The sequence below is a fragment of the Melozone crissalis genome, unplaced genomic scaffold, assembly GCF_028551555.1.
Source record: "Melozone crissalis strain CALT ecotype California unplaced genomic scaffold, PUWL_Pcris_2 ptg000074l_1, whole genome shotgun sequence".
In the NCBI taxonomy this organism is placed as follows: Eukaryota; Metazoa; Chordata; class Aves; order Passeriformes; family Passerellidae; genus Melozone; species Melozone crissalis.
The window spans coordinates 232,387-376,565 of NW_026535851.1; the positions used below are offsets into that span (position 1 = coordinate 232,387).

Consider the following 144,179-nt stretch of genomic DNA (forward strand, 5'->3'; position numbering starts at 1 on the left):
CACTACGACAGCCATCCGAGCTACCCTGGCCTAGCGATTGGCTAAGCACCCGAGGAAAGGGAAACGTGTGGGAAGGATTGCAGCCAAGCAGTAGGGGCGAGAGGCGAGTGCCCTTTGCGTGCCCGGGCTCACCTGACTGGACCGCGGGCCTAGGTTCGGGTAGTGAGGCAGGTTTGGACCCATGGAAGGTGATCTCTTTGCGGCCACGGCGAGGCTTTGCGGGGAACATATCCCAGAGGCTTGATTTTCCCCCGAGTGAAAAGGTGTGTGTAGGGACCCAGCCCTTCCTCTCCACCCAAAGGTACCTGTAGGACTCCTTTCCTCTTCTTTTTTTTTTTTTTTGGCAGGTTTTTCTTTTCCCTGATTGATTTTTTTAGGCAGGACCGGACTGCCCCACCAGGCCCCACTGCAGAACTCGTTCCTAGCTGCTTGTCCCAGCACAGACCCTGTTCGACCAGGGGTTTGAAGCTCTAGTTCCCCTTGAACCACCTGAAACAGCCATCCCACAGCTCTTCCATCACCAGCCACCCCTCCACATCCACTTCTAGGTCTGTTTGGGCACTCACATCCTCACCTGGGTGGCATTTCCTTCGGACTAGAAACATTGCTACAGCCAAGTGGCATTGCATCTACAGCCCCAGCCCTGCTCATATCAGGAGGAATTAGACATGTACGATGCTTGTTCTCAAGCATCCAGTGCTGGCAGGCACTGCCTTGTTTTCTCCTAGATGCTTATGAATAATTTAATTATCTGGTGGTCTCTTCCAAAGAGCCGACTAGTACTTAATCCCTGCCTCCTCTCTTCTGCCCTCCTTTTTTTAAAGCCCAAGCAGTAAGGTGGGACTGAAGAAGAGCAGTCGTGGGGCTCTTCCAGCCCAGAGGAGTCTCTCTGCTGAATTAAACCTCTCCCAGCAAGGTGTTTGTCGTGGTTTAGGAATGGTACTCCCCAATTTGGTGCCCCCACCTAGACTCTCCCAAACCACAGGCTGTTCTCTCTCCCTCCCTCTTCTGCTTCCCACTGGGTCTGAGTCATTGGGATCGAGTTGAGACTTTGAGGCACAGAAGGTGAAGATCATGGGTTGAGATAAGAACAATTTACTGGAAACAGCAATGAAATCAGAAAACTGAACAGTAGCAGCAACAATATTAATAACAAAAGGTTGTTACATTAAAACTATACTAAAAGGAATAGATAGAAAAGTTCAGAAGCTGCTATGCTAAGAATAGAATAGGAATGAATCAACAAAGGAGCTCTTCCTGATTCTGTCCCAGAGAGAGCTTGTCTTTGATTGGCCCTTAATTGTAAACATGCAACATGGGCCAATCACAGGTGCACCTGTTGCATTCCACAGCAGCAGATAACTATTGTTTACATTCTCTTTCTGGGGCCTCAGCTTCCCAGAAGAGGGAAAAATCCTAAAGAAAGGATTTTTCACAAAAGATGTCTGTGACAAAAGGTATAAGAAAAAAACTACTTTACATGGAAAGCTCCCAACAATAAACAAATGCCAGACTAGTCTGCCATGTTTTCTCAGCCCAGAGGAATCCCTTCTCCTTGGAAGCAAGATTCCCTTTCCCCCACCCCTGGCAATGATGTGAGGTGGTATAGAATAACCTCCCTCCCGACTACTGCAAAAAAGTGAACCCTGTTCTGGCCAGAACCAGGACAGCGTTTTCCCCCAGCATCTGGGTTTTCAATCTCCTTTATGTTAATCCCTCACTGTCCGAGTTACGTTTTCTGAAGGAATTGCAGGGCAAAGTCCTCTTAGGGCCCCTTCAGCATTCAGAAGAGGCCACAGCAGCTCCTACCTCACACTTCTTTGTCATGTCCTGTTTCCTCTCCCTCAATTCACCCTTTGCCTTGCAGTTCCAAACTATTTCTTCCCTCTTGTGGGAGAGAAGGCTTGCCAAAAGCTTGGCTAACGTGGTTGTGGGACCTTCCTCATACAAAATTAGCTGGACCAAATGCCAGGTGGGAGCAGGTGCCCCTTCACCCTTGCTCACTGTCACACAAAGGAGCCCAGAGCCATGCAGTGGGGTTAGGACAGACCCCTCCCCCCGGGGATAGAGGGGACACACAGGCGCAGGTCTCAACACTGCCACCTTCCCTGGCTAGTGCAAGGTGATTGAAGTCAGACCTAGAGCTGCGTGCTTCAGGCAAAACTACTTCTCTGGGCTCCAAACTACAGTGATCGAGTAAAGCACCAGTATACAAAGTACAGGTAGGACAGATGATTTGACAAACCCTTTGCATTATGAGATGGTCTGGCTCTGACACCAGCTCCCTGGAGCAGGGAGCACAGAGCTGGCCCCACTGTATACAGGAGCACAATCGATGCCCATTTCAAAGGAATGAGGATATCTCTGCCCTTGATCTCCCACAAACCCAGGGCATAACCCACAGGCTCACAGCAGCTCTAGGCAGCATCAAGGCCATGACTGCAAATGTTCACTCTGGAAAAAGGACACAGTAAGACTTAAAAAAAGCCTCAGCTCTATCAGAAAAGGAGATCTAGTCTGTTTCACTCCTTTGGGAATCCAGCTTTATCCAACAGTAATTCTGAGTCTTAGAGGCATTAAAGGCCTCATGCCAACCTGGTGCAGGGAGACTTCAGCAGCTGGGGATGGGGAGACTGACTGGGTTAGTTCGAAGGGTCCTGTCTTGTAGTCCCAAAGTAAACCTGTATGCTTCTGGCAAGAGACTCACTGTGTGGAAAGTGTGAAAAATGCCAATCACTTATTTTTAAAATGTTACAAGTTTAATAGTAATAAAATTATTATAAAATAGCAATATAATTAGAGTAATAAAAATTTGGACAATTTGGATTAGGACAACATGAGACAATAAAAACAGAGAGTTTTGGACAGTCCAGGTACCTTTTTCTGGGAAAAATAAGCCTGAAAAAGGACATCTGTTAACAGAGGATTAACCCTTAAAACCAGCAGCCTGTTGCATAATTATATACCTCATACATGATGCATAACTCCCATTCACACAAAGGATTCTGTCTGGTCAGTGTCGGCTTCTTTCTCTTAATCCTAACGGCATCTTCAGGACTGAGCGAGGTGGGAAGAAGTTAGTTTCTTCTGATAAGAGAGCAATAAAATCTTTTTCTCTGAAAGATTTAGGTGTCCTGTGGCTGCTATCTCGCTGCAAATCCTTTCTTTAAAAAAAGTATCTCACATAGCATCGTTTCTATTTTAACATTATGTTATAATCTAAAACTATATTTAACACTACTTAAGAAAATTAATACAGCATAACTTTCTAACATAACACATATAATATTCATTTTAATATTTGCGAAAAGCCAATCATAAAACAGGTATTTTTCACAGAAAGGCTGTCTGCTTCAGATACTGTTGGGAGGAAAGGTTTAAAAGTAGAAGAATGGTGAGGAGGATGGTAGATTTGCTCAAGGGACCTTGTAGCTGGGAATGCCAAGGCCTGGAGAACAACAGTGTGGGAAACTCCATGTATTATGCCTACTGCTGTTTATCCTCTGTCTGCTATGAGAAGTAGAATCTCTGTGTAGAGATAACGTAGATCTTTGAAGAGACTTGGAGGCCCTCTCAGGGACATGCTTGAGCTCCCTGTTTTGGGAGAAAGAAGATCAAAGCTCAGAGATCATAAAAAAGCACAGAAGTCACAGCATGGTGGTAAAATACACGTGTGCGGGCCCTTGATAAATGGGTGCAAACAGCATGCCTACTAGCATGGACTGAGCCTGAAGGTGCTGTGTTCCTGCTTGAGTGTCTCCATCCAGGTGTTGCTTCGGGATCCTCCGGATAGCAAGGTAATGAGATAAATTTACTCTTTGCATTTCAGCCATGTTTTTGTGGTTATTCTGGCCGCCTGCCTGTGTCAACTCACACAGACACAAAACCATGTACTAAGGGAAATGCCTGAAAGAAAGGGAGTATCGAAGCATTAAGAAGTTTACCCCGCCCCCAGGTTCTGCCCTCCCATTTGGCATCACAGAACGGGGCTTTGGCTTGCTGCTAGCCCTTTTGTGCCCTGGGGAGTCCTGCAAAGCTACAGCCCATGGTTTCTCAGAGCAGACGTGGGTAAGCTCTTCATACACACTGGAGCTGTGGGTGCAGGCTAGCAATTGATGAGCTAAACTGTCCACAGTTTGAAACACAGGTGACCTGGTTTTGTCTGGGATAAGAGTTCATTTTCTTCTCAGTAGCTGGTACAGTGCTATGTTTTGGATTCAACATGAGAATAATGCTGATAACACACAGATAGTTTTGGTTGTTGCCAAGCAATGCTTACCCTGAGACAAAGGCTTTTCAGTGTCTCATGCTCTGCCAGTGAGGAGCTGCACAAGAAGCTGTGAGGGAGCGCAGCCAGGAGAGCTGACCTGAACTGACCAAAGGGATATTCCACACCGTAGAAATCATGCCAAATATATATACTGGGAGAGGTACTAAGAAGGGAGGCCAATCATGTTTTGGGGACAGCTTTTGGCATCAGTCAGCAAGTGGTGAGCAACTGTACTGTGCATCACTTGTTTTTCCTGGGTTTTATCTCTCTTTTAAAAATAATTTTTGATTATAATATTGTATTCTGTTTCAATTATTAAACTGTTCTTATCTCAGCCTACAAGTTTCACTTTTAGTTCTCCTCCCCCTTCTGCCAGGGTGGGGAGGAGGTGGGGGAGAATGATCAAGCAGCTGTGTGGTGCTTAGTTGCTGACAGTCCTTTCTGGTGCCCAGTGTGGAGCTTGAAGGGTTGAGATAACAACAGATCTGACCAAAGCATGTTAAAACAAGATTTTTATAAACGTTAATTGTATCGGTTTAATAGTTGCAGGTTACAATGTGGATTTATTCGCTCTCACAGTTGTTGCATTTTGTCTCGGGGTTTTGTTCTGTAATACCAGTAATACCTTACTTGCAGCACATGTTCCCTGATGTAATGTTTATTGTCCTTGGGGCCTGGGCTAAGACTATCATTGTGGGGTACCGTTTAGTATTGGTTTGTGATAGGACAACGTCACTGGTCAGGACACCAATCTGGTGTATTTATTCAGTATTGCAGGCACCTCTGTACTTTGGGAAGCACCTATAGGGAACGATTAATAATCACAACTTCAGCCTTTTTTCCTCAAAAGAACAACATATGGGGGAGACACCTTCCTACATCTTTCTTCCCTCCTTCTTTTCTTTCCTTCCTTCTCTTCCAGGCTGATTACAGTAACATTTGAGAACTTTGAAGATTTTGAAAACCTTTGAAACTAATCTAGTCTTTTTGCTAGGAGCCAGCATGTTGCTGCATATGGTTCAGGTCTTTAAGGGATGTCCAGTACACCTTGAATCGACTACCCCAGGGGTGGAAACACAGCCTTACTATCTGACGTGGACTGATCCAGACTGTACTGGAACAGGGTGAAGCTCTAGAACACCTGCAATACATTGATAATATCATTGTGTGGGTGTCACAGAGATAAGAGTTTAACATGAAAGGTGACCCAAAATCATATATTCCATATCTTCTCTAAGTCAATCCACCCAAATTCGTTTACTGCCTTTAAGACCCACACTCAGGAAGCAAAACTTCTGTGCTTTTCCGAAGTTCACAGAAGAGGGAGGGGGGGTAGTGGGGGTGCAGGTGTAGGGTCCCTTTAAAACAGGCAACAGACATACAGAGGGCTCTCTATTGTTCTTTCTAGGCTCCCGAGGGGGTTGTCTCGGGCATGTCTCCCAGTCACAACCCAGGAAACCTCATTTGGCAATCCGAATCTACTTTGAAGTGTATTTCGCGATGAGAAAAACACGTTCACTCTCCTGTGAAAATTTAAAAAGTTTAATAAAGGACAATATGAGACAAGGACCATAGAGCACATGTTATTACAGCCAGGTGCATCTTGGCATTCAGCCAAGACCACCCTATTATTTTCGGAGATACCTCTTAAATACCTTTTCCTTTACATCAGCCTGTTGCATATTCATAGACCCGTATGCATAGTAAACTTTTTCCCCAAACTAGTTTACATATTCCAAGAATTGTTTAGCATACCTCCTCCTTGGATCCGCCTTTTTAGAGCATGCATATTCCTTGGTTGTGGTTTTACTCCTTTTTGATCATCATCTTCAGTTTTGGCCCCGGCCCACATTGTCTTCAGACAGCGAATGATGATAGTTAGCATATCTGTAGCAGGTGTCCTCATCCTATGTTCACTGGATGTTATCCCATGCAAGCAGGCATTTTAACACAAGCATAGTTATAGCACCTATTTCACTAAGTTTAATCAACAACAGGAAAAAACCCCTATATCTTTATAACAGTTATTTTAACACTGCACGTACAGAATCCATTTTAATATTTGCAAAAAGCCAATATTATACTATGTAGCCAATATTATAATATGTATAACAGTGACAACTTCGCTGTGGCTGCCTGCTCTTTTGCAGAGGAGGGGTCAGACCCGCTCTCCACGAAAGTTCCAGCTGCCTGCCGTTTGCCAAGGAAGGGGGGGCAAAGCTTGCCCGAAGCTGCCAGAGACACTTCTTCGGACTTTCTCGCCACAAGCCCATAGCTGTTACTGCCGACGGGACCTTCACAGACTCGGGAAATGGTATTTCGCAACCCCCAACTGCCAACCGGATCGCTGCCCCTGTCGTAAGGCATGGAGCAGGCAGCTCGGCAGCAGTGACTCTTTTTTTTTGGAAAAATGATTCTTCCGGGTTTTGGCTTTGTCTCTGTCCCTCGCAGGTTGTTCTTTGGGGAAGGAGGGAGTTCTGGAATCGCGGAGGCTCAGATTCTGTGTTGTTTTTCCTTTGTTCTTTCATTCAGTCACGTGGTCTGGAGAAAGGGACTTCTCCGCCATATTGTTTTCTTTGTTCCGGGGAGAGGCATGTGAGAAAAGACTGTTCACCTTAAAAATGCTAAAGGTTTATTAAACCTTAACAAAAATACAGCAAAATGACAAAATAAGGAAAAGCAGACCTGAAACCTGCCCTCGTGGCTACCTACCACATGGCTAGCTCATCTTCAAGATGGATGTTTAGTCTTTTATACTCCTGAGGGGGGTTACATCAGTCAACCCTGGCCCCCCTCAGAGTCTGTCAGTCAACTATTCTTTGCCGTTTGTTGGTGGAGACTGCTTTCTTGCAACTTGATTGGAGGGTCAGGTGTTGTCATGCTGCACCCCCCCCAGCAACAAGCTTTTCCATTCCCAGCTGCCCCATGTAAGGGGCACATGTGCACGCCTTCTTTCTACCTGTCCTAGACAACCCAGGCTGTCTGATGGCAACAATACGGGGGGGGGGGGGGGAAACCATGGGGAGAACAGAGGACATCTAAACTAGAATAACATAACTATACATCAATAAAGCTTCTCTTAATATTCACACTATTCATCCCTTAATTGGGAGAGCCAGTCATCTCATTATCCATCTATAACAGGCAAGACTCGGCACTTTTGAATCTATTGCTGTTTTCTTGGTTGTTTCTATTTTTTCTTTTAGTAAACTGTTATTTTTTCACTTATATCTCTTCACATTCATCTCCTCTTATTCGTGAAAGGGGAGTGGTTAAAACTAAGGGGCAGTAACTCATTGTGGACTCTGCCCTGTATAATTGTCTTAAAGTATACAGTGGGGAAACACAACAGAAGTTTTTGAGAAAGAGAAGAAAATACTTCAAATAATTCTGAAAGCTGATTTAGCCATAAAACAATGTAAGATAAAGGGACCTGCCCAGGAGATCCAGCTTTTAGGAATAAAATGGCAAGTTGGATGTTGTCAGATCCCAATGGACATTATTAACAAGACAACAGCAATGTTTCCACCAACTAACAAGAAAGAAACAGAAGCTTTTTTAAGGTGTTTTGGGATTGTAGAGAATGCACATTCCAAATTACAGCCCGATTGTCAACCCTCTCTATCAAGTAACCCGGAAGATGAATGATTTCTGTGAAAAAAGTGTATTTTATGATTGGCTTTTTGCAAATATTAAAATGAACATTATATGTGTTATGTTAGAAAGTTATGCTGTATTAATTTTCTTAAGTAGTGTGTTAAATACAGTTTTAGATTATAACATAATGTTAAAATAGAAACTATGCTACGTAAGATACTTTTTTTAAAGAAAAGATTCGCAGTGAGATAGCAGCCACAGGACACCTAAATCTTCCAGAGAAAAAGAATTTATTGCCCTCTTATCAGAAGAAACGAACTTCCTGCCACCTCGAAGGCGCTGTTAGGATTGAGAGGAAGTTGACACTTGTTATGAACAAAAATTGTGCTATTTTTTTTGTGAGAAAAAGGTTACCACTGTTGCTGCTGGGGTGCTGCTTGTGTTATGGTAATTACGGGTCATTGTCGTTAATAGTTGTTTTTGTATCAGTAAAAGCCCTAGCTGAGGCGAGTTAATGGCCCTTCTCTGAGACAGTGAAGGGTGGAGACCTCCCGAACTGTGAGAAGGGAGGAATATGCAAAATAACTCCAAGGACCAGCATGCTGTGGAGGACTACTGCCCCAAACATACTGAGAAAACCCCCAAAACAACGAGCCACCTAAGAGTTGAGAGATTGGAGTGATGCCTGGACGTGAGGAGCGGAGTGCTGGGCCTGCAGAGACGCTGAAAACCTTCGTTGTTCCTCACCCTGTGTTCGAGAGCCCCGGGGCCGGGTCTCGGAGGGGGCGAGACTGGGACCAATTCAACATCGGAAGGGGTCACCACGCCCTAAAGGCTCCCACGAGGACCAGACCCCCGGCTCTGCCCCTAGAGGACAAAGCTGCGCATATCCTCCACCTCCTCGCCTTGGGAGAAAGGACGGAAAGCTGCAGACCCGTCCGAGCTGCCCAATCCTGAGCTGATCACTTTTAATAAAGACATTAAAAGGAGAAAAAGTCTCCTGCCCAGGTTATTTCAACACTGACCGGACAGAATCCTGTATTTGAATGGAATTTATGCATCATGTATGAGGTGTATAAATATGCAACAGGCTTATGTTTTTAAGGGTTAATCCTTTGTTAACGGGTGTCCTTTTTCGGACTTGTGCTGCCCATAAAAAAGGTACCTGGACTGTCTGTAACTCTTTGTTTCTATTGTCTCATATTGTCCTAAATCAAAATGTCCAAATTATTATTACTCTAATGGTATTACTGGTTTTATAACCATTTTATTACTATTAAACTTTTAAAAATTTAAAAACAAGTGATTGGCGTTTTCCACAATTATGGTAGCAGAGGATGGTTAACACCTTGCTGCCAGTGCTTTAGGAGAGTCAGAGTGGGGAAGGCGCGCCCTGCCCTATTTGGCAGCCTCGCTCTGTTTCCCCTGGGGTGACCGACAGACGCAGGTTACGATCGGTGGACAAAAGGAGACAATAAAACAAAGAGAAGGGAAAAAGGCTCCCTACAACCGTGGTAATTGGCCCCCTAAGACTAGTAGTGCGCACAAAGAACCCGGGAAGGAAAAGGGATTGGTAAGTACTTCTGGGAGGGCAGTGAGGGAGATGAATGTGTGTGAATGAGAGGCAGGCTGGTTGTCCCAGACCTGCCAAGTGAGTGCTGGAATCTCCCATGCTGCGTTTCCGATTTTCCGCGAGGAAAGCGGCCAGTAAAGAGACAAAGCGAGTGATTAGAGGAGTGAAAGAATCCCCCGGGGTAACTGGGACTGGGTCTCAGGGAGGGGTTGGACCCCTCAGAGGTAGGGAGCAATGTTTCTTAGCCCAATCCACTAGGGAACAGGACAGGAGGGGCCCCTAAAAACCTGCTGGGTTGAGGAATTTACATTCCAATGGCATCCAAGAGCAGGGTTGAGCAGAATTCTGCCGGAGTGAAGATATACCCAAGATCATCCGGGGTCGGACAACACAGCCAAAAAAAACTTAAGTGCCCAAGAGCATCTGTAGTTGTACCACACCGCTGGGTTGAGGGACAGAAAAATGCCCAAGAGCATCTGGGGTTGAACAATACGGCAGGATTGAGGGAAAAATTGCCCAAGAGCATCTGGGGTTGGATAACACAGCTGGGTTGAGGGATATCCAATAGCACCGGGACTGGCTGGTAACACCTAAACTTGTAATAGGTGATGTGAAAGTAAAAGGTACCTTATTGTTGTTTTGTGGTGTATGAGAGTGAGACACACACAAAGTCAGCCTATACTTCCTGGGCGGGTAGGAAGGGGAGGCAGTGGAAAGAGGAGTGAGTGACCTGCACCACAGGCTGTAGTTCCCAGGTAGGTGTTATGAACAAAAATTCGGTTAATATTTTTTTTTTGTGAGAAAAAGCTACAAAAAGGCAGCCAGATCACTGTAGCTGCCCGAAGTTCTGCGTGTTTTGTTATTGTAATCACGGGTCCTTGTGGCTAATCGCTCCTTTTGAATTAGCAGAGCCTTGCCCGAGGCTAAGTTGTACTTTTCCCAGAATAGTGAAGACACCTGAGAGGGTGGGGGGGGTTATGCAAAGTGACTCCAAGACCAGCATCCTGTGTGGGTCCCCCGCTCCGAATGTACTGAGAAAACCCCAAAAACAACGAGCCAAATAACAGTTGAGAGACTAGAGTGATGTCTGGATGTGAGGAGTGGAGTGCTGGGCCTGCAGAGATGCTGGAAACCTTCATTGTTTCTCACCCTGTCTTCGAGAGCCCTCGGGCCAGGTCTGGGAGGAAGCGAGACTCAGACCGAACCAACATCTGACGGAACACCACGCCCTAAAGGCTCCCACGAGGACGTGATTCCCCAGCCCTGCCCCTAGTGGACAGAGCTGCGCATATCCTCCTCCTCTGAGTCACCCTGGGAGAGACGACGGGAGACTGCAGCCCCGCCGAGCTGCCCAATCCTGAGCTGATCACTTTTAATAAAGGCATTAAAAAGGAGAAGTCGTCTCCTGGCCCTGTTTATTTCAGTAGGTGGGGACTTTTGGGCCAAAGAGGAGTGAGTAACCTGCATCCCAAGCTAGTGCTCCCCCGGCGCGTGAGGGGGCCGTAGCTGAAGAGTGTAAAAGACACGCAGACAGCCTCACAGGCAAGCGGGCAACGGAGGCAACCAGAGTCAGGGCCCTTCTAGGGGGCCTGGTGACACTGAGACCTGGAAGTCAACCCCAAGGTGAGGGGGGCCACAGAGGCCTGTGATTTTCTAGCAATAGAGATCCACTTTGTGTCTTGAGGGTGTGAAGGAATGGGTGAAAGGAAATGAGGAATAAAAGTGAGTGAATGTAGACGAATGAAAGTATAGGTAATGTGGATTGTGCATTTTAAGCCTTACCATATCTCCTTGGAGGGAGGTGGATTGTATTGAAAAGCAGCGTGAGAAAAAGGGTGTTTTTGGGTGTAAGTAGTTGAAAGAAAAGTGGTATTTAAGTTGTTAGCAAAAAGTGAAAACAAAAGCAGGGGACGAATAGATAAATATTGAAAACTGAGACAGAAATTCAGTAAGGTAGATACAGGAAATAAAAGCAGGGAAAATTACCAACAGAAACACTCCCAAAACAGCCCTTTGGGAGTTATGTTGACAAACAGAAATACAACTCCTTGCAAAATACAGGATATGAAGACGTTGATGTTATGAACAAAAATTCAGTTGATTTTTTTCTGTGAGAAAAAAGTTACCACTACTGCTGGGCTGCTGCCTGTGTTATGGTAATTACAGGTCGTTGTCGTTAATGGTTACTTTTGTATTAGTAAAAGCCCTGGCTAGGGCGAGGTAATGGCCCTTCTCTGACACAGTGAAGGGTGGGAACCTTCCGGAACAGTGAGGAGAAGAGACCTGGAGGGGGGGGGGGTTATGCAAAGTGACTCCAAGGACCAGAATGCTTTGTGGGACCCCCGACTCCAAACCCACGGAGAAACCCCTAAAACAACGAGCCAAATAAGAGTTGAGAGACTGGAGTGATGTCTGGACGTGAGGAGCCGAGTGCTGAGCCTGCAGAGATGCAGAACACCTTCGGAGCCTCTCGCCCTGACCATGGGAGTCGACCCCGGCGGTGAGACCAGGCCGACTGGGTGAGACGGGCAACAACTGGAAGGGATGAGAAGGCCCTAAAAGCTCCCACGAGGATCTGATCCCCAGCTCTTCCCCTGGTGGACAAAGCTGTGCTTATCCTCCTCCTCTGAGTCGCCCTGGGAGACTGCAGCCCTGTCGAGCCGCCCAATCCTGAGCTGATCACTTTTAATAAAGGCATTAAAAAGGAGAAGAAGTCTCCTGGCCCTGTTTATTTCAGTTGATTAGAAAAAACATACCAACTTGTGAATTACATACTTTAAAAAGAGCATTAGAATATTTAACACAAAAGAAAGGAGTTATATATTGATTCAAGGTATGCCTTTAGAGTAGCACATACCTTAAGAAAAATTTAAAAGGGGAGATTACTTAATCCAAGAGGAAAAGGATTAGTACATGCGAAACTTATTTTAGAGGTTTTAGAGGCATTAAAACTACCTAAGAGAGGTAGCTACAGTTATGAACAAAATTCGGGTAATATTTTTTTTGTGAGAAATGTGGGATCTCAGTCTCTCAGAACTGGGGTGCAGGGTGAACGAGACCACCCCTGGAGGGCTCGGGAGTCCTGGAATGTTGCCAGAAATGTCTGGTGGCTGGTCTTTGATCCCACAGGGGAGATGACATCAGTATGAGGATAGGAGGATTTCACTGGGGTGAATGGTGAAGGGATAAGTTAATTGGAGTGTGAGATAAAGAGTTTAAGATTTCTGTACAGGGGGGTCTAGAGAAGTAAGATGGAGGAATTGGGGCGTGCCCTTCTCCTTCTTCTTCTTCCTCTAGGCCTCCATCTTCTGTGGTGATGTTGGCACTCCGGGATTGGACCTTACTAGGGGAGCACTGGTTAATAAGGGTAGAGGGTATTGGAGAAAAATGATAAATATTGTATACGTAACTCCGGGTATAAAGATAGGTGGCCGCCCCAGGGGCTCTCAGTGTGTGCCCATGGCTGACTGCTGAGCAGAACTCTGTCAGGCCAAGAGAAAATCTTTTAGATAAGCAATTAATAAACACCGAGACCGAGAAAAAATCTGAAGTTTCTTCTCGTCCTTTGGAACGCGGGCGACCCAAGGCCATCTTGGGCTTTTCCCAGACCATCTAAACAGCCCCAAATCCGACAACTGGCGTCCGCTGTGCGGGCTATCTCCCACCAAACCTTTCGGGGGGGGAAAAGCCCTGAAGAGCTGAAGAGCCAAGAGGACAGCACTGATAACTCCTGAGGAGAGAAGCCTGAAGAAAGAAAGAAGAAAAAGAAAAAACCGGCCAGGAGGAACTGCAAAAATCAGCAGTCACTGAGAACTCCATCTCTCAGCTTCTGCCGAAGACAGTTCGTAGCAGAGCGGCCTGGACTGGGACCAGAAAGGCGCCTCTGGACCCATCTCTTGTAATCTGCTGGACGGAGAACAGGAGCCTTCAGACCACTCTGACGACAGATTCGGTAAGAAGGCCAAAATAAGATCATGGGGGCCACACTCTCCCAAGAACAACGGGAAATCTTATCCACCTTACAAAGTGTAGCAGAATTATATACAGAAGGGATCCCAAAGAAAGAATTAAAACAGCTGTTACTATGGGCAAGGCTTAATTATCCACTTGCAGAGACATGTTTGTTGTTCGAAGTGGGGTTTTGGCAAGAAATTAATAGGCATTTATATATTTTAGCAACAAAAAAAGATGAGACAGCGTTAAAGCTACTCTCGCCGGCAAGAATCATGTTACAAGGTATCTCAGTGCAGTCTAAAAGACTGGAAAAGCAGCGAGAAGCTGCGGCACCCTCAGAGGTGGGGACAGGGCTGAGCTCCGGGAAAAAATTAGCTCTGGCTTTAAAAAGCCAGGGGGAAAGGGCTCTCGAAAAAAGAGAGCAGGAAAAAATATTAAACCCCCCGATCAAAAAACGCAACAAACCCCAAGGGCGTCCTGAAACTCCAGAGAGTGTAGAGGAGTCAGGAGCAGAAGGGGGGGAGCAGGAAGATAAGGGATCGGGGGGGGCGCTTCGTCGCGGCGGGCAAAGCGGCGAAGCGGCGGCGGCGGCAAACGCGGGCAGCGTGGGTGAAGATGAGGAGACGCGCGCGGAGGGCGAAATTCGCAAAAACCGGGGTGTAGACTCACATACGGGCGCGGGGGCGGCGAACGCGGGAGGCGGACTGAGGGAAAATGTGCAGCCTCAGAGGGCCGCCGTGGTGAGGCGCAGGAGGCGCGCGGTTGTGACGTCAAACCCGGTGCGGAGATCGGCTCGGATAGCGACGCGAGCTGGGGAGCCGGAGGGAGAAGTGAACACAACGTCAGAGGAGGAGGAGGTGGACTCAGGGACAGACCGAGGGCGGAATACCTCGGAGGTGGGACAGGGGGGAGACGATGACGTCAGCTTGGGGGACACAGGGAGCGGCTCGGAGAGCACGCATGCGCAGAAAGTAGGGCGCGGGCGGCACCGAGCCCGGTCCCCTGTGACGTCGCGGGTGAGGAGGGGCCGTGTTAGGGATTCTACGTCCCGGGGCTCCACACCGTCTCCAGACCTGGTGCCTTTGGTTCAAACCCTCGGAGTCCCAGTCCCTTCCCTTCACGGGAGACGCCAAGCCGGAAGAGGAAGTGGGGCAGTCGAGCTTGCTCCGTCATCCGAGCCAGGGAGGCCGGTGACAGCGCCACCTAGTGGCAGGAGGGCAGAAGTGCACGACATGCCGGGTCGGCTCGGCGGAGCCACAGCGCCATCTTGTGGCGAGACTGCAACAATGCAGCAATTTTTTCCAACAATATATAAAGAGAAAAGCACCTCGAAGAAGACAATGTTAACACAACAAAGGGATTATCCATCCTCGGAACCTGATCCACCGATCGTGAGACATTTTCTAAACAACACACAGGCAAAGCTAAAGGGAGATCCTTTGGTTTTGATCAGAAACCCAGAAACAGGTCAAATAGAGGGTCCTTTCAAACTAATCTCTTGGGGAAAGGGTTTCGCTTGTATTTCCACAGATCGAGGTCTGAAGTGGGTGTCGGTGCGGCATGTGAAGCCATTCCGAACGCGAGAACACGAGAACGCTGATCCAAGAAACAAAGAGACGAGTACTCAGACAGAAGTCGAGACTCAGACTGCGAAAAACGACCCGGAAGAGAAGTAAAAAGAAACTAAGGACTTTGGGGGGTTTTCACATAAAAGCGAAGTAATGGGTTTCATGATGCTTATGTGCATCGTTCTTTCATTCATTGCAGTAAGCAGTGGGGGAGATTTACCTGTTAGTCAACCAAGGCAAAATGTATGGGAGGCTTTAGCTCGGGCAGCGAATTTAGATAGTATCTGCCTGACACATTCAAGGCCAGGTAAACCGTTTTCAGCATGCATGGTTGGATTGCCAGTGGACGAATGGCCAGTTCCAGGGCACTCTGCAATTAACATTTCGCAGGTCATTAAAAATCCTATAAAAGAGTGGTGTGCTTGGACACACCTGCTTCCTGTGGCTTCTACAGAACCTCAGGAATTGGAGATTTTTGGGTCCATGACAATGAGACTCTGCATGCAGTTTGAAGCTCCAAAAGTCACAAAGGCGAAAACTATTGATTTAACTCCCACTCATGAATTTTATAAGAATGCCTCAGCTTGGTGTAAATATACAAAGAGAACTACCAAAGGATCGATCCAAGTTCCGGTGCAACTGCCGCGGGGTCTGTTCTTAATTTGCGGGGACAGAATTTGGCACGGCATTCCTGCTAATGCCACGGGAGGTCCATGCAGCATTGGGGAAATTTCAATGCTATCGCCTGATTTGAACATGTTAAGAGAGGAAAGGCACAGAGAAAAAAGATCAATACAGCAATATGCGGCAGATTGCAATGATGAAATGTTTTCTTGGGACAAGAAAACGAGTATTGCTACAGCAATCTTCTCACCTCAGACAGCATCAGGGGTGGCCTTGACTCAGATCGACCGCATGGGTTGTTGGTTGAGCAAACATGCGCGGTCTGTGTCTGTCATATTGGATGACATGTTAAAAGACATCAGTAGTGTGAGACAGGCGACTCTTCAAAACAGAGCGGCAATCGATTATCTATTGCTCGCTCATGGACATGGGTGTGAAGAGTTCGAAGGGATGTGCTGCATGAATCTCTCAGATCATTCAAAGTCAATTCATGAAAATATCAAAAATATAAAGGACAGCATAAATAAGCTTGGCGAGATCACAGGATCATGGATCGATCAACTGGCAGAATTCTTTGACATCTCTCCCATTTGGAGAGGAATCTTAAAGATAGGGTTTTATGTTTTAATAGTTCTCCCAGTCCTCATACTTGATGTCCCATGCATATTTGCATGTTTAAAACGTGCAATGAATCGGATGGCGAAAAAGATCTTTTTGGTGCAAACAGAAGGGGGAGATGTGGGATCTCAGTCTCTCAGAACTGGGGTGCAGGGTGAACGAGACCACCCCTGGAGGGCTCGGGAGTCCTGGAATGTTGCCAGAAATGTCTGGTGGCTGGTCTTTGATCCCACAGGGGAGATGACATCAGTATGAGGATAGGAGGATTTCACTGGGGTGAATGGTGAAGGGATAAGTTAATTGGAGTGTGAGATAAAGAGTTTAAGATTTCTGTACAGGGGGGTCTAGAGAAGTAAGATGGAGGAATTGGGGCGTGCCCTTCTCCTTCTTCTTCTTCCTCTAGGCCTCCATCTTCTGTGGTGATGTTGGCACTCCGGGATTGGACCTTACTAGGGGAGCACTGGTTAATAAGGGTAGAGGGTATTGGAGAAAAATGATAAATATTGTATACGTAACTCCGGGTATAAAGATAGGTGGCCGCCCCAGGGGCTCTCAGTGTGTGCCCATGGCTGACTGCTGAGCAGAACTCTGTCAGGCCAAGAGAAAATCTTTTAGATAAGCAATTAATAAACACCGAGACCGAGAAAAAATCTGAAGTTTCTTCTCGTCCTTTGGAACGCGGGCGACCCAAGGCCATCTTGGGCTTTTCCCAGACCATCTAAACAGCCCCAAATCCGACAAGAAAAACTTACAAAAAGGCAGCCAGAGCACGGTAGCTGCCCAAGTTCTTTGTGTTTTGTTATTGTAATCACGGGTCGTTGTCGTTAATGGTTGTTTTTGTATTAGTAAAAGCCCTGGCTGGGGCGAGTTAATGGCCCTTCTCCTGGGTGGGGACCTTCCCGAGGCTAAATTGTACCTTTCCCAGAATAGTGAAGACACCTGAGAGGGTGGGGAGGGGCTATGCAAAGTGACTCCAAGACCACAATGCAGCATGGGTCCCCCGGTGTACAGAGAAGACCCCAAAACAACAAGCCACCTAAGAGTTGAGAGACTGGAGTGATGTCTAGACGTGAGGAGCCGAGTGCTGAGCCTGCAGAGATGCGGAACACCTTCGGACCCTCTCGCCCTGACCAAGAGAGACGACCCCGGCGGTGAGACCAGGCCGACTGAGTGGGAGGGGCACCACCTGGCGGGGAATACCACGCCCAAAAGGCTCCCACGAGGACTGGATTCCCCCAGTTCTGCCCCTTGTGGACAGAGCTGCGCATATCCTCCTCCTCTGAGTCGCCCTGGGAGACGACGGGACGCTGCAGACCCGCCAAGCCGCCCAATCCTGAGCTGATCACTTTTAATAAAGCCATTAAAAAGGAGAAGTCTCCTGGCCCTTGTTTATTTCAGCTATAGTACATATTAAGGGATACCAAAAGGTAAAGAGCCCAGAAATAAGGGGAAATAATTTGGCAGATAAGGAAGCTAAAGATGCAGCAAAAAATGGAGCTGAAAGAGTTAATATTAACTCCAAATGAAGAAAAATTGGAAATTCCAAAATTTAGGGAAGCAAAAAAAGAGTAATTAAAACAAGATAGGTAGTGAACAAGATAAATCAGGGGAAATAGAAACATCTTGATGGAAGACAATTAGATAATAAAATACTTACTAGGGAATAGCAGAGGACATGTATCAAAAAGCCCAGTGAGATACTCAGGCTTTGTGTGATCATTGTTTTACAGAACTATGGGTGCATTAGGATTTTTGGAGTAGAAAAACAAGTAACTGAAAGATGTATAATTTGCCAAAAGATAAATAAAAGGGTAACGAGGAAAACAACATGAGAAGGTCGTGAGTTAGCTCGTCGACCATTTCAAAGTATCCAAGCAGAAGTTTAGATTTGTTAAGCTCTAGATTTATTTGTAAAAACTGTTTAATCCAGAAGAAAAAGAGTATATCACATGCTGGGGAGAGGGGAGGTTGTAAGAAAATAACATTTTTGAAAGGCAATAAAAGAAAAACAGTGAAAGTATGTTGCTATCTTATTGTATTTCATGCTTTTAGAGTCCCATACTGTTGTTATTATATTCTTAAAGTCCACACCTTCTAGCTGGTTTTCTACCATGTAGCTCTTCTCTGCAATACAGTTCCTCATGGTTTCACAGGGGCTCCTGCAGGCCTCTCGACCCACCCCTTTTATCCCAGTTATCTTTACGAGCCACAGCTGATGCCCAACTAAGTACTTCGCAGCTGTGGCTCATTTAGAATAGCTAGGACCCACTTATCCAATACATAGAATTTATAGGGACTCTCTACAAAAGTATAAGGCTGGGAAGAAATTATTACCTCATCTATTCTCGTTTGTTTCCCCACTCGTTCGCAGCTGCACCACCCCACCCCCCCAGCCCCCGTGCCGGCTCCGGCACAGTCCGTCTGCCTCAGTCCCAGCCGCCTGGCCCACGGCCGCTACGCTGGCTGCGCCGGGGGAGTAGGGGTCTGTCCTGCCGTGTGGACCGTGGTTACCGCGCTGACCGCACGGAAGGGAGGGTCCTGTCTGTCCCGTCTGTCCCATCCCCGGCTGCCCTGACTCTGGTCGGCTACCGCCGCTGCAGCCGGGGTCAGTCCCGGCTTTGTCTCTGCCGGATCAGCCACCGTGAGCCGTGTGGGGGCAATCCCCGCTTCAGCTCGGTGCGCACCAGAACAGCCCCTCGGGCGATCCCGGCTGCAGACCCCACCTTTGGAGGACCGAGACTCGGCACTATGCCGAGTCCCCCCGTCCTGCTCCGAGCCCCGTTCCCTTGGTAACCACAGCTCCGGCTATTCTGGGAAACTCTCTCTAAAGGAAGCACTTTATCGAAACACTAAAAGTTCAGTTAAAAGAAAGCCCTCTCCTGATTATTCCTAAAAATACAGGAGAAAGGCTATAGAAGATAAAAATCCAAAAAGAATGGGATAAAGGGATTGGTCTTATTTCCATTAAGAGACGTTCCCATAGGAGGGAGTGGACCGGGGTTTGTAAATGCTCCTTTGACTTCGTCTGAGGTCTGAAATTTTAAGAAATAAATAAAAGGGATATTTGGAGGATTCCATAGGCATAGCTGAACAATTAGACCAATTTTTAGGTCCAAACATGTATACTTGAGAAGAGATGCGGTCTGTAAAGAAAATAATCTTTTTCTCAGGAAGAAAGGCAATTAATCAGAGCAACTGAAATAAAATCTTAGGAAAAAGATAATCCGTGGGGACCCCCAGAGAAGACAAAATGCCAACTGTACCTCCTGAGTGGGGTTAAAATAATGAGGAGGGGAGTAGACACATGAATAATTATTGTAATTACATAACCAAGGGAATAAATGAGACAGCATATCAAAGGCAAAATGCAAAAATGAAAGGTTTTTGAGGGACAGCTTTTAGAAGGGAAAGAAGAAACTACAAGTAAATAGATAACCAAGCTTAAGAGAAATAGGAAAATGGTCCTAAGTAAGCGGAAGATCTGAAAATCTTTAAAGAGATGGGCGCATAGGTGGAATAGGGAGATCATAGGCTCTAATTTTTTTGGGGAGGACAAATACCATCTGGAGCCTGTGATAACTTTAAAAGTGAGTCCCCAAGGAGAAGAATTGGAATTTGTAATACACACAGGGGCAGATAGAACCTGCCTGTTAAATGTTCCAAAAGGTTATAGTGTGAGCAAACATATAGTGAAAGTAACAGGGGCAAAAAGAGAAAGTTTTACATTTCTGGTCATTAAAGATGTGGTAATTGAGGGAAGAAACTAAAATTTAGATGGGAGATGTGTTATTGGTCCCAGGGGCAGGTAGCAATTTATTGGGAAGAGTCTTACAAGTGCAATTAAAATAGGAGTTATATTAGAAAATGGGAAAATGACAGCTAGAGTTTTAAAATTAGGCCAAGAGGATGAAGAAAAAAAAAAAACAACAAAGAAGTTTGGCCTGGAGAAGGAAATAGGGGAGGATTAAACATCGACCCCATAAGGGTTACAATTGAGAGAGAAGATTGTCCCATACGTGTACATCAGTATCCTGTATCTTTAGAAAGATGAGAAGGTTTGAAACCAGTAACAGAAGGACTAATAAAGGATGGGGCATTAGAACCTTGTATGTCTCCTCATAATACCCCTATTCCCTCAGTAAAGTCTGATGAGAGTTATAGACTAGTACAAGATTTAAGAGAGCTTAATAAAAAAACTCAGACTCACTACCCAGTGGTAAAATATCTTAGACACTTAATAAATAAAAGTAGCTAGAAACCCAACCATGAGAAAATTGTAAGAATTTTATTCCTTCTCCCTCCCTCTTCAAAGAGGGAGATCGGAAAATTACCTAAATTATTGAAATTATAGATTGAGGGGTACACACAGGTAGCAAAATTTGTGTAGGAAAAGAATTGACAGAAGGAGATTATATAAAACAGACCAAGGAAGATATTGTTAAATTAAAAAAGAATTAAGTTCAAACTAGCCTAAGTAACAGCTTTAAGCTTACCCTTTTTTTGAAAAATCCTTTATCATTTATACATAAATACAGAAAATGGAGTAGCTCATAAAATTTTAATTCAGGAATGAGGAAGAGTAAAAAATATCTAGTAGCTTATATATCAAAGATGTTAGACCCAATAAGCCACAGCTAGCCAGTATGTATTTAAGTTATAACAGCTACTGCAATCCTAGTAAAAGAAAGTTGTAAGCTTACTTTTAGAAGTAAATTAGTTAGGTTCACCTCATACCGTCTGAAGTGTGTTGAATCAGAGAAAAAAAAAAGTAACAAGAAAAAAAAGAGAGAAGTTGAAGTAGGGAGGAGGTTAAGAAACTCTGAGATGTTGGAATGTGGAGTGATGACATCTTGGTGCTAGAAGAGAGCAGAAGTGTGAATGCAGGTGTTTTGCATGAAAGGCAGGGAAGTGTCTTAACACATGGTTGTTAGGAGGTTATTCAATGCCGAACTGAGGTCCAGAAAGGGTTTAGCAGAACGGGCCCTCCTTGAAGAGAAAAGAGGATAAGTTGCCTAGAGAAAGAAAAAGAATGTGAGGAGCACCTGGGGACGCCATGTTTGGGGTTGTCAAGGCTGGGAGGTGTCTTACCGCTCCCTACGAGCGGCGGGGTCTCGGAGGCTGCGGCAGGGACCGATCCATGGAGGTGACCCGCGGCGGTGCTGGGAGCAGATGACACAGGTTTGCCGGGCAGGAGCAGGCTGGCTCCGTGGCAGGACTGCCGGGGTGGCTCCCAGACTGTCGGGGTCCCGAGTCCAGGATGGCAGCGTCGGCCCGGTAAGTGGGCCGAGAGAGAGAAGGAAAGAGAAAGAGAGAGAAGAGAGAGAGGGGGCAATAGAGATCCAGGGCAGGCCCCCAGGGTCCCCGTGCCAGTGGCTGTTCTCCCCTGCTCTGGCCCTGCAGCGAAGTGGCCCGGGGGTAGGGCGAAGAACGGTTGACAGCAAAGCTGTGAAAAGAGGGGGAGGGGGCTAGCACTAAAAGATAAAATCAAAGCAGAGATTGCTGACTCTCCAAACCTCACAAAGTGGTTTGTTTTTCTTAAGTAAGAAGTTTTTTGGGTTTTTTTCTTTTGTATGTTTTGTTTGCTGCTGAAAAAGTAAAAAGCAATAGAAGTGATACATCTCGTGTTAAAATTGGTCTAGCTTTTCTTATTTAACTAACAGTAACTCACAGAAAGAAGAATTTGCCTCTGCAGCTATTAGCACAGCTGGATAGAAGAAGAAGCTGCTGTGGAGAAAGCTTATAGCTAAACCCAGAAAGTTTAGAAGAAAAGCGAATAGTAAAAGTTAATGCAGTGTTATCTTTCTTTTATTACTATGCTATTAAGAAGTCCTTTCCAGGTACTACTGAAGCAACAATCAGAATCATGGAAAAAGGGTGAATTCATGCCAGCAGAATCAAAGGACTTGTGAAGAAACCTGGAAAATGGACTATCACATTTAAACTGGGTGATACTGAACTGACTTTCCAATGGGGACTGAGTGGTAATAGTTTGGGAAAGCCCAAATGATCCAAGAAATGTATAAAGGATAACACTGAATTAAGAAATAAGATAACGCTTATATCCCTGGTTTCAAGCACTGCCTGAATAAAACATCTCCTTGGGGGAGGAATACTTCAGATCAGAGGATCAAGACTTGGCTTTTTTGTATTCTGACCTTAGCCTGAGAATTTTACAGGGGAGAAGGGGAATTACCATTTCCGTTAGTAAACTTGATTTGATAAATTCCAATACTGGACATGCTAGCTGGGTTATAAGTAAATGCTTAAATTGTGAGAGTAATTAGTATTGTGGTTCACAAAATTTATGCTCTTATTGCAAAAAGAGTTAAAGTAATAACTTTGTTTTGTGGATAGGAATTATTAGTGCCTGTTAAATGAGAGATACCTGAAGAATGGTAAGAGACCACAGTTAAAGGGTGTCAGAAACAATTTGCCTGGAAATTAGTTAAGAGAAAGTGACAAGGAAATAGAGGGCAAGACCAGATTGGCCTCTCTATTTGCCACCAAGAAGATAAAATACACCTGCTATGGGTTGCAACCTCACAGGCATGGGAGGTGGGAGTATAAGCCATACTGGACCTCTGTTATTCCTGTTTCTAGCACTCATTTGTTGTCTTTTCCCTTTCGGGATACCAGCAAGATCATGTCACAAATGCTACAGAAAGCATCACATAGAAAGAAACCAAAGTTCCTCTTTTATTACACACACCCATGTCAACAGCTACTGTTATAACCCATCCAAATTAAGAACCTGTAGGCAAAACAGAGTAAAATTATTGGATTACAAGAAACTTAGGAAAAAGTGGTAATAGATTTGGAATTGAATGTCCAAAAGGAGAGAGATGGATTTGTTTTAAATTTAATCTTGAAAATATGGTTCAAGATTTGGTAAAAAAAAACAAATAATAAACGAAAAGGTAAAACCAGCACAGCAATCTAACTCTGTATTGACTCCAAATTTTCTGTTGAGTCATATTACAAGACTCCAAGCAGTTATAGAAATGATAGCAAATAAGGCTGCCCAGGCATTAGAGTTAATATCAAGTCAGCTAAGCCAAACAAAAACTGTAGGGTATCCAAATAGGCTGGCTTTAGACTATTTATTGGCCAAAGAAGGAGGTGTTTGTGGAAAGTTTAATATATCAGATTGTTGAAAATTGATCACCACAGAAAAGTCATTCTAAAAAAAAAAAAGCAAAAGAAATCAAAGAAGAAATATATATATATATATATATATATATATATATATATATATATGCATATAATAACCCAGGTACCAGTCCAAAAATTAGAAAACAATGTTAAAACCTTGACTGGTGGGGTAATGTATTAGAAGAAATGAAGATCTTTCATTTTATGTGTTACAACTGTTTATATATTTCTTCCTTGCATGATCCCCTGTTTTATTTTGACAGCATAGTCCAGAAGATGCAAATAGATAAGAAATACTGCTCAAGCCAAATGATTTACAAAGAATAAGAGTGGGGATTGTGAAAAATGCATGTATTATATGATTGGCTTTTCGCAAATATTAAAATGATTGTTATATGTGTTGTGTTAGAAAGAAATGCTGTATTAATTCTCTCAAGTTCTGTGTTAAATATAGTTTTAGATTATAAAAATTGTTAAAATAAGAACGATGTTACTGGGGTTTTTTTAAAGAAAGGAATGAGGCACTCGCACCAGATAGCAGCCACAGGACACCTAAATCTTTCAGGGAAAAGAATTTATTGCCTTCTTATCAGAAGGAACTAACTTCTTCCCGCCTTGAAGGTGCTGTTAGGATTAGAAGGAAGAAGTTGACAATGACCAGACAAAACCCTGTGTTTGAATGGAATTTATGCATAATGTATGAAGTGTATGAATATGCAACGGGCTATTGTTCCTAAGGGTTACTCCTTTGTTAGCAGGGGTCCTTTTTTGGGCTCGTGATGCCCAGAGAGAGGTACCCGGACGTCCGTAACTCTTTGCTTTTATTGTCTCATATTGACCTAATTAAATTTGTCCAAATTGTTCTTACTCTAATTGTGTTACCATTCTTTTTAACAATTTTATTACTATTAAACTTTTAAAAATTTTAAAAACAAGTGATTGGCGTTTTTCACAACATCACCACAGGTTCCCACTCAGGGTCTGCTTGAGCCGCAGTCTCCCATTCGTCCTCCTCCCCCTCCACCTCCCTCTCCTCCCCGGGAAAATTCCCTTGCTCCTCAAAGGGAGTGGCTTCCTCCGGGACTTGGGGGGAGGAGGGGGGGGGGGCGGGCGTGCAGGGGGGCACGAGATTCAGGGGAGGTTTCTGGGGATCCGGGTGGGGGGAGCAGTGGGCTCCTGCCCTTCTGCCCATGGGGAAAAGCCCTCAGTTGCTTGAGGGGGTCTGTAAGGGTGGGTGTTCACCAGATTCAGGGTGTGCAGCAGATTCTAGGTATTTCACATCGTATGTTGCTTTGCAGAGATCTCTACAAGCGGACAATAGCGCCCCTGCCTTTGGGTCCTGCAAGGTGGCGCAATCATATAATTTCATGCTAGCATCTGTCCATAAACAGGGTTCAAATAGATCTTTTTCTGTAAGAGCTGGGTAGGTTTTCTTTGGCCACAGCAGCAGGGATTCAAATTCCCTTCTGGGGACTTTACCTGTGTGCTGCTGATCCACTTGGGATTTGCATTTTGCCTGCCATATTTCCTTGACACAGTCATTAATTGTGTTGATGCCATGTTGAAATCTTCTTTTAATGCTTTTCAGTATCTGCCCAATCAGTAGAATTGGATGTGTCTCTTGAAAAATCTTTTGTGTTATTATTTGAGATGGCTTCTGGAATATGAGGAAAGGAGACTCTGTTTGTATTTTGTGGGTTTGAGTCCTTAAAAGATGCTCCTCCTTCAGGCTTCGAGGCTGATATAATTCCTTTTCCTTCTGTATAAGGAATTGGTGGTTGCATTTGTTGTCGCATATTATTAGAATTGGAGGGTGCAATATAGGAAGTGGCCAGGGGTGGCGCTGCAGCAGGTTGACCATCTTGTTGGTCGCAAAATGGCGTCGGCAGAAATACATAGGCATTGTTCACGGAAGCGCCAAGAATGCCGCCATTTTTCCGTACAAAAGACGTGTGCAAGGCGCCACCATTTTAGTGTATGGAAGATGGGTAGAGGACGATGCCATTGTTGAAAGGGAAAGATCCTGCACACAATATCTGAGCTGAAAGAAAAGGTCTGTGAGGAATTTCTGCCGGACCGCACCATGGTATGTAACAGACTGTGCGAAGGGAGAGGCCATCGGTGCTGCCGAGATGCCTGAGGGCATCCAAGTGTTAAAAAGAGAGCAGGCTCCTGGTACTAAAGTGATTTCAGCATTTATTGTAAGAAAAAGAAAGGCCTAAAGCATGGGGGCCCACGGGCCGAGCAGGAGCGTCCCCGTCGAGGATGCTGCAGCGCCAGAGCTGGGTCTTCTTTTCAGCAGCGATGTAGCGATGTCTCAGATGGAGCTGCAGACTGTTATGAACAAAAATTCGGTTAATTTTTTTTGTGAGAAAAAGTTACAAAAAGGCAGCCAGATCACTGTCGCTGCCAAAGTTCTGCGTGTTTTGTTATTGTAATCACAGGCCTTTTTTGCTAATTGCTCCTTTTGTATTAGCAGAGCCTTGCCCGAGGCTAAGTTGTACTTTTCCCAGAATAGTGAAGAGACCTGAGAGGGTGGGGGGGGGCTATGCAAAGTGACTCCAAGACCAGCATGCTGTGTGGGACCCCTACTCCAAACGTGCAGGAAGAACCCCAAAAACAACTAGCCACCTAAGAGTTGAGAGACTGGAGTGATGTCTAGACGTGAGGAGCCGAGTGCTGAGCCTGCAGAGATGCGGAACACCTTCGGAGTCCCTCTCGCCCTGAGCATGGGAGTCGTCCCGAAACCGGGAGCGGGAGCGGGCAGGAGGGAACAGAGCAAACTAACATCTGACGGGATCAGCAGGCCCTAAAGGCTCCCACGAGGACGTGATTCCCCAGCCCTGCCCCTAGTGGACAGAGCTGTGCTTATCCTCCTCCTCTGAGTCGCCCTGGGAGAGAGGACGGGAGACTGCAGCCCCGCCGAGCTGCCCAATCCTGAGCTGATCACTTTTAATAAAGGCATTAAAAAGGAGAAGTCTCCTGGCCCTGTTTATTTCACAGACCTTTAGTGGGTCAGAAGCCCCTTTTTATCCTGTTTTTTGTCTTGTTGGATTGGTTTCTTTTTGGATCCTTCATTTGCATTAAGGTTTAAGGCGCTTGATTGGCCGATTACAGTTCTGTCCAGGCTGGCTTGTTTTGCTTGGGGGGTGGTGCAATTTACTTAGGTGTGTTATGGTACTTTGAGTACCATATTTCTAATAAATACCCTTGTAATATTTTTACAATATAACAACCAAACTAACAGTACATGCTTTACAATTATCAACTATTTTACAACAGTTTCTAACCTATTTTTAACAATTCCCCCCTCTAAGTATTTGATCAGGCTTCCAGTCTGCATCAACCTTTTAAAATTCAACTTCTACTATTCTCAGTTTCTCGCACTGTTCAAGCATATCTCTGGCATTCTGATTATTCTGTTCTTTTATTAACATTACCTTTTCGCCATTTTTCCCTTCTACATTACCTTGCAGCATGATGCTGCTTTGGACAATGCTGGTTACTATCCGGACTAGACATGGAATTGCACATGGTAGTAATATTACACTTGTTAGTGCACACACCACAAAGAAGACCAATTTCTCCCACCATTTACTGTTCCAGGTGAACAAGTTGTCCCACCAATCGGATTCTCCAAACAAGGGGGTCCATTTTTGTGTTCCAACACGGGTTAGTTTTCTAATATTTAGAGTAATGTTTGTAATTGCATAACTATGGTCATCGATCTCTAGGCAGCATTCTGAAGTATTAAATTTCCCACAGATCCCTCCTTCCCCTGTGAGGAGATAGTCCACTGCCAATTGAATCTGGTAAATTACTGATCATGTTTGTTGTTGCTGCTGGTTTAAGAGTGGTCAGAGTTGTTTGATTGGACATTATTTCAAGTATTGCTTGTAAATGGATGATTTGATTGAGCATATACACTGGGGTTCTGTGCCCCCAGGATCCATCTTGAGCCCAGGTAGCCGGCCCATAAGTATCAATAATCCCTTCTGGGGTCCAAATTTCATTGTTCCAATTTTGGTTTCCACCAAATAAACTCCTTTTCTTTCTGGACAGATCATCATATACTGGGACTCCCAGGTTTGATTTCGCATTCTTAGGCAGTAAGAAAAAGAATGATTTTATTGCTCCAATTGTGCAACTCCTGGTCCACCCTCTCGGTAATTTCACATATGCCGTGTTACTACAGATCCAAAATAAATTTTTAGGTGCATCCCAGAAATTAGAATCTTGATTTGTTATATGTTTCCAGTATTTGGATAGGGTTTCTATGGCCCAGAATGGGTTAATATAATCTCCTAAGCATTCAAGCATTTTTTCTTTTTCACTGTATACACATCTACTTTCAGTTTTTTCTATTGACCAATATGAATGGGGAGTTTTTGGGATCCACCTGGTGTGTGTGTCATTTGCTGTCAGATATCTTTTACATGGAGTTTCTCTTACTTCAATAGTATACATTTTCCTTTTTCTTGATAGACACTCTTCCCCTATTATTGTTGATTTAAGCTTCCACTCTCTTTCCCTTCTTTTGGGTACTACCATGTTTTTTCTTGATGTAATCCATTTAAAAATGTCTAGGGGACTTAAACTGATACCATCCCATGGCCTAATATCACTTAAGTGTGTCCCCCTGCACACCCAACAATCAGATTAAATTCTTTTGTAATTGTTTCCACTATAACAATAAAAAGATTCTTACCATATATTTGTCCCTCTCTATCCCTTTGTCTTTTCAATTGCACTTCTTTCTCTTTGAATGTATTCTCTAAGTTGGTTTCACATTCTTGTTCAAAACATACCCATCTTTCTTTCATAGGGCACTCTCCTGACATCCTCTGGCTTGGGTCTGCAATATTTTTAGCTGGCCAATATATTTTATCCTCTTTACAGGTTGTTAACTGGGAGTGATCGATACATTTGGGATTCGTGTTTGTGTGTACTCTGATTAATACACTTACTGTATCTCCTCTATATAAGGGCTAGTAAAACTTCTCACAAGTGTTTCCTCCACTTCCACCAAAGTGGATGAGTCGTAGTGTTAGCGTTCAGAAACACATAATCACGAAAATGATTATGTCAGTGCTTTTATTTAGAGCTCTGGGAATCGGGGTATTTCAACCCAAATCTGATTCCGACTATACATTTGAGATGGACATGTTTTTATATTCTATCATTATATAACTTTCATTTTAATTATTAAACTTATATTGTTCTATTGTATACATAGACTTCAGCCAAGCATAGCCCCCCTTAAATTTCCAACATAGTTTCTCATGGTTCTTCTTATTATACAATAATTATATTTAATTACTAAACAGTCATCACATCTAACAATTATATAATTTATCATACTGCTTACGCAGGTGCAACACAAAGCCTAACATTTCAGAGTCTATTTTAACATTTTCCAAGGGCCCCACTATCAGTAGCATTGCTACCAGTGGGAGTCTGGTATGGGCTGGCCTCCTCACCTCTCACTCCACAGGGGTTTTCTCGGTGCCCAGAGAGTATTTCCCGGAGGTAGTTCCTGATCCAGTCTTGCCTCCCACCTCTGGTTTCCCCTTCTTCTGCAGACATTCTGCCATGACCCTTATCGCCCCGACTCTTCCCTCAATTTGCTCCCAATTAGGGTTGCATGGAGAGTGCTCTATGGAACAGAAGCTGAGATATTATTTTGACTGCAAATTCTTAGCTAAACAAAACTTAAACTTATACTATAACTATAAAAAACATTAACAAACTTTAAGGATATACAGATAACAATGTAGATTTTTCCCGTGGGGGGTTGTGTTCAGGGTTGCGCTTCTTTCGGTGTCTTCTTCAGGACCAATTTCAAGTCTTTATCGTCTCTGTTGGCTATAGTCCATTCGCTTGTCTCAGCTGGGGGTTGTACTGGACCCTTCACTCGACTTGCATGAGTTCACCCCTGTAGCAGGCACAGGGCCTGCAAGGGCCCCATGGCGAGCAGAAGTCTATGTATAGGAAATGCCAAATCATGGTGAATAAGCTAGAAGCCCCTCTTCTGCCTTTGGACCCCTGCTTATCTCTCTGTAAGCCTATAGGTAACTTTCCTTTAACCCTTGCTATTGGACAATTTCTGGTCCCTCTGTATCCTATATAATGGGCTCTTTTAGCCTATTTCGGACAGAAGAGCTGTCACTGGAACCCTTCTCAGACGACCCAATAACGACATCGCTGTGGAACTTTAAACAGCCTTATCCTCTCTCACCTTGTGTCTGCCTGCCTGCAGCACCTAGCAAGCTAAGAGCTGAAATCACAATGAGCTGATAATCACTAAAGAGCTGATATCACTTAAGCTTGCTAAAGTTGCCAGCGGCCAAGAACTGCTTGGCTATTCCGGCAGTCTGTCCCGTAGAGGACTGAGCTATCCGGACCCGTGCAGCCTGCTTGGGGACAAACCTGAACCCAGCAGGAGGCTGCATTACACACCTGCTCCTTTGTTCTTACTGTGGTGTTTGTTGTAAGCAGCACCTGGAAGGGGCCTTCAAAGCGAGCAGTTAGTGGAGGGTTTTTTCATTATTTAATCAATATCCAGTCTCCCAGGTTAATACCATGTCCAGTGGGGAAGTTTGGGGAAGGTAGCCCCTGTTCCCTAGTTCTTCTATGGTTGTTGTTACTGTTTCTATATATTTTTGCATTGTCGTCCCCCGCTCTAGATGTTCCCTAACACTGTACGGGGTAAGCAAGAAAGGCAGCCCAACCAACCATTTCATAAGGCAAGACCCCCTAGATCTGTTCTGGGTATGGTTCTTATTCGTAATAGGACTAGTGGTAAATATTTGACCCAATTCCATTGGGTTTCTAAGACCAATTTTGTTCAGATATTCTTTAAGGTTTGATTCACCCTCTCGACTCTCCCAGAACTCTGAGGGTGCCAAGGGGTGTGTAACTACCACTTTATTCCCAAGGCCCTGGTGATTTGTTGCAGAACACTGGATGTAAAGTGGGGGCCACAGTCCGAATCAATAGTATTTACTAGCTTGTATTTTGGAATAATTTCTTCCAAGAGAGCTTTTGTCACAGTTTGGGCTGTCTCCCTTCTCATGGGGAAGGCTTCAACCCAGTGGATTAGATGGTCAACTATGACCAATAGGTGTTTATATCTTTGGGCTGGAATTAATCTTCCTACCCCCTGTCAGGGTCTGTCCTAGTGAACAGATGACCTGATGGTTCGTAGGAATGATCTCAAGAGTGCAAAAAACAACACGGTACAAGGGGGTTTGCAGTGATAATCAAAAAAAATGCAGTTTTATTGAAATAACCACAGCAAAAATGCAATAGAAGGATTAGGGGAGAGAAAAAGATAGAGAAAGAGAGAGAAGAGAGAGAGAGAGAGAGAGAGGGAGAGGGTGAAATAAACAAAGGGCTAGGAGACTTCTTCTCCTTTTTCAATGCCTTTATTAAAAGTGATCAGCTCAGGATTGGGTGGCTCGACGGGTCTGCAGTTTCCGTCGGGTCTGCAGTTTCCGTCGTCTCTCCCAAAGCGACTCAGAGGAGGAGGATATGCGCAGCTCTGTCCACAAGGGGCAGAGCTGGGGATCACGTCCTCGTGGGAGCCTTTAGGGCCTGCTGATCCCGTCAGATGGTACTTTTGCCGGCTCAGTCGGCCTAGTCTCACCGCCGGGGTCGTCTCTCATGGTCAGGGCGAGAGGGTCCGAAGGTGTTCTGCATCTCTGCAGGCTCAGCACTCGGCTCTTCACGTCCAGACATCACTCTAGTCTCTCAACTCTTAGGTGGCTCGTCGTTTTGGGGTCTTCTCTGTACACTGGGGGACCCATGCTGCATTGTGGTCTTGGAGTCACTTTGCATAGCCCCCCCCACCTTCTCAGGTCTCTTCTACTATTCAGGAAGGTTCTCACTCTTCTGGGAAAGGTACAACTTAGCTTCGGGCGAGGCTCTGCTGATACAAAAGGAGCGATTAGCCACAACGACTCGTGATTACAATAACAAAACACGAAGAACTTGGGCAGCTAGTGCTCTGGCTGCCTTTTTTGCAACTTTTTCTCACAAAAAAAATATTACCCGAATTTTGTTCATAACAGAGGGGATATAGCTACCAACGCAGAGATGAAGTCCTTTGGTCCAGTCCAGTCGAGGGTCCGCCTGCTATGCTGGGGAGATCTCAAAGGCTCTAGCTAACTCAGAGGTTTTTATTATTGAAAATTGTGAGGGGGGGAAAACAGATACAATAGGGAACAGATGTAACAGGTAGTCTATGTTCTCAGCAGTAAATGACAGCCATTGTGTTCTCGGTCCAGTGGTCACAACCTGCAAGCAAACATCTCGCTTTGGTCAACTTGCCTCCCCCACACACCTCCCCTGGGCTGGGGGTGTCAGTCCCAGTCCTTGGAAGGAGCAGAGGGGCCTTTTCATGTCTCAGTCCTCGATGGTGAGGCTTCTTACATCTCAGTCTGTCTGTCACGGTGGTTGTAAAACAGATGAGGATCTTCTGTGGGAGACCACCTGAAACTCAGGAGAAGTCCAGCCAGGCTGAGAGGTGGGAAAGCTTCCAAAGCTGCTATTGTTGCAAACGGGGCACGGTGCCTCCTTCTTAGCATACAGCGAAAACAATAGCTTAACACTTAGCTTTCAGGTCTCAGGGCCCGTGGCATGTGACTTTTCTCCTTCAGAGACAGATATTCTAGACGGGGGAGGGGGGGGGGGGTCTTCTCTTCAGTAGTCTCCCAAGGACGATCAATTGTGAGGCAGATGAGGGAAAATTTGGACAGACTCTCACACCCCCCTACTTAATGGTGCTTCCCTCAGGGGATTCAGCCTCTCATGATTTACCTCTGCCCTTACACTACTTTTTGATCTGGTATTACAGTAATTGCCAGCATCTGAATGGTTACTCGACTGGCTCACTTATTCTTTGTTATCACTTTGGGAGGGTTCAGTTGTTAGGTTGGAGGATATATCCAGGGTTTTTTTTCTCGGGGAGATATGTTGTATTCTGACTTACAGGTGAAGCAAGCTGCAAGTTAGTGGGGGTACAAAGCAGCAGGGAAAAAGCATCAAGGGGTGGATATATATGGGGGAGTGGGGTTGTTGGAGGAGGTAAAAATTACATGGATATTCCCTGGGGAGATAGAGGAGAGGCAGGGATCACTGGAGGGGATAAAGATAGGTTTTGAGAAGCAGGAGGCTGGGAGTTAAGTGGAGGGTAGCTTGATAGTTAGGAGGGAGAACTGGTGGGGTTGCATAGTCCAAGGGATCCCACCTTTTTTGAATAACTCCTTCGTTTTCTTAATCTTTTTCCTCTGATTTCTGCTCTTTATCCTTTTTCAGTTTGTATACCTTAGAATCTCCTTTTAAGAATTTCACCCAGCAAGTAACATACTCTACTTCTTCTGAATTAGGGTTTTCTTGGTTACATACTTGCTGATATAAGAAATTACATAAACACATATCTCAACTTCTATACCAGGGCCACTGTCACAGACATCTTTTCATTAAAATCCTTTCGTTAGGATTTTTCCTGCTGAAGCTGAGAAGTTTCAGCAACTAAGTGTAAACAATGGTTATCTGCTGCTGTGGAATGCAACAGGTGGATCCATGATTGGTCTCCTGTGGATGTTTGGATTTACTGACCACTCACGGCAGAGCTGGGTCTCGCTCTCTGCTGAGACACAGACCTTTGTTATTCATTCTTTTCTATTCTTAGCTTAGCTAGCCTTCAGAGAACTTTTCCTTCTATTTCTTTTAGTATAGTTATAATGTAATATATATCATAAAATAATAAATGAAGCCTTCTGAACATGAGGTCAACATTCTCGCTTCTCTCTTCACCCTGAAAACCCTTGTGACCACTGTCACAGGCCACTTTAAGGATTTTTGCTGTAATTTCCTCTTTGGCCAATGTTTCACACAATAATAAATCATCCTTACTTGATCTAACTTTCTAGTTGTTTCCCACTTATTCCAGTCATCCAGTAAATCACCTAGGGGGCTTCCAGGAGGAATCTTCTTATTTTTTCTCTTTGATCGCCCTCCCCGTGTACTGGGGGTCTGACCCATAGTGATTTTTAGTTACTATAAGCTTTCGGACTGGTAAATAAAACTACTTACTGTTACTGGTCCTTTAAAAGTTCTGTTTTACTCTTGTTTTACTTAGGAGAGAATATCTTTCCAATCTCTTTCTGTTTATGCTGAAAGGTCTCCTTGTAGCAATTGACTTGGGTGCCCCTGGGCACTCTTATCTGGCTCCTTATCTAAGGAGTACTTACTCTTTTTCACTCACACACACACTGCAGGAGAGACACTCTATCTCACATTCAATTACATGTCCATTCACATCAGACCTGTTCATTCATACTTCTCTGGTTCTTGGTGCTTTGCCTTCTCGGACTACATAAGGTACTTTTTTCTGACACCTCAGAACCGTCTGTACTGACACACTAAGTTTCCCCACTGACCTAGGTTCAGCACTCTGGAGTTTCCCTTTTCCTTTTATTGAACAGGGGAAGGAAACATTAGCAAACCTCTAAGGCTCACACAAAGCAGATCCCTGTTGTCAGAGAATCATTGGTTCGTGTAGGGCCCCACCCTGACTCCTTCCACCTCCCCCAAGGCTTGGGTATCCCTCTTCCCTAGAGATAGTTTTGGAGTCAGGAGTTCGGACGTCCGCACCTTGCCCAGGCTGGACTTCCCACCTTCGTACCCTGAAGGATGTGCCACACAACTACTCCTCTCAGCCATGCTGCTAAAAAGTCCTATGATACCGCAGCCCCCCTCGCCTGTGGTCGGCCTCTGGGCTTCAGTATTGCTGAGTCTCCGGGAAGGACTCAAACTGATCGCCTCTGGTGTCAGTTCACTAAAGAGGCTGATCTTGCAGATCACTCACACCTTTAAGCCACAGCCCCCCACCGGCCTGGAGAATGGCTTGTTTGCATGTGACTCACTCTCTCACCAAGGCCCTCTACATGCCAAGAGGGACAGTGGCTTGTCAGGCTTTAACGGGGCCTGCCCCTGGATGCCAGAAAAAGGAGGATTGGGGGCGAGTCATTTAGTCTTCCGTTTTTCGCTTCCCTCCATTCCCAGAGGGTCTCCTCGAGGAGATCTGAAACCTTGGTATAAGAGGTCCACACTCCGGGGCTCCGTGCCGCTTAGGCTTCTGGCTCCGTCTTGTAGTATATGGTAGAGATAATTCATGCTATATATGTATAAAATATTGTAAAAGTCTAAAGTTATGTCTTTGACCACTCTGGCTGGGAGCATAGTCTTATTTTTATTCAACTAGTTCCTGGACAGCGTTAATATCAGGTCTGTTAATGTATGAACGGGACTGCCCCCTGGCATCTGCACCTGGGCAGATAGCATCTAAACTAGCCTGGACCATGATTAATGGAATGTCTCAGCTACTCACAAGACCTGCACCTGAAGTGATTTCATCTGCCCTGCTCAGGAACTGGCCGTCACTCTACTACATGTGAATACACACTCTGCCTAGATACTCAGACATTTTGTCTGGACCCATGGACTTACCTTTGTCTGATCCTGCACATGTATAGATGCAGTTCTACATGTAAAGAGAGACAAAGAAACATTCGGTTATCCCTGTCTCAGGCAGAATAAACTGTATATAAGCGAGCTGCTCGAAACACTTGGGGTGAACCTCTGGGTGAGTTGCTGTCACTTTGTCAGTCGAACCTTGGTTCACCCAGCGCCCGCACCCAGGGCTGACGCTGTCTTGGCTGTGGTGGTTTTTCGAAATTCTATTTTTTTTGTTATTGATCTAATAAATCTTTGTTAAATTCTTTATAAATTTGGCTACCAATTTGATAATTTATACCAGTCTCAAACACACACACACCCCCCCCCCACCTGTGGATGGGTGATACTTACCAGCTCCACTGTGCCTCATGCGTGCCTCAGGCCTCTCCCCCTGGATACCTAGGCAAGGTCCCTCCGTGGAGGAGATAGGCAGGCATCCTGTCCTTCAGGTGGGTGAGGCCATATCCCAGCGAAGCCCCCAAGCTGTTAAAAATGAGATCAGGCTCTTGGTACTAAAGTGATTTCAGCATTTATTATAAGAAAAAGAAAGTCCTAAAGCATGGGGGCCTGAGGGCCAAGCAGCGATGTAGGGATGTCCCTGATGTCCCAGATGGAGCAGCACACCTTCAGTGGGTCAGAAGCCCCTTTTTATCCTGGTTTTTGTCCCTCTGGATTGGTTCCTTTTTGGATCCTTCATTTGCATGACGGTTTAAGGCACTTGATTGGCCCATTACAGTTCTGTCCAGGCTGGCTCGTTTCGCTTGGGGAGTGGTGCACTTTACTTAGGTGTATTATGGTACGTTGAGTACCGTATTTCTTACAACTACCTTGTGAAAAACATCAGTCGCTTGTTTTTAAAATTTTAAAAGTTTAATAGTAATGAAATGGTTATAAAAATAGTAATATAATTAGAGTAATAAAAATTTGAACAATTGCGATTAGGACAATATGAGACAATAGAAACAAAGACTTACAAACAGTCCGGCTACCTCTTTCTGGGAAAAATAAGCCCGAAAAAGGACACCCGCTAACAGAGGATTAACCCTTAAAAACAATAACCTGTTGCATATTCATACACCTCATCCATGATGCATAAATTCCATTCAAACACAGGATTCTGTCTGGTGAGTGTCAACTTCTTCCTCCTAATCCTAATGGTGTCTTCAGGGCTGAGCAAGGCAGGAAGAAGTTAGTTTCTTCTGATAGGAGAGCAATAAATTCTTTTTCTCTGAAAGATTTCGGTGTCCTATGGCTGCTATCTTGCTGCGAGTCCTCTCTTTAAAAACACGTATCTGACATAGCATAGTTTCTATTTTACATTATGTTATAACCTAAAGCAAAATTTACACACTACTTAAGAAAATTAATACAGCATAACTTTCTAGCATAACACATATAATATTAATTTTAATATTTGCGAAAAGCCAATCATAAAATATGGATTTTTCACAACCCTTTTAATCCCTTTTACAATATAATAACCAAACTAACAGTACATGCTTAACGATCAACTATTTTACAACTGTTTCTAACCTATTTTTAACACAAGGACCCGGGAAGACCGCATCTATTGCCATGTGGTCTGTTGGCATTTGAAAGAAAGCAGGCAGGGAAGGAAGAATCCCCGCCGCAGCGATGGGCATTAGTGAACCACCGATTGTGATTTCTGGGTCTGTTTGTAACCCTCGGTCTGGAATACGAACTGTCTTCCTGTTCACTTGTTCCAAATGGTTCCTGTTCTCCCGCAACCTCTGTTTGCCCCCAGCTTGTCCCCATCAGGCTCTGCGAACTTGCTGAAGGCAAAGCCATGCTTGTTACATTTAAAAATTGCCACGGAGTTGCTGGGGCCACCCCGCTGGACGCCATCCTACCTGCACCGGGCTGCGCTAATTCCTTATTTTTCGCTGTTCACGGTGGCTGTGCACTTTGCGTAGCCTGATCTGTCTGTGCAGTTCCTGGCTGCGCAGATTGCGTATCTTGCGAGCATTTCAGGGTTTTAAACTGTTGTGCACGGGTGAGCGATCCACCCGCTCTCGGGCTGGTCCCCAGTAAGTCAGGGAGTCCCCTATCTGTGGGGAGCGCTTCCGCATGGTTAAAATGTCCCCGTCCCCTGGGGGAGCTATGGTTAGCGACTTCTCAGGCTCTGCTGACGCTGCTGGAGCGGGATCAGGGGGAGCTAAAATAGAGATTTTTGGAGTTCATTTGAGTTAGTAATATGAATTAAGCATTTAAAATTTAGCCTGTAGAACTATGTGTTGAAATTTAACCTTTTTACTTAAGAAACCTCTGCCATGGTACAAAGGGCATAGGAAAACGCAAATTTCAGAAGCTTCTTGCATAAAGAACAATACCAGAGGAGACCAAGGGATGCAAAGAACCCAGATAAAGGGACTCCTCCATCTCCAAGCTGATCAAGGCCGACAGACGTACTCAGATAAGCACCAAGGGACCAAAAGTGCACACGCAAAGGAGAAAAGTTCAAAAGTTGTCGTGATGAAGACCACAGTCTTCAGCCTCAGAGACTACCGAGAGACCCCCGTGCGACCACCACAGCAAACAACGCATGCCCAGAAGGGCGTGGATCTAATTACCATGCGAGGCGAGGACAGGCAGGGCCAGGGCTTGAATATGCATGGAAAGTAGTGCAATGTATTGCATATGGAAAACCTTTGTGAATAAACATGTGGGTCAGACTAAGGCTCGGGGCACAAGTTTTCATGAGAAGCTATCTCGCCTGCGCCGGGTGCTGACATAGATACCCACTTCATAACTATATCTGGTTGTGGAGTCTATTTATTCCACGTATCACTTCAGGCTACCCCTCCCACCGCTTTTGGCTGCGCGGGCTGGAGGGGAGAGGCTGCTCCAGGCCGTGGAATGACGTCCGACCCACTCGATCTGGGTTCCGCCCTTTGTGCCGTAGCCTGGGGCTCGAAGGCGGGAGGGGGTGGGACAAATCAGACGTCTACTGGGTTCGGGGCCGCCCCTGCTGACCGAGGGGGCTGGAGAGACCCTTCTGACGTCGGTTTTGGGGCTTGGGCGGGGGCAGGAGCTATGGGTGGACCATCAGGTAACAGGGGGGTTGCCACCCCAGCTCCGGAGGCTGGCTCAGCTATTTGGAACTGCTCCCAAGGTGTCGAGAGGGGTGGAGAAAGCGGTGACTTCCCGAGCCCCTCCCGCTTCTATCTCCGAGATACGCGTACATGTAAAGAATTCAAAAAATGCCATGTCTGCTTCGTCCACCTCCCCCACCAACAGTTTCATCTTGGGAAATCCCCCTGGTTCCCTTTCGGGCTTTGCCTGGGCTGCATCACCCCCACTGCGCACCTCTCCCGGACCAGGGGATGACTCCAAGACAGCGTTTATAGGGATAAGACCTCCCTCTTGTAATTCAGGGGGAAAAGGGGGGGGACGGGACAGTCTTTCCTCCTGTGGGGGCCGCAGGTCCCTGGTTTCCAGCCTGCGAGGAAATGCCCTGCAGCCACAGAGATGTTTGCAAAGCAGCCTCTGCAAAGGGTTTCTTGCATTTTGCCGCATGTAAAACATCATGCACAACTCTACCAACAAAAAGCAGTCTCGCAGCATTTTTGCCTTTATGCATAGCCACGTGGTAAAGCTTAGTATTTACATCTTCCCACAGATTTGGGTCAAATAAGACATTAAAAGGTATTTGGGCACACCTCCCTCACCCAGGATGACAAAAGTTCCGGTTCCTGTCTTGAGACTCGAGTGAGATGCTATTTCATCAATATTTCTAGATTATTTAGGACATCCGATTCAGTTTTTGAGGGGTTACTCCCCATCCCGACTCCTTGACAGCTTACCGGACCCTAATGGGTCTGCTGTTCATGGGCCTGGTCTGTTCTGCGACCTGAATGTTACGGGAATTGGCTCCTTCCACCGGGTTTTCCGAATGTCCAAACACCAAGATGTTCATCTGCGGAGAAATTTTCCTGTGTCCTGGTTTTCATCAAGGGTTCCTGGCACAGTTTCTTCTTACTGAGCTGCCACTTTTACACGGAGGCACCAGTTATCGGTTTCTCTGGACTGGATTGAAGGCACTTGAGACCGTAGTTCATGTTTGGACTCAGGAGTTTATTATTTCTTATCAGTGAAGCAGTCTCACAACCATGAGTTCTGCAGCCTTTCATTGGCAAGGAACAAAATGGCTATCTCCTGTTACAAGGTCTTTTAAGACTAAATTATCCAAATAAGAAATGACATCTAGATTATTTTCCCTTTTAACCTAATAACTGATCCCTCTAAGCCTGCAATGCAGATTTTTCTGTCCAATTAAAAAACATCACCCAAACCCATGAAGAAGGAAGAAGGTAAAGAAGAACAACCTGCCTCCACCTTAAAACCTCAATTTTTCTTCATATATATTTCCATATTCTAAAATCCCAAACTTTAAGTTTTCCACCCTGTGATATTACACACTTGTAACCAACTACACACCCGTAATCCCAGTGCAATCAATCAATTTTGGAAGTCTTCTCCACAGCCTCAGGTCAAATGCAGTGCACTCTTGTGGGTCTGTGCCTTTAAGCACAGAAAGTTGAAAATTCTCAGCATCCAGGGTCCCAACATAGAATATAGGCTTTTCACAAATATTAAAACGGATTTTATATGTGTGATGTTAAAGTAACTTTCTTATAAAGATATCGTTTTTATTTCTGTTGTTAATTAAGTTTAGACATAGTAGTGAAATAGCAATGCTTGTGTAAAAATGCCTGCTATGATGGGATAAAATCCAATGAACACAGGATGAGGACACCTGCTACAGATATGCCAGCTATCAGCACTCACCGTTTGAAGGCAGTGAGGACCAAGGCCCAAACTGGAAGTGATAAAGAGGAGACAAAACCATAGCCAAGAAACACGCATGCTCTAAAAAGACAGACCCAAGGAGGGGCCCTGTACAATAGTTCCTGGAAAATGTAAACTAGTTTAGAGATATGCATAGGATCTATGAATATGCAACAGGCTGATGTAATGGAAAAGGTATATAAGGGGTATCCCTAGATGTAAGAGTGTGGTCTTGGCTAAGTGCCAAGATACACCTGGCTGTAATTACCTTTGCTCTATGATCCTTTTCTCCTATTGTCCTTTATTAAACTTTTTAAATTTTCACAGGAGTGTGAATGTGTTTTTCACAACAACGTAACTATGCAAACAATAGATTAGCAAATTTAAGACCCACAGTCCCACTCACAATGTAATACCCCATTTCCATACCCCAAAATAAGGGAATTTGCAGGGCACTTTCCATTTCTATAGGAGCTTAGCAGACCAGGTTTTCATTGAATGCAGGTTCCAGAACTCCTCAACTCAGAAGCGATGCTCCATTCATACAACCATGACCTCTTATTTGGCCTTTCAGACAGATTTTTACATCTGGGTCCCCCATAGAGGAGTTGAATAAAAGAAATTAATTTACAAGTATACTAGTTTAGAACAAAGGAAGAAATGGAAAATTGCGGGTGCAGTAGTGATAGCATATCAAAGTAATCCACAGGAAATCTTTTATCTGCCAACAATGAATCAACCTCAAAAATAATTCTGCAAGTCAGACCTGTATCTGTTATGTGTCAAAACGTCTAATGGTACATCTTAATTACACTTATGATTCGATAGGATGCTACCAAGAAAATTATTTACTACATATCTGGTTTTGACTCAACAGCTATTTTCCCCATAGAGAAACAAATCACACTAATATTGCTAAAAAAAAAAAAAAAAGGAATTTTATATTACAAAGAAAGCACATATTAAAAAACAATGCAAATCCTTATGAAAAGACTGTTAAAAGGCAGGTATTTTTTAAAAGTCCTGTCTTCAGGTACTTTGAAAATGCACCTCAACATGCTTTTAAGTAAACGTTTAAATAGTCAAAAATGCAACCTAAGAATGTAACCAGCATTTCCTCATCTTTAGAAATAGTGAACACTCTGAGACTGCGTATTAAGGAGGGATAAACCAAGCAAAGATACATCTTTTTCTGGAAATATGTCTGCATGTAATGAATGAATAAGCGAAAAGCTTACCTCTTGCATGCCCGACTAGAACGTCCTTATAGTTAAAATACTCGACTTCTTCAGTGTAATTTTGTGTATAGGCAGTGTTGGATCCAGCATTTCTAGATTCGCTCCAACGTACTTTTGCATGTCCTCTTGCATGAATTTTAAGAGCTTTCACTCTAATTTCCCCAGTAACTTCTAAACTGATCCTTCCTGAGACTGTGTCCCCGCTAGAATACACGGGGATATTGCTGTTACTGAGACAGTCAAAGCTTATTGTCAAACTCTTCACCTTCCCCAGCACCATGATTTTTAACGAAGTGTATAAAAATATACTGCAAGGAAAACAAAAAAAAAGTCAAGGTCTCATACAAAACGCGACCTTCACGTTACACTGAACAACGCCTCTGCTGCGTAGAGCCTGCCCACCAGATCAGCGTGTCCCCTACGAACGCTTCATCGGAATTGCTGAGAAGACAACGACAGCCGCCCAACACTACGATATCCGTACAAAGGCAGCTGGCCCGCACGCTGCCAGGTCACTTTAAGAACAGCTTTGTGAAAAACAACCACCCCCGCGCATGCGCGAAGCGAGTCGTAGCGGCGGTTTCCTCCACCGCTTGCCTGTCTTTCCTGCCGCGTTCGGGTTTTTTTTGTGTTATCACTTCCATCTCATGCAGAGAGTCAGAGCACTCCCTGGTGGAGTCAGAGCTCTGCTACGAGTTCGCAGTATGGTATTGAAATACGTACTGAAGAACTGAGAGAAAAACGTCGGGGGGAGGGGGCGCTAGCGCTCCTTGTCCACAGGGTCATCTCAATCTCATCTCATCTCATCTGTCACGGCCTGGGGATCCTGGCTTGCTGATTGGGAGGTGTCTCGGAAGAAGCTGGCAGCTGAAATCGGGCAGCAGTCGGTGGGCACCAGGCCCTGGATTCTGGCAGTAGACGGCACGGGTTCTCCCCCTCAGCCGGGGGTTGCCTGGCTAACAGTAAAGAACAGAACCATTGTGTCAGGGAATTGCTCGGCACGTTGCTCAGTTACAGACCTTGCCCAAAGCTTTTGTTCGTGAAGGGACCAATCCTGGCAAAATTATAGGCAGGCCTCGGCATAATTTGCATATGGCTCTATAGTGTTTTCTCATTTATTATTTTGATACAGATGATGTATTTTTAAGGTCGTTGCGTTCTTTACTGTTAGCCAGGCAACCCCCGGCTGAGGGGGAGAACCCGTGCCGTCTACTGCCAGAATCCAGGGCCTGGTGCCCACCGACTGCTGCCCGATTTCAGCTGCCAGCTTCTTCCGAGACACCTCCCAATCAGCAAGCCAGGATCCCCAGGCCGTGACAGATGAGATGAGATGAGATTGAGATGACCCTGTGGACAAGGAGCGCTAGCGCCCCCTCCCCCCGACGTTTTTCTCTCAGTTCTTCAGTACGTATTTCAATACCATACTGCGAACTCGTAGCAGAGCTCTGACTCCACCAGGGAGTGCTCTGACTCTCTGCATGAGATGGAAGTGATAACACAAAAAAAACCCGAACGCGGCAGGAAAGACAGGCAAGCGGTGGAGGAAACCGCCGCTACGACTCGCTTCGCGCATGCGCGGGGGTGGTTGTTTTTCACAAAGCTGTTCTTAAAGTGACCTGGCAGCGTGCGGGCCAGCTGCCTTTGTACGGATATCGTAGTGTTGGGCGGCTGTCGTTGTCTTCTCAGCAATTCCGATGAAGCGTTCGTAGGGGACACGCTGATCTGGTGGGCAGGCTCTACGCAGCAGAGGCGTTGTTCAGTGTAACGTGAAGGTCGCGTTTTGTATGAGACCTTGACTTTTTTTTTGTTTTCCTTGCAGTATATTTTTATACACTTCGTTAAAAATCATGGTGCTGGGGAAGGTGAAGAGTTTGACAATAAGCTTTGACTGTCTCAGTAACAGCAATATCCCCGTGTATTCTAGCGGGGACACAGTCTCAGGAAGGATCAGTTTAGAAGTTACTGGGGAAATTAGAGTGAAAGCTCTTAAAATTCATGCAAGAGGACATGCAAAAGTACGTTGGAGCGAATCTAGAAATGCTGGATCCAACACTGCCTATACACAAAATTACACTGAAGAAGTCGAGTATTTTAACTATAAGGACGTTCTAGTCGGGCATGCAAGAGGTAAGCTTTTCGCTTATTCATTCATTACATGCAGACATATTTCCAGAAAAAGATGTATCTTTGCTTGGTTTATCCCTCCTTAATACGCAGTCTCAGAGTGTTCACTATTTCTAAAGATGAGGAAATGCTGGTTACATTCTTAGGTTGCATTTTTGACTATTTAAACGTTTACTTAAAAGCATGTTGAGGTGCATTTTCAAAGTACCTGAAGACAGGACTTTTAAAAAATACCTGCCTTTTAACAGTCTTTTCATAAGGATTTGCATTGTTTTTTAATATGTGCTTTCTTTGTAATATAAAATTCCTTTTTTTTTTTTTTTTAGCAATATTAGTGTGATTTGTTTCTCTATGGGGAAAATAGCTGTTGAGTCAAAACCAGATATGTAGTAAATAATTTTCTTGGTAGCATCCTATCGAATCATAAGTGTAATTAAGATGTACCATTAGACGTTTTGACACATAACAGATACAGGTCTGACTTGCAGAATTATTTTTGAGGTTGATTCATTGTTGGCAGATAAAAGATTTCCTGTGGATTACTTTGATATGCTATCACTACTGCACCCGCAATTTTCCATTTCTTCCTTTGTTCTAAACTAGTATACTTGTAAATTACTTTAATTTCTTTTATTCAACTCCTCTATGGGGGACCCAGATGTAAAAATCTGTCTGAAAGGCCAAATAAGAGGTCATGGTTGTATGAATGGAGCATCGCTTCTGAGTTGAGGAGTTCTGGAACCTGCATTCAATGAAAACCTGGTCTGCTAAGCTCCTATAGAAATGGAAAGTGCCCTGCAAATTCCCTTATTTTGGGGTATGGAAATGGGGTATTACATTGTGAGTGGGACTGTGGGTCTTAAATTTGCTAATCTATTGTTTGCATAGTTACGTTGTTGTGAAAGTACAAGGGACTCTAAGCTTGTTATTTCTGAAGTTTTCACCCTTTGTTAGAAGCGGTTCAATCCTGTTTGGGGCCTGTCCCGGGAAGAAGGGAGGGAGTATTCCTTCTCTCCGCATATTGGTTGCACAGTCAGGTGGTGGTGATGACTCAGTTCCTAGAACGAGAAAATGTTAAAACTGAGTACATAATTTGGTTGGGTGTTTTGGTGTGTTGTTTTGACTTTGTTGGGGGCGGCCGGAGGGGTGTTGTTTTTTGTGTGTGTGTATGTCTTTGTTTTGTTTTTTTATTTTTTAAGATATTTACTGCAGAAATCTTCTACAAAGCAGTTGCTATCGATTTTAATTATGTTACCATGATGCAAGCAAGCTCGGGTCGCTCATGAGATGTCTTTCTAGTTCACATGTTCTTTATACTGCTGCCTTAGAAATAATTCTCTCATGCGAAAAATTCATTCACCTCTGGCTTGCAGATGACAGAAACAGGCAAGCATGCAGGAGTCACTCATAGCAGGATGTATCCTTGCAAGTAAGAAGGAGATCCTATGCTTCTGTCAACTTAAGCAGACGCAATGACTTTCTATGTGGCCTGTAGATCCAAATGCTGACCTCGATAATAGGTGCTTGGTTTTGTCTGGAAAGGGAACAAATGGTGGCAGGGAAGGGACAGATCTGACACATTCCAACACCAGAAGCAAGACTGGTGCTGCACGTGCAGCACGTACAATCTTAAGCAGTTGTCCCGAGACACCACTGTCCTTCCCTTGGCTGCAGGCAGGACTGTGAACACTCGCTGCACAGAGTGGAGTTTAACTCTATGCCTTGTACCCTACCATAGTCTGGAACACCACTCCCTGTCCCTGCCTTGTCATTGGCCTGCTGGGGTTTGTTAGCCTGTTGCCAAGGTGATGCCAGCCGCTGATTGTAGGGGCCTGGGACGTGGGGGAAGTTCCTTTGCCCGCTCTCTAGTGTGTGCTGGGAGGCGGAGCGAAGTGGCTGCAGAGGACACATTGCCTTTCTTGAGAATGCCCACCTCTGGGGACAGACAGAAGTATTCAAGCTCCTGCCGTGCACATCCACTGGGCCAGCAAGGAGTTGTGAGCAGGGGCGGCCGTTGGGACACACGGTCCCACGGCCTCTTGCATCGCTCACTCCGTTATCTCTCCTGGCCCATGCCCCTGGCCAGCACGATCTGTAATCGCATTTCAGTAATGGTCAGCACACGCTCCTGAGAGAAGTGCAGGACAGGGGTGTCTACATGGGGCAAGCCAGCAGCATGGCCCTGTGGTATGAGGAGAGCGGATGGTGAGGCGTGGGTGATGGCCCTCCCCCTTTCTCCTTACCTCTGTGGTAGTCAGGCCAGACTGTGAGCAGAGTTGCTGAGCAAATGTAGTGGGGTGTAATGTAGATTGTATGTATATGAGTGGTTGGCAGGGGATGTGCTCGTGCCTGTTTAGGCCAGTCCTGCTTCAGCCTAGTCTGTGATTGACAGCTCAGTACTTGCTTACCATAATTCCGCTGCTGCTGTTCAGGCTCAGTGGGACTGCTGATCTGACAGGAAGGGAAGAAGGGATGAAAAAATGTATGTGCAAGGAAAACGCTATTATTTTTAATTAAAACCAAGCAAAGCCCTCCAAGCGTTTTTTTAACAACAACAGCAACAAAAAGCATTATACACATTGCTTTACTCTTTCAGTGTATTGAAGATTGTTATTTTGTGACATTACATGCTGCAGGTGCATTTACATAAATAGTGTTCTAGGGGTTTTATATTTTTGCATAGGTTTGTTTCAGCATTTCTGGTGCACTAAAGAAATTGGAGCATCAGCACTTTTATAGAACAGTGGGAACTAAAAAATCTTAAAATGTAGCAGCGTTCCTTCATGATGCTTCAGACTATTAACAACAGGAAGGGTCTTTTGTGTAATCCCACTATATGTGCCTTTATTATGCCAACCCTTTTGTATATGAGATGCTCAATTGTTTTATCTAAATAACTGTCTGTACTGTTGGAATCAGCAGGATTTTTTTTCTGGGTTCATGGTAATTATATCGGAATAAACCACAAATTTATTGGAGCATTTCAAGCAATACAAGAAATCATGACTCCAAAACAAGGTCAGCTTTCTCATTGAAATTAGGAAATGTTTGGGTCTTTGCTATCCAAGCAAAATCGAGCTAAACTTTGAATTTTTGATACATTAACTCTTAACAACATTAATTGGACAGCTTGCCACTTCTTGTGCCCCTGAATTTTTTTGGTACTTTCTAGGTGGTGCTTGTGCACTTTTTAAAAAAAATCAGTTTTTGGACACTTGCTATTTAGGCGGTAGGAGGAAGCTAAATTACTAAACGTAATCAATTAATGTAGCAGAAAATACTAAGATCACTTAATACTATTAGAGAGCTCTATTTAATTTTAACTAGAAGTCATATTGGAAAACAGTTTCCATTACAGATCTTTAAGGCAGACCTTGAAATGGCAGCAGTTACAGCTATGTTAATACTTGGATTTAAGATTGTTAAAAATGACCAGATAATACTGGCTTTCACATTTATGTATTAGCTTTTGCATGTTGTTATTGATTATAAGTATTTAGTATAGTAAAAATCATAATTCTTTCTAGCTGCTTGTTAATATATCATAATCAGCTTAAGTATGCCCTGTATTGCTCATAGAAATAGTAGTGTAATGAATATAATATCTATGTATCTCTTATAGAAACAGTATGGTGATGAATGTATTGTACTATAGACCTTAGTAAAACATAAGATGTGAAAAGGGCTTTTTGTAACTTAGACGAACAGTGTAAGGCCATGCACCGACTGACCTGTCCAAGTGATAAGATAACCATGACACAAACCAGAGCACTGGAGGACAATTAGAGAATACCATGTTAAATTTAAAGAGGACATAGTTATTCGAATTAGATCCCAATATTACCGGATGGAACGTGCCTGGGCTCGTCTGGCCCCTGCTGCTTGGACAGAGGTGGCAGCTGTGGTATTTCACCACAGAGATGCCTCTGGCTGGCTGGATGTTGCAGCTAGGCACTTGGAACAAGTCCAGGCTAATAAGAACTCAGTTTTACCTCTGGTGAAAGTCCTTAGGCTAGGTGAAGAGGAAAAGGAGATGGATTCTGCGGAGGGTTTAATCCAGAGTTTTATTCCAGGGTCACAGATCTCTGAATCTTGTAACAGCTCCACAGAATAACCGACCGCATGGCCTCAATGTCCTTTTAAGCCCACAGGGAGGGGGGAGGGAAAGGATAGGTGAGCCACCAACCAGGTGGGAGGGGGAGGGTCTCAGGGGACAATGACACATAGACAGGCCAATGACCCCAGGACTGAGAAGCATCTTTTGAACTTCTGCCAATCACATGATGCCCTTGCTGGAATGTAGAGCTTGACGGACAGCACCTAGCAAGGGAGCAAGGGGGAGGGGAAAGGAGAGGTTGGCACACCTGGGGGACTGGGAAGTCTAAAACAGGAAATTGCAACACACTGCAACATCTCCCCCTAGTTTTGTTTAAAAAGAAGAGGACTGGGTTTGTGATGCAGAGTGCTTGCCAAACTGTGGTTGGTGAATTGGTTCCTCCTCTACAGGACGGTCAGTGTTTTCCGCTGAGGCTTCCATGTCATCCATTGGAGCACTAAGGGCTTCCAAATGGTAAACTTCAGGAGGGGAAGATGAGCTTAAAATTAACTTGAGAAGCATGTGTTTGATTAGTCCAAAAATAATGCTAACAACTACAACAAGAACTAATATAAACAGTACTAAAAACACAGTTTTCAGAATAGATCCTAACCAGCCCGAGAGTCCCCAGCCCTTGAACAGTCCACTCAGCCAGTCGTCAGTTTCTCTCTTGATGTCGCTCACCATGGTTTTCATCTTGTCGATTGTGGCATGGACGTTCTCTGCTTTTGATGACAGGTTGAGGCAGCAGAGATCTTCAAATTCTTCACAGCAATGGTTGTGCAGAAGGCGCAGATAGTCTGTGGCTGCCCTATTCGGAATGGTGGCTTGCCTGGTAATTTCCTCATCCAATAAGAGGTCACTCAGGGCAGTAGAAGTGAGATTTGCCTGTTTTGCAACCCAACATTCCAATCGGCCTAATTCTCCCATGCTTTTTGCTGCTGAGATCCACGGCAGAAGGACTGTAATTGCGGTGGCCTTATGTCTGGACCAGTGAACAATTTCCGAATTACAGTCAGGGTCTAATTGCCTTAGGTCTCTTTTTTGGATAGCCAATGTATTAAGTTTGTTCGATTTGGGGTTAACAGGCTCAGCTTGCCAAAGGTACGTGGACCTCCGAGCAAACGAGGAGGGAGACCTGCCCATGCTCTGTCTCCACATATTAAAAACACACGTCTTGGGAGTTCACGAGGCTTATAATCACCACCTGATGAGTGCATGACTAGGACTGAATTTTCACACCAGTTTTTATCTGTGTAGTGTGAGTTGCTAGGGTCAGGATAAGTGTTTTGCTTAGCTTCATTATATGCTAACTGGGAATTGAATTTAAAGTGGACGCAAAAGGTTGCATTCATGGAGCCTAAGAGATGGAACTCTTGTGGCTCCCTTTTTAGCACTGGTAACTTTCTCGCCCACTCCTGCCAAAACAGTAAAGGATTGTCAGCAGGATAGTGGCCAGGAGAAGGTGCGAGTAGGTTCACTTCATTTAAAGCACTCCACATTTCATTTGGGAACTCTGAGGATTTAAAAGGAACTCCCACCAGGCAAGTTGACAGGGGGTCAGAGGCTGTCACTGTGGAGAGACAAATGTGATCTTGTCCAAGGGCTGAGGGACTATCCAGGAGATTGCTGGAGAAATGATCGCAAGTAGGACGAGGAGCAGCCTTGGTCTCATGGTGTCTCGAGACTGCACACGAACAGAGGGATCTAAACCGATAAAAGGAAACTTAAGACAAACATATATTACGAACTATTCCAGATAGGAGGCTTAAATGGAATTTCCTCCAGAGAACGCGTGCGGCATTTCCTTCTCCAGGCAGCATTAGCAACCTGGGGTGCTTCTGTAGATTTCTCTGAGACCTTGGGAACATAAGGCTTTACCCATTTGGAAGGAACCCACTTTAAACCAGAGGGGGTGAACACACAGGCATATCCACGTCCTCAAGTAACCAATTTGTAAGGTCCCACCGTTTTCCAAGTCTCAGGGTCCTTTACTAAAACCGGAGACTTTTCTTTCATCAGCATATGACTGCGCCCCCCAAAGTGGCGTAGAATGGGCGGATTCAGGCTGTCAAAAGAACAGTTCAGAAAATTGATTGTGAACAGCGCCCTGGACAACCGGATGTGGGGAGGTTCCACCTTCAGAACCTGATGTTGCTGGTCCAGGACTCTTTTGATATCACGGTGAGCCCTTTCTACTATGGCTTGACCTGTAGGAGAGTAGGGGATGCCAGTTTTGTGCTCTACTCCCCATTGCTGCAGGAAGCTCCCGAATTCCTTGGATTTGTAAACAGGCCCATTATCAGTTTTTAACTCCTTGGGGATGCCCATGAAAGAAAAAGCCTGTAAGAGGTGCTTAATGGCATCGATAGATGATTCTCCTGTGTGGGCAAAGGCATAGACCGCTCCAGAAAAGGTATCTACACTAACGTGAATGTATTTCTGCCGTCCAAATGACTGTATGTGTGTAACATCTGTTTGCCACAGTTCACAACTGTTCAGTCCCCTTGGGTTTGCTCCCGTACTCACTGTAGGGAGTGCATGTTGTTGGCAATTTGGGCATGTGCCCACAATCGCTTTGGCCTGTTCTCGAGTGATGTTAAACTGACGAACCAGGCCAGGTGCATTTTGGTGGAAAAGCTGGTGGCTGATTTTTGCCTGTTCAAAAACATTTGGGAGAGTGGCCATCACTGCAGGTGCAGCAAGAGCATCTGCTCTTCTGTTGCCTTCAGCGATAAACCCTGGCAAGTCAGTGTGTGACCTGACGTGCATCACATAAAATGGTTGCTCTCGGTGGGTGACTAACTACAAGTTTTGAGAGCAATTTGAAAAGTGTGATGTTAGACACTTCTTGCAGTATTGCTTGATCTGCCCTGGATACTACTCCTGCCACATATGCAGAATCCATAATCAGATTGAATGGTTCTGAGAACTTTTCAAAAGCCCTAACAACCGCAGCCAATTCAGCAACTTGAGGTTAACCTTCCACCTCAGCAATGTCCGTCTCCCACTGCTGGGTTTGAGGATCATTCCAAGTCATAACGGACTTGTGGGAATTCCCAGACCCATCTGTAAAAACAGTCAGAGCCTTTTTTAAAGGTCTCCTACTTAGAGCACTTCTCAATTTCAGAGTGAATTGAACATCTTGTTCGAACATTTTGTGGGCAGGCCTCTGGACAGAAATTTGTCCTGAGCAGGAATCTAGAGCAAACTGCAACACTTCATTTTCTCGGAACAATTGTTCCAACATTTGCATAGTATTTTGGCCCGATTTTAACTCAACTGGAATGTGAATGCACTCAGAGTCACATCCTGCTAACTCCCTGATCCGGGTCCTTGCTTTCCGGATCAGTTCTGCTACCAGCTCTTGAGGCTTTGTCATTCTCTTGGACCTTTTGTGACTGAGGAAAACCCATTCTATGATCAAAAGAGGGTCCCCCTGGTCCTGGCCCTTTTGTGGTGTATCCTTTGCCTTAGGTGTTTGTTTTTCCTCCCACTGGAAAATAATTCCATGGAGGTGTGGCAACTTACCTAGAATGATAAATTTGAATGGCAGGTCAGGCCGGCATCGGTTGGCCTGTCTTGTGGACATTGCAATCTGAGCCTTTTCTAGAGCTTTCCGTGCCTCTGGGGTAATGGACCTAGGAGCACCCGGGTCCTCTCCCCCTTTCGGTCAATTGAAAAGAGGGGCAAGGTCTTCGTTAGTCAGACCTAGCCATGGCCATATCCAATTTAAAGACCCACACAACTTGTGGACATCCGCAAGGGTCTTGATCTTTGGATTGATTTCTAGTTTTTGGGGAACAATGGTCCTGTTTCCAATTTCTAAGCCCAAATATTTCCAAGGTGGCATCTTTTGAATTTTCTTTTCCTGGAGCTCGAGCTCTACGACAATCTATGCATTGATCATTAGGTCAAGCACATGTGTAAGTAAATCGTCTTTGGGGGCACACACAAGGATATCATCCATATAATGATAGATGATGGCCTTTTCTGTGGCTGCATGCACTGGGGAAAGCAGGGAAGAGACATACCACTGGCAGATCGCTGGCAGGACCTTCAGTCTCTGAGGAAGAACTGTCCAATGGTACCGTTTCATAGGGGCTTCCATGTTGATGGTAGGGACCGAGAATGTGAAACGCGGTGCATCGTCAGGGTGTGGGAGAGTTTGGAAAAAACAATCTTTTATATCAATAACAGCCAATTTCCAATCCTGAGGAAGCATAGTTGGGAATGGCATACCAGGTTGGGGAGAGCCCATATCTTCAATGACATTATTAATTTGTCGGAGGTCGTGGAGGAGCTGTCATCTCTTTTTGTCAGCCTTTTGGATGACAAACACTGGAGAGTTCCACGGGGATGTGGTCTCCACAATGTGACCCTGTCCTGGTTTAGGGCAAATTTGTTAGAGAATCTGCAAAGGAGGGCCCCTCCAGAAAGCAAAACCCACACGGCCCCTCCCCCCAACCGGTTCGGGAAAAAATTCCTCGGAGAGAGGTGGAAAGAACCTGTTTATTTGACTGGCACAGCACCCCCCGCACACAAAATGAACAATACCAGCTGACACCGCTCTGAGAAAGATGACAAAATCAGAAAGTCTCTTTCGGGGGTGGTTGCTCTGTTCTCAGTCCCTCCAGCGCTGGGCCAGCTGCTGCAGCCAAACCTTCGGTGTTCCCGGGTCCCAGTCCGGAGCAGGTTCGAGATGGTCACAGGAACGGGAGAGGAGAAACAGTCCGGGAAGGAATTTGGACTGTTTAGCTAAACTAGCTAATAAGCAGAAGCAAAAGCGAGAGCAGAAGCAAGAGCAGAAAAGCAAGCAAGCAAAAGCAGCGAGCTGCGAGCTAGAAGTGAAAACAGCCCTAAGTACTGCCTTGTCTCTGTGTCCTGATAAGGGAAACCCAAACAAAACTTCCACTTTTCAGAGCCAGTCTTAAAGGCACAGAACAGATGAATGGGGATACAAGCATCATAACGTCACCCCAGGACATTCCACCCCTTATCCCCATATCATCAACATATTACAACACATCATGCATTATTCACACAAAGTTTCGATCTGTTTCCCCAAAATTACAAGCAATACCCATCATGCCTTCATCACATCCCCACACTGGACCACTGAATCCAGGCCCTATATTACAGAGCTGCAGGATCCCCCCTTTTCACTTTAGTAACTTAAAGCTCCATCTATCACTTGCTCAGACCTTCGACACTTTCACATTTCCTTCTCCATCTTCCACTTGCCCAGACCTTCAACTCTTACACATTTCCTTCTATCTCATGTCTGTATGGTTTAATGTACAGACAATGGCAGTAACATCCAATGAACAGTGATATTGCATATCATTCTATCCCACAATCAGATCTCCCTGAGGTACACATCGTGTTGTTCCATCTCTTTGCATTATCCACCACGTGCAACCTGGTCCCTGAGCAAAGACAACCCCACGAATGGGTTTGTCTCTACTCGAGGCAGAGTTGATCCATACAGTCTTCCCTAACAAACCTCTGATATGTACCACTGGGACTTTGTCTCCTTCTATTACATTCAGGGACTCAGACTGGGCAGGACCTGCTCGGTTGGTGGAACCTCGGGTGTTGACTAACCAGGTGGCCTTTGCTAAATGCTGCTCCCAATTCTTGAAAGATCCCCCACCCAAAGCTTTCAACTGGGTTTTTAGTAGTCCATTGTACCTCTCCACTTTCCCTGCAGCTGGTGCATGGTAGGGGATATGATACACCCACTCAATGCCATGTTCCCTAGCCCAGGTGTTGATAAGGCTGTTCTTGAAATGAGTCCCGTTGTCTGACTCGATCCTCTCAGGGGTGCCATGTCTCCACAGGACTTGCTTTTCAAGGCCCAGGATGGTGTTCCGGGCTGTGGCATGAGACACAGGGTAGGTTTCCAACCATCCAGTGGTGGCTTCCACCATGGTCAGCACGTAGCGCTTGCCCTGGCGTGTCTGGGGCAGTGTGATGTAGTCAATCTGCCAGGCCTCCCCATACTTGTACTTGGACCACCGCCCACCGTACCAGAGGGGCTTCACTCGCTTGGCCTGCTTGATGGCAGCACACGTCTCACAGTCATGGATAACCTGAGAAATACTGTCCATGGTTAGATCCACCCCTCGGTCTCGTGCCCATTTATAGGTGGCATCTCTGCCCTGGTGGCCTGAGGCATCATGGGCCCATCTAGCTAGGAATAACTCTCCCTTATGTTCCCAGTCTAGGTCTATTTTGGACACCCCTATCTTTGCAGCTTGGTCTACCTGCTCATTGTTCTGGTGCTCCTCATTGGCCCTACTCTTGGGTACATGGGCATCTACATGGCGGACTTTCACAGGTAGCCTCCCTACCCTGGTAGCAATGTCTTTCCACTCATCAGCAGCCCAAATTGGTTTCCCTCTACGTTGCCAGTTAGCCTTTTTCCACCTCTCCAGCCATCCCCACAGAGCATTGGCTACCATCCATGAATCAGTGTAGAGGTAGAGCTTTGGCCACTTCTCTCTCTCAGCAATGTCCAGGGCCAGTTGAACAGCTTTGAGTTCTGCAAGTTGGCTTGATCCACCTTCTCCTTCGGTAGCTTGTGCAACCTGTCGTGTGGGGCTCCATACGGCTGCTTTCCACTTCCGGTTCATCCCTACAATGCGACAGGAACCGTCAGTGAAAAGAGCGTAGCGTGTTTCCTCTGGTGGCAGTTGGTTATAGGGAGGGGCCTCTTCAGCACGTGTCACTGGTTCTTGTTCCTCTTCATCTGTGACAGCAAAATTCTCACCTTCGGGCCAATTTGTAATGACCTCCAAAATCCCAGGGCGATTCAGTTTACCTATACGGGCGCGCTGAGTGATGAGAGCAATCCACTTGCTCCATGTAGCACTGGTGGCATGGTGAGTGGAAGGAACCTTGCCTTTGAACATCCACCCCAGCACCGGTAGTCGGGGTGCCAGGAGGAGTTGTGCTTCAGTGCCTATTACCTCCGAGGCAGCCTGGACTCCTTCATAGGCAGCCAGGATTTCTTTCTCTGTTGGAGTATAGTTGGCTTCAGACCCTCTGTAGCTTCGACTCCAAAATCCCAGTGGTCGACCCCGAGTCTCCTCAGGCACCTTCTGCCAAAGGCTCCAGGACAAGCCATGGTTCCCGGCTGCAGAGTAGAGCATGTTCTTTACCTCTGGTCCTGTCTTGACCGGGCCAAGGGCTACTGCATGGGCAATCTCCTGCTTGATCTGGACAAAGGCCTGTTGCTGCTCAGGGCCCCACTGGAACTTGTTCTTCTTGCGGGTGACCAGGTAAAGAGGGCTCACGATCTGACTGTACTCAGGAATATGCATCCTCCAAAAACCTATTGCACCCAAGAAAGCTTGTGTCTCTTTCTTATTGGTGGGTGGAGACATTGCTGTGATCTTGTTGATGACATCTGTAGGAATCTGACGCCGTCCATCTTGCCACTTCACTCCCAGGAATTGAATCTCACGAGCTGGTCCCTTTACTTTACTCTTTTTAATGGCGAAACCAGCTCCCAGGAGGATCTGGATGATTTCCTTCCCTTTCTCGAACACTTCCGCAGCTGTGTTCCCCCACACAATGATGTCATCAATATACTGCAGATGTTCCGGAGCCTCTCCCCTTTCTAGTGCAGTCTGGATCAGTCCATGGCAGATGGTGGGGCTGTGCTTCCACCCCTGGGGCAGTCGGTTCCAGGTGTACTGCACTCCCCTCCATGTGAAGGCAAACTGAGGCCTGCATTCTGCTGCCAGAGGAATGGAGAAAAATGCATTGGCAATGTCTATAGTGGCATACCACTTTGCTGCCTTGGACTCTAGCTCATACTGGAGCTCTAATATGTCTGGCACGGCAGCACTCAGTGGTGGAGTCACTTCATTCAATGCACGGTAGTCCACAGTCAATCTCCATTCTCCTTCAGATTTTCGCACAGGCCGAATGGGGCTGTTGAAGGGTGAGTGGGTCTTGCTGACCACCCCTTGGCTCTCCAGCTCTCGGATCATCTTATGGATGGGGATCACGGCATCTCGAGTGGTCCTATACTGCCGTCGATGCACTATGGAAGTAGCAATTGGCACTTGTTGCTCTTCTCCCATCAGGCATCCTACTGCAGATGGATTCTCAGACAACCCAGGCAAGGTGTTCAATTGCTGGATGCCCTCTGTCTCTACAGCAGCTATTCCAAATGCCCATCTGAGTCCTTTTGGGTCTTTGAAGTACCCACTCCGAAGGTAGTCTATGCCCAAAATACATGGGGCCTCTGGGCCAGTCACAATAGGATGCTTCTTCCACTCATTTCCCGTTAGACTCACATCAGCTTCCACCAAAGTGAAATCCTGGGATCCTCCTGTCACACCAGCAATAGAAACAGACTCTGTCCCCACATGTCTTGATGGGATTAATGTGCACTGCGCACCAGTATCGACCAAAGCTTTGTACTCTTGTGGCTCCGAAGTGCCAGGCCAACGAATCCACACAGACCAGAAAACACGATTTTCCCTGGCCTCTACCTGGCTAGAGGCAGGGCCCCTCTAAGCCTGGTTATCCTTCTTTCCCTGGGCGTATGTTTTGGATGTTCCTTCGAGAGGATCAGACATGTCATCATCATCATACCTGGTCGGTCGGCTACGGGCTACTGGAGCTGCTTTCCTCCTGGTGGCTTCCTTCAGTTCACGCACCCGTCGTGCCAGAACAGCAGTAGGTTTCCTATGCCACCTTCTCATGTCCTCCCCACAATCACACAGGTAGAACCACAGCTCAGCTCGTGGGGTGTACCTTCTCTCGCCATCTGGGAAACGTCTGCCTTGGAGACCAGAACCTCGGATCTGTACTGCTGAAATTTGGAGAAGGTCTTCTTTAATCTCCTCTCTAAGCTTCTTATGGTTCTCCTCTATCTTATCCTCTAAGTTCTGCAGACGTGTTTCTACCGCTGCGATTCTGGCATGTGTCGGGCCATGTACAGCATCTGCATATGCTCGGAGCTTCCTTGCCATGTCAAGCACAGTCTCATCCCTCTCATCCCTCTTCATGATGGCTAAGGCAGAAGCATATTCGTGTGGCCCAAGTCGTACGAGTTTTCGCCACATCACAGACGTGCATGGTACTAAGTCTGGGTTCCTGGTTGTTACATCATCTGAGAAGATAATTTCTGCCACAGCCATTTCTCTCAAGCGTTGGATCCCTTGCTCTATTGTCTTCCACTGAGTTTGCTGCATATAGAGATCTTCTGCACACAGGTATCTTTCTGCTACGCTTCTTAGGACCCGTTCCCAGAGGCTGTGAGGGTTAGCCCCCCTCATCATTCCTTGGTCTATGACAGTATCCTGTGACAGGGATCCCAAATGCCTGGCTTCAGTGCCATCCAGAATTGTAGCCTCGCCTGCAGCATCCCAGAGACGGACAAGCCAACTAATTATGGATTCATCAGACCTTCGAGTGTAATCCTTCCGTAGGCCACGAAGGTCCTTCAGGGAAAAGGACTCATCTGATCTTGCACCTGCTGCTTTGACTCCTGATTTTATGTCAGGAGGCATTGAGGTTCCTTCTCCTTCATCATCATCATCATCATCATCCCCTGGTCGATTGGTCTTGTCCGTGCATTTCCCACTTCTAGTGCTGGTAGCAACAGCCATGGGTTTAGCTGCTGGTTTCGAGCCTGGAGTGTTAGCTGCAGCCTGAGTCACCGGGACAGTTGCTGATTTATCTCCCTGCCCCCCTGCCTCTCTCTGCTGTCCGACAGTATCTAGCAGCGTGCGATAAGCATATGCCAGGGCCCAGCTCACTGCAATGACCTTCCTCTCCTTAGGCTCATCCTGGTACTTCTCTTTCAGATATTTCCCCACCTCAGCTGGATTCTGAATTTGTTCATGGGGAAAATCCCAGACTATAGGGTCAGAGAATTCCTTCAGGATTTGGCCCATATCCTCCCATTTCCCACACCACTTAGGATTTTCCACACCGGGGTCTACTCCTGAGTCAGGGGTCTCATCAGTCCGTCTAGAAATCTCAGCCCTCATTCTAGAGAAGCAGCAGGCTGTATAGAGGAAGGTTACCAGATTGAATACCAGGAAGATGGTCTCTTTAACATTGAGGGGAAACTGAACATCCTTCACTAGTGATGCAACTGCTTCATAGGAGAAGGAGGAAAGCAGAGGCTGAAAAACTTCATTCCCTCCTGCTCCTCCTGCAACAAACTGGATGCATAACCATAGCCATGAACCATTCATACCTGGAGCAGACACTAGCATGTTTATAAACTTCTTGCACATTATTGCCACCAAGCCCAGCAGGATAGCTACTCTGGTCACTGCCCCTCTGATGTAAAAACTACGTATTAGGGGCAATACTAAAGCTATTTCTGGATAAGAAAATAAACCTAGGGACCAGAGAGGTATTAAAATCTCAAAAAACCCTAGGGACCAGAAATGCATGCAAAACTTCACCCCAATAGACATTATCAATTCAAAAACCATGGCTATTAGCTGATTTAAACAAACACAGAGTAATAGCAACCAAAATGCAGTCAAAACAGGGTTTTTCCACTCTCTCTCGAGCCCCACGTTTGGGCACCAATATTTTGTCCTGGTTTAGGGCAAATTTGTTAGAGAATCTGCAAAGGAGGGCCCCTCCAGAAAGCAAAACCCACACGGCCCCTCCCCCCAACCGGTTCGGGAAAAAATTCCTCGGAGAGAGGTGGAAAGAACCTTTTTATTTGACTGGCACAGCACCCCCCGCACACAAAATGAACAATACCAGCTGACACCGCTCTGAGAAAGATGACAAAATCAGAAAGTCTCTTTCGGGGGTGGTTGCTCTGTTCTCAGTCCCTCCAGCGCTGGGCCAGCTGCTGCAGCCAAACCTTCGGTGTTCCCGGGTCCCAGTCCGGAGCAGGTTCGAGATGGTCACAGGAACGGGAGAGGAGAAACAGTCCGGGAAGGAATTTGGACTGTTTAGCTAAACTAGCTAATAAGCAGAAGCAAAAGCGAGAGCAGAAGCAAGAGCAGAAAAGCAAGCAAGCAAAAGCAGCGAGCTGCGAGCTAGAAGTGAAAACAGCCCTAAGTACTGCCTTGTCTCTGTGTCCTGATAAGGGAAACCCAAACAAAACTTCCACTTTTCAGAGCCAGTCTTAAAGGCACAGAACAGATGAATGGGGATACAAGCATCATAACGTCACCCCAGGACAGACCCTTTTTTAGTTGCTCTTCTACTAGCTCCTCGAGCACCTTTATTTTTTGTTTACTGAGTGGCCATTGTTTCACCTCAACTGGTTTGTCTGTTTTCCACTTCAGTTTTTGGGTGGGGCGCTGTTCAATGACTGCTGTGCAAAAATGCTGTGGAGAGTCTGGAATATCAATTGTGACACCCCACTGGGCCATTAGATCTCTCCCTAACAATGGTTCCGAATAATCTAATACAAATGGACAGATATTTGCCAATTGTCCGTTTGGTCCCTCAATTTGGATGATGCTCTTGGATTGTCTCGCCAATTGCTGACCTTCTACACCTCGAACGTCACCAGCAACGTTTTGCAAAGGCCAATGTGCTGACCAGTCTTGTACTGGGATCACTGTGCAGTCTGCACCTGTGTCTACAAGCATCTCAATGCGTTTAGACTCCTCACCCTCACTGACATTACACCAGATTTTGGGTTTGTCCTTCCCAATAACTTGGACCCGGGCGACTGTGGACCCTTGTTTTTTGGTGCCTTCAGGTAAACACGGCACAGGGATAGCTTGGGCAACAATTTGTCCCTTGGGAAGAAACAGGGGTGGGTGGAAACAGTGCAGCCCGAGAACGAATTGCTCAGGATCTGATGTTGTCATTCCTGGAGCAATTTCGATCTCTTGTAGTGTGTGTTTGGTGTCCCCAATGACGATGTACTTAGAATGAATTCGGTGCCAAGTACCCTTCTGTTCTGGATTGACGGAGCCAAAATGCCAGTCAGTGTCTTTCAGGTGGAGTGACTCTGTCAGCTGCAACCCATAAGGCTCATTGACAGAATATGTGGTTAACACGGGTTCACCTAAATCATAACAAAGGTTATTTTGTTTCACTTGCAACAAAGGACCAGCAGACATGGTCTTTGAAGCATCTGCTTCACTTACAGAAATATTAACATTACTGCATGCTTGGTTTATTTTGCTTCCCTTATTCCCTTGGCCTGCTCCTTTTGTGTCTGCATGCCTGGCAGGCCAGCGCTCCCCTTTCAGTTTTTTTTGTTGTTGTTGACCCCGTGGGAGTGCTTGCAGTTCTCCTCCCCTGCTATTTCTAAATTCATCAAATTGTTTTTTCAGGGGGTACTGGCTACTCCAGTGCCCAAGGTTATTGCAAAGCAGGCATGGCTTTGTGGGGTCAACCATTGCTGGTCTTCGCTGCTGCTTAGGGTACTGCTGTGCTGAGGGAAAAGGCGCAGGGCTGGCAACGGCGACACGCTGAGGTGGTCTTGGCAGCAGCCTTGGTCTGGTGTCTTCAGCAACACTAATCAGAGGCACTTTCCTGTTACAGACTAGAAGCATATTTTTTAGTGGGGGGGAGGTTCTAGGGGAAGACTCAAAATTGCCACTCGACACTGCTCATTTGCATTTGTAAATGCCATTTCCTCTAAAACCTCTTCCCTTGCATTCTCTTTTTAAACTTGTATTTCAATAGCTCTAGTTAAACCTTTGTACAAATTTCAAAAAAGCCTCTGATGGTAGCTGCTTGATCTTACTATAAGGCTCAAAAGGCCCCTCGGGTTGGAGGGAAAAGAATGCTTTTTCAGCTGCCTCTTTGACTTTCTCGAGTGTTTCTACAGGAATTACTGTTTTGCGGAGATATAGCCAAAAACTCCACAACTTTGTGAAAGTTGTAAAGCCGGTATGTTTATTACAGCGCTGGACGCATGTGGGAATCGTTCCCCTAAAATGACATGCGTACTTCTGGGAATTTCAGGTCCCTTTTTATCCTCCTCTCAAATACATATGCATATAATTTCACAATAGGTTTATACATATTCTTTTTTACAAATTTCGTGTGACATTTGCCGCTAGTTCTTTATCAGAAAGAATTCCTGGGTCAGGTTGACTTGCTCTCACAGCAGTCTCTCTGTTTCTCTTTATCACTTTCTGTCTCTCCCCCCCAACCCCCCCCCCCCCTTATCTTTGTCCTTCACTGAATCCCTGAGCCTAGGCAGCCTAGGCCTTGCAGTCAGGCTACATAGCTATGTTTCAAACTACAGACTTAACTCAAAGATGTACATTAAACCTAAATCAAAATGGATTTTTACTCTGAAAAATTTTCCACTTTGCCTCATCCCCCCCTTTCCTAAAAAGGAGGAAGTAAATTCTTTTACTTCATGCAAATTCTTATGACAATAAGTATACTTTAGTGCTTTGCCATTTACGTTTGATAAGGAAGTTAACACTGTTAGGCGCTGTAGTATTCTCCAATTCCAAATTAGCAATATAATGGATAATCCTAAACTTATTCTAACTAATATTAACAAAACTACAATGGGATGACACAACTTAATAAAGATTCCATTTGCAGTTGGTGACCACCTAAAGATCACATCCCACCAGTGGTGATCTGCATTTTGTTTTATTCTCTGTAGAATTCTGGTTATTTCTTTTGTATCATGTTGGACAGTAATTAAGGTTTTCTTTCCACTTTCTTGGATTTCCTTCCAGATCCCCAGTAGGTCTTGGTGCTTAATTAATTGTTTTACTAATGCAAGGTCCATTCTAATAGGAGTAGGCGATAGTCTGTGGTACATTGTGTAATTGGTTTTAATCGACTGGTGGGATGTCACTCGGGCTAAGTACGAAAACCCACACCTGATAATCTTAACAAATTACAAATACAAAAATTAAAATTATTTCTGCTTGACAAAATAACATCATTGTTATCAATCTTTATAGCAGCACAAGCAGATCTCAGGCACACACAACTTTTACCAGTATATACGAGCACAGTTCTCTGGTCAGTGGCTAGATGAATTTTGAAGTGGCAAATACTCTGTTCAGTGTCTAGACACACATCCTGGGCATTAACAGTATTGCTTTCACAAATGAATTCTACCTGTTCTCTGGTAATGCAGGACTCTAAGTTTACTGTTTGCTACTTTTCATTCCCTTTTTGTGCCCACATTCTATGTTCTGAAGGGTAGAGCACTGTTTTTTCATTATTTAATCCTAGTGCAATGATGGGATGGATAACATAAACAGTGGCATTACATATGGTAAGCACAAAGGCAGTGGTCACATTAGAAGCAGGATCATAGGTGAAATTTACCATAGTCTACCAGGATTGAAACTTCCTTTCAAAATCAATCACATTATCCCAGACAATTTTCTGAATTTCAGCTGGAAAATTACCTTCACCCCTTTCTCGTAGATCAGAGCTGCTGTTGCCTGCATCCATAACTGTGCTTGTATAAAACTGAAAACTAAAGACACATTATCTTGAACTGTACTAAATGCTTCTACCATTAACTTGTGGTCTTGGTCCCCGGTCTTTCTCACTTTGGCAGTACTTTTGAAATCTGCCACTGGCTAGTTCCTAATGCCAATAGAGATGACTGTAAAGGCTGCTTCAATTTTGTTAGGCCACTTGCTGCAGTGGCCAGTTTATTCATCAGTATTTCTGAATCAATTCCATTTAAAACTCCTAATCCTGTCCCTAATATCCCAGTTAGATCCTTTCTTATTCTGCTCCTGAGGTATACCTGTCTTTGTAACTATGTTGTCCAGCCCTCAAAGGATGTTCTTAAGAAAGAGGAGCAGGCTGGTTGGATTTTGGAGATGTTAATTTGCGTTAGCAACTCTACATGTTTGAGAGACCATTCTGGATTGAAAAATAGTTGTTGTTTACTCACATTCTTTACTACTTAGGGACCTATTTCGTGCTCTTCAGGTTCAAGTTTGGGTTGAGTCTGAACTATTTGAGTCTCAGTGTGGGTTGTATAAGGTCCTGCTGTTGCAAAAAGTGCAGTGTCTACTTTGAATTTAAATGAGAGTCTGATAGCATCTTGAGTCCAAAGGCAAGTCACTTCTACGGGCTCTATCAAGGTGAAATTACACCAACAGTCTGATTCACTTAGGCTATCACAAACTTCCTGGTGTTTGTATACACCAGGAGAGGTGGAGACACTAATTACATCTGGTCTCTCATAAGCCGTCCTATTGGCCACTCGGTACTCTTCTTTGATTTCTTCTCCTCTGATCCCTTGAAGTGTCCACAGTTCCTGTTCGTGCCATTCTTGTTCCTCATATACCTGATTCCCGTGGATTACTACAGTGGATAGGTTTAAATCTTCTATCTCAGAAAGCTCTCCCATAGATCCAGTATACTGATTAAAAGACTGGGACCAAGGCCATTCAACATTGCTTTGGATAGAGGTACTCTCTAGTTCTAAAACTTCACTTATAATTACATACAAAACAATTCTGTAAATCAAAGTATGAACTGACTCTGCAGGGTTTCACCCTGCATTCCCTTTTTTTGTTTTTGAAGAACTCGCTTCAGAGTACCGTGAGCGCATTCTACAATAGCTTGACCAGTCGGAGAATGAGGGATACCAAACTTGGGTGACACACCCCACAACTGCAGGAACTGCTGCACCTTTTGCAATGCGTAAGCAGGACCACTGTCGGTTTTCACAGCAGAAGGTATGCCCAGAATGGCAAAGGCCTGCCTCCAGTGGGCGAGGACATCACGGGCCTTCTCCCCAGTGTGAGCCAAAGCCCACATCGCAAAGGAGAACGTGTCCACAGTGACATGCACATACTTGAGCCAGCCAAACTCGGCAATCTAGGTGACATCGGTCTGCCAAAGCTCCAAGGCCCTAAGGCCTCTGGGGTTTACCCCTGCCGGCAAAGGCGAAGCAAGTGCATGGCAGTCATCACATGACTCAACAATGTCACGAGCCTCAGTTGGTGTCAGCTGAAACTGCTTCTGCAGGGTTTGTGCGTTTTGGTGGAAAAACCCATGCGATTCCTTGGCCTGCGCAAGTGTATCAGGCTGAGATGCTACCCACGCTAGGTTAGCCAACTTGTCAGCCCTCGTGTTACCTTCCACTATAAAGCCTGGCAAATTGGTGTGACTCCTCACATGCAGAACATAGAATGGATGAACCCGGGCCTGAATGGCACAACATAAGGTCTTCAGCAAATGAAACAAGGCAGGATTACTGTCCTCCTTCAAAACCGAATGACCCAACTGCTGTGCGATATCAGCCACATAGGTGGAATCCGTGACCAAGTTGAAAGGTTCCTGGGAAAATTTCTCAAATGCTATGACAGCAGCCCTCAGTTCAACCAATTGGGCTGACCCATCCTCATGGCCTTCCAGAATCTGCCACACAGTTCCGTCCCTCCAGGTAACAATGGCCTTTCCTGTTTTCCCTGAACGGTCAGTGAAGACGGTGGGTCCTTGCACGGGTTTCTGGCCATTCTTGGGCTGCAAAGAGATTTCTGTGAATTTTGCCATATGCAGTAGCCTATGGCTGGGCAGATGATAAGTAATCTGCCCTGAAAAATTTTCCAGAGCACTCTGCAGGGACACACTGTTTGCAAAGCTCCAGTCAAAATCCTCCCGTTGCACCAGGAGTATGATCTTTGCAGGATCCGCACCCATCAATTGCAAACGCCGTTGCCGGCATTTGATTATCAAGCAAGCAATCAGCTCAAACAATGCAGTTGCCATCTTCTGCGGCTGATGGGGCAGGAAAACCCATTCCAGAACGTGCAAGGAATCAGACCATTTGTCACTCCATTGGCCAATGATGCCCGTGGGATGCGAATCTGGAGTGGTGATGAACACAGTGATATCAACGGAGGGATCAATGCGATAAACTTGGCAAGCCGAAACAGCTCGCTGAACCACCTCCAATGCCTTATGCGCCTCAGGGGTGAGTGTGCAAGGTGACTTTAGATCAGAGTCTCATTTCAACAAACCATACAGAGGAGACAGCTGTGCGTCGGTTAGTCCCAAGTACGGACGTAACCAAGTGATGACACCTACCAATTTCTGAGCATCATTCAGTGTCTTCACAGAATGCACAAATTGCACCTCCTGGTGACGGATCGTGCGTTCCAGAATTTTGACCCCCAAGTACTTCCAAGGTGGTTGTTGTTGAACCTTTTCTGGAGCCACCTGCAGTCCATGAGCATGCAAAGCATCGAGCAACCGAGGCTGAATCCTCAGCAGCTCATCCCGGGTGGACGTGGCCACCAAAATGTCGTCCATATAATGATACAGACAGGCATCAGGAAACTGCTTGCGAACTCCAGACAAGGCACGGGCCACATACCACTGGCATACGGCAGGGGAATTGCGCATGCCCTGAGGCAATGTCCTCCATTGATATCTCTGTGCGGGCTCAGCCTCGTTAATCACTGGCACCGAGAAGGCAAACTTCGGTCTGTCATCGGGATGCAAAGGAATTGTAAAGAAACACTCCTTCAGATCCACAATGAGGACTGGCCAGTCTGCAGGAAGCATGGTAGGCGATGGCATGCCCGCCTGCAACGTTCCCATGCTTTCCATCATGGCATTGACCTTTCAGAGGTCTTGCAACAACCTCCATTTCCCAGATTTCTTTTTGATACAGAAGACAGGAGTGTTCCGGGGACTGGTAGAAGGCTCCAGATGACCCTGGTCCAACTGCTCCTGCACCAGATTCCGAAGGGCGTCCAATTTATCTTGAGGGAGGGGCCACTGCTTCTCCCAGACAGGTTTGTCCACCAGCCACCATACAGGAGGCATAGGACACTCTGCGCCCTTAACTGCAGTGGCCCCCATCAAAAATCCCTCCTGATGCGCACCCCCCAGACAGACAGAACATCCCTCCCCCAGAGGTTGGCAGGAGTAGAAGTAACATGAGGCCTGTCCCTCTGGGTTTGTGACCAGCACAGGCCGCTGGCTCACGTAGCATTGCACCGTCCCTCCCAGGCCTGCGACAGACATCCCCACCGGATCCAAGGGCCACTCTGGGGGCCAGGTGGCAAGGGAGAGAACTGTGACATCAGCACCGCTGTCGAGAAGCCCGCGGAGGTGGATTTCCGACGGCATTGCTCCAGGAACAGACAGGGTACACAGCATCTCGGGACAGTCCTTGGTCAGGACAGCAGTCCAGTGAACTTGAGGTGGCCCAGTGGATCCAAAGCCACCAGCTCCACACGACTGGTCAGTTGTCCTGTGAACAGAGGACTTAAAAGGCACAAGTTGAGCAAGTCGCGTTCCTTTCAGGATTGTGACAGGGGGAGTGGGTGTGGAGGTCATGGCACAAATCTGCCCTGTAAAATCTGCATCAATGAGCCCCAGGTGCACAATGATGCCCTGAAGGGTGGTACTAGACCTCCCCATAAGGAGAGCACTCATGCCCTCACCCAAGGGACCAAAGGCATGCAGGGGAACCTTGCGTATCTCAGAAGATACTAAGACAACTGTTGCTGCGGTGCAGACATCCACATCTGCTGCTCCGCGGGTGCTGGCTGCAAGCCGGCAAAGGAGACCTCCATCGGCTCTGGGGTCTGGAGAGAAGCTTGTGTCTGGGCACGCCCCTCCTGCGTGCTCCGCTTGTTGTTTCCCGAGCCCGGTAAAGCCTGGCCATTAACATGAACAGTCACCTTGCAAACATTGGACATGTGATTCGGCCTACCACACTGACCGCACAAGAACATGGGGAATTTGACCTTCTGCGCTTTCTTTCCCCGCTTCTTGCCAGCCTGCGCAGTCCCCTGCTGTGGCCGCTTGCCCTGCAGTGCCGCCCAAACTGGCTGCACAGCGGCAGCCACAGCAGCCAACTTCCGACCCGGGGAGATGATGTCCGCACAGGCCTCTGCCATCTCGGAGATAGTAGGAACACCAGGCAGAGCCACTATGACCTTCCTACAAGCAGCATTGCAATTACAGCTGACAAGGTTTGCAATCGTAACACTCCTTGCCAGAGGATCAGGCACCTGCCTCTCCACGGACGCAATCAGCCTTGCTGCAAATGCCATGGAAGGCTCATCATCCCCCTGGACAATGGTCGAAAACGGCTGCTTCGGAGCAGCTGTTTCCAGGGTCTGAACAAACGCTGCCATGCCCGCCATGTGGCACTGGTCAAGCACAAGGGGATCGAATCCAATCTGCCCCTGAACATTGTCATAAAGCCCTGTTCCCATCAGCATGTCAGCGACAACCCCACACCTGGGGTCCTGCGGCCCCAGTGCAGCATTCTGCACCACCGCTTGGGCTGCCAAACGAGCCCACTTGATCTCAAAAACACCAAATTGCACAGGGTCAAAAAGAGAATGTGCCACACAATCGAGATGGTGAGGTGTCAGCATGTCCTTAGCAATCCTCCAGAGTCTGCATAACCTCAGCAGACCCCAAACCATGCTGAGCAATTGCTTCATGGAGTTCTTTCTCCAGCTTATATGAAAGGGGTTCATGGGTGTTATGAGCAACGCCCCTGAGCACAGGGCAAGCCTGGGGACCCCCGGCAAAGCCACCACACCTGCTGTGTCCCGATCCTTGGGACCCACGGGGGCAAGAGAGGACGAGTGACTGGGAGCCAGGTCAACACCACTCGTCGTTGCACCCCCTGCAGCACCGGCAGAGCCAAAGGAATTGGCTCCGCGACCCTGCAGATGCCGCGAGGAGACAGGCTCATTCATCTCGTCGGCCTTGGTTTTGGTCTCTTGCCAGAAACGCTCGGGGTGCCTCGGACGCACGGTCACCCGGCACGCAGGAAGCGTCCAATGATTTGACGAGAAAGCGCCATGGCCCCAGGCACCCACCGGCCTCCCACCGGCCGTGTCAGCAGTTGCGCTAAAGGTAAACACCTCAGCACCCTGCCGCGCTGCAGCTCCGGAAGGGGGCGCCTCAGTGGACGCAGGTGCTGGCACGGCCTGCAAATCTGGCGCGGGCCGGAACGAGACCGGCGTGGGGCCCCCGACACAGGGGAGGAGCAGGATGCCGAGAGAGACGCAGCCCACGGAGCCACATCACTGCAGGGCGGCACAAGGGAGCCCGGCAAGCCCCCTATGAGAGCCCGCCCCAAGCCGCAAGATTCCACAGCGGGCACCGCCCCCACCGAGCAGAGAGGGGCGGGCTGCCCGCCCACTGGAGCGGGCCGGATGGAACACCGACTGACGCCCCGCCCCCGGCTGCTTTCACCGACTGCGCATGCCTAACAGGCTGCGCAGGCCCAGAGACGGGCAGAGTCGCCCCCCCCCGCTGAGGAGCCCGACTTGGGGGCAGGCGAGCCCGCCCCCGCTGCACTCAGGGGGAACGTGACGGACACACCGCAGTTCGGACACAGAGTCGTCACTGGATCACACTCAAGCCGAGGCAGAGGCTGACCCTCAAAGGCCGGGAAGGCACAAAGAGAGGGCAACCCGTCCCCTGCCCCGCCATCCGGGCGGGGCGAGGACGGCCTGCCGAATCCACAGAGCCCCCAGAAACCCATGGGGCTCCGCTCCCTGGACACGGGACCCGCTGGCTGCAAGCCCAATCCACCCTGGGGGAACAATCACCACCCCCCAGCACACCGTCCTGGGGCGGGGAGGGGGACACCACATCGGACAGAAACTCAAACTCCCCCTCATCCACATCTGAGACAGAAGGGCTTCCCTGGGAACTCCGAGGGCTACAAGAACCAGACCCCTGCCAAACCTCCTCACATCTTTTCCACTGCACCAGCAGCGATGCCACATCTACCGTGCAGTCATCAAACAGGGCCTCCATGAGGCGGACCCCCATGAGAGACCACTCCTCCCTGGAGAATGCCTTCGTAGGGACCGAAAAGAACCCTCGCTCTTGGGCCCACAGAAACAATCTCTCAAAATCACTCCAGGAAACAGGAATCTGTTTCCACTCCAGGACCCCCCTCCAGAGATCCAAAACAAGGGACTCGTCCTTGAAAGCCACAGAGGTTGCCATCACCCCAAGAACAGCAGGCAAAGCACCAAAGAGGGGGACAGAGACCTCACCAAAATCCGCAGTCCGTGTCTCAGCCTAGGCTGTAATACACTCGGCGGTCACCAGATGTCACTATAGGACACGAAAGAACACAAGCACACACCGCTGTTCTCAAGGTGAAGGAAAAAAGGAAAGTTTATTTTCTGACTCCAATATTTATAGTTTTACAAAAGTGACAGCGGATTGGAGGGTGACAGTGACACCTCTCCAATGACACTGGTCAAACCAACAGTCCATCAACTCTCTCCTCCTCCATAAAGGAATGCAAAGCAATGAGTTATTTACAGAAAGTGTGTGAGAAAGTTCACTACAAGAATGTCAGCATCAGAAGGCTTAGAAAATCTTAAAAAACCAGGGTGACACTAGGGTAAACTTGCGTGCCTCTTGAATATTCAGCATGACTGCTGCTACAGCTCTGAGGCAACCTGGCCATCCCTTTGCTGTTGCATCTAGTTGCTTAGAGAAGTAAGCAACTGCTCTCCGGTATAGACCCAAGTCCTGAGCCAGTAGTCCCAGGGCAATTCCTTGTCTTCCATGGGAAAATGGAAAGAATGGTTTACTTACATCTGGAAGTCTCAAAGCTGGAGCTGACATGAGGGCACTCTTTAGCTGGTGAAAGGCCCGTGTGGCTTCTTTGTCCACTGGAGATCTCTGTTTCCATTAGCAATAAGAGCATAGAGGGGTCGGACGAGCAGTCTATAATTATAAAGTCACAGCTGGCGCTATATTGCCATGCCTAAGAAAGTTTGGAGTTCCTTTATTGTCTGGGGTTTTGGGGTATGGCATATGCCTTCCCTGCCCTAAAGTCCATTGGCCAGCACTCACTTCGTACCCCAGGTAGATTACTTTCTGTTTCACTGCCTGTGCCTTTTTCTTTGATACTCTGCATCCTTGGAGTCCTAGGAAATTCAAAAGGCTTACCGTCTAGGTCACACATGCTTCTTTTGTCTGAGTGACTACTAGAAGATCATCCATGTGCTGCAACAGCTTCTCTTCTTGTGGAGCTTCTCGGGACTCTGGGTCTTTGCAAGTTGTTCTCTAATCAGAGTGGGGGAATTTTTTAAGTCTTTATGCACATGGACCATGTGAGCTGTGTTTTGCACTGCTTCTAGGGCTTTCTCATTTGAATGCAAAAATTTTCTGGCTGGCTTCATGGATAGGGAGGCAAAAGAAGGCATCTCTCAGGTCCAAAAAAGTAAACCAGGTTAATTCAGGTGTTAAACAAGTTAGTAAAGTATATGGATTTGCTAACACAGGATATAAATTCTTTTTTATCTTATTGACAGCCCTCAATCCAGGACTATCAGTTATTGGACTGATTTCTTCCCTATCTTCTTTTGAGGGGGTACTGCTCAATTCTCACTGGTTGTGTTCCTTAAGCTTGATTACTATGGGGGGGCATTTTTCACCCTCTGTGGTACAGCAGAGGCTCATACCCCCCGAAAATACTTATTTACTTACTCTAATATCTCTTTACTGATGTCTTTCCTAATGTCAATGGCTGTTAGTGTTAAGCCTAACATCTTTATATCATTCGCCTCCAGAGTAACCTTTCTCATTTGAGAATGTTTAGCGAATTGAGAGAATTGTACAAAAGCTTCTAAGTACACATAGTACACGTTACTTTAAAGGTTTGCAAAAGTATGGCTTCTCAGACTGGCTAGTTGTTCCCCACACTACAACATAAACATTCTCCACAGGTACTAAAGCTTTATTTAAAACTGAATATATGGCCCCTGTATCAACTAAAATTCCACCCCTTTCTTTCTTTTGATCTCACTGCCTCTCGCAGAGGGGTTTCTTACCCCCTAGTTCTGGATGAAATTGGACTGCCAGGAGGGGGATGGGTGCGAATGGGTATGCCTTTGGAGCCTGAGTCCTCTTCCCTTTTGGGGAGGTCATCCTTATCCTTCCTCCCTTACCTTAGGAGGAGCCTTTAACAAATCATATGTACTCATTTTGTGAACTGTAATCGCTTTGTGTTTCAGCAAGATAATCTTTGTCTGACTTCATGCATTGCTATCTTATGCTGCATGCTGAACAACATGTTTGATTTGCCTTCTCTTTGCCTTGTTTACCTTTTCAAGGGTCAAGACCAGTGGATCTGAGGGCAATCTGATCCCACAGTCCCTTTGCCATTCTTGGTGATTTTTTAAAACAAAAAACATATCAGCATGCAAAACCTCATCCCATTTACCTTCCCGTCTTAAAAACAGCATTAACTGCAATGAGGTGTTATACATCTTTTTATTTTCTGAGCCGCCCCTACTGGCAGCCTTCTCCCAGGGAGTCCCTCCCAAAAGGGGCTCGTTCAGGAACCTCTTTGCTCTGGTCAGTTCTCATTATCTCCTTCTCCTTATGCTATCTTGTTTCTCCCCAAGCCTCACAGTGTCTTTTCTCAGTTTTTCCTCACACACAGATCTCCAGGTGGCAGATATCAGATGTGATTCTCCCCACACAAGCTTTAAGATCTCAGGTTCTGAATCAGCTTGATCAGGAACCTTTAATTTACACTTAAGACACAGAACAGCAATACCAGCTCCTCTCACAAACTCTGCATTGCACATAAGGTGCCAGCCTCTCAATGCACCAAAAACTCCCAGGAATTGCCTGCAGGCTATCCCATTTATCACTTCAGCGTTTATCACTTAACCTCTATGGCAGGTTGTTCTCAGTCCAAACTTACCATATTACCCACTGAAGTCCCATAAACTCATTCATCTCTTCTATCTAAACTCTGTTTTACAAAATGTCAGTCTTTTCTAGTTTTCTTCTTGCACAATCTAATTAAAGCATTGTTTCCACTGACACTCACTTTACTACCTTGCAAAAGGCTGTGCTTGTTATGGCAAAAACTCTGATATGCTACCAAACACAGACCCCCCCCCCCCATCTCAAATTCACTAGAGCCAGGGCTTGAATTGCTGTGTGGGGGAAATTCTTGGAATTCCTTTAATTCGCTTTTACCACAGTTAAACACAAATCACCATACCATAGTTCTTCTGTGTAAAATGCTACACTTGTTGCAAACAAAATCTTAAAGTCTCCACAAACACCATTATAAAATCTGAGAATCAAATTACCACAATGCGGTGGAAGAAAATCACCACACACACTCACTGGGAAAGGGCATATCTTTTAAAGTGCCCACTTTTCTCAACACAACATAGCATACAATAATTCAGCATTTACCCACATCAGCTTTCTCCTGACACAATCAAAATAACAGCACACAGTAAAATTCCAGAGAGCCTGCCTCAGCTGGCGCCTCAAGCCTCACCCGGCTGCTTCAAACACAGAGAGAACTCACCCCCCCCCCGTGCCATTGGTGAACTCACTTGTTCGCTCTCTCCTTCATACGCCACACACTTGCACGATTACAGACACATTAACATTAACTACACAATGCAATATCCATACAATAATATAGTGTCCAGACACCACACACACACACAGGTTCACTTGACCCACTCCCAGGGGCGCTAGCGGTCCACCCTATCAAACAGTGAACTCCCGTCTCTAGTTCTCGGCGCAGGCCGAGCACTCAGACATCTCTGAGTGACTTACTCAGCTGTCCTATCTTTACTCAGTTGTCCTATCTCTCTTTTCCTCTGGGAGCCTCTAAATACATACCATATCCTCCGCATGCCAGCAGGTCCTTGTCTCTCCATGCAGGAGGCAAGCCGAGATGAGCAGAGCCCCTCCAGGAAAATCCTGGGGCATGCCTTGGAGGTCCGTCTATCCCCTCTGCCTCTGCGGGGGCAGAGAACTCCCATCTGGGGTGCCAAAATGTTTTGCGGAGATATAGCCAAAAACTCCACAACTTTGTGAAAGTTGTAAAGCCAGTATGTTTATTACAGCGCTGGACGCATGTGGGAATCGTTCCCCTAAAATGACATGCGTACTTCTGGGAACTTCAGGCCCCTTTTTCTCCTCCTCTCAAATACATATGCATACAATTTCACAATAGGTTTATACATATTCATTTTTACAAATTTCGTGTGACATTTGCTGCTAGTTCTTCTTTATCAGAAAGAATTCCTGGGTCAGGTTGACTTGCTCTCACAGCAGTCTCTGTCTCTCTTTATCACCTTCTGTCTTCCTGCCCCCCCCCCCCCTTATCTTTGTCCTTCACTGAATCCCTGAGCCTAGGCAGCCTAGGCCTTGCAGTCAGGCTACATAGCTATGTTTCAAACTACAGACTCAACTCAAAGATGTACATTTAACCTAAATCAAAATGGATTTCTACTCTGGAAAATTTTCCACTTTGCCTCATTACGGTAGCTTAGACTGAGGGTAAAGACCATTGGCCCTCACCGGAGAGATGCTCAATGGTAATTGGCAAGCCATTGGTATCTTTCGCTGTGTTTGGTTCAGCATGCAAGCCTGGGAGAGCTTCTTTTAGCAGTTGTTTCCATGCTAATTTCCATAATCTGAATTCTGTAGAGGTCATGAGGCATGAGAAAAGCTGTTTTAAATCATGCGAGACTACTACAGTCCTACTCAGTTCAGAATTTAAAAGGCCACAGAAATATGGACTGTGTGGGCAATACTCCTTGTGTGATTTTCACACCTCTTTAATAAATTGTCATCCAAAAGAGCTCCAATTAGCAGTTGGTGCTGCTTCCCCTTGTGCTGCAGGCTGATACGTAACAGGAGCGAATGACAAATTTGGACCCTGTATTGGTTCTGCAGTTTCCTGCCCTGTATCACTTGAATCGGAAGCATTTGGAACACCAATACAGTTGTGGGGAGAAGCAGTGGGCGTGCCCCCACCGTGGGGGCTCGGGGAAGGGGCAGGGACGCCTGGTGACGTCACATCGGCAGACGCCCCCTGGGAGGAGTAGAGGGGCGGAGCTGAGGGTACAGCAGGTAAGGGGGGGAGGGGAGGTGTCACAAGGAGCAGGAGGGGAGGGGGATGGGGAAGGAATTTTGGGATACTTAGGGGGATCTTGGGAAGAAGACGACCAGGTATGGGAAGGCGCCATGTGGCATCCTCCATCTTGTGGAGCCCCTAGGGACTGGGTGCCATTTTGGGGATCATTGCTCTCCGAAAAGCTAACACGTGCTCTGGGTGTCAGAGCAGGGGACACAGGGGTTTTGGGAAAGGTTCCACGCAGTCTGGCCAGGACCTTGTGGACAAAGGAACTCAGGCATTTTAAAGTGCTCTGGGAGTCGACTTCCCAGGGCATTAGCAGAGTATGCTCTCTTTAAAACACCAAGTTTTGGGGTAAGAGGTTTAGAGCTGCGAGGGGGAGAGCAGGGGTACATTGATTAATATTTGGCTTTTTCTCAAGTTCCCTTTGAGCAAGGCTGTTCGAACCTGTAAACTCCAGAAAAGGAATTTAACTGAAGATATATCCCCAGACTGTCCCAAGGTTATCAATTCATTTCCTACTTTATCCCAAAATTTAATATTGTGGACTTCTTCAGGGGAAATTTATGGGAAGTGTAGAAAAAGCCACCGGATAAACTGTTTCAATTTTCCTTTAGAGAACTTTACATTTCCACTGACTAAAATCGCAACAATATGATAATACACTCCTTTTTGTGCTGTGCTTAACTTTGAGCCCATTTTAGATGTAAAAGGCACAATACAAAGTTCCGCGGACCGAAAACAAAGCCAAATCAACTACCGATTTCTAAAAAAAAACACAGATAAGAAGCGATAGCTGTTATAGGTTAGTTGCGGTGGGGAATTAATCACCGACTAATAAGTCCAAATAAAATGAAATTTATTAATTGATAGAGCAAGCAATAATAGGCAAAGTCAGCGCCCCGGGTGCGCTGGGCGACAGGAGAGTCCCCGCTCTACCACTGCCGCGCATTTCGTGGAGTTCTTATACAGTCCTGCTTCCGGGTTGATGTGTAGTACTCTGTGTATTCTTCTTTTGTGTCTAGGTGGTCATAGTCCACCTCCCGGGGTCTGAAGATGAAGGTTGGTAATTTTCCTTTGTCTGATTCCTGGAATTTTAGGCTCAATCTGCTGAGTTCCTGGAATCCTAGGTTTACTGAGCGGATAAGCTAATACTGTGTTATCAATCATAGCAAGCCCATCACCCATATTAAGAGTTTACTAAGCAGATAAACAAGTGTTTGTGAAACCCATTGTTTTTGGTTTAATCTTCCTTATCCTTTTAAGTCTGGAAATTTACTTAAACAAACAAATTGAGGTGGTGCAACAGTCTTACTGGAATAACTTTGTCGGCTTTGATGAACAAACCTAAAGTTTTAACCCATTACAATAACGAGCAGACGTTAGCCTTTCACAGTGCAAGAGCTTACACTACTTTTAAAATTGCCACGGCAGCAGCATGGAATCGGAACCCGCCCTGCCGCTGCGAGGGAGAGACTAAGCCTCCCCTGCCGGCTCCATGTGGTGAAGCCGAAACTGAGGCCGCCCCGCACCGCGTCTAGAAAGCCGAGAAAGCACCTCCCGTGCACCGCGCTGCAAAAGCCACCCCCCCTCACCGAGAGAAAGCAGCCCTCCCCCTCTCGCACCGAGAGAGAGCAGCCCACCCCCCTCCCCCCCCCGCGCCACGTGTAGAGAGGCCCCCGCACCGAGAGAGCTTCCCCCGGCCGAGAGAGCTAAGCACGCTGCGCTGCCGAGCCGGGGGGAGGGGCAGGGAGAGCTCCCCCGCTCCTCCACCGGCGCCGCGAATTTAGAAAGACAGCAAAGCCACGCCGCAGTGAGTTATGTCTAACAGGGTATCACTCCCGCTCCGCAGGGCTGCGCAGCCTATACTGCAAGAGCAAAAAGGAACAGAACTCACAGCAGAGACTGTTTTTCAAGCTTCTACCCCCTCTAAGGAGCAGAAATACTCACCGAAATCGAAGCTGTTGCTGGCAAGGTCAGGCAGGGTGTCTCTTCACCAGAACAGGACCCCACGGGCAGGAGGGGCTCCCCTATTCTCCCCTGGAAAATTTGCTCGCCAGAAAGGAGCTGCACTTTCCAGAGGTGCTGAGCAGTCCGCAAAACTTCTTGTGGATTCAGTCCCAAAGTCTCTCTGGAGAGCTATGCAGCCATAGCTCTTCCAATGGGTGCTTAGCTGCCTAAAGTCTTTCCGAGGTTCTGAGATGACTTCTTGGGGCTGCAGATTCGATCAGCCGCACGGTTGGGCGCCAAATATTGGAATAAGATTCCAATATTACCGGATGGAACGTGCCTGGGCTCGTCTGGCCCCTGCTGCTTGGACAGAGGTGGCAGCTGTGGTATTTCACCACAGAGATGCCTCTGGCTGGCTGGATGTTGCAGCTAGGCACTTGGAACAAGTCCAGGCTAATAAGAACTCAGTTTTACTTCTGGTGAAAGTCCTTAGGCTAGGTGAAGAGGAAAAGGAGACGGATTCTGCGGAGGGTTTAATCCAGTTTTATTCCAGGGTCACAGATCTCTGAATCTTGGTAACAGCTCCACAGAATAACCGACCGCATGGCCTCAATGTCCTTTTAAGCCCACAGGGAGGGGGGAGGGAAAGGACAGGTGAGCCACCAACCAGGTGGGAGGGGGAGGGTCTCAGGGGACAATGACACATAGACAGGCCAATGACCCCAGGACTGAGAAGCATCTTTTGAACTTCTGCCAATCACATGATGCCCTTGCTGGAATGTAGAGCTTGACGGACAGCACCTAGCAAGGGAGCAAGGGGGAGGGGAAAGGAGAGGTTGGCACACCTGGGGGACTGGGAAGTCTAAAACAGGAAATTGCAACACAATGCAACAATAGTAAATCCTTATCAGAGGATGTGAAACAGCAGAATGGAGACACAAGAAGAAATAAAATATATTGACCTGACACCCAGGATGTCATGCAGATAAGCTGGGGTGAGAAGAAGCCAAACAAAGAATTTCCTAAAACATCAGAAAGGTCAAAAGAAAGTTTGAATAATGTATGAAAAACACATGAATATGCATGTACCCCAGTCAGATGTAAAGGTATAAAGATAACACTATATACTGGTGTGTTCTTTGGCTGTTGGCAGGGAGCACCCCAGCGCTGGAAATATTGTCCTTCTTTATCCTATAATTATTAAACTTTTAAAAGTTCCAAGGAGTGAACTCTGTTTTTCACAAGATCATAAATTAAAACAAGTTAACTTCTGCTTTTATGTCAGACAAGTCTTGGAATCTCACCTAAGGTTAAAAATTCTGCAGCTATACATCTAGCAGTTAATACAAATGGACTGGAGAGACTTGTTTCTGAGACACTGTATTCTTAGTATTGTAAAGAATGTATAAATCCCTCTTATGCTGGAAAAGAAACCTATATAATATTTTGTGCTGTGTAAAATGCTCACAGGTGGAATAGCATATTGGGTTTTTCCCTCCTAGATGATGACAATACAGAAGAAGGCCTTCACATCATTCATTCAGGAAGGCATGAATATGCATTCAGCTTTGAGCTTCCACAGATGTAAGTACTTACATGCAGTACACAGCTTGTGTGAGAGAAGGCTAAGATACATACCTGCTTAAGAAAATTTCTTGTGGGGGGAGGGAAACCTTTTCAGTGGTAGTAGGAGTTGTGCTCAGACATGCAGTAGAGGACAAAATCTCATTAAACTGAAGAGGTTGCTTTTAAACTGGTTAAGAGTTGTTCACAAAACAGAAGCTCATTTTTGCCCACTTGGTACTCTTTCTTTTGACTGAGGTATGTTGGCTCCTTATGGAGGATTGGACCCCTTCACAGAAGGGAGGGGAACTGGTGTCATTTGAGTCCTGCAGAGGGGCTGAGGTATCTTCTAAATTAAACAAGATTTTACTGGAGCCATGCAGGCCATCAGAACCTAGTGATAACAGTTTAACTGTTCAAGCTCAGTCTGAAAGAGATGTGGCAGGCTTAACTGCATTTAACTGTTCAAGCTCAGTCTGAAAGAGATGTGGCAGGCTTAACTGCATTTGAACTAAATAAGAGTTTGCTTGGCTTTTTTTTTCTATTTCAAATAGGATGTATGTACTCAGGCTGACCTCTAGACAAAACAGCCAGGATGGAAAAAAAACCAAATGGATGGGTGGATGAAGCAAGAAACATTCCCATACCTAATCCTGCTTTACTCAGAAAGCAAAGGTGAAGCAAGAGTGATAGCAGAAGTCTTAAGATAAATTGCCACACACACACACACACATTTGAGGATTCTAATGTATGCATTGTGAAGGGAAGATTTATACATAGAGGAGTTACCAACATGGAAATTAGCTCAAGCACAAGTTGCAGGAAAATTAAATATGAAGGAACAGAGAGAGTCTGGAAATAGATGAAAGAAAGGAGGTAGGAGGAGCCTTCTACTGTAAAAGCCAGGTACCAAAGTCATTAAGGTTAAAAAAATTAGGCAGAATATTAGACTGATACCGAATTTTAAAGCTAATAAAACATCTGCTTGTTAGAGGGACTGGCTTTAACAGAACTTGCAGATGATAAATGCTTTTACAGATCAGTTTCCGCAAAGAGCGCAGGGCTTTACAGTCGATATTATTAGAATGCTGAAGAGGATGCATATGTATGGAAACTTAGAAATCAATTTAAGGTTCAAATGAAAAACTCTTCTATAAGAAGTGATAAGGATGATACTGATATTCCCTTGAGTTGGAAGAAATGTTCAAATATGACCACTAAAATAGCACAAGAATTGATTAAAACACTAAAGGTCTTGTCAAGTGACTTGAAAGAATAACTATGAAGCCATCTTTGATAATACAGGAAAAAATGAAGGCTGGTAGGAAAAGGCCTGAAGAACACTAGATTGACACTGCCTCCTTACCATTTCTTACTATTTTGTATCCATGGAATATTTCTAAAATTTATTTTAAACAAGACCAATGTGGTGATTTGACCTCGCTTGCCTGCCAGCCCTCCATGCAGTTGCTCTCTCATTCTTCTGCATTAACAGGCCAGGGAGAGAAAATAAGATGGACAAGCTTGTGGGTCAAGATAAAGGCAGTTTTAATAAAAAACCACAAAAGCTGTATGAAATAAACAGGGCCAGGAGACTTCTTCTCCTTTTTAATGCCTTTATTAAAAGTGATCAGCTCAGGATTGGGTAGCTCGGCAGGTCTGCAGCGTCCCGTCGTCTCCGAGGGCGACTCAGAGGAGGAGGATATGCACAGCTTTGTCCACAAGGGGCAGAGCTGGGGATCAGATCCTCGTGGGAGCCTTCAGGGCCTGCTGATCCCCGTCAGATGGTGCCCCTCCCACTCAGTCGGCCTGGTCTCACCGCCGGGGTCGTCTCTCTTGGTCAGGGCGAGAGGCTCCGAAGGTGTTCCGCATCTCTGCCGGCTCAGCACTCGGCTCCTCACGTCCAGACATCACTCCAGTCTCTCAACTCTTATTTGGCTCGTTGGTTTTGGGGTCTTTCCGTGGGTTTGGAGTTGGGGGTCTCACAAAGCATTCTGGTCCTTGGAGTCACTTTGCATAACCCCCACCCTCCAGGTCCCTTCTCGTCACAGTTTGGGAAGGTCCTCACCCTTCACTGTGTCTGAGGAGGGCCATTAACTCGCCCCAGCCAGGGCTTTTACTAACACAAAAACAACCATTAACGACAACGACCCGTGATTACAATAACAAAACACGAAGAGCTTTGGCAGCTACAGTGATCTGGCTGCCTTTTTTTTGTAACTTTTTTTCTCAAAAAAAATATTAACCGAATTTTGTTCATAACACTGTATGTGGAAGCAAAGCAAAAATAAGAATTAATTCACTAGTTCCCATCAGCAGGCAAATGTCCAGCCACTTCCTGAAAAGCAGGGCCTCAGTATGTGTAGTGAATGCTCCATGATATGGGCTATTATGAGGCAAGATTTCTCCATCCCAGCCAGACCCAGTGCAACCAAATACAAAGCAATTGTGAAAAGAACAAATATGCTGACTGGCCTTACTGTTTTTTGTTTCTTGTTTTTCTTAAGGATACTGCAGCAGGATGAAACACTGAAAGTTGATTAGAAAATCCTTTCATTTGCGTTATTAAGAAAAAAAGTAAACATTTCAGATGTGCAAATAGAGATGTCAAACTTGTAGCAGAATGATTCTTTCTAGTAAAGTAATAGCACAGCTAATATTATTTGATATAGAAATTAGGGAGGGAAGCTTTGCCCATAACTTATATTTTATTATGATGCATTTCAAACATAGTGCAATATAAAAATTCTTCCTGGAGACTAAAGGATGAAAGTGTTAGGAAAAGACAAGTTACAGTTAATGGGACATGAAGGGAATATAAAAATCTTATGTCCTCCATCTTATGATGGGGGGGTGGGAGGGGGAAGGAGGAGGAAGAGGATAAAAGGGTAATGCTGAAAGGTTTGACATCCCTATCTGCATTTTTTTTTTCCCTCTCCAACTCCCTAAAAGGATTTTGTCGTTCAGTGTTCAGAGCAGAAGAATAGTCTTTATCTTCTATGTGTGCGTGTATATATATTAAGATGATCTCATGAGGGTAAAGGAAAATTAGACGATGCTCAAAAACTCTTCAGAACTTTACATAGAAATTTTTAACTACTGTACTTAAAGCAAAACAAACTACAAAAGCATTTATAGTTAAACCACTGAGATACCAGCCAAGTAAATAATACACAGTTATTTACAGAATACAATGTCCAAAATAATAATGGGATGGTAGTAATGCTAATTTTTCTTGGTGGCCTTAATTTGACCTTAAAAGGGCATGCTTTATTCTACACTTGAAAATGGCCTCTAAAGGAGATGTATATTCTTCTGGCACTTTTCTTGCACAATTCCTTAATTGCTTCTTAGAACTTCTACAAAACTACTGTTGAATGAATCGGGGATGATATATTTCCCCAACTTTAACATTACGTTTTTCTGAGATATGGGAATGTTGCAAATAAGTTATGCATATTATGATACATTAAAAATACAGTTCTTCATATGTCTTGGTTTGAAAGGCAAGTGTCTGCCAAGGAAGGCAGGATCCTCCCTTGGAATGGAGAATATGACCCCCTTCCCTCCGAATAGCTTTGAAATTAAGGGGCTTTCAGGCAAACGTATGGGAAAAGGAATAACAGTTCTTTACTAGTATGTATAACAAGGCAAACGAACAACAACGACAGCAACAACAAACAAAACCAGAAACCCAGGAACAGCCTTCTCTCGGCTGTCAGGCACCTTCCCCTTTGGTGTAGTTATGGTCACAGCCGCCAGGGGCACTGATGGCTCCTCAGCTGGGAAGGGCAGGTGAGATGATTTCGCCACGGCTGCAGGGGGCGCTGTGGCGTGACACCAGTCGTCTCTCTGCACGTGGACAATGGCGGGCACAGCCGGCAGAAGGGATGGGAAAGGGGCTTCCTTTACAAACCCCCAAGGGCAGCTGATCCTGATGCCCCTCTGCATAGCAAAAGGAGCTGTAGCAAGCAGGGACCTCGGAAGCAGCAAGCTGGAACAACAGGGACGAACAAAATCCCGGAGTGGTAGACGAGATGTATCAGAAACGCTGTAGCTGGAGCCGCCGAGCATCCTGGCAGGCAGGAGGTGTGGGCTACAGTGTAGCAAAAAATCCGGAGCAGAGGCAAAGAAACGGTGGGGGCCAGGCAGTGGCAGCCCAGCTCCCAAATCTGGCAGGGAGAGGCTCCCTGGGAGGGGGAAAGGGCTCGGGATCCCGGGGTTTCCCCTGAGGTACCCAAGCAGATGGTGAGAGCCCTTTTTTTTAGTGAGGTAGGGTGTTAATAATGTGAGAAATTATACTCACTTTTAAAAAAAATTAAAAGGTTTATTAAAACCTTATTAAAACTACAACAGAAGACTGAATAGAGAAAATATTACGGCGCCGAGAGCAAAGGATTTTTCCCGCCATGTGTTCACCCAGACAATGGAGGTTTTGCCTTTTAACCCTTTAGCCCCACCCAAAGTTCTGTCCATCGATTCCTTCTTCGCTGTCCAGTGGTGGAGTTTGCTTCCTTAAATCTTGATTGGAGGTCAGATGTTGCCATAGTAACAAGCCGACCCTCCCAAATATCCCGAACCCAGGCCACTTCCTGATAACAATGCAAGGGAGGGGGGTAAAACATAAGTCTTTAAAACTTCTCTTCACATATATATACATATTTGCCTTTTAATTGTGAGAGTCAACCATCGCATTACCCATCTATGACAATAACGTCCCAGTTCAGTGGCTACTTTCACGAGCAAAGGCTCACCCACGGCAGAAGAAGCAGAGCAGGGCTGGGTTGCGGCGCGGTGGCAGCAGTGAATTCTCCTCCCTCCTCCTCCTCCCCGCCCCCCCCCCCCCCAGGGAGCAACAAGAGCAACAATCAATCACCCGACTCCGTGAGAGCTAGAAGCTGCACCCAATCCCTTCCCTCAGCCCAAATATCACTATATCTCTGCCCTTTCTAGGACAATGCCCCCTTAGCTACGATAGTAAAGCCAGCTGCACTCCTCCCCCTTCTCTGTGGTTACTTCTTTTGTTTCTCTTAAGTACCGGCCGTTATTGTTTCTTAGCAATAAAAATGGGAGAATATTCCCTAAGAGAAAGAAACACAAGGAAAAATCCTAAACCTCAACAACATACTAATTCCAAATCTGATCAATTGTACTGGAATGAGAGAAAAACTTTACTCGATTTTGACCTTTGTCCTGCACAGACCACTTGCTACCTCATTCGAAGGCAGACACGGCAGTGTGCGGTATTGGGTGAAAGCTGAATTGCATAGGCCTTGGCTTCTACCAGTAAAATTAAAGAAGGAATTTACAGTCTTTGAACATATAGACATCAACACTCCTTCGTTACTGGTAAGAACTGACAGAACTACTCATTCCTTTTCTGGCATAAAAATAATGAAGTATAATAAGTGAAAGAACGTCAGCATGTAACTATACCTAATATTTATTTGCTAGTTTAAGTACAGCTCTTCTTTTAAGTATTATATCAGTTTAACAACTCTTTAACTGCTGGTATTTTGAAGGCTAAGTTATGCTGTACTTGGAGTTGCTTGATCTTTACAAGATGTAAAATGCATTTTTCAGTCTAAACTGATGCTACCAACTTGTAGACTCTCATTAAGGAAGAAATTTGGTGAACTGGTCCTCTTAAATTATAAATAATGAATAATCTATGATGGAACAATGCAATGCTTAATATTTTAGTGAGAGACTGCAAACTTAAAAATGCAAACGAAAAAAGTTACTGCAGTGCATAATTGGTAATTTCCATATGGATCGTTTTCCACTAATGGGGAGGAAACGATTGCAATTCTGTATAATCCTTTTCTGAAATATCATTTCATTAAAATGACTTTAATATCACAACTGCTCTCAGTGAGGATTTGATTTCAGTCTGGCCTAAAAATCCTTTTTTTTTATTCCCTTCTCAAATTTTAATCTAGAGGGGAAAGAAAATCAAAAGACCATTGAAACAGATTTCTTGTGTGTATGGGTGAAAAATCAGCTTGCAAAGGGACGTTGTAAAAACTCCATGAAAACTGAAGGTCTCTCATTTGACTTTAGTGGGCTTTGGTTCAAGCCCTAAATCCTGGTGTTGTGTAAAATAAGTCGTTTTAACATAGATGAAACAGGATTATTCAGAAACTGAGGAAATAGCAGGAGTAAAGATTACAGTAGTTTAGCTTAGTTATTTTGTTTTGGAAATGCAGCATAATGGAAAGTGTGAAGATGTTCTAATCTGCTGTTAGTTAAATTAAAAGCTCTGCAGCATTATGTTGGGATGTGTAGGCTATGAAGCCTTTTGTTTTAACCTATACAGTATTTTCTTTTAATATTGATGTAATTGTAGCTGTAGTATGGAGGATCACAGAAAAAGCAATACAAATACACCAGTGGAATTAGGACAAACACTGTATCTGTATAATGTTGTTTAAACTGCTTGAGACTTTTCCTATGAAAGCAGCTTTGTTTATCAAAATATGTAATAATAAGCACATAATGAAAATTATTATTTTCCTGTGTTGGTTTAAATACCCGATGAGATTCATGGAGCTCGTAATTTGATGGACAGTACTTTTCTTCTTCTTGCAGTCACCCCAAGCAGGCACAAAAGAAAAGACTCTATGTTGTTGGCTTTGTACCTCAGGCCCAATATCTTTAAGTGCGAAAATTGAAAGAAAGGGCTACACCCCAGGTATGTGATCCTATAATCAATTCTGTGTGATTTTCCTTCCTTTTTAAAGCTGGAGTCTGTACTACTGTTTTAACATAAATGAAACATTAAGGATATTTGTACCACATCAGTCTGCATTTAGCAATCTTTGCATACCCTGTTAACGAAGAGAGAGCAACTTGTATCTCTAGATGGTTCAATGACCTCATCTGTTAGACTGGCATGTTTTGGGTGTTAGACTGGCTTTTTTTTTTTTTTTTAATGTGTTGTTTTCGTTTTCCTTTTAAAACAGCTCATGAGGATCTTGTTTCTATTAGCATCAGTGGATGTGGTTTTTGTAAGGTAGAGCAGTGATAGCAGCATTGTTATAACAGTATAAAGAATGTGAAAGTTTGCTTAAACTGCCTTGTAAATGTAAAGAGAAATTGAAATTCTGGTGTGTTTTGTTGAGTTTTTGTTTTGGTTTTTTTTTCCTTTTTGTTTCAGGTGAATCAATTCAGATCTTTGCAGAGATTGAGAATTGCTCTTCCCGTATGGTAGTGCCAAAGGCAACCATTTACCAAACGCAGGCATTCTATGCCAAAGGGAAAATGAAGGAAGTCAGACAGCTTGTTGCCAACCTCCGTGGGGAATCCTTGTCATCTGGCAAAACAGAAACCTGGAATGGCAAACAGTTGAAAATTCCGCCTGTTTCCCCTTCAATCCTTGACTGTAGTATAATCCGTGTGGAGTATTCACTGATGGTATGTTGGGCAGTCTGTTTCACTCGCGAGAATGAGTAGCTTCCAACATGCCATACAAATTTCTAGCACAGCATTTTGTGATGATTAGTGTTATAAATGATCAAATCGTGAGCCAAAATTATCAAAGATTTATTAATTTGTCTGTGAGACCGAAATTCGGTCTTTGAAACCACCACAGCCAAAGAGACAGCGTCGAGCCCGGGATCGGCGCCAGGTGAACAGGGATCTGACCTCCCGAGTGTCAGAGTTCCCCCGGTTCACACTCGCAGCTTCACGCAGCGAGGTTTCATACAGTTTATTCTGCCCGATGCAAAGATGACCAAATTTCCTTTGTGTCTCTTCACATGAATCACTGTTGCTTTCCATGTACAGAGGTGGACAAAAGCCTCATCCAGGTGTGCCGTTGGTGTCAATCGGCTTCGGAGGAGCCGTGTATTCAGATGTATCAGGGTGGCACAACTGACTATCTTGATAGATGCAATCGGCAAGGCGATAATCGCTTTCTAATCGCTTTCGAGTGGCTCCGGAAACCAACGATCATCGCCCTGGAAGCTTCTGTTCTTACGTTAAGGCGTCGATTGTTATGATTGTTATCTTAACGTGCGTCAGGGAACTAGTTGAATCTGAATAAGACAGCTGCTCCCGGGCCGGAGTAGTCAAAAGACAGGGTTTGGGTTTCACAATATTTTTATACTATACATTAATAGCATGAATTATCCCTACCATATATTACAATTAGTTATGAAAGAAATACATGTTCTGGTATTAGTGTCATGACAGGAGGTCTGGTAAGTAAATTTAGTTTAAATCATGCAAGTTCTCAAAGCAGTTGTCTGTCAACTAAGCGAGCATTTAATGAGTACACTGCATTTCCATGTGAGGGCTCATGTTAAGACTCTTCTCAACTTGAAGAGCTCATGTCTTCATAGGGGCATGGACCCTAAAAGGGGCTGTGAAAAATGTGTATTTTATGACTGGCTTTTTGCAAATATTTAAATGACTATTACATGTGTTATTTTAGAAAGTTATGCTGTATTAATTTTCTTAAGTAGTGTGTTAAATATAGTTTTAGGTTATAACATAATGTTATAATAGAAACTATGCTATGTCAGATACTTTTTTTAAAGAGAGGACTCGCAGCAAGACAGCAGCTACAGGACACCTAAATCTTTCAGAGAAAAAGAATTTATTGCTCCCTTATCAGAAGAAACTAACTTCTTCCTGCCTTGCTCAGCGCTGAAGACTCCATTAGGATTAAGAGGAAGAAATTGACACTGACCAGACAGAATTCTTTGTTTGAATGGAATTTATGCATTATGTGTGAGGTGTATTATTGATATATTTACCAATATAGCTGGACGGGATGTGCCTTAGCTTGTCTGACCCTTGCTGCTGAACCAAATAGTGGCAACTGTGGTGTTTCATCCCAGAGACACTTTTGGCTAGCTTTGTGTTGTGGCTGGGCATGTGGAGACAAGTCCAGGCATGCTGGAGCTCTGGTGGTGGTGGGATGGAGCTTCCTCATGAAGAGGGTTAGCTCCTCAGGTTTTCCTCTGACGGACAATCTTTAAGGCAATGGTGAAGGAAAGGAGTCGGTTCTGATGGAGGGTTTTAATCCAGAGCTTTATTCTGGCCCGCAGGCCTCTGAATCCAGCAATAGCTCCAACAGAACTCCCCGAGCCATGTGGTTGCCTGCCCTTTTAACCCCGGGGAGAGGGGGAGAGAAGGGGTAGGAAGCCCACCAACCAGGTACAGGGGAGGAGGTCTTAGGGGACAAAGGACACCTGGATGGCCCAATGCCCCCCCCCCCCCTCCCCCTGGGGTAGAAGGCATCCTTTGAATCTGCCAATCACTCAAGGCCCTTCTGGAATTCCAGGATTGACAGACAGTTCTCGGCAGGGGTCAGGGTGAGGAAAGGAATGATGATTGACAAACCTGAGAGGGAATCTTCAGGGGAGGTACTCGGGTTTCTGAGATAAACCCTGAAATCATAACGCAACAGTGTATGAATATGCAGCAGGCTTTTGTTTTTAAGGGTTAATCCTCTGTTAATCTTTGTCCTTTTTTGGGCTTATTTTGCCCAGAAAAAGGTACCCAGACGTCTGTAACTCTTTGTTTTTATTGTCTTATATTGTCCTAATCCTAATTGTCCAAATTTTTATTATTCTAATTATATTACTATTTTTATAACCATTTTATTACCAATAAACTTTTAAAACTTTGAAAACAAGTGATTGGAGTTTTTCACAGGGGCTATTAGAAACAAGCTCCTCATAAAAAATTTCATAGAAAGATAACTTAGACTAATACTTATGAAATGCTGATAAAACCCATTTTAATCATATACTTGTTTCATTTTTCTTCAGGTATATGTTGATATTCCAGGAGCTGTGGATTTGTTCCTTAACTTACCACTGGTCATTGGTACCATTCCTCTACATCCATTTGGTAGCAGAACATCAAGCGTAAGCAGCCAGGGTAGCATGAGCATGAACTGGCTTGGTCTGACTCTGCCTGAAAGACTAGAAGGTAGCATGATAATACAAATCCCAATCAATTTGCTGCTCTCTTGATTTTTGTCTGCTTTATTCATTGTAGTCTTGTTAACAGAGTCAAATTACATGCTTTTATAATAAAGCCCACAGGAGATCTATTGTGGATGTTTTCTTGCCACCTGCTTGTTCTGTGTAGAGCAAGAGATTTTTTTTTCCCCTCCCTGCCTTTGTGTCTCAAGGACAGGCAGTGAAATCTAGCTTCTTTGGAAAGCGGCAGAAAAAAAAGCACAGGATGCCATTGTATCTGTGCATAACTTCATTGCTTCCACTTCCAGTATCCCAATTGCATCCTTGGTTATAAGGCATTGCAACCCATAATAGCAGTTTCTGGGCTTTCTCATCAGCCTTAGTAGCCAAGGCTTTGTGAAAAGATAATATTCTTTTCTATGGGAGATTTCTCATGGTCAAAGAAAGAATTATGTATTTCCTTCCTTCTCTTTTTGCACATCTAATATCTTGCTTTTTTTAAGTGCAAATCCCAGACCTGGAGACTTCTGGAGTACAGAGGACTGCAGTGTTCTGTCATTTCTACTTGTACAGAGAATAAATTTTCTTTGGTCTGATTTAAATTTTAAGGGGATAATTCAGCCACAATAAACAGTGGTCAGTCTGTCTTTGAACATAAACTTAATATCAGAATAGAACAAAATAGTCTCTCTTTTTTGTTTAACAATTTTAAAGTCGTTTATCTGCTGGTGAATCTTTTAGTGGTTGAAGTTTAATATTTATCATGTTGTATATTTTGTCGTGCATAAGAACTTGTTGTTTGAACTGTATGTACCTTCTCCCTCCAGCACCTCCTAACTATGCAGAAGTGGTCACAGAGGAAAACAGACAGTCTGGCCTTGCTCCTGTAGCTGCTTTTGATGATTTTCAGAGAGCACTGCAAGGACCATTATTTGCATACATCCAGGAGTTTCGTTTTCTGCCTCCTCCCCTATATTCAGAAGTAGGTATATCTGTCAGACTATGATGATTTATATATTGTTTGTGGCTGATTTTTTTTGTCTGATGGAATAAGTTTACAAACATGTTTCTCCTTCCTAAAATTGGAAGAAACCATTAAAATTATGAACATGGAATAAGCTGGTTTTGAGGAGGATTTTTGTTTGTTTGCAAGATGCAGATGAATTGCATCATGAGTTTTCCATGCCTGTTTTACATCATGGGTTACCCTTTTTATAATTTTTTTCCTTTTTTTTTTTTTTTTTTTTATGTGAACTCTGCAACCTTAAATGTAAAATGTGCTCCATGAGGTGCCTTGGCTTCTCCATCATGCTATGTCCTGGAGCTGCCAACAGGGGGAGGTAATTCTTCTTGGCAGCACTCTTCCCTAGTCTAATACTTTCTGGAAATTTTCAAAGTGGTGTTTGCCATTTTAGAAACATAATTTTTAAAAATTTGTGTATTAAAAATAAGGTTTCAACTCTTTCACCTCTGCCGCTTCCTAACATTTTATAGCAACCACTAATCTGTTTTGCCTGTATGTGTGTTTAAATTCTCTGAACGTAGGCCTTTCAGAAGTTTCACGTAGAAAAGTGATGTATTGGTATTAATTTATGACTTAAGTTTTCTGAAGTACACAGTTCTTCGACACTTTTGTCCTTCACAGAATTAAAAATGCAGCCACCGAATAACCATGAATGAGATGCAAATTTCAAAGCTTTTCATGTTGTTTTTTTTTTTTTTTCTTTTTCAAGAAAAATAAGTGATGTAGGACAAATGAAAAAAAAAGTGTCCTCTGGCCGTATTTGGTCTGAATTGATCCACTTTAGGAAAATAGCATTATGTAACATGACATCTCCCCCCCCCCCCCGGCTTGAAATGCAAAACCAAAGGGCTACATGATGTTAACTGATTCAATGTCTAGAAGATGCAATGTACGTGTAAACTATTCTTTCATCTTTTTTTTGAGACCTAAGTTAGCAGGCTTGTACCCTTTAATTCTCCTGTTGAGAGGAAGAAGAGGTAAAGTTTAGAGCACATGAACTTTTTGAAACATCCCATAGGATATTTGAGTATTAACTACTTTAATTTAAAAGTAGAATGATTTTTTTATTGATACATTTCTACCATTTCAAGAAAAACTTCTTTGCTTCTCTCAAGTAAATATTTCTTAAATTATGTTTCCAGTGGTATGTGTCAAGTAATCTTTTTTGTATATATCAGATAATTCAAAAGACTTCTGTGTGAGTAAAGGAGAAAAAAATTTTTATAGCAGTTATTCATGCTTAAATTGACATCAACCTGTAGTTTAAAGTCTTCCACTGGATCTAATATTTCTATTACTGTTTATCCAAAGTTTTGTGTAACTAGAAGTTTTTCAGTTATTTCAATAACACCTGGACTGGAAATGCCACATATTATAATTGTCTTAAACTTGTGAATTTTGATTTTTATTCCTAACAATTGATGCTGAAATGCACTGAGTTGTCATGGCTTTTATTTTTGGGTTTTTTTGGGTTTTTTTTTGTTCTGGGTTTATTTGGTCAATTGTTTGGCTGGGTTTTTTTGTTGTTTATTTTTTCTTGCTGTTGTTGTTTTGGGGTTTTTTCTTTTTCTTTTGGTTAGATTGATCCAAACCCAGATCAGCCCACAGATGAGATACCGTCTTGCCCCTCTCGTTGAAGGTATCCATAAAAACTGACTTCACTTGGGTTTTGAATCCCACCTTCTGTGTTGAAGATCAAGGTATCATAGTGGAGACTTGCTTTTAAAGGAAATGATATTGCTCTTGCAATGAATTGCTCTTGAATGAAATGAAAAGAACCTGTGATCATGCTTTTGACACCTACAGCACATCATAGGACTGCTCCACATGCTTGAAAACTTGCGTCCCCTTCCATTAAATAGTAGCACATAATAGGAGAAGCCTTATTAGCATGCAGTCAGGTGTTTCAAAACACTCAAACCATGTTGTAATGTTGTAAGAGAGGAATGGCTGCTTTCTATGATTCTATGAAAATTTGCACATGCTTATTACTTATGTTATACAGTTAAGTGTCACTACAACTTATTCTCATTTGTGATGGACTGTTGTTACCAATCCCTCCCCAGTTGTTTGTAATCTGTACAACAAGGAACAAATGACAGCTTTACCAAAAAAAAAAAAAAAGAGATGAAGGCTGACAAATTGACAAAATTGACAAATGCCCTGACTTTTAATTTGATGTAGCCTGCACTTTGCCTGCATATGCACATGCTCAGAATTGTCCTTGTAGGCTGATCATGTATCACCTCTTCAGCTTGGATCCTATTGTGGATTTATTTACAAGCATTACATGCCTTCAAAGTCAATCCTTGATGTATGTTTTGCAGCCAAATGTAGTAGACAAGCAACAGATAGGTGGGAGAAGAGAGAACAGAAGGAAACTAATGAGACGTAATCAAGATTGTATACCTTCTTGATTTCTTAAAATAATTTGTTGCCTTTGTGCTTTTATTGCAAAGCAATGTTTTGTTACAGACTGCCTAAAGATCACTAAATCTCAGGTGAATTAATCACTTGCCAAACTGTTAGAATACTATTTGTTTCATGTTGCACTGTTATTTATATTTGTGTTTTGGTTTTGTTCTTTGAGGGTGATTTTGAACAGGGACATGCGCAAAACTTACAAAGTGAAAGCAGCATCAGCAGACACTAGCAAAGTGTGAAAAGAAAGTGTGAAAAGGGGATAATCAAATGCTGTCCAGGGTTCACGGGCAGCAATAATGTTAACGATTAGGGATGGGAAGGAGAAGGTTTGTTGGTTGGTTTGTGTTTGGTTTCATTTAAATAATATGTAGTTCCCTAATAATCAAAAATTATATCTAAAATGAGTCTCCAGTAGAAAGCGTATTTCAGACTGCAAGAAAAAATTGAACTGTGGCAACTAAGCAGCAGCTCAGTTTGCCCATTTGGTATTATCTTCAGGGTTTATGATACTCTGTCACAGAATCATAGAACACCAGATTGGAAGGGAGCTCAAGGATTATCTGGTCCAACCTTGCTTGGCAGAAGCATGGTCTAGACAAGATGCCCTAGTACACCTAAAAAGTGTCCAGTGTTGGGGAATCTGCCACTTCCCTGGGGAGATTATTCCAATGGCTAATTGTTCTCATTGGGAAAAATTGTTCTCTCGTGTCCAATTGGAATCTCCTGAGGAGTAACTTGTACCTATTACCCCTTGTCTTTTCCATGTGACTCCTTGTAAAAAGGAAGTCTCCATCTTCTTTGTAGCCACCTTTTAAATACTGGAACATGGTGATAACGTCTCCCCTTAGCCCTCTTTTCTCAAGGCTGAATGAACTCAGTTCTCTCAGCCTTTCTTCACATGGCACCTTCCCAGTCCTTGAATCATCTTTGTGGCCCTCCTCTGGACCCTCTCCAGCCTGCCCACATCTTCTTTTGTATATCAGGGACCAAAAGTGAACACAGTATTCCAAATGTGGCCTGACAAGGCACTGAGTAGAGTGAGAGAATGACTTCTTTATCTCTGCTGGTGGCACCCTTGTTGATGCAACCCAGCATCTTGTTGGCTCTCTGCCACAGCAGCTCACGTTCACTCGTATTCAGCTTATTGTCCACCAGGATCCCTAGGGCCCTTTCCACAGAATACCTTCCCATTGGGATAGATCCTAGCCTATGCTGCATTCCTGGATGATGTTTTCCAGGTGCAAAATGTTTGTCTTTGTTGAACTTCATAAGGTTCTTGTTAGCCCACTCTTCCAGCCTATCCAGGTCTTCCTGCAGGGAGGATCTTTCTTCCAAAGTGTCCACTTCCCCATTCGGTTTGGTATCATCAGCACACTTCATCGGGGTACACTTAATTCCATCATCCAGATTACTTAGGAAGATATTAAACAGCATTGGGTGTCATAGACATCTTTTGTGAAAAATCCTTTCTTTAGGATTTTTCCCCCTTCTGGGAAGCTGTGGCCCCAGAAGGGGAATGTAAACAATGGTTATCTGCTGCTGTGGAATGCAACAGGTGCACCCGTGATTGGCCCATGTTGGGTGTTTACAATTAAGGGCCAATCAAAGGCCAAGCTCTCTCTGGGACAGAATCAGAGAGAGCTCCTTTGTTTATTCATTGCTTTTTTATTCTTAGCATAGCAACCTTCTGAACTTTTCTCTCTATTTCTTTTAGTATAGTCATAATGTAACATATATATCATAAAATAATAAATCCAGCCTTCTGATCATGGAGTCAAGATTCTCGCCTCTCTCTTCACCCTGCAACCCTTGCAAGCCCGGCAACAATTGGGGCCCAATATTGATCCCTGGGGGACCCCACTTGTGACAGATTTCCAGTTTGAAAAGGAGCTATTTACCACCACCTTCTAGGTGTGGCCTGTCAGCCAGTTCCCCACGCACTGCACAGACCGCTTGTCTAGACCATAACACATTAGTCTCTGTAGGAGGAGGCTGTGGGAAACAGCATCGAAAGCCTTGGAGAAATCCATGCAGACAGTGTCCACTGCTTGCCCCACATAACCAAGCCAGTTACTTAGTCATAGAAGGTGATCAGGTTTGTTAAGCATAATTTGCACTTGGTGAGTCTGTGCTGGCTTTTCCCAATCCCATGTTTCATTTGACTTCTGATAGCCCCAAGGAAGATTTGTTTAATAACTCTCCCAGAGACTGAATAAGACTGATGGACATATAATCTCTGTGATCCTCTTTTAATCCTTTCTTGTAGATGGGGGTGATATTAGCCTTCCAATCTCCTGGGCAGTCCCCCAATCTCTGTGAGTTCTCAAAGGTTATGGAGACCAAGCAGCCTTGCAATGATGTCAGCCAACTCTCTTAACACTCTTGGGTGGACAGTGTTAGGGTCCATCGATTTGTTGGGGTCAAGCTCCTGTAACAGTCCACATGCCAACTCTTTCTTCATTGACAGTAGGTCTGCATTTGCATTAACCTGGATTTTTGTTCCCAAGGCCTGGGGCCCAACAGTGCTGGGTGAAGAAGACAGAGGAGAAGAAAGTGTTGAGAACCTCTAGCCTCTTCAGCATTGCTGGTGACTAATTCATCTCTCCTGTTTAACATCAGGTCCATATTTTCCTTCTGTTTCTTACTGTTTCCATACACAAAGAACCCTTTCTTCAGATTTTTGACATCTCTGGACAATTTCAATTTGTTCTGAACTTCTGCTTTTCTAACTGCTTCTCTGCATGCCCTGGCAGTGCCTTTGTAGTATTCAATAGCTATTTGTCTGCTTTTCCGTCTCTGGTATGCGTCTCTTGGTTTTGAGCAGACTCGGAGGCTTGCAGTTTAGCCAGGGGGTCTCTTGCTCTGCCTATTTGGCGATGAATTACTTTTGTGCTTCCAAAAAAGCATTCTTGGAAAAACTCCCAACCCTCACTAGTACCTTTATCCTCTGTGGAAGCTTCCCATAGAATCCCTCCCAACTGAGCTCTGAGCAAGCTGAAGTTTGCTCTTCTAAAATCTAAAACCTTTGTCTTAATACTAACCTTTAGCATGCTCAGCTGGCTCTCCAATTCCACAATATTGTGATCACTGCAGCCAAGGTTATCACTAACAGATATTACAAAGCAGATTTTCTTGATTTGTGAGAAGCAAGTCCAGCAGTGCCTCATTTCTGTTTAGCACATCCAACGTTTGTATGAGGAAGCAGTCCTCTCTCTACGTATTCCAGGAACTTGATGGCTGATATATGAGCTGCTGTATTGTTCCTCCAACAAATGTCTGGGCAGCTGAAGTCATCCTTGAGAACCAGGTTCTGTTGACCTGAAGCTTGTTTAAGTGACTGAAATATTGATCCATTTGCCTTATCATCTTGGTTTGGAGATTGATAGACTAAAATTATTATAAAACTGAGCCAGAGTATCAATGTTACCAACCATACTCAAATTAGTTTGCTGAGAATTGCTCTGATTGCTCCTGGGCTAGTCCTGAGAGCTTTAAAACAAACAATTTATAACAAAAAATTTCCATTTTAGGGCCAGTTCTCTTCAACATCTTCATAAATGACTTGGATGCAGGACTCGATGGTAAACTAAGTTTGCTGACGATAATAAAATGGGAAGAGCTGTTGACTTCCTCAAAGGCAGAGAGGCCCTGCAGAGAGACCTTGACAAATGAGAGGGCTGGGCAATCACCAACCGTATGAAGTTCAACAAAGGCAAGTGCCAGATTCTGCACCTGGGATGGGGCAATCCTGGATGTATGGACAGACTGGGGAACAAGAGGCTGGAGAGCAGCTCTGCAGAAAGGGAACTGGGGGTCCTGGTCAATGCCAAGTTAAATATGAGTCAGCAGTGCCCTGGCAGCCAGGAGGGCCAACCATGCCCTGGGATGCATCAGGCACAGCATCGCCAACCAGTTAGGGGAGGTGCTTGTCCCGCTCTGCTCTGCACTGGTGTGATCTTGCCTTGAGTCCTGGGGGCAGTTTTGGGTGCCACAATATGAGAAGGATATAGATCTATTAGAGAGCATCCAAAGGAGGGCTACAAAGATAGTGAAAGGTCTAGAGGGGAAGCTGTATGAAGAGTGGCTGAGGTCACTTGGTTTGTTCAGCCTGGAGAAGAGGAGACTGAAGGGAGACCTCATTGCAGTCTACAGCTTCCTCATGAGGGCAGGCACTGATACTGACCTCTTCTCTCTGGTGACCAGTAACAGGACCCGAGGGAATGGCCTGAAGTTGTATCAGGGGAGGTTTAGGTTGGATATTAGGAAAAGGTTCTTCACCCAGAGGGTGGTTGGGCACTGGAATGGGCTTCCCAGAGAAGTGGTCACAGCACCAAGCCTGACAGATCTCAAGAAGTGTTTGGATGATGCTCTCAGGCACAGGGTGGGATTCTTGGGACTGTCCTGTGCAGGGCCAGGAGTTGGACTTCGATGATCCTTGTGGGTCCCTTCCAACTCAAGATATTCTGATTCTATGAAGCAAACAAAAAATCCAACGGCTTTAATCATACATTCATCTAGAATGCGAAAACATATAGAAAAAGCACTGACTCCTTGAACGTATTCTGAAGAAGAAATGAATGATGGAACTATTAGATTTGATCAGTGTTTTTATGCTAGAGATTTGTAAATGTAAGTTTTCTTTTCAGAAATCATGTAAAAAAAATAAAACCAACCAACCACAAAAAACCCCACCCAAAACCAAAAACCACCAACAAATACTATTGTCTGACACATGTCTGATGTTGACTATTTAAAAACTAATTCATCACGTGAATCCTTGTGCAATGAAACAGCTCAGAAGGGAGGAGAGGGGAGGGAAAGCTGATGTTTCTGTATTGTGCTCATTCTTACAAAGTTATGCCTTATTTTTAAGGCTTCATAAATATAATAAAATAGGCTTTTCCATAAGTGGCCTTTAAAAGAACATGAAAGATATTTTATGTTCCAAAAATGATGACAGGGTGATTAAATGAGAGTCATGTCTTAAGTGATTCAGTTCAAATGTTTGGACTTTGATAAGCAACAATTGGAAACTGGGTGATGTCTTATGCTGCCATTTTTGTGACTGTCCTTTCCTTCAATCCTTTACAACCAGACAAAATTGTACAAGTTAAAATTGTTGACATAAAAGGGCGTTTAATGATTTAACTTTTTTTTCTTTTTTGTTAACAGACTAGGGAACAATTGTTGATATACGTAGCATTGAAGCACTTATCCCAGTATATTGGAAAAACTATATATGAAGCAAAATTGACCAATGTTGTCATAATTTATGTTGCATCACAGGCTGTGATCAGAGTGAAAATTCTTAAACCTTATCAAATAAAGATTTCCCACTTAAACTTTTTATTAGTTGTTCAGAGGCATTATAGGTTCATAGTTGTAGCCCAATATATGATATAGAATCTTTATCTGAATTAGGAAAAAGTAAAATCCAAGCATTAGAGAAACAAAGTGCAATATTAAATGTTTGCTTTACAGATTCTATTCTATGGCTAGGTTTTGGCTGGGGTTTTCTGTTTGGTTTTTTTGGTTGTGTTTCTTTTTTAAATTAACTTTTGGTGCTGAATATGTCCTTATGGACTTTGTTTTAAGAGAACTATGTGGAAAGCAATTAAATTTTTTCTATTGTTCTTCCTTGTGAAAAAGAAACTCTAAAATTTTGTTTAAATGCTTTAATATGCTTTAATTGTAATCTGTAAGATTGTTTGTGACTTCACCATTGAATATGTGTCTTTGTGTAAGACAACAGCCATAGGGATCAAATTGCTATCGGAAATGCATATGCTATGTATCAACTACATAGGGATAAACTATTACAAGCGACCTGATGAAGGTCTTCATGGGTGAGAGAAGTGGAGGAGAATCTTGTTTGATGATCAGAAGGCTGGATTTATTGATATATGATGTATAATACATTATAACTATACTAAAAGGAATACGGAGAGAAGTTGCAGAGGCTGCTAACCTAAGAATAGCATAGAAAAGAATGAATAACAAAGTTCTGTGTCCAGGGAATCTTTCCCCGAGCTTGCTCCTGTGATTGGCCCTTAATTGTACACATGGAACATGAACCAATCACAGGTGCATCCTATTGCATTCCACAGCAGCTGATAATCATTGTTTACATTCTCTTTCTGGGGCCTCAGATTCCCAGAAGATGAACAAATCCCAAAGAAAGGATTTCTATGAAAAAATGTCTGCGACAATAAACTATTTCTGGAGCTACACCACTGATTAGTACAAGAGCTGAGTTTCAGCACCTTCAGTTCCTTTGCCTTGTTTATATCAATGGTTTCTTAGGGCTAGGTTTCAGTTGGGAAGCTATAATACAATCTCCTAAACTTAGAAAATACCAATAACTTACAGGATATTAATGGTTTTTTCAGGACACTGCTTAAAAATTACTGTAACTCGTGACCTCTGATCAAGTTATTTAGTGTTTTCCAGTACAAATGGTGGGGGCGGGGACTGCACATTTTTGTAGGGGTGGGAGGAAACTGGGGAAGGGGAATTACTTTAAAAGCCAGATAACTCAGTGATTTGCAGTTGGGATCTGAAGGTTGGTTTATTGAACTGGGGTCAATAAGGTGTGTCTTGCTGTTTACTTAGAAGTCTAATGTTACCAGATGTTGAAAACCACTATCTGTGATTTGTGTTTTGGTCAGTAGAGCTTTGTAAGATATTAATACAGCTCCTCAACATTCCAGAAATGAAGCACTGCCATAGCATCTTGTTTCTGTATACTGCACACAGCTGAACCTCTGAAAGAATGGACTATCATCATTGCTTAGTATCAAAGTGTCTTTTGACCTAAGGCAAGGTACACTAGGCTAGCAGCCGGGACTCGGGAGTCCAGTAAATGCTGTTCCTGACTGTTGGTGTTGAAGGTACCGAAGACCGCTAAATTATCATGGTATTGTTACAGGAGGTTTTATGGTATATGCTACTAACATAGACAACACAAACATTGGATCTAACTCCTTGTAGAATGCAAACAGTAGACTTCCTAAATGCGTGAATTATTGTATCAAATATAGCATTTTTATTTAATTTTGAATTTGCAACTGCCAAGTAGGGAGAATCCAGAAAGATCTTTTAGGGGTTTTTTTCCCATTAATACCACTGTGAATCATGTGTGCTTGAGTTTTGATTGAAACCAATAGGAAATGTAAAAAATAAAGTTGTCTCATTATGATTATAGACTCAGAACTCCTTTATAGCTGAGTGACAATGATTAGAATATTTTTTCTAAGAAGAGCATGACCCTTTTTAATAACTGAAGTTTGTAATGCTATGTGGCAATGTCAGATTTTAAATTATCATCAGTGTCATTGAAGGGACAGACACTTTGAGCATTTTTGTGCAACATTTTCTTGAAATTACATTTTTAGACTACAATCACTGCTCATTATTATTTTCTACCTTTAGGTTTATTGCTAGTGATGCCTTAAAGACCTAGAAATAAAACAACACACTTTCCAGACAGTATTAGTATAGAAGGTAATATAAAGGGTGGTCTTTATTGGAGGGCTTCAGGGGCAGATATGGAAAAATGCAAAACCCACATGGGGTGAATATAGTTTTATAAGCTTGGCAGATTAGCATAATTGGCAAGAATTCCCAATTAGAAGCACAAGTGATTAAGTAATTCCCCCCTTTTGGTTCCACCTCTTCTGTAGCCCCCCTTTAGATAGGAACTAAACTTTGTTTATGAAAATGTGTCTTGAAGAGCTGGTTTCAACCTTGGCTCCCAGGAAGAACCAAGATAGGATATGGGCTTTGGACCCCCCTGGGATTTGGAGCCTCTGGAATGTGTTTTGTCTTTCTGCCTATCAGGGTAGGGAAAAGTACTGGAGTGAGCTAGGAACTATATAACTGTTCAACAATAGCCTACAGAGCTATGAATATATATATATAAAGAAATTGTAAAAGCAAAAAAAAATCATTCTGGCAACACTAGCATTAACAAAAAATTGGAAATGAACCAGTTTTATTCTTTGAGATATGGGGAGTTCATTTTAAAAAACCCAAATATTTTGTATTTCTGAATATTAAAATACGTGTGCATGCATACAAATCTGTGCTATACCAGGATATAAAACTAATGACTCTTTCATATCAGCTATCCATAAAAAAATATAAAAGGATGATGAATCATGAAACTCCAATATCTGAGAGATATTAGGCAACAGTGCAAAACTAATCAATTTTTTTTCCAGTTATCTAGTTAAAATAACACTTATTGATACTTTTTTATATTTAAGCATTTCATGTTTTAGGAAAATCAGCCAGTAATTTACCATAAACTACAGCTACCTTAGTTTTTTGCAGGACAGCAGCACTCACAAAAGTTCAGCTACAGAATCAAAGAACATTCAGAACAGATAGAGTAAGCTTGTCTTTTGTCTGGTAATGAACTTTCTACAGGGACACTTCTTTGCTAATGTGAATGCTGCTGCTTTGAACCGAATCCTGTGAATCAAATTATATGGCTATATGCAACTGCAGAGTCAAGTGTCCAATATGATTTTTCAGTAGGCTTCTGTTACAAGATGACAGCTGTTCCTAGGAATATGGATTTGACTGGAGAGTCCAGTCTGACTCAGTCTAGTCACAGACTTTCCACATTCCATGAATTTTGAGCAGAATCTTCTTCAGAGACTCTCAGAACTTTAGGAGATGCCAAGGACTTATACTTGCATGACAGTTAAAAAGGATTTTTTTTTCCTAGTGAAAGCAATGTACAAGACGTCATCAGGTGTGTTTCAACCGCCCTCTGAATGATATTCTTGAAATAGGAAAAAAGTAATCTATTTGTTCTCTAAGTAATCATTCACTCCCTGTCAGCTGCAGCTTGCTCTTTTTAGAGCTACGTCTCCATATCTCCTGACCTAGTGGTAGCTTCTGAATAGAGGCTAGATGATGCTGTGGCTTACAAGTTGAATAGTGTACCTTTAATCCAGTTCATAACATGAAATATTTGGAATTTAGAAGGACATTGTATTTTTAATTTGTTTCAAGCACTTTGCTATAAATGCTTGCCACATTTGGATGAAAGACGATAACTTAGGGAAGGTGAGAGCATGCAATTTTTAAGGGGGTAGAAATATACAATCAGAAAAAACCAAACGAACCCCAAACTCATATCCAGGAACTGATATTCAAGTGCAAAACCAGGTATTAAGCATTAAGTTTGCCTCTTTGGCAGTAGAGTCTGATCCCTTATACAAGAAAAACAAAAATCTAAGATGGTGAATCACCACACATGACAGCAGTGAGACCTGCCATGAAATCCCTCTACCGGTTCCCACTAAGGACAACAGAGGGAATTGTGAAGTGAAAGATGATTCCCTTCTTGTTCCTGTGCATCAGGCTATTCTAAAGTATGCCTTTGACATGCCTGCTCTTCAACAAATGTTGGGAATGGGAGAACTCAGAACCTGTTAGCTGTTCATTGATTTAATAAATGTTCTGTCTAAAATGATTTTATGAGTGAGATGTCATTCAGTCTTTCTCAAAAGAGATATGGCACTTGTTTTCAACTGCATAAAATGGGAAAACATAAGAGGAAGGAAAAATCACTACAAAATCTAGTATTTTTTTTATCTGAAAGGGCATGCCATTATATAAATATAAACAATCCCTTAGTGTCATCAAATTGCCTAGAATCCAAATTAAGCTTCCCACTAGACCTGGTCATATTAATGTTCAAGGTGAATTTGTCATGCTTGTCCATCAGTCAGCAAACAGAATATAATTTATTTTTCCATGTTTCATTCAGCTCTGAAGATATAAACCATTTACTGGTGTGGTGGGTTTGGTGTTGACTAATCACTAATATACTTACTTTTTGTTGTGAGATAGGATTAGGAGAAAGGCAAAGTAGGCTTAAAACTTTTAAAGGGTATAAAGAAGATTTTATTAAAAGTAACTAGAAAGAAAAAAAGTAGTAAGAATGAAAACAAACCTTCTAGAACACTTCTCTTCCCCCTACAACTTTTTCTCACTGAAAATGTAAAGAAACTACACTTAAGATTTCTAGTCCGTTTACTACTTCTAAAATAGTCTTTTTTTAGTTTATTGAGGGAGAGAAGTCTTTTTTGTTAAGGTTATGGAGACTTCTCCACAAGAGGAAAAATAGTTTTTTTGTGGTTCTCAATTTTGTTACAAGTAGCAGCTGTCCAGGGAACTCTGCTATTGTGAAATCTTTCCCATTTCTACAAGCCTTCTTATAGCTTGTTGATGGGCTATGTTGACTTATGTGGTATTGTTTTCAAGACGAGTTGTTTAAAGGTAAAAGTTTTCATTACCTATTTCTAAAATCATCTTTATCTCTGGGAACAGAGATTGTTTTTTCTTCTTCCGGAAGCACAGGACTACTCTTCTCTCTCTTTCTCTCTGTTTAAACTTCTCATGGGATTACAGTTATTTTAACATCTACTTATTTTACAATGGAGGCTTTTCCTCGATAATAATTTGAACACTTTTATCTCTCTATAGTTTTATGTGCTATAAGGAAAAAGAGTCTTTTCTCTATAGCTTACAAGAGGATTTCTGCTCTAAAAACAAGGCATCTCCTCACTCCTCTCATCTGGGACAACTTTTTTCTTGGATTACTTCGATGACTTCATGTTGTTCTTTTACATATTTGTCAGTGATGGAGAGAGACGGGGAGACTGATTTGGTGATCAGAATCCGATTTTATTGTGGGATACAAAGGCTTATATACTATTTGAGGGAGATAAGTAATGCGTACTACAATGATTGGGTTAAAATCACATACACAAACTTATGCATATAACAACATCTCTTGCTTGCAGAATTTAATGGGATTTTCTTTTTCTGGTAAACCTGTCTGATTAAATCTTTTTGCTATCTAGATCTAATTTTCAAAGTTCAGTTTGCTTTTGCCAAGGCATCCTGTTATCAAATCTCTTATGTTAACCAGGTCCAAAGCCCATCATCTGTCTTGTGTCCCCCAACATTCCAGTGCATATTTGCATCTTGGTTTTTTCTCTCACTCGAGGGAGGATTGAAGTATTGAAAGGGTTAACATTACGCCTGAGGTCTACTTGACTTGCTGGTAACTTGTGGCAGGGAGCTGCGGTTTGCTTGTGTCAAGATCGCCTTCATGGTTGGTTTTTTTTTTTGTATGGGTTGTAGAGGTCTCAGGTCTCAGCTGCGCTGGGAGAAGGGGATTTGATGATGAGATCTTTACAGCTGTGGCCAGACCTGCTCTTAAATGCAATTGCACGGCACATACAGGACAACCAGGGAATGAGGCCCAGCCAGCATAGGTTTAGGTAAGCCAAGTCCTGCTTGGCTAACCTGATCTCCTTCTATGACCAGGTGACCTGCCTAGTGGATGAGGGAAAGGCTGTGGATATTGTCTATCTGGACTTTAGTAAAGCCTTTGACACTGTCTCCTGCAGCATTCTCCTTGAGAAACTGTCTGCTCATGGCTTGGATGGGTGTACTCTGCTGGCTGGATGGCTGGGCCCAAAGAATTGTGGTGAATGGAGTTGTAGCCAGTCACACATGGTGTTCCCCAGGGCTCAGTATTGGGGCCAATTCTGTTAACATCTTTGTCGTGGACCTGGATAAGGGGATTGAGTGCACCCTCAGTAACTTTTCAGATGACACCTAGCTGGGCAGGAGTGTTAATCTGCTTGAAGGTAGGAAGGTTCTGCAAAAGGGATCTGGACAGACTGGATCGATAGGCCAAGGACAATTGTATGAAATTCAACAAGACCAAGTGCTGGGTCCTGCAATTGGGTCATAACAATCCCATGCATCATCTTAGTGGCCCTCCTCTTGTATGGAAATCATGCTATGCAAAGCCAGTGTCCATAAAGGAGGCAGAGGAGTCCTGCAACTTTGTCTGAATAAAGGGAGAGAGTCCACTGGGCCACATGCCCACAGGGTTGTCTCGAGGTTTCGGAGGGCGCAGCCTCCTTTTATCCTAAACTCCCGGCCGCATGTTGCCCTCCTCCTTTCCCTGTTGGCTGAGGTACTATGAAGGTACAGACTTCCGGAACCACCTACCACATATCTTCCCCTTGAACCTGTCATTTTACCCCAGAAGTTCAGAACTTTAGGCTTGTGCTGACCCACTTGACTGTTTCAGGAGTTAAGCTGTCTGGACTCTGTAACAAACCGGGCTGCTTGAAGTTAGTAGAGACATTAAGACCCATTTCAAAGACGTTAAGACCCATACCCACACCCATTTCATTGTAAAGACATCTACCCTATCAGTGCCATCTTAGTTTCTGTTACCAGCTTCAAAAGGTGCTTCTTCATTTCTCCATTCATGGTTTCTACTTGATCTGAATTCTCAGGGTGCCAGGGGGTATGGAGGTCCCAGTGAATTCTCAAAGCAGCCATAATCCCTTTGTCAGGAAAATTAGCCCACAAACACCAGAGGTTATGTCCAAAAAGGAGACAGAGGAGTACTGTAACTTTATTTGAAGAAAAGGAGAGGCCATGGGGCATTTCCCCTGGGGTCTCTCACATTGTTAGAGGACGCAGCCCCTTTTTTGTCCTAATTTCCCAGCCACGTTTCCCTCTCTCTTTCCCCATTGGCTAAGGTCCTTGAGAGGTACAGACTTCTCGAAAAGCCTAATGCCCAAGATCCCCTTGTAATGTATACCCCCCCTCTTTTTCTTTTCCTTGTGTCAATCAGTGGACTTCCTACGGAATTTATGATTCTTGCCATTGTTTCTTTCATCTCTCTGTATCTAACTTTATTTATCAGCAGACCCACAGTTTGTTTGTAAAGACAAATCCCTCATTCCTTTCAATCCCTCCTTTTTTCTTTTCTCAATAATTGTCTTTACAAACTTTAATTATCATTGACTTACTTTCCCATTCCTGGGTCTTTTTGATTTTGCAATTATTTGCAGTGACATAATTTTCTGTCCTTTTGTAGCCATTTCTGGATCTGTAGGCATGGCTACTACCTGCATCCCCTTGATCACATGTTGAACAAGTTGCACTAAGCAAGGGATCATGCGTGGTAAAAAGATGAGAGTTGCTACAGCACATAAGAGGAAAAACAGCATCCGTTTAAGCGATAGTCCACCAGGTAACCATAAAAACATGTGCCATTCCCATTCTTTCTACATTTGGACCGATACATGAGCTAACTTTCTTATTCCCTGCCGCAGTTGGGACAGACATGACACGACACTCCGAGGTTCATGCGGCAATAACAATACTTTATTGTTCACCACTTGCTTTTATATGGTTGACTCCGATTGGCTAGAATCTTGGTGCCACCCAGTTCACTGACCAATAGCTATCTGCATACATGCTTGTCAGGGATTGGCTGGAATCCGTTCTCTGCAGCCAAGTCCCTCCGCCTCTCAGTGCCCTCTCTCCCAAAGATATTTCCTTTCTATCACAGGTATAGGTTGATCGAGTTAAGGTCAGGGTTACTTGTGCCTGTGAGGCTTTCGGGTCAGCTGTTAGCCATCACAGTTCCCTTTGCTATTTGTTTCCTTACTTTTCCATTGTCATCTATTTGGAAACACCAGTTTGAGCAATTTAATTTTCTACACACTCCCCCTTCTTCTGCTAATAAATAAACCCAAAGATGAAGTCCAGTCACAAACACTTTTTCCCACATATACACCTCCTGTTCTATTTAGCCAAAAAATGCCTCTTTCAGGATAAAGTCACTATTGGCAATGAAGAGAGAGAGACAGGGACTGAGTGTGATGGTCAAAGAATCAGATTTGATTGTGGGATACAAAGGCTTATATACTATTTTAGGGAGGCTAGTAATGTTCTACTACAATGATTGGGTTAAAAATCACATAAACAAACTTATGCATTTTAAGCATCTCTTACTTGCAGAAGTGTTGATGTAATTTTCTTTTTCCAGTAAGTCAGTCTGATTGAATCTTCTTGCAATCTTGATTTAATCCTCAAAGTTCTGTTTGCTCTTGCCAAGGCATCCTGTTATCAAATCTCTTATGCTAATCCGGTTCAAAGTCCCTCATCTGTCTTGTGTATCTCAATATCTCCCCCTTCTTTTTTCAACCAAAACCACTCCTTCAATGGCCTTAATAATTAATCTCTGCACACATTGAAAAAAGCAAAGTATCATGATTAATACAATTATTATCAAAATCATCACATACATACCCATCCTAAAAAGAATCTTTTAGCTAAAAACTCCAGCCACTAAAAGGCTCAGGCTTGATCTTTATAAACTAAAAACATTACTGATGGCAGCCGCAGGAGGGGGGGGGGGGCATTGCTGGATTTAGAAAGGCTGCCAGAAGTATAATTGTACCAAAAAGTTTGATTCTTATACACGAGGTGATAGGGAGAAACATTTTAAAGTTTTAGACTGATTTCTTCTTCTGTACTTAAATGTAACACAAAAATCCATTTTCACAGAACCCAGGGGATCTAATTCTTGGGGTTCCACCAAGGGTGTTTTAGGAAAGCAAAGGGTCAAATTTGATTTTATTTGATTCAAAAATTTTTAGTGTAAATATTAGTGTAAAGTTCTGGAGGGGCTATATTCCTCCCTACTTTTTTGTTTTTAATAACATGTGTTTGTCATTATGAACATGAAGGCATCATAAAAGCATAACAATATGTAAGAAAACAATAAACTTATACTAAGTAAAAATAAATCAAATAATACATACAATTAGTCATACATGAAAAATAGAATGGTGATTTAAATCAATGCATTATCAATTTCTTAAGTATTGTACTATTGCTTAGAGTCTGCAGTAATTGGCAAACTTGATTTTTAAAGTGAGGGCTTAGAAAATCATTCCTGGGAAAGATTTCCAAGTTCACTTTAAAAGGAGGTTTATCCATTATAGGTCCAAATTAGGCAAGTCAAAATTACTCGAGTATAGTTTTGGTGTAGGAAACACTTGGGTTTATTTGGTATATTTCTCTACTAGTTAAGGCTAGGACTTGGCTAGGGTCCAGGCTTTTAACTGGAAGAGTCTCTTTAATATATTTTAGAAACCTCTTAGTAATAGTAGTTAGAAAAGTAATATATGTCTTACAAATAGCTATACAACCATATGTGAAAGTTTTCAAATCAGCTGGCTTTGTCCTTTATCGTTAAACAGTCAATGGTACCATAGACAAATAGGAAATGAATAAAGTAATGCCTGTTATAAAAAGTCAGTGAATTCATATTATAAGATTAACAACATAATCAAGATTACTAATATATCAGTAGAAGCTGTCTTAAGAAATTGAGGTTATATTTTCCTAGACATTTATGCACATATGACATTAAAGCAAAATGTAAAAAAGAAAGCATTAAATAACTTATAACTGATAACAGTCATAATATGGAATTGTTACTCATTCTTCAGTGCTACCTATGGAAGATAAACCAGCAGAGATTGTTCTTATTTTTATAACAAAATAGCTGTATTGTGCAATTTAAATAAGCAAATTTTAACAAAACTTAAAATCAGTTTCACCAAAACTTAACTGTGAGAAATGGCTACTCACTTTTCATAAATTTAGAAAGGTTTATTAAACCTTATCAAAAATACAACAGAAGACTGAATAGAGAAAATGTTACGGCGCCAGGAGCAAAAGATTTTCCCCACCATGTGCACACCCAGACAATGGAGGTTTCGCCTTTTAACCCTTTAGCCCCTCCCAAAATTCTGTCCATCGAGTCCTTCTTCACTGTCCAGTGGTGGAGTTTACTTCCTCAAATCCTGACTGGAGGTCAGATGTGGCCATAGTGACAAGCTGGCCCTCCAAAATGTCCCAACCCCGGCTGTCCCTTGATAACAATGCAGGGGGTAAAACATAACTATAAATCTATAAAACTTTTCTTAACCTATATACATGATATTTGTCTGTTAATTGTGAGAGTCAATCATCGCATTACTCATCTATCACATTAACTTCACTTAAATGTAAGAGAGAGTATATCTAAAAGAACTTAAAATTAACATTATTGAACTGATCTTAACAGCACTTAACATAACTTAAAATAACAGAACTTGAATAATACTTAAATTTAACTTTGCTTAGTCTTACTAATACTTAATCTTAACAGTACTTAAAAGAATTTAAAGTAATTTTGACTCTATCATTACAAAGAAGTTACTGAAAATTTGTCATATAACAGTTAAACACCAAAGTAAAAAAACATGCAAGTAAACAACTGTACTGAAATATTTACTATACAATTACCTTGTTAGAAATATGGAGTAAAAAGCAAGTACTTAATAGACCTGACAGTGGAGTTTATATATTAATTATAGTTAAGTCTCAAATAACTACTGCAGGTAACATTCAAGGTTTGTCTTGAATGTGAGCTAACGAATCTTGAAGTTATGACTTATCTAATTACTCTCAGTGAACTATGCATTTTGCTATGTTACTAATATGTAAGACACCACCTCTATACAAACACCTTTGAATTTTTCTAGTTACAATCCTGTTAAAAATCACAATTCACAAGTTACTAAGATTAGAAGGTTAATTTTAACACAGAGCTTGCCAACCCAAGTTAAGAGGGGGTGCCGCACCCCCTGCTAGCAGTTTGTAAAGATTTCTTGTAGGTTAGATTTAAGTTTGGCTAAATTAAATAATGGGATATAACCACTGAAGGCTAAAACAATAAAAATTTAGTTATATAGTACTAAATAACTGTACCCAAAAATTCACAACAAAATACATTATTTAAAATAAGAAAGTGAGTAACTGGAAATATAACCAGTTTTACCAGGGCTGGGTGTTCCTCGGGGCTTTAGATCTGTATCTAGTGTTAGTTTGGTAGCTGGGCTGCTCCTTCAAATGCTTGAAAGTGCCTGAAGCACATCAGCCAGGGACCATTGTGGGGGTGTCTGGTGTCCCAATGAATCATATACAAAGTTTGAATGCATAAAAATTCCCCACTGTATCAACACATCCCTCCCCCACAAAACCAGGGCAACTGAAAACACAAAAGGTTTAACTGTGGCGATCTGCCCATTAGGCCCTGTTATCTGTGCCAAGTGTTAGCTTTGCAGGCTTTCGGAGATTTCCACCCACACCAGAGAGTACCTGAATCGTTAATGGCCAATCACTGGGCTGTAGCAGCCACGGGGCCTGCAAGGCCTCCCTGGCGGTCACTTGCCTAAGATAAGAAATGCCTAGTCATGATGACTGGACCAAAGAAGCCTCTCTTCCACCTTCGGACCCTTGTTATTTCTCTGTGTAAGAACACAGGTCATATTTGCCTCGACCCTTACTATTGGACTGTTTCCCAAAACCCCTATACCCTATATAAACCCCTGCCTCTGCCTAGTTTGGCAGAAGAACTGTACCTGACACCCTTCACAGAGGCTGCCAATAAAGACACCTCTGTGGAACCTCACACTGCTCTTCTCTCTCATCCCTGCGTCTGCTGAGGCACTTAGAAAGCAAAGAGCCGAAATCACTAAAGAGCTGAAATTACCAAAGAGCTGATCTCACTAAAAGAGCTAAGCTGCTTGCTAAGATCGCCTGTGGCTGGGAGCCTGCCTGGGGCACCTGGGCAGGTTGTGCTTAGCGGTGTTATAAATGATCACTCGAAAGCCAAATTATCAAAATTGTGAAAAGATTTATTTCTCTTTTTCCGCGACCAAAGTATGGTCCTCAAAACCACCACAGCCAAAGAGACAGCATAGAGCCCGGGATCATCGCTGAGTGAACCTGGATCTGACCTCTAGTGCATCGAATCCCCCCTCGTTCACCAGAGCTGCTTCTAGTTGGGACATTTTATACAGTTTATTATGCCCGAAGTGAAGGAGTCCAAGTTTCTTTCGTAACTCTGTATATTCATAGTTGGTTCTTTCACTGTGCAGAGCTGGACAATTGCCGTTTCCTGGTTGATAGCCAGCGTTGATTGAATCCTGGGAAGTCACGTATTCACATGTATCTTTCTGGTGACTTTGGCTATCTTGATCGATGTTATCAACAGGGGATGATCACTCTTAGACGCCTTCCGATAACTTGGGGTAACGTTGATCATCGCACTGGGTGCTTCTATTCATAAGTTAAATGCTGATCATTATCTGGCCTTTGGGAGTTTGAATAGACATCCACCTCTCAGGCTGCTTGTGGTCAGAGACTTGTTTGTATTTCACAATCTTTATAAAATACATTCTTTTAAAGCATGAATTATTTCTAACATATATTACAGTGGGACTTTGCTATCCGGGACACCTACGGCAGCCAGGGTCAGACAGACCCAATGTCCTGGGTTGACTATATGATGCTTTTATCCCCAATCGTCTCATTCTGTTTATGTTGAATAATAAGTTTTGCACCTTTAAGAGTGTTCCAGAGAGTGAAGGGGGGGAGACGAGACGCGCGCAGTTTGTTTTCAGACACTGTACTCCACTCCTCCACATTCCTCCTCCTGAACTGTGTTGTCTGCGGATGCACAGACAGCGGGACAGAGCTCTTTTTCGCTTTTTAGTTAGTGTTAGCTAGCTGAGGCAAAGAAGTTCCCTGGACTTTTGGGTTTTTTTTCCTTTTCTTTGCACCTCTTGAAACCTGCTCTGGACTGAACACCCCAAAGAGCACTGGCAGCTCGCACCTGTGGCCCACCGGGCCAGGCTTGGGCCGCAGCATTTCCAGCACCGGAGGGACTGATAAGAGACTGAGTGAGCTGAGCTGCAACCCAGGGAGGGGACTTTCTGAGTTTGTAATCTCTTTTGGAGTAGCAAGAGGTTTCATTGTTTAATATTGTTTAGGTTTAACGCAGTCCAGGAGCAGGAATGTGGAGGCGTGAGTGCAGTGTATGAAAACTAACTGCGCACTTCTTCTCTCCCCCCTTCACTCTCTGGAACAAGTCTTAAAGGTGCAAAACTTGTTATTCAGCATAAACAGAACAAGACAATTTGGGATAAAAGCATCATATAGTCAACCCAGGACAACCTCCTTCCCGACTTTGAGGAGCCAACAGGATTAAGGGGCAGAAGTTGAGAATAACAAGAGAACACCCTTTGTTTGAAAGGAATTTTTGCATCATGTATGAGATATATGAGTATGCAACATGCTATTGCTTTTAAGGGTTAATCCTTTGTTAGCAAGGTGTGCTTTTGCTTGACAGAAAGAGCAAAACACACCTAGATGTCTGTAATTCTTTGGTTTTATGGTCCTTTATTTTCCTAACTCTGATTGTCCCAATTCTTATTACTACAATTTTTATTACTATTTTTATATCAATTTTATTACTCTTAAACCTTTAAAATTTCAGAACAAGCGATTGGCATTTTTCACACTTGCAATGAAAACACAAACAAATCACAAACATTAACAAACTGACAATGCAAACAATTATGGTGGCACTTTAAATTTCATTCGTTTTCACACAGCTCCATCTCATGCTGGTAGGTTCCTGTAAAAGTGAAAATTTGGCCTACTGGACCAATTATTAAAATGAAGTAAAAACTTCTTGTGGCTAACACAAAGTGACAGAATCCATGTGAAGAAATGGTTATCACATTTAGGTGTGATTTTTCTACTTGCAGTTTCTGTGCTCTCAAACTGTTTTCCTTATCTTCAGTGCAGGGATGTTTGAGATTCCAGGAAAAGAGAAAAGGAACAAACTTCCCCAGCAAAATATGCCTGAATTAAACAAGTTGTTAATTGCATTAACTTAGGTGGAGTATCAGCTTTTATTCTATGAGGTGCTTGTTCCACCACTTTTGTTGTTTCTCATAGGTTTTCAGTGGGGTTTCCTCCAACTGATTGTTCAGCGAAGGGAGTGAGACTGCTTTTAAAAAATTGTGCAATGGTTGCAGCTGGTAAATTAGGCATTTGAGTTGCTTTTATTTCAGGGGTTCAGCAGGCTTCTGCTTTTTGCCTTGGAGCAGTTAGCCTTATCAGTTTGCTTCTTTTGTTCGAGTGGTTTTCCTTTTGGACAAGATCGAGTTCTGAGGCAAGCAATGCCACTGCCTAAAGCTTTTCTTAATAATCAATCACTTTTTTAGTAGTCAATCATCTTTTAGTAACCAATTGCTCCCTATCCCAATTTTTTTTTTAATCAAGACAACTCCAGGGGTAGGAAGGCGACTAATAAATTAACCAAAGAAGGATAACAAAATATTTTCCCCTAAAGTTTTCCTATAGCCCCCACAGAGGAACCTAGGCTTGCATAGGGACAACACCATCCCTACAAGACAGCCACTGCAGAACTGGCCTCAGGATTAGAACCTGCCAATTTTAGTTCTCTGCAGCGACGTGTATTTAGCCTTCTAAGGCAGAGAAGGTCAGAGTCCGGCTAGCTGAGGTTAAGGCTGACACCTCGCTGCATGGTCTGCCAACACCCCTCGGCGTCGTAAGGCCTCGGGCTGTGCTGGTTGCGGACTGGATCGCTGCTAAATGACGAGAATGAAGGAGCTGGACGCTTGCGGGGGGGGGGCTAAACTTGGTTTATTGGAAAGCCCACGATGTCCCAGCAAATGACCAAGAACAAAGGGTGCTTAGGGGTTATAAAGGGAAGCAGTGGACCCGGGAGGGATTTACAGAAGACCAATGGGGGGAGAAGAGGGGATGAACTTAACACAAATGACATAGTGGAGAGCCCAATAGGTACCAGGTATGGGAGGGGTCCCGGGACCACAGCCAACCACAACCCCCAAAGAGGAGAAGCTTCTGGAATACTAGATGGAGTGGGGGGGTGATTGACTTGGCCCAGGGAGGAGAAAAAGCATACATATAAGGGAAAAAGGGGAGGAGGAATTATATAACCTAACAGATTGACAATATAACTGGCAGGGCTGTGGAGGGAAAACTGAGGAGGGCAGAACCATTTTACACAAAATGGGGGGGGGAGCAGATACATAAAATGGGGGAGGAATTCAATGAACTTAATGAACACACTACAACAGTTCTCCACAACAGACCACAGACTGGTGGGTGGAAGGTTCCCCACAAGACAGGAGTTGCAGAATTGGCTTCAGGACTGAAACCTGTCAATTCTTGCTTTTCAAAACAAAACCCACAAAAAGCACAGGGGCATGGGTCCCCTCCAAACAGGAGCTTTAGGCTCTGCACTAAACCACAAGTTGACAAAGGAATCAAATCTTCAAATTCATTTACCACAATTTCCACAATTACCTCAGAGAAAGATGCCTTCAAACTTTTAAGCCTACAGAAGAAACCACAATTTCTATGACCTCTTCAATAATCAAAAATCTTTTTTGACAACTTTCCCCCCTATTGGAATATGATCCCAGTATTACCAGATGGAACCTGCCTGGGTTCGTTTGGCTCTTGCTGCTTGACCAGAGGCGGAAGCATGGTGGTTTTACCTCAGAGACACCTTTGGCTAGCTGGATGTTGCAGCTGGCACTTGGGACAAGTCCAGGCAAGCAGGAACTCAGGTTTACCTCTGGTGGAAAGGCTTTAGGCGATGGTGAAGGAAAAAGGAGACGGGTCTTGCTGGAGGGTTTGATCCAGAGCTTTATTCCAGGCACACAGACCTCTGAATGTTGCAACAGCTCCAACAGAACCCAGAACCGCGGGGTCGCTGTGTCTTTTAAGCCCCAGGGAGAGGGGGAGGGAAGGGGTAGGTATGCCACCAACCAGGTAGGAGGGGGGAAGTCTCAGGGGACAAATGACACTTGTATGGCCCAATGTCCCCAAGGCTGAGAGGCATCTTTTGAACTTCGCCAATCACACAACGCCCTTGCTGGAATACCAAGATTGATGGACAGCTCTCAGCAGGAGGCGAGGGGAGGGGAAGGGAGAAAGTATTGGCACACCTGGGAAAGGAACTGGGATAGCTGAAACAGGGTATTACATCACACTGCAACACCCCCCTTAGTGATAAAATTGAAGGTAAATCAAGAGGCCCCTGTGTCTACCAGGTAACACACCTCCTCTCGATCTGGACCCACCTTAAAAGTTAACAAGGGCTCCAGGGTGGTGGGTCCTTGATATAAATGGAGCTATAAGAGAACCATAAATTCCATAGGAATTCCCCTGATTGACACAAGGAAAAGAAAAAGAGGGGAGGTTATGCATTAGAAGGGGATCTTAGGTATTAGGCATTTTGGGAAGTCTGTATCTCTCAAGTACCTCAGCCAATGGGGAAAGAGAGAGGGAAATGTGGTCAGGAAATTAGGATAAAAGGGAGGCTGCGTCCTCTAATAATTTGAGAGACCCCAGGGGGAATGCTGGTTCTTCCCATTGTTTCTTTCATCTCTCTGTATTTAACTTGATTTATCAGCAGATCCACAGTTTGTTTGTAAAGACAAATCCCTCATTCCTGTGAGAAATGACTCCTCACTTTAAAAATTTTAAAAGCTTTATTAAACCTTAACAAAAAATACAACAAAAGGACTAAATAAGCAAAAACAGCACTGGGGACCCCCCCACCCCTCGTGGCCTTTTATACCCCTGGGGGTTGCATCAGGCAACCTTGGCCCCTCCCAAAGCCTGTCAGTAAACTCTTCTCAGCCATTTATTGGTGGAGACCACTTTCTTGTAGCTTGATTGGAGGGTCAGGTGTTATCATGCCATGCCCCTCCTAGCAACAAGCTTTTCCATTCCCAACAGCCCCATGCAAGGGGTATATGTACATGCCTTCTCTCTACCTGTCCTAGATAACCCAGGCTGTCCGATGGCCACAATACAGAGGGGAAAAGGGGACTATGGGGAGAACAGACGACATCTAAACAACAAACCACAATAACATAACTATACATCAATAAAGCTTCTCTTAATATTCACACAATGTTCATCCCTTAATTGCGAGAGCCAATCATCTCATTATTTATCTATAACATTCCTTTCACCTTGAAGAACCCCCCTGTAAAATGAGTTCCCCCATCCAAGTCCACTGCCTTCACAATCCCGTATCCTGGAATTATTTGCTCCAAAAACACTTTAATAACTGATGCAATAGTTGCTGATGTGACCAGAAACTCCTCTGGCCACCCTGCCAGCCGGCATACCACTACCAGTGTTGCGTTGTGATTTCAGGGTTTACCTCAGAACCTCAGGTCCCTCCCATGAAGATTCCCTCCCAGGTGTGTCAATCATCCTTCCTTTCCCCACCCTGACCCCTGCCGAGAACTGTCAGTCAGTCCTGGAATTCCAGAAGGGCGTTGAGTGATTGGCAGATTCAAAGGATGCTGTCTACCCCCAGGGGGGCATTGGGCCATCCAGGTGTCATTTGTCCCTTAAGACCTCCCCTCCTGTACCTGGTTGGTGGGCTACCTACCCCTTCCCTCCCCCTCTCCCCAGGGTTAAAAGGAACAGCAACCACACGGTTCAGGGAGTTCTGTTGGAGCTGTTGCTGGATTCAGAGGCCTGTGGGCCAGAATAAAGCTCTGGATCGAAACCCTCCACTGATTGATGAATGGCAAAAGATATTTGCCTTTATAAACAAACTGTAGGTTTACTAATTAATGAGACTGGATATTGAAATATGAAAGAAACAATGGGGGAAAATTCCTAAATTCCATGAGAACTAAAAATTAAAAAGAGAATTATAGATTAGAGGGAAATCTTTGGTATCAGGTCTTCAGGGAAGTCTCTATCTCTCAAGTGCCTCAGCCAGTGGGGAAAGAGAGAAGGGAAATGCGGATGGGAAATTAGGATAAAAAGGAGGCTGCATCCTCCAAAAATTTGAGAGACATCAGGGGCATGCCTCATGGCCTCTGTTTTTATTCGAATAAAGTAAAAGGACTCCTCTGTCTCGTTTTTTGGACATAAAACTCTGATATTTGTGGACTAGTTTTCCTGACAACTGGTGGGACTCGTCTGGGACCTTTCCACTGTCCAGGGGCGGCGGGCAGTAAGTGGGGCAGAAGGCATGCCTCACCCAGTTTTGGTGATCACCTCCCTTTGGTGACAGCCGGCACCGCGCAATTGATTGGGTTCCCGAGACTGTCCAGGAGACAGATGAGTGGCGGACCAGGGGGGGTCTGTGAAGAGTCCACAAGGAAGGACCACTGAAAATCTCACCGGTGAAGAAAATGGGATCTTCGGGGAGCAAACCTTTGATGGCACCCATGGAGGGTAGCACAGGTGAAACAAGGCACCCATGGAGGGTTGCAAGGGTAAAGCCAGAAAGTGGCCTCAGCAAAAGGAATGATGATCCATTAATACCCCCAAAGAGTCCCTTGGGGAGAATGCTGAGGTCTTGGAACAGATTATACATTAACCCAGACATAACTATGGACATCATGGTAAAATATTGTTATTTTATGTGGCCAGAGTATAAGTTGCCAAAGGGACTTATATGGCCACCTTATAGAAGAGATAGAACTCATTTGTGTCAAAATATGTGGAGATATTTAGAGGGGAATTGGAAAGGACGGATTGAAAGGAAATGTGGATTGATATGGATTAGGCAAGCAACAGGAGAAATCTATGTGTTAAGAAAAAAGGGAGAAGAGGAAAAAGGGGAGGAAGCTGAAAAAGGGGAGGATTGGGATGTTTTTCAGCACCTTCCCCCATCTTGCCCTCCAGTGTGACCAGCTGCTGCACGTCCCCTGTATCCTCAACTCCCGGAGCAAGGGGATAAGGGAAATGCTGTTTGTACGGTCCTGCCTGAGAATAATGATGATATGGGGTGAGGGGGGCAGCATATCGTATCTCCCCCTAGAACTAGAAGAGGAACTCAGTATAGGACATCAGAAGCCCCCCGGACCCAAGAGACAGGGGTACACCAGATGCCACTATGCCAAGTTCCCTTGGGGGGGTCAAGGGGGAGGGTTTGGGTTTGTAATTGTACCACTTACTACCCAGGATATAAGAGGGTTGAGAAAAGAATTAACCCCCCCTATGATCCCATAGGGGTGGGGGAAAAGATAGAGGAATATTAGGGAAATGCGGATTATACATAGAAAGATTGGGATTTTCTTTTGGGGATTTTGTTTGGGTCATCAAAGAAAGAAATGATTTTGCAGCTGGGGGAGGACGAACATCCACAAGCAGTGGGCGGGGCTGGACCTTATGCACCTACAGTGGATGATGCCATCCCCCAGGCCAACCCCCAGTGGGACCAAAATAACTAGGCCAGTCTGGATCTTATTGTGCTTATTTGATTAAGGCAATTAAATCAGCCACTCCCAGAACTAACAACATAGCTGAGGCTATGTTGTTAGAACAGGAGAAACATGAAAGCCCTTCTCATTGGTTTGAGAGAATTAGGGATGCCTTGTGGAAGCATGGGGGAATGGATCTTGAGGAGCCAGCCTTTGACACATTGCTGAAAGTATAATTTGTTACTAAGGCCTGGCCTGATATAAGGAAAGGAGTACAGAAAGATGAAGAGTAGCAGAATAAGCCTCTGGAGGAATTAGAAAAACACAGTAGATATATGTAAGAAGAGATGAGGAAAACATAAAAGCTAAGGCAAAGATGATGGCAGAGTTTTTACAGCCCCGGAGAAACAAACTGCAGGGTCCAAGGGGTCCCCTGGGACAGAGGGGACAAGGTCGGCCACAAGGATGTGGCAGAGGTATTCCCTCCTTGGCCGAGGAAAGCCAACCCAAACAGCGGTTGGGGAGAAACCAGTGCGCTATCTGCTGGGCAGAAGAGCATTGGAAAAGGGAGTGTCCGCAGAGAAAGCTGGACCCTCAGGAGGAGGAAGTCCAGAGGATAATGGAAATGGATTGTTAGGGGTGTCAGGGGCTCTCATTATATCAAGGACCTGCCACTCTGGAGCTGTTGATAACTTTTAAGGTGGGTCCAGATCAAGAGGAGGTGTGTGTTCTGCTAGACATAGGGGCCTCTCGATCCACTTTAAATTTTATACCTAAGGGGGGGAAATTGTCAAAAAGATCTTTGATTATTCAAGGAGTGAGTGGAAATTATGAACCAGTGCATTTAATTCTACCCCTTTTAATAGATGTGGGAGATAGGTTTGAAATGCATGAATTCTTGTTTGTTCCTAATTATGATTGTTACTTAGTGGGAAGGGTTTGATGGGTAAAGTGGGAATGCAAATTAGTATTGTAAAAAATGACAGTGTCCCACACTGTGATATCTTTGTGTAAAGTGTCTGAGAAGGCTTATGCTGAAATAAATCCAGAAGTGTGGGCAGCCCCAGGGAAATATGGAAAACTAGACATAGCACCTTTCCAAATTACTTTGAAGCAACCAGGACAAGTGATGTCTAAAAAGCAATACCCTCTTTCAAGGGAAGGAAGGAAGGGGTTACAGCCTGTCATTGAGTCCCTGATAAAGGCAGATCTTTTGCAGCCATGTATGTCTCCCTATAACACTCCTATCCTTCCAGTTAAGAAACCAGATGGAACTTACAGAATGGTGCAGAATTTAAGAATTAAAAATGAAATTGTCAAACCAAGGCATCCCTCATTTCTGGATCCCTATACCATCCTGAATCAGACCCCTTCTTCACATCAGTATTATTCAGTACTGGATTTGAAGGATGCTTTCTGGGGGTGTCCAATTACAGAAGATAGTAAACAGTATTTTGCCTTTGAGTCGGAAGAGGAGGAAGGAGGGGAAAATGGTAAAACAATTGACCTGGACAGTCCTTCCGCAGGGATATGCAGAGTCACCGGTTTTGTTCGGTCAAGCTTTGCAGAAAATATTAAGAGAGCTTACTCTACTGTCAGGAGTTACGTTGTTGCAGTGTGTGGATGATTTGTTTTTATCAGGGGAACAGGAAAAGGTAGTTGAGGAGGCTATTGTGAAGCTGCTTAATTTTCTTGCTAAAAAAGGACTTAGAGTGTCCGAAAAGAAGGCACAGTTAGCAGAATAAAAGGTCAAATATTTGGGACACATTTTGACTCTAGGGTTACAGTGTATTGATCCAGAAAGAATACAAGAGATTTTACAAGTTCCATTACCCCAGATAAAAAAGGAGTTACAGCAGTTTTTAGGGTTGCTGGGATACTGCAGAGCATGGATTGAGGATTTTTCTGTTATAGCTCGACCTTTATATGACTTTTTAACCCAAGATAGTCCTAATGTCATGGTTTGGACACCAGAAGGAAAGCTTTAGAAAATTAAAAGACAAATTGGTTAATGTCCCAGTCTTAGCTCTTCCAGACTCAAAAAAGAAATTTGAGTTATAGGTGGACATTAAACAGGGCCATGCTAAAGGAATTTTGGTGCAAGAGCATGGAGGGACCCAGTGGCCTGTTGCTTATTTTTCAGAAATATTAGACCCTGTGGCCAGAGGCTGGCCCCATTGTCTGCAGAACTGTGCCGCCACAGCACTGATGGTGGCTGAGGCCCAAAAGCTGACAAGGGGAGGGTATCTGATTGTTAAAGTTTCACATCAGATTAAAGCTTTGTTAACTGAAAGAGTCTCGAAGTGGATGACCAGCATATGCTTATTACAGCATGAATCTTGTTTAATGGAACAAGAGAATTTAGAATTGAGAAGCGGGGAAGGGTTTAACCCAGCCTCCTGTTTGAACGGCCCTGAAGAAGGGGAGAAGCAGAATGAAATCCATGACTGCATTCAAGTGATAGATCTCCAGACCTGGGCTAGGGAAGATTTACGTGATACTCTCTGGCCTGAGGGAGAAAATATGTTTATTGATGGGTCTTCAAGGATGGTAGAATGGAAACTATTTACAGGATACCCTATTGTGAATGGAAGGCAATTAAAGGAAGGGGGCAGTTTTATTACGGCGAGGGTTTTCAGGATGTCTCTGTCCCCAGCTGCCGTAGGTGTCCAGATAGTGAAGTCTTGCTGAGCACAATCTGTCCAGGTCCCTCAGGCAGACTCCCAGCCGCAGGCAATCTTAGCAAGTAGCTCAGCTCTTAAGTGAGATCAGCTCTTTGGTGAATTCAACTCTTTAGTGATTTCAGCTCTTTGCTTGCTAAGTGCCTCGGCAGACACAGGGAGAGAGAGAGGAGAAGTGCTGTATGAGGTTCCACAGAGGTGTCTTTATTGGCAGCTTCTGCAAAGGGTGACAGTGACAGCTCTTCTGCTGAACAGTGCAGAAATAGGGGTTTATATAGGGTATAGGGGTTTTGGGAAACAGTCCAATAGTAAGGGTTGAGGCGAAAGTGACCTATCGTCTTACAGAGAGAGATAACGAGGGCCCGAAGGTGGAAGAGGGGCTTCTTTGGTCCAGTCATCATGACTAGGCATTTCTTATCTTAGGCAAGTGACTGCCAGGGAGGCCTTGCAGGCCCCGTGGCTGCTACAGGGCAGGTTAACGCCCACTTGGTCAGCTCAGACAGTGGAGCTGTATGTGTTTGTGTGAGCCTGTGAATTCTACCAGGATATGACAGTGAATGTTTTTACTGATTCTAAATATGCATATGGGGTGATACATGTATTTGGGAAACTATGGGAAGAAAGGGGTTTATTAACCTGCAGGGGAAAGACATTAGCTCATGAGAGCTTAATCTCTCGCCTATTGGAGGTGGTGAGCTTAGCAAAAAAGTTAGTGATAATACACATCCAGGGGCACCAGGCAGCGTGCTGAGAGCAGGCAATACGTAACCGACTGGCTGATGAAGAAGCATGAAAAGCTGCATTGCTGCCAGAAATCTCTAAGATCCTCCCTTTGCTCCCAGTAACCCCATCACTGTGGTGGTGTTTGAGGGTCCCCAGGATGAGGGAAGAGATGAGAATCTAGACACCATGTTTCAGAAGGCTGATTTATTGTATTATGATATGATGATATATGATATTATAATGATATATTAAAACTATACTAAAGAAAGAAAAAGGAGACATCAGAAAGCTAGAAAAAAATGATAATAAAATCTTGTGACTGACCAGAGTTCCGACACAGCTGGACGTGTGATTGGTCATCAATTAAAAACAATTCACATGCTGGGTAAACAATTCTCCAAATCACATTCCAAAGTAGCAAAACATGGAGAAGCTGAAGCTTCCCAGCTTCTCAGGATAAAAAATCCTGGCAAAAGGATTTTTCATAAAATATGTCAGTGACACACCACTGCCAGAGAAACTGTCTTTTCCACCAGAGGAATTAAGGATAATTAAAAAGAGTGGGGCAGAGGAAAGAGGAGATAATTGGTTTACACGGGCTGATAAGCAGTGGATACCAAAAGCTCTGGTCTTACAATTGTTAAAACAACTCCATTAAGGGAATCATTGGGGCTCCCGAGGACTGGCAGAAACCTTCCTCAAAAGGCATGTTACTGTGGGTTTTTTTATTCTAGCTAAGCGAGCTATTGAGGGTTGTTTCATTTGTGCTAAAACTAATAACAGAGTTACAATAAAACTTGCCAGGGGAGGGAGGCCTTGGGTTGTACTTCCCTTCCAGAGATGCAAGGTGGATTTTACTGAAATGCCCCAAGTGGAAAGATTCAAATATCTTCTGGTAATAGTATGTCAGTTAATAGGGTGGCCAGAAGCATTTCCAATGGTTTCAGCAACTACAGGATCAGTTATTAAAGTATTTTTGGAACAAATAATTCCAAGATATGGGATTGTGGAAGCAATAGACTCAGGTGAACTAATTTTGCAGGAAAAATTCTTCAAGGGGTTATGACTGCTTTAGGGATACAATGGAACCTCCACACCCCCTGGCATTCCCAGAGTTCAGGCCAGGATGAAAGGATGAATGGAGAAATAAAGAAACACCTCCTGAAGCTGGTGATAGAAACTAAGATGCCATGGGTACGGCTCTTGCCACTGGCTTTGGCAAGAATAAGGGCCAGACCCAGGGGAGATATTCAATTATCTTCCTTTGAATTGATGTTTGGAATTCCTTACCCTTGTAATTCTAAGCCAAGTGGGGGTGGGGGAGGGTAAAAATAAGTGATGCATATTTGGAACAATATGTGGCCAGGATCCTGTCTCTTGTGAAATCTCTTTGACAGGAAGCTCATCTGGCACAGATCCTGCCTTTGGACTTTGCTGTTCACAACATCCAGCCAGGGGACTGGATCCTTGTTAAGGAGCAGCAAGAAGCACCCCTGGTGGCAAAGTGGCGTGGACCTTTCCAAGCGTTGCTAACCATAGAAACGGCCATCAAGACAGCTGAACACAGCTGGACTCATCACACTTGGGTCAAGGTGTCTGAAGCCCTGGAGATTTGGACATCTCAGCTGGAGGAGAAGGATGGGAAGCAGCAACTGACACTCTGCAGGACTGCACTGGAGCAGTAGCCAGTGCATTGACCTTGGGGGAAGCCTTGTGTGCCTACCCACAGACTGCCTGCTGAAATATTTTGTGTGGACATCTCTCCTCTCAGATCTCCAGTCATTGGGGGCCAATCCTTGCTGTCATTGTTTTCTTTATGTTAAGCCATTTCTGTGCCTCCTTTCACCACAGGTGGTGTGGAACACAACGTGAAAGTGAAAATTACATTAGGAGATGTTTCTCTTAATAATCTTACCCTTATATTGTCAGTTAGATTGTGACCAAAAGTGGGAAAATAATGTTTTAATCATGGGACAAGAAGTAGCAAAAACCTTTAACCTTAGCAATTGTTAGGTCTGCGGAGGGCCAGGAGGATCTGAAAACTAGCCATGGGTGGCCAGCCCAGTTGAACCTAAATGGTGGGTCAGCACCCTGAGTGAGGTCCATAATGGAACAGGATTTTGGGATGAAGAGGGAAGCCCATGGCAGCTTCATTCTTCTGAAAGAGGCATTTATTGTCTAAATAGAACAGGAAACACATACGTGAGAAAAAGCATTTGTGACTGGACTTTATCTTTGGGTTTAGGTTGTTGGACCCCCAACTGCTCTCCTTATAATTGTTCCAGATATCAAGGCAGATGGAATCAAATGCATGTTAAGCTCACTAAGGGTTGCTGGGTAAGCTGTTCCTTCCATAATTACCAAAAAAAATTTTGAAGACTGTAATACAGTGAAGAAGTATTGGAATATGAATCCCAATATTACCAGTTATATTGTGCCTGGGCCAGTCTGACCCTCGCTGCTGGGCCAAAGGCAGCAACTGTGGTGTAACCGCCCCAGAGATACCTTGGCTTGCTGGAGGTTGCAGCTGGGCACTGAACAAGTCCAGGCTTGTTAGGAACTCCGTTTACCTCAGGAGAGCTTCAGGCGATGGTGAAGAGAAAAGGAGAGGATTCTGCTGGAGGGTTTAATGTCCAGAGGTTTATTCCAAGGTTACAGAGGTCTGAACGTAGGCAACTGCTCCAACAGAATCCCGGCCGCATGGTCTGATCACCTTTTTAAGCTCCCGGGGCAGGGGGAGGGGAGGGGACAGGTGAGAGGGGCAGGGTCTCAGGGGGGATGACACCTAGACAGGCCAATGACCCCTGGGCATAGGGGCATCTTTTGAATTTGACCAACCACACGACGCCTTGCTGGAATGTTAAACCTGATTGACAGGACTCACTCAGCATGGGGGCCAGGGGGAAGGGAGAGAGGTATAGGCACACCTGGGAGGTGACTTGGAAGTCTAAAATGGGACATTACAGCACACCGCAACAAAGAAGGATAAGTTTTTCTGACCCCTTATTTTTAAGCTGCCCTCGAGATAATTCCACAAGTAGGACACATGTTGTCCGTGACTATCAGTGGAAGTGGCAACACCGGAACGGAACTCAAACCCTTTTTGATAAGTTCTGGTCCAGATGTAACAAAACAGATCTGGCATGTAACTGCAGGTGGAAACCTCATGTGGGAGCTTGGAAGTGCAAATACTATGATTCTTATGGAGGGGCACCTATTGTTGGGGGACTGTTAGGAAGTTGTATTTTGACCCACCGATTGATTATGAAAATTGGAAAGGTCCCTTTGCCAATGGGACCTGGGCTTTAAAAGGACATTACCGGATTTGTGGCCAATATGTTTACCACAGGTTACCCCCAAACTGGTCAGGGATATGTTATGTAGGGTATATTAGACCACTGTTCTTTCTGCTACCACAAGTTCAGGGAAATCAGTTAGGAGTCAGGGTATATGATGACCTAATTAGAGAAAAGCAGTCAATTGATGTATCCCTGGTTGGAGGGAGCACCCAAAAGTGGGGTAAAGATGAATGGTCACCTGAACAAATTATACAACACTATGGGCCAGCCACATGGAATCCTAATGAATTAATATCAGGTGCCAGAAAACCAATTTATAATTTAAATCAGATAATTTGGTTACAAGCTGTCTTTGAAGGAACAATGAACCAGACAGCTACATCTCTCGACCTCCTTGCTGATCAATCTACTCAGATGAGAAATGCAATATTTCAACATTGGATAGTATTAGACTATATATTAGCAGAAGAAGGGGGAAAGTGTGGCAAATTAAACAACTTAAACTGCTGTTTGCACATAGATGACAATGGTGGTGCTACAAATAACAAAAGAAATAAGAAAGTTAGCTCATGTACTGGTCCAAATATGGAAAGGATGGGAATGGGACATGTTTTCATGGTTACCTGGTGGAGTATGGGTTAAACAAATGCCTTTTTTCCTCTTATGTGCTGTAGCAACTCTCATCTTTTTACCATGCATGATTCCTTGCTTAGTACAACTTATTCAACATGTCATCAAAGGGATGCAGGTTATAGCCATGCCTACTGGTCCAGAGATGGCTACAAAAGGACAGAAATTGATGTCACTGCAAATAATTGCAAAACCAAAAAAACACCCAGGAATGGGAAATTAAGTCAATGATAATCAAAGTTTGTAAAGACAATTATTAAAAAGAAATAAAAGAGGAAGGATTGAGAGGAATGACAGATTTGTGTTTACAAACAAGCTGTGGGTCTGCTGGTAGATAAAACTAGCACTGAGAGATGAAAGAAACAATGGGAAGGATTCCACTGATTGATGAATGGCAAAAGATATTTGCCTTTACAAACAAACTGTAGGTTTGCTGATAAAAGAAATTGGATATTAAAAAATGAAAGAAACAATGGGGAAAACCCCTAAATTCCATAATAATTAAAAATTAACAGGAAGGTTATACATTAGAATGAAATAGTCGGTATCAGACATATCAGGAAGTCTGTACCTCTCAAGTACCTCAGCCAATGGGGAAAGAGAGAAGGGAAATGCAGCCGGGAAATTAGGACAAAAAGGAAGCTGCGTCCTCCAAAAATTTGAGGGACTCCCCCCAGGGGCGTGCTCCATGGCCTCTCCCTTTATTCAAATAAAGTAAAAGGACTCCTCTGTCTCCTTTTTGGACATAATCCTCTGGTGTTTGTGGATTAATTTTCCTGACAGAAGGTATTTTGGGATCATCATCCCTATAGTCAAGACCCCTTTTCAACTTTCCTTTGCTGCCCACCCTGGATGTCCATGTCCAGTGGTCCTTTCCTGTGGACTCTTCACGGACCTCCCCTGGTCCACCTCTCTGTCTCCTGGACAGTCTCAGGTACCAAATTAATTGCCCAGTGCTGGCCAGCATCGACGGGAACTGCTCACCTAAAAACTGGGCGAGACGTGCCTCCAGCTCCTCTTGCTGCATGCCGGACACAGATGTTGGAAGGATCCCAGATGATACCCCATTTTGTATGGAAAATCATGCTATGAAAAGCCAGTGTCCACAAAGGAGGAAGAGAAGTCCTGCAAGTTTGTTCAAATAAAGGGAGAGAGTCCACTGGGCCACATGCCTGCACGGTTGTCTCTCTCAAGGTTTCAGAGGGTGCAGCCTCCTTTTATCCCAAACTCCCAGCCACATGTTGCCCTCTTCCTTTCCCCATTGGCTGAGGTACTAGGAAGGTACAGCCTTCCAGAACCACCTACCACATATCCCCCTCCTTGAACCTTTCATTTTACCCCAAAGTAAGGAAGTTCAGGCTTGTGCAGACCCACTTGACTGTTTCAGGAATCTAGCTGTCTGGGCTCTGTAACAAACCGGGCTGCTTGAAGTCAGTAGAGACATTAGGACCCATTTCAAAGATGTTAACACCCATACCTTCATCCATCAAATTCTTTGTAAAGACATCTTCCCTATCACTCTGAACCCACTCTAACACATTGTCTTGATTTAAGACAATTATAACAGGTGGACACTGAAATGAGTTACCTCCACTTATAGTTTTGACCAATCCCTTTCCACTAATAAGGAGAAATGAATACGAGTAGATATAAGTGAAAAAAATAACAGTTTACTAAAAAAATGAAAAACAGTAAAAAACATTAACAGTAATAGTCTCTAGTTACAAAGTTGCTGAAATCTTGCAGACTTCCCAGGAACAAAGACAAACTCAAAATGACAGTGACCCCTCCCCCCAAGATGGCACCTGCCTGTAGGGAGATAGAGGGAAAATGGTGGCAGCACCCCCCCCCCCCCCCCACCCCGGCACTTATGTCTCCAGTGGCAGCAGCTCTGTCAGTCAAAGTGGCTGGCACGTTCCAGCAGCTGGTATCAGTCCAGGGCTAGAACTCTGTCATGGTTTGACCCTGACACAATGTCTGTGCCCCCATGAGAATACACTCTCCCTGGTGTCTGCTGTGAGATGTGATGTGACCAGGAATAAGAGCCACAGGCTCTTGCTTAAAAAGAAAGAAAAAGTTTATTAACTAGACTACAAGCGAAAGAAAAACACACAAGGAAAAATGAAAACCTTACAAGAGTATTCTCCTCCTCCCCCCACCAAATTCCCAATACCATACATCTTCCAAAATCACTAACTCTTTTTCTGGCACCACCCTTCAGAATACCCAGTTCTCAGTTCATCCAAAAGGGAGGGGTCCTTCTTGTAGACATGGTGTCTTCTTCCTTTCCATGTTCAGTGCTCTCACCACCAAACTTGGAACCAAGCTGTCTCGAGGGTTGTCTTTAAAGGATGCATTGTCCCACTCCAAAAGGCACAGTCTCTCCTTTCGGGACCCCACATTTTTATCACCCCCTGGGGCCGAGGGGTATCCACACTGCACTCCTCCTGGTTCTGAGGCCCGGGCTCCCCCTCGAATACAGTCTCTGCATCGCACGGAAACAGTCCATAGCTATACAAAAAGCGTCCAGCAACAATGCTACTCCATCACCCTTTCCACCCCTGGGGTTCTTCTTTCTCTCTCTCTTGCTCAGACCTTCCTCTCCTTTACTCAGTTCCTTCTTCATCCTCTAAATTCATATCTTCTCCAGGGGAAGGTTAACGCTCTGCTAAGTTTTCATTATCCACAAAAGGGTTAAAAGCCCTTAAACTCGGCTGGACACCTTGCAGCAGTTCCCCCCCCCCCAGTCCTTCTCCGCAGCCCTGCGGCCCTGCTGCAGGCACATGTTTATGGAATTTCAAGGTAACAAGCACAGGCTGCCTTCTCTCTCTCCGTCTCCCGAGGGGGGGGGGCATGGGTAGAATACCTCTTGTGCTCCTCCATTCCTTCCATTCCTCCACCCTTGGGCTCCTCAGGGTCAGGCCTACCTCCCCCAGGCCACGCGGCTTTCCCCCTCCCCCACCCAGCAGCAGACAGCTGGGAGGGGGAGAGCTCTGACCTCTTTCACCACAGGAACCCAAGAGGCCTCCCAGGTGAGCAGCTCTGGTTTTTAACCCCTGTGTTTTCTCAGAGGCGGATGTAATTTTCAGTAGTCAAACCAAGTGCCAGTCTTAAAATCTGAGCATCCATTGGTGGTTTGGTGGTAGTGACCACAGCATCTCAGAAATCTCATTTCCGGTCAAACCACCACAAACTCACAAAGGGACTTCACCTTCGTCTCAGCAGAAGATGGCAAGGCAACTGCCTGGAGTGACTCAGACTCCGTGCCTTCTTGCCTCAGCCAGGCACTGCTGGTGGGATGGGGTTACCACATGGAACAGAACTGCTCCACTCCTCCCAGTGTGAGGTAAAGCTGGGAAGGGGCCCTGGCAAACAGGATGATGATCTCATAATACCCCCGGAGAGTCCCTTGGGGAGAATGCTGAGGTCTTGGAACAGATTATACATTGACTGAGAGGTAACTATGGAGATCATGGTAAAATATTATTATTTCGTGTGGCTAGAGTATAAGTTGCCAAAGTGGCTTATATGGCCACCTTACAGAAGAGATAGAATTAATTTGTGTCAAAGTATGTGGTTGCATTTAGAGGAGAATTGGAAAGGATTGATTGAGAGTGAATGTAGTGGAAACAAGCAACAGGAGAGATCTATGTGTTAAGAAAGAAGGAAGAAGAAGAAAAAGGGGAGAAAGAGAAAAACACTGAGGATTGGGATATTGTTCAACACCTTCCCCCGTCTTCTCCAGTTTTGCTAGCTGACCCAGGGCCAGCTGCAGGTCCCCTGTATCCTCAACTTCCGGAGCAAAGGGATCAGGGAAATACTGTTCTTACGGTCCCACCTGAGCATAATTATTGTATTTACAGGGAATGTCCTGACGAAGGCAGGAATGATGAATCTGACTCCATGTTCTCAGAAGGCTAATTTGTTATTTTATGATACTATATTATATTAAAGAACACTATACTATACTAAAGAATACATAAAGTATACTTGCTAAAATGCTAAAAAGACAATAATCAAAACTCGTGACTCCAGAGTCTTGACACAGCTTGGCCCTGATTGACCAATGAGTCAAAACAACTCACACCAGAATCCAATGAAACAGTCACTTGTGGGTAAACAATCTCCAAACACATTCCACACATGAGCACAACACAGGAGAAGCAAATGAGATAAGAATTATTTTCCTTTTCTCTGAGGCTTCTCAGCTTCCCAGGAGAAAAATCCTGGGCGAAGGAATTTTTTCAGCAAATGTGAATGTCACAGGTAATGACAGTGAAAGGGGAGGGGGGCAGCATATCCTATCACCCCCTAGAACTAGAATAGGAACTCAGTATGGGACATCAGAAGCCCCCTAGACCCAAGAGACAAGGGTACACCAGATGTCTCTACGCCAGGTTCCCTTGGGGGGGTCAAGGGGGAGGGATTTGTAATTGTATCAGTTACTACCCAGCATATAAGAGAGTTGAAAAAAGAATTACCCCCCCCCCCCCCCCCATGATCCCATAGGGGTGGGGGGAAAGAGAGAGGAATATTTGGGAAATACAGATTATACATGAAAGGACTGAGATTTTATTTTGGGGATTTTGTTTGGGTCATCAGAGAAAGAAATGATTTTGCAGAAAGCTCTGCAGCTGGGGGAGGATGAACATCCACAAGCAGCAGGGGGAGGCTGGACCCAACGCACCTACGGTGGATGATGCCATCCCCCAGGTGGACCCCCAGTGGGAACCAAATAATCAGGCCGTGATTACCGTGCTTATTTGACTAGGGCAATCAAATCGGCAGCTCTCAGAACAAACAACATAGCTGAGGCTATGTTGTTAGAACAGGAGAAACATGAAAGCCCTTCTCATTGGTTTGAGAGAATTACGGATGCCTTGTGGAAGCATGGGGGCATGGATCCTGAGGGACCAGCCTTTGGCATATCACTGAAGGTACAATTTCTTACTAAATCCTGGCCTGATATAAGGAAAGGAGTACAGAAAGATGAAGAGTGGCAGAATAAGCCTCTGGAGGAATTGGTTAGCAAAACACAGCAGATATATGTAAGAAGAGATGAGGAAAAGGCAAAGGCAAAGATGATGGCAGAGTTTTACAGCCCCGAAGGAATAAACTGCAGGGTCCAAGGAGTCCCCCAGGACAGAGTGAATGGGGTCCGCCACAAGGATGTGGCAGAGGTATTCCCTCCTCAGCAGGGGAAAGCCAACCCAAACAGTGGTTGGGAAGGAATCAGTGTCCTATCTGCAGGGCAGAGGGACACTGGAAGTGGGACTGTTTGCAAAAACAGCTGGACCCTCAGGAGAAGGAAGTCCAGAGGATAATGGAAATGGATTGTTAGGAGTGTCAGGGGCTCCCATTGTACCAGGAACCCACCACACTGGAGCCCTTGTTAACTTTTAAGGTGGGTCCAGATCAAGAGGAGGTATATTTTCTGGTAGACACAGGGACCCCTTGATCCACTTTAAATTTTATCCCTGTCCAGAAAATTAATCCACAAACACCCTAGGTTTATGTCCAAAAAGGCTACTGAGGAATCCTTTAACTTTATTCAAAGAAAGAGAGAAGTCATGGGGCATTTCCCCTGGGGTCTCTCAAATTTTTGGAGTATGCAGCCTCCTTTTTATTCTAATTTCCCAGCCACGTTTCCTTCTGTCTTTCCCCATTGTCTGAGGTACTTGAGAGGTACAGACTTCTCTAAATGCTTAATACCTATTACCTACTGATACAGGTAGACCTAATTGGTCATTTTATCAATCTATTTCACCTGATTGGCTAATTAAAAGATGCCCATTTATAAACAATCTTATGAGAATAACAAGAAAACAGACAGTAGGAAAAACAACACCTGCAGGTTGTTTTTAATAATAAGCTATCAGTGTTTATCTTCAACTCCCTAAAGTCTGCCTGGCCGATTCTGGGAAAACTTATCTAGCTTTCTCTCTCTCTGACCAGGCTGTCACATCCCCATCTCAGTATCTAATTTTATTTTTCAGCAGACCTACAGTTTGTTTGTAAGGACAAATCCCTCATTCCTTTCATCCTGAAAATTGTCAGAAAGATCCTTGATTATTCAAGGAGTGAGTGGAAAGAAAGAGCAGGAGTGTTTTATTCAACTGCTGTTAGTAGATGGGGGGATGTAAGAGACGGTCCAAAGTTTCCCTCATTTGCCTCACAGAGACTAAGATCCTGAAGACCCCGATCGGAGTTCTGGCCTGGTTGAGGTGGATGCTTGCCAAGTGATTGTTTTCAGGTGTGCTTGCTGTGCTGCCATGGTACACTGCTTTGAGCAGGGCCTGGCAAGTAGCGGCCTGCTCTTTACACTTACACCTGCTTCACGATCCCCGCTAATCACAATAGCCCATGAATTTCCCCACCTCTTGGCCAGATGCCACTCCCTGTAGAGAAAAACTATAAAAAGTAACTTTCTAAGGTAACTTTGGTGATTCACCACAGAAGATCCCTCATCTGCCTCATGACTGCCATCAAGGACTGAGATTGAAGTCCCCCCCCCAAGGACTGAGACTGAGACCCTTAAAATTCTAACATGGGGACGCTGGCCTGACTGAATCGGGATGTCTGCCAAGTGTTGCCTGCAGGTGTGTTTGCTGGACCAAGACTGGTTTCCCATGGGAACCAGTCCTGAAACAATGGGCTCCACTCACTGCTGGGACTGGTTTGTCCTGTTCGGAACTGGACTGTCTGTACTTATTCTCAATGGACTTATTATCCACTGTCCCCTCCCTCTGGCGGAAGACTATAAAAGACCCCTGAGTTAACCAAAGATCTTGAGATTGTTCCCGACGTGACAAGACAGATCTATTGGCTGTAGCACGAGGATTTAATCTCTCCCTTGGTAGCTCTTCCCCCCCTCTCTTTTTCACTCTCTCTCTATCCTTTATCTCCTTTCTAATCCTTCTATCGCATTTGCTGTGGGCACTCAATAGAAAGTGCATTTGTTCTGATTAATACTGAAAGTCCCCTGCTGTGTGTCTTTTGTACTGAGATCGGTAAAACGAACCATCACGACCCCTGCTTGTACTAGTGGATCATGACAGGGGATAGGTTTGAAATGCATAAATTCCTTTTTGTTCCTAAATGTGATTGTAATTTACTGGCAAGGAATTTGATGGCTCAAGTGGGAATGCAAATTAGTGTTGTGAAAAATGATACAGAGGCTAATACTGTGATATCTTTGTGTAAAGTGTCTGAGAAGGCTTATGCTGAAATAAATCCAGAAGTGTGGGCAGCCCCAGGGAAATATGGAAAACTAGACATAGCGCCTCTCCAAATTACTTTGAAGCAACGAGGACAAGTGGTGTCTAAAAAGCAATCTCCTATTTCAAGGGAAGGAAGGAAGGGGTTGCAACGTGTCATTGTGTCCCTTCTAAAGGCAGGTCTTTTGGAGCCATGTATGTCTCCCTATAACATCCCTATCCTTCCAGTTGAGAAACCAGATGGAACTTACAGAATGGTGAAGGATTTAAGAATAATAAATGAAATTGTCAAACCAAGGCATCCCACAGTTCTGGATCCCTATACCATCCTGAATCAGATCCTTTCTTCACATCAGTATTATTCAGTACTGGATTTGAAGGATGCTTTCTGGGGGTGTCCTATTAAAGAGGACAGTAAACAGAATTTTACCTTAGAGTGGGAACAGGAGGAAGGAGGGAAAATGGTAGAACAGCAATTGACCTGGACTGTCCTCCCACAGGGATATACAGAGTATCTGGTTTTATTCGGGCAAGCCTTGCAGAAAATATTAATAGTGAATCATGATTTTAAATCGTTAAGATTTTAGCTGAGGGTCAGAACCAATTCATATTGAAGTTAGATACACCAATGATAGGTTAATGATTATTAGATGAGCTCATTTGTAGAAGGAAGTGGAGCAAGTGAACCATTATAGGAACATATTGAAACCAGTGGAACAATGCCCAGCACCTGGACTCTATGTTCATCCATCACAAAGCAGGGGCCTTTAGATCGTGCCAGAGGGTCACAGAGACCTGACGAAGACCTTTTTGACTTCATCCCTGGGACCACTGACCCAATTTGAGACCATCGACCCAATTCAAGAGAAGAACTGTGCACGCGTGAATGACTAATAACCTCATTTTAATACAAAGCGGGGATGGGAGGTTCTGGGGTTATGCATATGTATTATTTTGGGAAATAAATAGAAGGTAAAAATCCTTGTGTGGTGTGGTCATGCATATCGGGGATGATCCCCACGGTGCCGCCCGCCAGTGTAATAAACATCACTTTCTTACTTTGAATAGTTAGAGAGTCTTTGTCTGTGATTTTCGGTTTTAAAGATTCAATTGGCGAGCCAGGCAGGAGGAGACTCTGCTCGGCTATGAGACCAGCTTGGGTCGTGGACCCCCTCAGTCTGGTAGTAATTGGGGCTGCCAATCATAAGGGCAAATCCTGGTCTAAAGCTGTTATGCTATTGTGAATGTGTCCTGACTATGAGAACGATTGTGAGAGCGTTTGTTGAGACGTGCTGTTAGCATGACACAAGTGGGAGTTTGGACCCGCCATTCTGTTTTCGGGTGACTGAAACAGCCGGGGAAAAACAAACCAAGTGAGGTGCATGATCCTTAATAAAATCCCCTCCCCGCTGTGACTGTGTGTGTGTGTGTGTGTGTGTGTGTGAGACTGTGTGTGTGTTTTGGTTATGGGGGACAGAATTTACTGTAATACCCGGTGCTCACATTAAAAGCATTTGGACTCTGAAAAATTATAGGAGCAGTGCTTTGCTGTTTAGGTGTTTATGTTTATGGAATTTGAAATACAGAAGTTGAGTGCTTTAGTGTAGTGCGTTTGTATATTGTTAGATTGAATGAAGTGTTTCCCACAGGAATAATATGTTGTAATCGTGTTTGGAGCTGTGGTGGTTTTTTGAGGCAACACTGCCATCGCGTGTCTAAGTGTAGCACACGTTGAGTGTGAAGTAGTAAAAGTGGTTTGTTTGCAGGCTTTGCTAAGGGCTCACTTGTGGTTTTAGGTACGGGGATTGTGTTTGTAATTATAATAGGGGTAGTTTTGGTCTCAGAATCCAATCTGACCAGACAGATAGGAGGAACTCCTTTGCTACAGTGGTTTGGGCTCAACTCATGGGAGTTTGTGAACTCAGTAAACTGGTGGACAGACAGGGGAAATGAGAGAATATATTTAGAAGATTTATATCAAATGTCTGCTAGGAGACTAGTGGCTTTGGATTGGGAACAACCAGCTGTGGAAAATTTAGAGAGTCAAGAAGGGGCGAATGGAATAGCTTGCATTTGTGGGAATTTTCTTGCAGCTTTTGGTGCATCTCGAGGTTAGCATTGTCCATGGGTGTTACTGCAGTATAAGTTTTGTGCAGGACGTTATTATTGGTTTTTTGCTAACTGGTACAGAGAGTGTGTCCAGTGTCAACAGCTCCCTGATAGAGCTGATTTAGAATCAAGGATTTTAAAGCTGGTGTGCAGAAAGTCACATTTAGTACTCGAGCTGTGGGCTCTGCGAGAAGAAGACTGGGAAAGGACTGTGTGAATCTGAGGAGCCAGGTTTGGGTGGAAGCAAGACAAGAAGCAAAGGAGGAGGTAACAAGGATTGGAGTAGAGTGCTGGTTTTGTTAAGGAGAAGGGGAGCAATGGGAAGCAACCAGAGTAAAGAGATCCCCAAAAGTAGTCCTTTAGGGTGTATTTTAGCACACTGGAAGGAACTAGTAGGGTATGGAGGGATAGAAAATAAAAGGATCCTCTTGAAATTTTCCACAAAGTGGTAACCACTCTATAGGCTTGAAGAGGGGGTCAGGTGGCCTCCAACTGGAACCCTACATGATGAGACTTTGTTACAGCTTATGTTGTTTTTGAGATGGGAAGAAAAATGGGGAAAAGTGACATGTTTTTCTCCCTCCAGATTCACCCTGAGTGGCAGAAGGATTAAGGACTCAGGGCTTCCTCTGACCCCTTTGTGTTGGCTCTGGAAAAAGATAATGAGGCTAGTGGGGGAAGGCTGAAATGGTGTTGTAGTGCATGCTCCATAAATCAACCCTGCACACACCCAGACAAGGTATACCCAGCTGACTCACTGGAGCAAGAGTTGGGGGATTTGTTTGAACCACCCTCTAGAAAGCAAGGGGGGCAGAGAGGGGCAGCAAATTTGGGGACAACCTCAACTCCAGCTCCAACTCTTATTTTATCTCCCAAGACTTCACCCTCAGTTCCAACTCCAGCTCTTGCTCCACCCTCTAACACCTCTGTCCAAACTTCAGCTCATATTCCATCCCCCACTCCAATTAAAGCCACTATTATTTCAACTCCAGCTTTAAACAAAGCTATTTCTATTTCAACTCCAGCTCCGGTTTTAAGCTCAGCTGAATCCACTCCAGTTTCTATCTCAAGTTCAACTCCAGCTTCTACCCCCCACCTCGACTACTCCTAAATCTTTTCAACTACCCAGCAGTGACAGTGAACAAGAGGAGCCCCCTCCAGAGGGTCCTATAGCATCCTGGACTCGGAAACAAACTAAGAAAATTATACAACCACCTTTGAGGGAGGCAGTAGGTCCTGAAGGGAAGACAATGTTAGTTAAAATTCCTTTTTCTACAACGGATTTAGAGGTTTGGGAAAAGATTGCTAAACATTATCTGAGTGACCCGATAGGCATTGCAAAGAAATTAAAGTTTATGATTAAACAGCATCAACCTGATTGGTCAGATCTCCAGTTGTTATTGGATGCCTTAACTGAAACAGAAAAACAATTGGTTTTAAAGGTAGCAGGGGGCTTAGCAGAAGATGCTTGTAGAATAACACAGAGTGATATAAGAGATGTCTTTCCTCTTCAGGATCCACATTGGAATGCTAACAATGGTAGTGATATGGAAAGACTAGAGGATTATCAAGACTTCATAGTAAGGGGGTTAGAAAGGGCAATTCCTAAAACAGTAAACTGTTAAGCCCAAAATACAATTAAGCAAAGTCCCTCCGAAACACCTTCTGAATTTCTAGAACGTTTGTGGGATGGAATGATTAATTATACAACTTTAGATCCTGAATCCGAGGAAGGGATACAACATGTAGTGGGTTTATTCTTAGGACAATCTACAGGGGACATTAGACACAAACTTCAGAAAATACAGGGTCTGACAGTGCGGGATGTAGAGACTTTGCTAGAAGAGGCATGAAGAGTATTTAGTAACTGGGAATAAAAGTGCAAAGAAGGGATAAAAAAATTATTAGTAGCAGTAAGGGAAGAAGAAAAAGGGAAATGTGGACAAGGGCCACTAAGGCAGGGACCACCTTGGCTAAGGAGAGATCAATGTGCATTCTGTAAGAGAGTTTGACACTGGAAAAACCAGTGCCCAGAACGAAGAAAAGGTGATGAACAAAGAAGAGATCAAAAAGGGGGGGTGGTGGTTGCTCATGCTAAGGAAAATTGATGTGGACTGGAGGATCTTACCCTAGAAGACCCTCTGGTTATAATGAAACTAGGTGTCCTGGGTTGACTATATGATGCTTTTATCCCCAATTGTCTCATTCTGTTTATGTTGAATAATAAGTTTTGTACCTTTAAGAGTTGTTCCAGAGAGTGAAGGGGGGGGGGGGAGAGAAGAACCGCGCAGTTTGTTTTCAGACACTGCACTCACTCCTCCACATTCCTGCTCCTGGACTGTGTTGTCTGTGGATGAACAGACAGCAGGACAGAGCTCTTCTTTTGCTTTTTAGTTAGTTTTAGCTAGCTGAGGCAAAGAAGTTCCCTGGACTGTTTTTTGTCCTTTTTCTTTGGACTTCTTGAAACTGCTCTGGACTGAACACCCAGGAGAACACCGGCAGCTGCACCTGTGGCCCACCAGGCCAGGCCTGGCCTGCGGCAATTCCAGCACCGGAGGGACTGATCAGGGACTGAGTGAGCTGAGCTTCAACCCGGGGTTTTCTCAGTTTGTCATCTCTTTTAGAGTGGCAAGGGGTCTCATTGTTTGATATTGTTTTGGTTTTATTGTTTAATAAACAGTTTTTTCCACCTTTCTCCAAGGAGGTATTTTTTCCCTCCCGGACCAGTTGGGGGGAGGGGCCGATTGGATCTGTTTTTCCCACTGGAGCTCCTTTGGGGGATTCTTCCCCAAATTTGCTCTAAACCTGGACACTAGGGAACAAAGAAAAGGAAATGGAATTTCTGATAGACACAGGGGCAATGTATTTGGTGTTAAATAAAGCTTTAATAACAATAACAGATGATTATGTAATGGTAAAAGGGGCAACTGGCCAATCTGAAAGAGCTTCTTTTTGTAGGCCATTGAAATATAAACTTGGGAAAAAATGGGGAATTCATAAGTTCTTATATATGCCCAATGCTCCATCAGTACTTTTGGGTAGAGATTTATTGGAACAATTAGAACCAAAAATAATATTCAAAAATGGAGAGATTACTTTAGAGGTTAAGGATCAGCAATATGTGTAATTGTTAAGCCTGATGCTAATAACCAATGAGGCTACAGTTGAAAGTGAGGATGAGATTCACAGGAAAATACTGGAACAGGTATTTCCTGGGGTGTGGACTGCTAACATACCAGGGAGAGCAAAGAATGCACCCCCAGTGCAAATTAGACTTAAAGAAGGAAAACAACCAGTTAGGCTCAAGCAGTACCCTTTGAGAAAGGAAGACAAAGAAGGGATTAGCCCAGTAATCGAACACTTTTTACAGATAGGGCTATTAAAAGAGTGTCAGTCTGAGTTCAATACTCCTGTTTTATCTGTTAAAAAGTCTGATGGATCATACTGAATAGTACAAGATTTAAGAGCTGTTAATAAGATAACTGAGGATTTATACCCAGTGGTTGCCAACCCCTATACTCTGTTAACTCGTTTACCATCTGAACTAACATGCTTTACTGTTTTAGATCTGAAAGATGCTTTCTTTTGCCTTCCTCTCCATGAGGCCAGCCAGAAAATTTTTACATTTGAATGGGAAAACCCCAAAACTGGACACAAAACCCAGCTCACATGGTGAGTTCTGCCACAAGAGATCAAGAAGTCCCCTACAATATTTGGGGAACAACTAGCAAAAGATCTGGAATCCTGAGAAGCTCCATCAGAAGGACAGCTGTTACAGTATGTGGACAATTTCCTGGTAGCTACCAAAACTCAAGAGGCATGTATGGAGTGGACGGTAAGCCTCTTAAATTTTTTGGGCTGACAGGAGTATAGAGTATCCCAGAACAAAGCCCAAACGGTGAAACAAACAGTTGTTTATTTGAGCTACGAGGTTGGTGCTGGACAAAGAACTTTAAGATGAGATTGCAAGGAAGCAATATGCCAGACCCCAAAGCCTCAGACAGTAAAAGAACTAAAAACCTTTTAAAGCATGACTGGGTAGTGCAGGCTGTGGGTTTATAATTACGGACTGTTAGTCAAATCCCTATATGCCTTGATTATGGAAGGAAACAGAGACCTCCAATGGACAAAAAGAAACATGAGCCTTCGGCCAACTGAAGAAGGCCCTCATGTCAGCTCCAGCCCTGGGACTTCCAGATGTGAGTAAACCATTCTTTTGGTTTTCTCACGAAAAGTAGGGAATTGCTTTGGGATGCTAGCACAAGATTTGGGCCCGTACCGCAGGGCAGTCACCTACCTCTCTAAGCAGCTGGATGCAGTGGCTAAGGGATGGCCAGGATACCTCAGAGTGGTTGTGGCAGTGAACATCCAGGAAGCATGCAAGTTCACTCTGGGCCAGAGGATGACTGTGCTAGTGTCCCACACAGTGTCTGCAGTGCTGGAAGTAAAGGGGGGACATTGGCTCTCCCCACAGAGATTCTTGAAATACCAAGCCATAATGGTAGAACAAGATGATGCAGAAATTGCGGTAAATAACATTGTGAACCCAGCTTCTTTCCTCAGTGGCAGTATGGGAGAACCGGTGATCCATGATTGCCTGGAGACTATCGAAGTTACCTACTCCAGTCACCCAGATCTGAAGGACACCCCTCTCAAGGACACTGAGACCTGGTTTACTGATGGAAGCAGCTATGTCATCAGTGGAAAAAGGCATGCTGGATATGCAGTTACCACAGGCAGAGAGGTAATAGTCTGGATCATTACCAACCAACACCTCGGCACAGAAGGCTGAAATAATTGTCTTAACCTGGGCTTTAGAGCTGGCAAAAGGAAAGAAAATAAATATTTACACAGACTCGAGGCACTCATTTGGGGTAGTCCATGCGCATGGAGCCATCTGGAAGGAAAGAGGACTGTTGAACTCACAAGGAAAAAGCATTAAACATGCACACAGCACACCGCAACACAAGAGGTAATAAAACTGTTGGAGGCAGTCCAGCTACCTGAAAAGGTAGCCATCATGCACATCAAGGTGCACCAAAAAGTGAGCTCTGAACTGGAGGAAGGGAATGAGCTGGTGGACAGAAAGGCAAAAGAAGCAGCTAAAGGTGAGGTTGTTGAGACAGTTGAGGCGGCCTTAATCCCAGATGGACAAATTTCTATTGAAGGTAAGCCAAGGTAGAGTAAAAAAAGAAAAAAGGCTTATTGAGAAAGAAAATGTAAGTTATAATCAAGAGGGGTAGGCTGTTACAAATGAAGGGAAAGGAAGACTTGTCATCCCCTCTTATATGCTATGGTCATTAGTGAAAGATGAACATGAGAAAAAACATTGGGGAATAGATGCCTTGTATAATTACTGGAAAGACAGAATCCTAGCCAGAAATTTGACAGGTACAGTGATTCAGGTGACTCGTCAATGTAGCCTTTGACTCCAAACTAATCCCAAAAATATTCCTAAACCAAAACTTGGGCAAATTGGAAAAGGATATGGACCTGGACAGCAATGGCAAATTGATTTTTCAGAACTACCCAGGAAAGGGGGTTACCGATACCTTTTGGTGTTAACAGATACCTCTTGAGAGTGGCCAGAAGCTTTCCCTACGAGAACTGCCAAAGCGTGGGAGGTAACCAAAGCATTGTTACAAGAAATAATACCACACTTTGGAGTCCCAGCCACAATGTCTTCAGAGAGAGGGCCACATTTTATTTCAAAAATTGTGCATCAAATTAACCACCATTTAGGCATAGACTGGGAACTTCATACTATCATCCTCAGTCAAGCAGTCAAGTGGAGAAAATGAATCACTTGATTAAGCGGCAAATAATAAGACTGGGACAAGAGGCAAAGTTACCTTGGCCTTAGGCTCTTCCATTAGCATTATTACAAATCCGGACCAAACCAAGAGTAAAACAAAAAATTGAGTCCCTTTGAAATACTGTATGGAAGGCCCTATGGAATTCAAGAAGGGACAACACCCACTCAAGTAGGGGAAGAAACCCTACACAAATATGTAGTGGCCCTAAACAAACAACTTCAAGAAATTGAGAAACATGTGACTGGGGCTCAAAGCCGAGAATTAGATGGACCAGTACATGATGTACAGCCTGGGGATTATGTATATGTTAAGTCTTTTGCAGAGAAGACTCTGGAACTGCAGTGGGGGGGACCATTCCAAGTGCTCCTCACCACCGTCACTGCAATCAAGATTAAGGAACAAAGCACCTGGATCCATCATTCCCAAGTGAAGAAGGCTCACAAAGGACTCTGGAAAGCTATACCAGGTGACAATGAACTGAAATTAAAACTTTCTCAGGAAAATAAATAGGGTGTGGGTAAAATGATAAGCATAGTTTAAGAATAAAAGTTTGTAGTTATAATGGATAATCAAGTGGGTGTAGCCTGGAGAGTTGTAGCATTTGTGATTATCACTATAGCCATAGCTAATGCAGTACCGCTTGCATACAATGTGACTGGTGCCAAGGGAAAGCTTATGACTCCGACTCCCATAAGTCTCTGTATCAGATGCTAAGAGTTACAAATGCAGCTGTGTGGGAAAGGAAAGCTATTTGGGGATGTGAATATGCGTTTGTCCGGGATGGGTTCCATGAATCTCATAAAAAACCCATGAAACTTATTCAAATTGACCCTGAATGTTGTGACAAATGCTTAATTAATTGCCCAGAGTTTAGACTCAAAATAGAAGGTTGTGCAATCAAAGATTTTAAGATTGATTATAACTCAATTTTGTACTGCTCCCCGAATGGATAGGGTTAAAATAGCTCAACCAGTACCAACACTGAGAGAAACCATGACTACTCAAATCACTCTACAACCCATGGTTCCCATAACTACCACAATTGGACCATATGCTGTTAAGAAGGCCGGAATTCAAAAATTGCTGATTAATCCAAAGTGGTCATTAAAACAGGTAGAGATGGCAATGCAAGTGAATGCCTCTGCCCTTCGGCCCGAGTGTGCTCCATTTTTAAGGACCTCTTTTATAGACTGGACTACCTCGCTGCAGAAGCATATGCCTTATATGTCCAGACAGAAAAAAGACCTTACTGGATTATTGGGAATGGGACTAGGGGTTCTAAAAACAATGGATTCAGAAGTATTAATGAACAAATTGATAGCACTTGGTAGTGATATGGTTAAATTGCAACAACCTTTACCATCTTCCTTGTTGGCATTAGGTACCAGCCAGTGGAAATTGTCCAAAATATTACCAGAATGGGAAAATATGGAAGAATGAGATCATCAGTTGACAATTGATGCTTTAGGCACAGCTAGTGTGAACATTTCTTTAGCTTTTGGGTGTACATAGGCACAGTTATGGATGCAATCAGTGGCAGCTTCAATTATTAGAAACAGAGAAGGCATATTCTCTGCTGAAATTCATAAAGTTATTTGTGATAATGCCTTGGATGTTGTAGTGTGTTCTGTTAGTTTATTTAATTACTCCCCTATTTTCTGTATCACTCCCCCATTTTCTGTAATGGTTCTGCCCTCACCAGTTCTTCCCGCCATGGTATTGTCTGTCATTTGGTTACCTTGATTACTCCCGCCACAGTTTATGTCAATCCTCTCTGTTATATAATTTCCCCTCCCCTGTGTTTCCTTATATGTGAATTTGTTCTCCTCCCTGGGCCCAGTCAATCACTCCCCACTCCTCCTAGTTTGCCAGAATCTTCTGTGCTTAGGGAGACTTGATTGGCTGTGGCTCCGGGGCCCCTCCTTTACATCGTTTCTATTGGGTTTTCTCTCATGCCTGGTATCCTAAGTCCACTCCCTTGCCTTCCCCTATTGGTTCCTTGTAAACCCCTCCCATGAATTCCTCCCCCGTTTATAATCCTGTTGCACCCTTTGTTTGGGGTCACTCACTGGCAGACATGTTAGATTCAACATCTGGATGTCTGTCACTCCCTGGTTGACAATAAATCTGACAAGTCCCCAGTGAGTGTCCGGACTCTTTACTCTCGTCGGCCAGCAGCGATTCCATCCGCTGTGAGCACAGCCCGAAGCCTTCTGACGCTGAGGGGTGTTCACACATTTGCAGTTGGGTGTTGGCCGCCCTTCTGCCAGCTGGACACCTGGCCTTAAGGCCACGCCCTCGCTGCACTTGGATTTAGAAAAAGGACTTCAGTTCTGGTGAGTTTTACTTAATTTTACTTATGATCCCACGACAAGTATAGTAACAGCTTTTGTTTTAACCATATATGATGCATCAGTAAGCTTAATGTAATGGGTTAAAACTTTAAAGTTTGTTCATCAAAGCTGACAAAGTAATTCCAGTAAGACTGTTGCAACACCTCTAGTTTGTTTAAGTAAATTTCCAGACTTTAAAGGATAAGGAAGATGAAACCAAAAGACAATAGGTTTCAAAAACATTTGTTTATCTGTTTAGTAAACTGTTAATATGGGTGGGGGGTTTGCTATGATTGATAACACAGTATCAGCTTATCCGCTCAGTAAACCTAGGATTCCAGGAACTCAGCAGATTGAGCCTAAAAATTCCAGGAATCAGACAAAGGAAAATTACCAACCTTCATCTTCAGACCTCAGGAGGTGGACTATGACCACCTAAACACAAAAGAAGAATACGCAGAGTACTACACATCAGCCCAGAAGCAGGACTGTATAAGAACTCCACGGAAAATCAGAAGAGTGCGGCAGTGTTAGAGCAGAGACTCTCCTGTCGCCCAGCGCGCCCGGGGTGCTGACTTTGCCTATTATCTCTTGCTCTATCAATTAATAAATTTCATTTTATTTGGACTTATTAGTCGGTGATTCATTCCCCACCACAACTAACCTATAACACTTAACACATCCAATTGTTCCTTTAGGACTAAATCACAAGGAGACCATACTATATCCTTTTGAACACAGAATGTGGGCACAAAAGGTCGAAGGAATGTGGCGAACTATTAACTTTGAACCCTGATCAATGAGGGAACAATTGGGGTTTATATGTGAAGGCAATGTAAGTAATGGTAAAGATATTTGTTTAGATACAGAGCAAAGCATGTCACTTTGAAATGCATCCCATTAACCAGACAACCTTGCTTATGTACACAAGACAAGGTTGTGTCTGCCTCAGAACAGCATGTCCCACTATAATGGTGGATGAGATCACTGTGAATGAAACTCAGTTTAACTTGTGCATTTGTAGCTTTGTCAAAATTGAGGGATGTAATTTTTCCTATCAGTCACGTGTCGTATCATACCAACATATAAAGGTGAATTTAATAATTTAATTACTGTCCAAGAAATATCACCTATGCCTATAGGGATGAACTTATCTTTGGTTACTATCACCAAAGGGGTATCGGGGACAGAAAAAGGTGATACAGAGACTCCTTCGGTGATAATTGGTGACCCCGATGTTGGGTGCAGCCTAGGCTGAAGAACCAGGACCCTAAAGGATTCGACTGTGTTTGCAGCCGAGGCTGAACTCTCGCAGAAATCACGTCTGGCAACCCTTTGTGGAGTCGCAGGTTGGGAGACGCCTCAGGACCTTGCTGGGACCCCACCGAGACTCCGTCTGACCCCGCTAGGACCTGCAATGCCCCGCGCAGCCTGCTGGTAACCGCACACCTTCTGCTTTTCTGGAAAGGTAACAGTAATCTTTCCCCGTGTCTTCCTAGAGATCGGTCCCTTCGGACCATGTTTTGGCCCCGTAGCCTTAAATCTCCCAACAGTAGCACTGCTCGCAACTCGGGGTGCGGTTGAGAAAAGGTGCCTGCAAAATGGGTGGCCAAATTTTTATGCCAGAGCATGTAACCCTTACAGTGTGGGAACATATGATTCGTCATAAGAGACTTCCTGTGTCGGAAGATGCTCTCTGCCGGCTTTTCAGTTGGGCAAAAGTTCATGGCTTCCCCGTGGATGTGGAAGCCTCCCTGGATCTGTGGTGTTAAGAACAAAAAAAACCTGCCAATTTTTTGTTGAAGAAAAAGGTTACAAAGACTAGGCAGACCACTGTTGGTGCTGAAGTGCTACCTGTTTGTTAGGATAATTACAAGTCGTTGTCGTTAAATGGTTCTTTTTTGTATTGGTGAGGGCCCTGGCAGGGGCTGGGTTAATGGCTCTTCTCCCAAGACAGTGAAGGGAGTGGACCCTCCCCAGGCAGTGACTAGAGGGGACCAGACTAGGAGGGGGCTATGCAAAATAACCTCAAGACCAGCATGCCATGAGGCACTACTACTCCAAACGTACTGAAAAGACCCCAAAAACAACGAGCCAATATAGAGTTGAGAAATTGGAGTGATGTCTAGACGTGAGGAGTGGAGTGCTGAGCCTGCAGAGATGCTGAACACCTTCGTGGTCCCTCACCCTGAGCGCAGGGGTCATCCCGAAACCGGGACCCGGAGAGGAAAGGGGCAGTCATCAACATCTGGGTCACGCCCAAAATGCTCCCACGAGGGCTGGACCCCCAGCTCTGCCCCTAGTGGACAAAGCTGCGCATATCCTCCTCCTGCGAGTCACCCTGGAAGAGATGATGGAGACTGCAGACCCGTCGAGCTTCCCAATCTTGAGCTGATCACTTTTAATAAAGGCATTAAAAGGAAAAAAAGTCTTCTGCCCTGTTTATTTCACGTGGGCCTGGGACTCACTGGGTCTCTGTCTCTGCAGGGAACTCATGGGAGATGCGAATGTACCTTGACTACTACTGATCTGACCAATGCTTTCAAGGCAGTGAGGGGCCAGACCCCATTGCAAAGCGAATCCACCTCAGTGGACACGTCCGACTTGGACGTGGAGGAGCACCTCCCCCCAGGCGGGTCGCCAGCCGGGGACCGATCTTTTCACGGAGGACCGATGTTTTCATGGACAGCCGCCGCTGGGTCCTTCCTTCCCTGCACTCCCCGCACGGCGGGGGGGGGGGGGGGGGAGCGGCGACATTGCCCACTGAGCACTCAGAGCGGCTCACTCCGGGCTTCCCGGAGCATGCGCAGGAGGGACTGAAGCCTTTAGCAACTCCGCTTCCGCGGTCGCTGCTGCCCCTTTGCATTCGCCAGCGCAAGAGGCACCATCGCCTCCTCCTCGTGTGGTGTGGTGTGTGGGTCGGCCCTGCCGCTGGGTTATGCCCCTCCTGCACCGCAGGAGGGTGCAGAGCCGCCCCCGCCGCCGACAAGAGAGCGGCTGGCAGCCCTGCGGTGGAGAGTACATCCAGCCCCCCTGCATCGCAGCCTGAAGCTGGTTCATCAGCAGCGGTGCCTGCAGCGCCAGCCGGGGATGCGTCCCCGCAGGCTCCGCTGGCTCCAGCTGGCCTGACTCCCATCCAGGACACGAGCTGTGGCGCTGAAGATGATCCCCAGCTGGGCGCCCGCCCAACCGTGCTGTGAAATCTGAAGATCAACATTCCTCTGGGGACAACACCTTCCCTGCTGTGCCTTGAGGTACCCTGTGTGTCCCGCTCTCATTCGCGGGGAGGGAGGAGTGGGGTCCTGGGAGGCTGTGGCTTGGTCCACAGCTGTGAGGGGCGGGGGAGGGGCGAAAAGCCGGGGGAATTGCCGAGACACTGGCAGCATGGTGGGGGCGGGCAGTGAAGGAAAAGGCGGAATTGAATCGATGTGAAAAATGCGAATTTTATGGTTGGCTTATTGCAAATATTAAAATTAATATTATATGTGTTGAGTTAGAAAGTAATGCTGTATTAATTCTCTTAAGTTCTGTGTTAAATATAGTTTTAGGTTATAAAAAATGTTGAAATAGAAACGATGCTATGTAGGATACTTTTTTTAAAAAAAGGACTCGCAGCGAGATAGCAGCCACAGTGTTATGAACAAAATTCGGGTAATATTTTTTTTGTGAGAAAAAGTTACAAAAAGCAGCCAGACCACGGGTAGCTGCTGAAGTTCTTCGTGTTTTGTTATTGTAATCACGAGTCGTTGTGGCTAATCGCTCTTTTTGTATCAGCAGAGCCTCGCCCGAGGCTAAGTTGTACCTTTCCCAGAAGGGTGGGAACCTTCTCGAACAGTAGAAGGTGGGGGGGGCTATGCAAAGTGACTCCAAGACCACAATGCAGCATGGGTCCCCCGGTGTACAGAGAAGACCCCAAAACGACGAGCCACCTAAGAGTTGAGAGACTAGAGTGATGTCTAGACGTGAAGAGCCGAATGCTGAACCTGCAGAGATGCAAAACACCTTTGGACCCTCTCGCCCTGACCATGAGAGACGACCCCGGCGGTGAGACCAGGCCGACTGAGTGAGAGGAGTACCATCTGACGGGATCAGCAGGCCCTAAAGGCTCCCACGAGGATGTGATCCCCAGCTCTGCCCCTTGTGGACAGAGCTGCGCATATCCTCCTCCTCTGAGTCGCCCGGGAAGACGACGGAGACTGCAGACCCATCGCGCCACCCAATCCTGAGCTGATCACTTTTAATAAAAGCATTAAAAAGGAGAAGAAGTCTCCTGGCCCTTCTTGTTTATTTCAGCTGGGGGCTCGTCCGGGATAGCCACGCCGCAAGAGGACTCAGGACTGGCCATCTTGGATCTTCAGAGGACAGCTGGCTACCAGGACCAAGAGGGACCGGCTCAGGACAGCGACGCAGAAGAGCACCGGAGCACCGGACTGGTGAGAAATCCGGTGGCAGGAGTGGGAGACGTGCGCATGTGTGTGAGTGAGACGAGGGCCGGCAGCCGGACCTTCGAAGTGAGAG

At 44.5% G+C, this 144,179-nt stretch overlaps 1 protein-coding gene across 1 annotated transcript; it reads left to right on the top strand.

Moving 5' to 3' along the window:
* The first annotated feature begins 42,773 nt into the window (after window positions 1-42,773).
* Window positions 42,774-89,083, top strand: LOC128946103 (arrestin domain-containing protein 3-like). The gene is made up of 8 exons (XM_054290007.1): window positions 42,774-43,053; window positions 76,424-76,505; window positions 81,686-81,833; window positions 83,076-83,178; window positions 83,644-83,900; window positions 86,267-86,429; window positions 87,250-87,404; window positions 89,027-89,083. The coding sequence occupies exons 1-8, from the start codon at window positions 42,774-42,776 to the stop codon at window positions 89,081-89,083; spliced, it is 1,245 nt and encodes a 414-aa protein (XP_054145982.1).
* The last annotated feature ends 55,096 nt before the right edge of the window (window positions 89,084-144,179 follow it).

What these genes read in the sequence shown, in the direction of transcription:
- LOC128946103 (XM_054290007.1), top strand. Translation starts at nt 42,774, where the DNA reads ATGGTGCTGGGGAAGGTGAAGAGTTTGACAATAAGCTTTGACTGTCTC. An exon ending in AGCTTTGAGCTTCCACAGAT is followed by an intron (nt 76,506 to 81,685) that starts GTAAGTACTTAC and finishes TGTCCTGCACAG; the next exon opens with ACCACTTGCTACCTCATTCG. An exon ending in GTGTGGAGTATTCACTGATG is followed by an intron (nt 83,901 to 86,266) that starts GTATGTTGGGCA and finishes ATTTTTCTTCAG; the next exon opens with GTATATGTTGATATTCCAGG.